The following is a 144,179-nucleotide window of genomic DNA, read 5'->3' on the forward strand; positions in this document are numbered from 1 at the left end:
CAGAAAAAAAATGTAGTATATTCATGATCTTATAGGTAAAAGTTTTCTTAAGATAAAAAAAGGATAATGCATAATGAAAAAAAACTTATTAACCAGAATTTATTAATCAAATTTTCTACTTATAGAAAAACTCCATTCTGTTCACAAGGGACATTGAAAACCAAAGTTATTAAATAAGAAAAGATATTTGCAACCCATATATCTGACAAGTTGCTGTAAAAGACATTTTTACAATCAATAAATAATGCTCAAAGACTTAAAAGACATTACGTAGAAGAGGATATTCTAATGAACAAAAAGATATCAGTACCGTTAATTATTAGGGAAATGGGGATTTAAACTACAGTTACATATCAATACATAATATGATCCAGAATATGTAAAATTAGAAAGATTGATAATACCAAGTATTGGCAAGGATGTAGAGCAACAGATAAAACTACTGGTAAAATTATAGCACCTTAGAAAACTGCTATTATCCACTAGAACTAAATACATGCTCACACCATAACTTAGAAGTTTACTTCTTCAGTACATATACAAGAGAAATGAGAACACATAATCGCAAAAAAGCATGTACAAAATATACAAAAGTGTTTAGAGAGGTTTCATTCATGACATTAAAAATAGGAAACAACCAAAATAACCATCACACGTAGAAGAATAGAATTGATAAATTGTTGTATATTCACTTGATGGAAACCTACACAGTAATAAAGAACCAAACAGATATAATCCTGAGTCAAATAATGCAGGCAAAAAGAGTATGTACTGTATTATATACTTTATTTCTGTTTTCTTTAAGATGTATTGGTTGATCCAGGCTGAGAAAACACACCAGAGATGAACATTTGGGATTGCGTTAATATTCATATTCCATAAATATTACTGGAATTGTGATTCATAGATTACAAGTATATGGAAAATGAGCTTGAAATCTTTGAAAAAGTGTGAGACCTACGTATGGTGGACTCTTCTAGAATAATGAATAGTGGCTTTATAAATTTCTCTTGACTGCCAAAGCAGATGAATCAGGGATAGTGTGTATGTCCATATGTTTATACCACAGGAAAAGCAGAAAAGAGTATTTTGACATAAAATAATATATCATAGGACATAGGACTGCTAACTTCCATGACACTTGAGCATAAACTTGGAAGTTCTGGGTGGGGCTAAATGTGTTTTTCTTTTGCACACATTTTATGTGTGAAAGACATGTTCTCACTGCAGTGCTACTAGATGTAACCTGCACTGACCAGATATAAAAATAAATTTACAAAGATCAGAAAAGATATCCAACTGCCAGAAACATATAGACTGGGGACAGAGCAGAGTCAGCCTCGACAATCTTCATTACAAAAAAGCCCAGTCCAGGAAACAGGTAGTAAGGAGTTCAGAAAACTCTGTTTAGAAACAAGGACAAATACATCAAATTAATCCAATCTGCTCTTGCTACCATGCATTTTTTTTCTTTTTAAAGTCAGTAGCCCAGATTCAGACTCGGCTAGTCAATCACAAAACATTTTTAACTTCTAGTAAGAGGTGACAGTCCTATGGCTCATAGTTCTCATCATCGGGCCCATCCACCCATGGAAAAACAAAAACAAAAACAAACCAGAAAAATTTCATTTACCTAAGGATAAACGACAAGAAACATTTTATGAAGGTTGTTAAAGTTCTTGTGAAATATGACGTTCATAGAAAATCAGAGGTCCTGGCCTCACAACATCCCAAATCAGTGCTATCTGGAAGGGTAACTACCGGTGGCGCTCCCTGTTGATTCTGCACTCAGCACAGGTTCCACTTTTTCCCAAGCATGCAATAATTCTTAAAACCATATCTTCTGGGGGCACCTGGGTGGCTCAGTTGGTTAAGTGACTGCCTTCGGCTCAGGTCATGGTCCAGGGGTCCCGGGATCGAGTCCCGCATCGGGCTCCCTGCTCGGCAGGGAGTCTGCTTCTCCCTCTGACCCTCCCCCCTCTCATGCTCTCTCTATCTCATTGTCTCTCTCTCAAATAAATAAATAAAATCTTTAAAAATAAATAAATAAATAAAACCATATCTTCTGTATTTATTACTCTAAAACTAAACATTCAAATTATAAGACATATTTTACCTATAATCATCAAAAGGGTAAAAATGCAACTAAGAAGTTTCCTTAAGTGGCCTGTAAACAGCATCAGCCAACATAGAATACATATATTTTAGCATTATTTTCATGGCATCACAATGTTCTATATTTTTAGATACATATGAATGATTTCTTACTGAATTTTCCCTGAAATGTTGTTTACACTCCATGAAGCACCCTGTTTTTTATCCCAGTTTTGTAATGAGTACTTCAAAGTACAGGAAATTAAGAAGTCTTTTTTTTTTCAAAGATACCTATCAATTTTAATATCTGAATAAGGAGCCATATCGAAGTATTCAACTTGCATGGCTAGTTTGTTTTCCAAGATCTAACTGCCTGCCAAAGGAAAATGTGTAAAATCAAGATTAAGTACATACTAAATCATCTGTGCTTTCCTGCTGAAGTATAATGGAATTCTGAGTAGCACAGAGAACCCAGCTCTCTGGTAAATTCCTTTCTTCATCTGCAACGAGCAGCCAAAGCATAAGAGTGAAAAATAAAACGTAGTTAACAATATTGGAATTTTCAAAAATTTTTACTGTTTTTTACTCAGTCAAAAACCACTTGTTATTTGTTTATTCTATCAACAAATATTAATTGAGAACCTACTATATAAACTATAGTGTGATGCACTCAGGGGATATAACTGTGCACAAGGGAGACCTGATCTTTTACACTATATTATAAAAGATGAGGTAAAGAGTAAGATGATAAAATTACCAATAATTTATTAATTATAGTAAGTTATTCTTTTGTAAAGTATTAAAACAACTATAGTATGCTAAAAGAACCTATAGCAGAGAATGGGGTAGGAGTGCTTAGGACAAAGCCTTTTTTAGGAAGTGACCTGTAAGCTGAGCTCTCAAGGGTGAAGAGAAGTTAACTGGAGGGGGCAGTAAATGGGAAAAGCTTAACAGGCAAAAGAAATCGCATTTGCACCTCTCCTGAGTCAGGAAAGACCCTTGTGTAATGGTGGAATTTTTTGTTTAGTTGCAAATAAATTAAGAAAATCATTTCACTTGAGCATCAATAACTAGGTAGTTCAATGGTAAAACTTTCATAGGTGTTCAGAAAGTGTTTTTATTTTCCCCCAAAGGTTATGGCGTCTTACTTCCTCTCCCTTAGTGTCCATAAGACATAGCCTATGGTAAGGACTCAAGAGTTTGCCAAATGAATGGCACAGAAATCACTAAAATGAGTTATGAAAGAAGTGCTTCCTGATGATGGAAGAATAAGGGACCATTTCAAGAAGTCTTCAGGAAAGAATTCATATAGCATTTGGATTTTGAGTTGGAGCTCCTAGAATAAGAAAGACTTAGAAATGCAAAATATTTGTACTTTTTCCTGAGTCATGTAGTTAACAGCAGAAGCAAAGGGAGAGTTAAGAAAGCAAGGGCTATGAGCAATCTCAGGCAGGTCATCAGAATTCACCGAAATAGTTGTGGTATTTTATTTATCACTTATTACATAATCATATGCACATAGGAAAAATCTGTCAAATTGAGCTCATGTTTCTATTATCCATTTAGTATACAGATGTTGAACATTGCTGTCATCCTTATCTCAGAGAACATTGGAATTGGACTCTCCCACATCGAGAAAAGGGAACTTTTATTACCTTGTTATACTCCCTCATATTCCTGAGCGGTGATGTACAGAAAACCCTCTATTTTCAGGTTAAACCAACCACAGGAGTTCACAAATACATATTAGAACCTACTTCCTGAGTGGTTATGGTGGGTCCTGGAGAGGATATTGCCTGAAAACTGTGTTTCGAAAACATTGACGGAATCATTAGATATTCATATGATTAGGTTTGGTTTTGGGGAAAAACATGAAATAAAAGACATGTTATATATTGGTGAAATACAACTTTTATGATCAAAATGCTTCAGAAAAGCTTTGATTTTCATAAAGACTCCTCTAGAAAAACTTACCAGTCTCAGAAATCAACCTTAATGGACAGTCTGAACCAGTCCAGGGGAAGCAGGAGAGATAAGGGGAGAGGTTAAGATAAGAACTCAGGGTTTGGAGGTCTTAAAGGTGAAAAGCAGTTGGAGAGAATTCAGAAAGGTCCAGGATCCATACAATAAATACATGGAAGTATCTTTTAGTCTTTAGGTCATTTATTTGATACATAGTTATCTGGCCAGTGAAACATTGGAAAAGGAAGACATTCTGTTCAGACCTCTAACTCCATAATTTTTTAGCGAATTACTTTATTCTCCAGTAAGATTCTTTGTGCTCTTCCTCCCCTACCCCTGTTAGCGTCTTTCCAGAGCTTTTGAAGACAGTAAAATGGCAAAGAAGCCTAGAAATCTAGCATTATGAAGACAGCAAGTGAAGTCAGTTTAATGCACATCTACTCTGTTCTCACTTGTTTTATATGCTTGCTCTGCAAGTATTTATTTTTATTTCTCAGCAAATTCACAAAGTAGATATTCCCATTGTATAGATGAGAAAACTGAGGCTCTGAAAATAATATTACTTGCTAAGGGTCTCAAATATAATAGGAATTCAAGTAATTCAAATTCAGCTTTGTTTAAGCCGCTAGAGCCTTTAAATCTGAACTACTTTACCATTGTCACAAATAAAATTACTCTTTTGGAATATATCCTTCTCAATGCAAGTGAAGGTTGTATTCTGAGTTATTTCTAGCTGTATATATACCTTTGTGGAAGTATGTGGGGAAAAAAGAAAACAATTTTGTACCTGGTTTCACGGGAGGTTCCACAGCAGATATGCAAATACCGAACTGGTGGGGCACTGGGGGCTGGAAGAGGCCTGGGATTCTTTTCCATAAAATTGATTTGTGGTGGGCACCTGGGTGGCTCAGTTGATTAAGCGACTGCCTTCAGCTCAGGTCATGATCCTGGAGTCCCGGGATCGAGTCCCACACCGGGCTCCCTGCTCGGCAGGGAGTCTGCTTCTCCCTCTGACCTTCCCCCCTCTCATGTGCTTTCTCTTTCACTCTCTCAAATAAATGAATAAATAAAAAAAAATCTTTAAAAAAATTGATTTGTGGTATATAAGCCATTCATATTCATTTACTCAAAATAAAAATACCTGGTACTGGCTTTTCCTCCTAAATCCCTCAATGTTGTTAAAATGCTAATTCACATTACCAGAAGTTCAAGGTCATGAAGAGTGAGGTCAATGATAAGAGTGTAATGTCCAAGATTAGTAAGTCTGAGTCATTTTTTGATATTCCACCAAACATGCTAAATGCTAATATAGGGGGCTATTATACGTTATGACATTTACATTTGGTCTCATTTTGCTTTTCTATATTAGAATTTTGTAGATCATAATTTAACCAGATGATTTCAGTTTCTCACTCAGAATTCAGAAGTACTATAAATACAATCTGTTCCTTAAGACCCTTGGGAAAAATGCACAAAATGATTTATAAATTACAGAAGAATAGGAAATTAGGATGAATGTAAAAAGCACATTTACATGTCAGTCTTTTAATTATAATATTAATTATACTGTCTGATACAAAAGCATTACCCTAAATAATTTCAGGCCCAGGCACATGCTGACACCCGGGGTTAGTTTCTTATTATTTTTCTGAATTCATGTACCACATACCTCCCATTAAAAATGATGTTCCCAAATACAAACCAAAACCACAATGAGATACCACCTCACACCAGTCAGAATGGCTAAAATTAACAAGTCAGGAAACTACCGATGTTGGCAAGGGGAACCCTCTTACACTGTTGGTGGGAAAGCAAGCTGGTGCAGCCACTCTGGAAAACAGTATGGAGGTTCCTCAAAAAGTTGAAAATAGAGCTACCATACAACCCAGCAATTGCACTACTGGGTATTTACCCCAAAGATACAAATGTAGTGATCTGAAGGGGCACCTGTATCCCAATGATTATAGCAGCAATGTCTACAATAGCCAAACTATGGAAAGAGCCCAGGTGTTCATCGACAGATGAATGGATAAAGATGTGGTATACACACACACACACACACACACACACACACACACACACACTGGAATATTACACAGCCATCAAAAATGAAATCTTGCCATTTGCAATGATGTGGGTGGAACTAGAGGGTGTTATGCTAAGCGAAATAAGTCAGTCAGAGAAAGACAATTATTATATGATCTCTCACTGATATGTGGAATTTAAGAAACAAGGCAGAGGATCTTAGGGGAAGAGAGGGAAAAATGAAACACGATGAAACCAGAGAGGGAGACAAACTATAAGAGACTTTTAATCATAAGAAACAAACTGAGGGTTGCTGGAGGGGAAGGGGGCGGAGGGATGGGGTAACTGGGTGATGGACATTGGGAAGGGTATGTGTTGTAATGAGCACTGGGTATTATAAAAGACTGATGAATCATAGACCCGTACCCCTGAAACAAATAATACATTATATATTAATTAATTGAATTTAAATTTAAAAAAAAATGTCCCAAGATGTATACAAGGGACCATGAGTGCAGGAGAGAGAAGAGTGGTGCCAGATCATGAATTTGAGCTGCAGTAAGAAATCGAAAAGATGTGGTTAGAGGGGTGCCTTGGTGGCTAGTTGGTTAAGCGTCTCCCCTCAAGCCCAAAGTCAGGCTCCTTGCTTAGCAGGGAGCCTGCTTCTCCCTCTGCCGTTTCCCCCACTTGTGCTCTCTCTCTCTCTCCTGGAATATTAAATTAAAATCTTTAAAAAAAATTAAAAAAAAGATGTGGGTAGAAAAAGTTTTTAAAAGATGAGAAAGAAAAACCATACATATAAATGACGCTTATTAAGTGTCTTTGTGAGCAATGGATAATACCTTGATCAAAAGTAGAGAATACACTTACTTCTAAAAGTAAATAAAAGGGTAACACCATACAAGATTTTTTTAATTAACACCTATAAAGGTGAGAAGGAATTTTTTATTTTGCTGTTTTGTTTTAATCCATGAAAGCAAATATCATTTTGGGAAAAAATGCATTCAAATATTTGAGCAAAAGATAAGCAAACAAAAGATAATTTTTTAAGGTAATTTCATTATAAAAATAATGTTCCTCCCTTAGAAAGAGTTAACATTTATTGAATGGGCCACTATAATTGCATGTACTTTGCTTAAACTAACTCATTTATTCTTAAAAACAATTCTGCAAGGAAGATGCTATTAATGTCTTCATTTTTCTAATTGGGAAATTGAGGTGTGAACTGAGAAAAAATAACTTGTCCAGAGTCGCATAAATTATAGACCCAGGAAATCTTGCTTCAGAGAGTACCCTTAATTGATACATTATACCGTCTCTAATCCAGCTTCCTTTCCCTGCGCACGTATGTCCCATGGGTTTCTATTTCTTTCCCCTTGCACATCACCTTCAAAATAAATTCCTAGAAATGGGATTGCTGACTTAAGGAATACATGAATATGCAATCAGGTGTGTTGAGTGTCTCTGTTGTTACCCATTACTATAGCTCTATCGCTATGCCTATGTCTGTATCAATATCTGTAACTCTCCGTCTATGGGGGGGCGGGGTGAGGAGGGGCGGAGGGAGAGAAGAGAGGAAAAGAGACATTTCCTCCATGGGGATGTAGCCTTTAGCATGCCCAGTAGCAATATATGAAAATGCCCATTTCTCCTCAACTTCATCAAGCTTTTGAATTTTTGTCTATCTGCAGATTAGAAAGAGAATCTCATCGGGCGCCTGGGTGGCTCAGTCCTTAAACGTCTGCCTTCAGCTCAGGTCATGATCCCAGGGTCCTGGGATCGAGCCCTGCATCGGGCTCCCTGCTCCGCGGGAAGCCTGCTTCTCCCTCTGCCACTCCCCCTGCTTGTGTTCCCTCTCTCCCTGTGTCTCTCTCTGTCAAATAAATAAACCAAATCTTTAAAAAAAATAAAAAATAAAAGAAATGGAATCTCATTATAACTTTAGTTTGCATTTCTCTTATGATGACTGCAGTGGTTTTCTCAGTTTAATGGTCATTTTTATATCTATTTATATGAAATAACTGTTCACAGGTTTTTGCCCATGTTTTTGCTAGGGGATTTTTAGTCTTTTTTCTGTCTTTAAACATTCTCTATATATAAAGAATATCATCCTTTACCTGTAATGTATATTGTAAATATTTGTTTCCAAGTTTTTCATGTGTATTTTTACTTTGATTTTGGTATTTTTTGCTATGTAAATTAAAATAAATTTAGGTAGCTATATTTTTTCAAGTATTACATTTATAGCACTGAAATTTTTAAGATAATTAGAAATCTTTCCCTCAGATCATAGAGAAATATATCCAGTTTTCTTCTATTCATTTTATTTATTTAGATTTATAATCCCTTTGATGTTTATAGGAATAAATAAATGTATATGGTTTAAGGAATATATCTAATTTTAACCTTTTACAAATAGCTATCCAGTTGTCCAAACAACATGTATCCCATGATTTAAGATCACTATCTTTATCATAATCTAAATTTCTATATGTAGTTGAGACTACTTCTGGCCTTTGTATTCTATTCCTTTGGTCTGTCTATTTGTGTGTCTTTACCAACCATACTATAACTGGAGGTTGTTGAGATATGTTTCAATAATTAGTAGGTCTAGCACTTCCTCATAGTTATGCTTTTGCAGTCTACATATTTTGTGTTTATTTTTCCATATAACTTCAATGTCAACTTGCCCAGATCCATCAGTCATTGGATTTTGGAGGGATCACTTCAAATGTATAAATTAACTTAAGAAAAGATCCCAACCAAAAATAGATGTTCTTACGTTTTTAAAGTCTATTTTTTTGTCTTCCAGGAATGTTTTACATTTTTTTAAATAGATTTTAAATAGTCCTTGTTAAGTTCATTCTCAAATATTTCATCTTATTTATCATGATTGTAAATAGAGTTTTGTCCTTCATCATGTCTTCTTACTGGTTTTATTTCTGTAAATGGATGTTATTTTTTAAAGATTTTACTTATTTATTTACTTATTTATTTATTTAAGCATGAGCAGGGAGAGGGGCAGAGAGAGAAGCAGACTCTTGCCTGAGCAGGGAGCCCCTCACAGGGCTAGATCCCAGGACCCGGAGAAGGTAGATAAATCAACTGAGCTACCCAGGTGCCCAAGATGTTATTTATTTTTGCATATTAAAACTCCACAACCTGTTAACTTACTGAATTTCTTATTATTAGAGTTAGGTTTATCATCGACTATCTCATATTATTTAGGTATATTATCACACGTGCAAATATGGAGGGTTTTTTTTTTTTTTTTTTTTTATCTTTCTGCCTATTTTTTTTTAGCCTAGTTATATTGGCTAAGACCACCAGAACAGTGTTCATAAAGAGTGGAGATAATCGGCATCTATGCCATTTTCCTAACTCCATGGGAATACCTTAAGAGTTTTTCTGCAAAGCAAAATACTTTAGGATACTCAGAAACATATACATACATGTACATATATATATACACACAACTAAGTATATGTATGTACTTCATCCAGATCAGAAAGTATCCATACATTTTTTTGTGGATGCTTCAAATGCATTTGAAAAGAAGGTCTATTTTCTCCTATCCGTGTATAGTGGTCAGTATATACCTAAAACATCTACCATGCTATGTTATTTAGAGCTTCTATAACATAACTTATTTTGTTCAAAACTTGTTGTCCTCTATTGACAGTGGTCTGTTAAAACCACCTTTTAGTAATGTGTTACTGCCTATTTCTTCTTGCATCGACTGTAATTTGTATAATATATAGTCACTATTACTTATTGAATAGATTCATAACTATTAATCTTCATAGTGGCATTTATCTTTTAAGATTATAAAGAGTCCTTTTTTTTGGTCTCATTTAATTCTCTTTAGGTATACCTCTTTGCCTGGTAGGGGGCTTGCAACACCTGCTTTCTTATGTTTCCATTTGCCTTGTAAATCTCTGTTCAACGCTTTACTTTGGGCAATCTGTTGCTTTTCTGAGTTTCGTTGACTTCTGCTTCATTTCAATCTTTTTTTTTTTTTTTGGACACTTCTGTTCCTTTTTATGACTGTGTGAGGATCTTGTATTTAATTTGCTGTGTGGCACTATGGTTTTCATCAGCTTTATGGTTGTTTTCTTTTTTAGATGGATGACTTTTTGTAGGTAGAAAATATTTTATTCATATTCTCAAATTGTTAAAGAGATTTTCTACAGATGTAGTCTGGTTTTTTTCTATGCCTAGTCATGTACCGGTACAAGGTTCCTAGTCAGAGAGCTCCCTCTTCTGTCAGTTCTGCCCTTGTTCTGTTCAGTTTCCTTTCCGGATGGTGCTGACATAAGAGTGAGGTTTTCCGGGGGGGGGGGCGGGGGGGGGGGGAGGCATGTCTTTTTTCTTTTTCTTTTCCTCAGGATCCTTAAATCCCTATTATTATTATTACTTTCACACTTGCATCTCTAAGAGGCACCCCCTCTTCATTATTATCTGCTTCTCCCACAAGGGGAAAAAAAAAGTGCTTTTCCAAGTTTCTCACACGTCTTACATTTCAAACCCTTTATGAAAGACAAGTCCCAAACCATGTTAAGTATTTTGGAATTTCTTATTGCAGTTTTTTCTTCCTGGATTGATTACGTCTTGGCTTCATCACGCCTTCTGTTGTCCTTTGTATAGAAATCCCCAGAAGCTTCACCATATATGCATTACGTAGTAGGCTGGAGCAAGAACTCCGTTAAATTTCTTTTATCTGCTTATGGTTAATTTGGAGGTTGTGGTACTCCATATCAGGAGTTGCGAAAGGTCATGGGTCTTGTGTGGTTTATTTGTTTTTCTTATTGAGTTTATGTATTTGGGGAAGAGCTGGGAGATATTTGAAATCAGGCAACGTCTGCAATATGAAACTGGAGGCTTAGCTAATATATTTATTAAAATACCCTTTCTTTTAGATCTGTACTCTAAAATATACTTCATAGTCTTATCCAGCAAAAGCTTATATGGAAGACTCATTAGTTTTCAGTGACTAAGCATTCTAAAATGTTAAACTGTGGGGCTCCTGGGTGGCTCAGTCCTTAAGCGCCCTTCGGCTCAGGTCATGATCCAGGGTCCTGGGATCGAGCCCCGCATCGGGCTCCCTGCTCCGCGGGAAGCCTGCTTCTCCCTCTCCCACTCCCCCTGCTTGTGTTCTCTCTCTTGCTGTCTCTCTCTCTGTCAAATAAATAAATAAAATCTTAAAAAAAATAAAAATAAAATGCTAAACTGAGCGTTCTCCATGTATGCATTGGCTCTCTTTCGCAGCACCTCTGTGTAATTTATTTAGTGTTTTAACAAACATCTGTAGTCCATAATAGCTGAAAAAAAATGCAAATCTAACAATTTTAATGCTGGTGCAAGTAAAAACATACAGAGAAAGAGTATCACATTGGATTTTACACCATAGGTTTTATAGGGGCTAGAAGCATCTCAAAGGATATGGTTCAGAAAACCTCAATAGGTAATTAGAAAATATTAAAAGTCCTAGTTAGTGTTATAAGGAGATGTTTTATGGCATTATTTACAATGGCAGTTGCTCTCCCAGTCATGAGATGAATCCAGTCACAATTCTTTCACTTACACAGGGTGATTACTTTTGTCCATTTAAATACAGTTAAACTACATTTGATTGCAATTCCAACCTGATTTAGATATAAATTAGAAATTGAGTAATAAGCATCTCTATTTTATATCACTTAAGCCTGGAAATATATATATATAAATACATGTAAATTATAAATATATAGTATGCTAATTTTTATTTTTCCTCCTAGGGGAAAAAAAATCAGCCAGTGACATCAGCAAGATGGCAAAACAGGAAGCCCTTGACCCTCTTTCCAACCGCAAACACACCAATTCAATAACAATTCATAGACAGAATCCCTTTGTGAGAAATTCTAAAACTAACTGAGAGGTTTCATGTAGCCTGGGTGAGTGCAAAACTACCCACTTGGAAGCCAGGAGGGAAAATTGAGACACCCTCTTGTCATAATGTTTACCCTGGCTCAGGTCTATGCAATCAGGAGGCAACTCCAGCCTCTCTGCTTTCTCTGTGGAAGGAAGAGGTAGGCTGAGTGTCTAAGTGCCCTAACTTTTCCAGAGGCTACCCAAACAACTGGATTCTGTCTAGCCTATTTCAGAGTGTTGATAACACCCAGCAGAATCTAGCTGCTTGTGTCCAGTGAGAATTTTGACAGTGGTATGGGCTGGTAGTCATCATAGTCTCATAGCCCTCATAGCCCACTCAGCAGTGAGGGAGAAAATAAAATACTCCAACTTCCAGCTTCTCCCTGGGGAGGAAAAGAAGTGGACTACACAGCCAATGTTCTAACTTTCTGGGATGCTTCCCATAGGATTGGCTTCGGCCTAGCCTCCCTTGAAGGGCTAATGTGACCCAGCAGAGTCTGGTTGCCTGGTACCAGTGAGAACAGAGATGATTGTGTGCGTTGGAGGCTGTCATAGCTCCACAGATCCTCCCTCTGGCCCAACACAAAGTGAGTGGACAAAACCCTCCAGCTCCTAGCTTCTCCCTGGGGAGTAAAAGAGTGGAAAGAGCATCTGATAACTAACTTTTACAGAGGTTTCCTGAGGAACTGGATTCAGTGTCCCTTATGCCAAAGCACTGAAGACTTGCATACATTAGATGACTGGGAGCTGCTAAGAACGAAGAGGGTTGAACTTAGCACAAAGTTTGGAGGTACTGCAGAGTATCTGGCCAGGCTGATTGGTGAGATCAGATGACTCTCTATTGTTAAAATGTCCATATTACTCAAAATGATTTTCAGATTCAGTGCAATTCCCACCAAAATCTCAGTGACATTTTGTACAGAAATAGAAAAAAAATCTTAAAATTCATATGGACTAACAAAAGATCTTAAATAGTCAAAGCAATTTTACACAAGAAAAACAAAGCTGGAGGCATCAAACTTCCTGATTTTAAATTATATTACAAAGCTATATGGTACTGGCATAAAAACAGACACATAGATCAATAGAACAGGATAAAGATCCCAGAGATAAATCCAGGCATGTACAGTCAACTGATCTTTGACAGGGTGCCAAGAATACACAATGGAGAAAAGGATTGTCTCCTCAGCAAATGGTGTTGGGAAAACTGGATATCCACAGGCAAAGAACAAAATTTGACCCTTATCTTATACCATACACAAAAATCAACACAAAGTGGATTAAAAACTTAACCAAAAGACCTGAAATTATAAATCTCCTAGAAGAAAATGTAGGAGAAAACCTTCAAGACATTGGTCTTGGTAATTGTTTCTTGGATATGACACAAAAGTGCAAGTGAGCAAACAAAAATAGACAAGTGGGACTGTATCAAACTCAAAACCTTCTGCACATCAAGGAAACCATCAGGAGAGTGACAAAACAATTTATAAAATAAGACAAAATGTTTGCAAACCATATACCAGATAAAGAGTTAATTTCCAAAATAGATAAGTAATTCTTACAATTCCATACCAAAAAAACTAATAACAATTAAAAAATAGGCTAAATTTTGAATGAACATTTTTCTAAAGAAGATTTACAAATTTAAGGGAAGAGGTTAGGGGGAGGGGGTAACGGGGTGATGGGTATTAAGGAGGGCACTTGTGATGTGCACAGGGTGTTTACGTAACTAATGAATCATTGAACATTACATCAAAAACTAATGATGTCCTGTACCTCTGAAACAAATAATGCAATATATGTTAAGAAAGAAAAAAAAAAAAAAAAAAAAACAAAGAAGATAGCAGGAAGGAAAAAATGAAGGGGGGGAAATCGGAGGGGGAGACGAACCATGAGAGACGATGGACTCTGAAAAACAAACTGAGGGTTCTAGAGGGGAGGGGGGCGGGAGGATGGGTTAGCCTGATGGTGGGTATTGAGGAGGGCACATTCTGCATGGAGCACTGGGTGTTATGCACAAACAGTGACTCATGGAACACATCAAAAACTAATGATGTAATGTATGGTGATTAACGTAACATAATAAAGTAAAATTTAAAAAACTAATGATGTACTATACAGTGGCTAACTGAACATAATAATAAAAAATAAATAATTTTAAAAAATGCTTACAAATTTACAGCACATAAAAAGATGCTCAATAATACTAATTATTATGGAAATGCAAATCAAAACCACAGCAAGACACCATCTCATACATGTTAGAATAGAGATTAAAAAAAGAAGAAAAAAAGTGTTGGCCGGGGTATGGAAGAATTGGAACATTTTTATACTCTTAGTGGGAATGCAAAATGGTGTGGCTGCTGGGGAAAACAGTATGGAGAGTGCTCAAAAAATTAAAAATAAAACTATATGATCCAGCAATCCTACTTTTAAATATGTATCCAAAGGAATGAAATCCGAATCAAAAGGGATATTAACATTCCCATGTTTATTGCAGCACTATTCACCACAGCCAAGATGTAGAAACACACTAAATGCCCACTGACAGATGAATGGAAAAAGAAAATGTGCTATAGATGATACATGTCGATAGAGGGTTGAGTTGATGGGTGATATAATAATATAAAATAATATACCAAGGATACTTGATTAAGATTTGGTCCTACTTTTGCCCTAAAATATCTCTCCATAACTCCTGGACCAAACTGCTAGGTTCTTAATTCTCTCCCTGAATCATTCTTCTTTTTTAATTAAAGGCAGCATTTGTTTGTGGCTTCATAGTTTTCTTAGGTGTTTTCTACTTGCAAATATTTGGGGACACCAAGATTCCCATTTATGTATGTTTGTACATATGTATGTGTGTATTTGTATTGTGTGTATGTATGTATTTTTTCTGTCACTGTCCTTTTCAGCTCAACTAGCCATGATTTTTTTTAAATTTTATTTTATTATGTTATGTTAATCACCATACATTACATCATTAGTTTTTGGTGTAGTGTTCCATGATTCATTGTTTGCGTATAACACCCAGTGCTCCATGCAGAACGTGCCCTCTTTAATACCCATCACCAGGCTAACCCATCCTCCCACCCCCTTCCCCTCTAGAATCCTCAGTTTGTTTCTCAGAGTCCATCGTCTCTCATGGTTCATCTCCCCCTCCGATTTCCCCCCTTTCATCCTTCCCCTAGGAGGGTCATTTTTTTTTTTAATTCTTTTATTGTTATGTTAGTCACCATACATTACATAATTAGTTTTTGATGTAGTGTTCCACGATTCATTGTTTGCATATAACACCCAGTGCTCCATTCAGTATGTACCCTCTTTAATACCCATCACCAAGCCAACTCATCCCCTCACCCCTCTCCCCTCTAGAACCCTCAGTTTGTTTCTCAGAGTCCATAGTCTCTCAGAGTCTGTAGTCTCATAGTCCAATCATCTCCCCCTCCAATTTCCCCCCCTTCATTTTTCCCTTCTTGCTATCTTCTTCTATTTTTTTTTTAACATATAATGTACTATTTGTTTCAGAGGTACAGGTCTGTGATTCAACAGTCTTACACAATTCACAGTGCTCACCATAGCACATACCCTCCTCAATGTCTATCACCCAGCCACCCCATCCCTCCCACCCCCCACCACTCCAGCAACCCTCAGTTTGTTTCCTGAGATTAAGAATTCCTCATATCAGTGAGATCATATGATACTTGTCTTTCTCTGATTGACTTATTTCGCCCACATAATACCCTCTAGTTCCATCCCCGTGGTTGCAAATGGCAAGATTTCGGTTTTTTTGATGGCTGCATAATAGTCCATTGTGTGTATATATATTCAAAACCAGTGAGCTCTGGCTCCTTGTTTTAAAGGCCTTTCCTTAGCTAATGGGTCTCCTACTGCATTGTAATATAAGCAAGAGGAAGAAACTAGGCCCTATCTTCAACAATCTGGCTAGAAATAACTTTAGCTTGTTCACTCAATTTATTAGGTACATTTTCTACATTCCACATATTACAGTGATGCTAAACTTGATGCCACTGAACAGTAAGAATTCTTCTTATTCCAGTTTCTAAAACATGTTTCTCACTTCCCTGTATGCCCTCACTAGAAACCTTCCATCATTTTTTTTTTAATATAAATGGGTCATTTTATTCACATATAGCTCAAAATTAAGCCAGACTAACCTGTTGAGGGATACATATTTATAAACTACAAAGAACAACAAGGAAATGGTATGCCCAAAATCAGGATGGGGGCCACTGGACAGCATAGCGGGTGATCCCAAAGGACCGTCTCTGGGGTCTTCAGTGGCATGGCAGGCATGTGATGACTATTGGCTAAACTACACGCCTTCTGCTTCATGCACTGTAAGTGTGTTGTATTTCACAATAAAGGGTGGACAAACATTAACCCCTGCATATACACATGTGTACTAATTTATGTGTACAGACATGTGTCTTATACACATATTCACTTTTTGCTTGTATCTGGTTTTTGGTTCCCAAATTTTCCAAAGTGAACAATTAAAATTATAGTGAGTAGGGGCATCTGGGTGGTTCAGTTGGTTAAGCATCTGCCTTTGGTTCAGGTCATGATCCCAGGGTGCTGGGATGGAGCCTCACTTTGAGCCCCTGGCTCAGGGGGGAGCCTGCTTCTCACGCACTCTCTCTCTCTCTCAAATAAATAAATAAAATCTTTTAAAAAATTAAGTAAATTTACAGTGAATGGAAAAGTGTCTCTAAAAATGAAGGCAAGTAAGCCTGGCTTGGACTTGCCAGCTGGTGGGGGCTCAGGCTGGGCGTGGGAGGGGGAAAAAGGTGCAGGCAGAAGGTTTTGGTCTTTCTAGGCCTCCCAGCTTCCATCCACTGTCATGGTTCAAGTACTCTGTTTGTTTCTTTATGGTTTCTTCTGGTACCAAAATCTGAAATATCTATTGCTATGTAATACATTATTCCAACACTTAGTAGCTTAAAAATAGACAGGTATTATATCACACACTTTCTGAGGGTTAGGAATCTTAGAACAACTTAGCAGAATGAATTTGGTTCAAGGTTTCTCATGAGGTTTCCATCAAGATGCTGGCTGGGACTATGTCGTCTGAAGGTTTGTCTAAGGCTGGAGAGTTAGAAGCTGTCAAGGAAGAGGAAGTCTCATTACCTGACGTTGGACTTGGTTTCCTTGCTCACTATGCATAAAATACTTTAGTTCATTGTCACACTGTCCTTGCAACAGGGTTTCTCATGATACAGTAGTTGGCATCCCCTATATCAAGTGATGTGCGAGAGAGAAAAGAGGAGGAAGCCATGCTATCTTTTATGATTTAGCCTTAGAAGTGGCATATTATGATCCCCACTGTATTCTATTGGTGACACAGATCAACCCTGGTACAATGTGGAAGGAAATTATACAAAGGTATGAACACCAGAAGATGAGATCATTGCCAGACACACTGCAGGTTGGCCGACACATATACTTTATGGATTTTTACCTTTTACAATGAGCTGGAAAGACACAACTGGTTTTGTACAGTAAAATTAATAAGTACATTTACAACTGCTAAGATGTGATGAGGCAACGTGGAGAGTAGGGTTCGTGCCTACATATTCTCATTTTAGCCATTTTGGCAGGGGTTGGCAAACTATGACTTACAGACTAAATTTACCCCACCATCTGTTTTTATAAATGAAGTTCTTTTGTAACACAGCCAAACCATTCATTTATGTATTATCAATGTCTTCATTTGCACTACCATGGTGGAGTTGAATAGTTGAACAGAGATTGGCTGACGAAGTTGATAATGTTTACCATCCAGCTCTTCAGAGAAGGCTTTCTAACTCCTACTACACTAAAACATAAAGAGAAAAAATTTAAAAAGTCCAAAATTACAGAAATGAAAAAGGGGGTTTAAATGTTCCAAAGAGGGGCGCCTGGGTGGCTCAGTTGGTTAACTGTCTGCCTTTGGCTCAGGTAATGATCCCAGGGTCCTGGGACTGAGTCCCATGTCAGGTTCCTTGCTCAGAGGGGAGCCTGCTTCTCCCTCTGCCTGCTACTCCCCCAGCTTGTGCTCTCTCTCCATCTGACAAATAAATAAATAAAATCTTAAAAAAAGATAAATGTTCCAAAGATTTTCAGGTTTAGATAATTGAAAGAAATCATAAGATTTTAGTAAGCATACCCATATAAGGCTTTTTAAAAAGGCACATAATATAATACAGCAGGAGAAAATTCAAATAAGCAGTTGGGGACCAAAAAACCATGTAGGAAAAAGCTTCCCAATATTCTTACTTCTACAAAGGCATGATTCATCCCTGAATAAAACTGCTGATATTTGTGCTGATTCTTATATGCAAAAACTTGGTTTTAGGAGAGCTCAGACAGAAGTTTCCTGCATAGTCTGGTTATATGGTAGAGACAGGAAATATAACTAATTATCTCAAGTATGTTATAAATAAACAAATTGGTTCTAGGTTCCACACAGGAAGTTTGAACTTTTAAAAAACTTACCATTAGTTTTTATGCTAGTTAGTTTTTATGTTAACTGACTTAGTTACTTAGTTAGCTAGCTCACTGCCCTACATAGCCAAGAGTCAAAAATCAACTCTCAAGCATCCCTGGAGATAAGCAAAGAGCTGTCTCAATCCAGCTGTACAAAAACTTTGTCTTTAATAAGCAAACTTAGATGTCAGTAGTGGAGGAACTAAGAATTAATACATTGGAAAAAAAATTTTAAAGTATTATTTGTCCTGGCATATATGAATTCAATTCTTAGTTATCTTACCAAGAATCAAAAGGCAATGTTTAAATTCAATAAACTATGTAGCAGCACTTACAGCATATTTTTAAGGAATATGTTGGTATGGTAGGCAGCTCTAAGATGACCTCAAAATTCCCATGCCCTGGTGTACATATGTATAATCATGTGCCCTTGAATTTCAGTGGGATTTATGAAGATGATGGGATGTTGCTTTGTGATTAGATTACGTTAAATGGAAAGATTACGCTATTTCCCAGATGTAACATAGGTTCTAAATTAATCAATTTTCAGTTAATCAAAAAGAAAATATTGTAGGTACAGCTGACCTAATCAGTTGCATACTTAAAAAAGACTCTAGAGGTGAGAGAGAAAGGAGTGCTTTCCTTCTGGCCTTGAAGAAGCAAGCATCCATGGTGTGACCATCTATAAAGAGGGGCAGCCACTAGGAGGCAAGGATCTCAGTTCTACAACCACAAGGAACTAAATTCTGCCATCAGCCTGAATAAACTTGGAAGAGGACTCAGTTTTAGATGAGAATTCAATGTGGCCACGACTTTGATTCTAGCCTTGTGAAGCCCTGAGCTGAGGTCTAAGCCATGCTCAGCTCCTGATCCATAGATACTATGACATACAAACATGTGCTGTTTTAAGTTTCTAAATTTATCATAATTTGTCATGCACCAATACATTCAGAGTAATACACTTAGGTAACAGGATAAAATTAAGGAAGGATAAGCTAACTCTTGGCAATATTATTTTGTTACTGGGGGGTGGACATTCCCTCACCCTCTTTCATTAGTTTCACATTCAAGACTGAGATATTCACTCAACTAGATCCTTCCATGTGCATTAGCCCATTTCATAACAACAACAACAAAAAAAGAACAAAAGAAAAATAACATTTCTCCCCAGAAAAATATATCAGAAATCATGTTAGAAGAGAAAAGAGATATTTAATAGGAAGACCTTTATATAAAAGAAGTCTTTCCTATCCCAACGATGACAAAGATATTTTCAAGGTGAAGGAAGGTTATATGCAGGTAAGAGTAGGAGGAAGACTAATTAAAATAAAATGGGTCTAATGGTCATGGACTCAGTGTCACTAATATGATGGGATCATGCTGTGAGAAAGGCTCCCTAATGTGGAGGACTAGTATCTTCTTTTCAATCCAGGAGTTTCCATCATAAATATCCTGAGATTACATGGGAATTGAAAAAACCACCTAAGCTATAATGGGAGGCTACAGGAATTTTCCTCTCTCAGTAGAGACAATTTTTTTTACATAGATGACTGTCTGAAATTAGATCTAATTCATCATATTTAGCACCTTCTGTTTCCTCATTGATCTTGCAATCTTAATGAATGTTCACGAGTTCTCAGAATAAAGGCAGATAGGGCTCTGGGCACCGCATAGGGTGATGATATGAAAAGTAACAATTTGAAGGTATACTTGGCTGTGGCTAAATGAAAACACTTGAGATTCATTCTGGACAAAATTATAAAAAATAGACCATCCTTGGTTCACTTCAGAGAAAACCACCCCAAATAGAAAAGCAAACAAAAAACCAAGAGGAAATCGCCTTATGAGAAGAGAACAGGGAGATGGGATAGTTGGGATTGAAAACTATTAATTTTCATTATGTTTATCTCTATTTTTTAATTTCATTAAAAATATACTATTTTTAATTTACATGGACAACAAAGCCAAAACATTTTAGAGATATTTATTTATTTATTTTAGAGAGTGGGGAGGAGGGACAGAGGGAGAGGGAAAGAGAGAATCTCCAGCAGACTCCCTGCTGAGTGTGGAGTCCAACATGGGGCTTGATCCCAAGACCATGAGATCATGACCTGAGCCAAATCAAGAGTCAGAGACTTAACCGACAGAGCCACCCAGGCGCCCCAAAACCAAAACAGTTTAAATATCCAGAAAGTATAATGTGTGTCCTCCTAGCCCAAGTTAAACATTTGATTTAGATTGTCTTGTAGTTTTCATAACATCACTTAAGTGCATTTTTCCTAATCTTCATACAAGAATGTGAAGAGTGCAGTTTGTAGTCTTATTATACTTATATATATTTTTAAGATTTTATTTACTTATTTGACAGAGAGAGAAAGAGCAAGAGAGCACAAGCAGGGGTAGCAGCAAAGGGAGAGGGAGAAGCAGGCTCCCCGCTGAGCGAGGAACCTGACGTGGGGTTCGATACCAGAACCCTGGGGTCATGACCCGAGCCCAAGGCTGACAGATGCTTAACCCACTGAGCCACCCAGGTGCCCCTTATTATACTTATATTTTAAGAACTAAAACACAGGGCTTTTTCTCTTCTTGGCTCTTTATTAAAAATCAAATTGAGGTTCTTAATTATTATAATTTAATTGAAATATAAAACAAAAAGATGTGTCAATATAAATTTTTAAAGATGTATATGCAATAGTTTTAAAAAAGGGAATTGGCTTTTGATATCTGTGATATTAGGAAAACCCCATCCAGGTCACAGACATCAGACCGTACTATGTTCCCACCCTTCTCTGACACAGTCAGAAGCCCCTCAGTTAAATGGGTTGCTCCCTCCCCCGACAGAAAAAGGGAATTGTTCAGTATTTCACACCTAACTTTTAGGAAAAAGGCTTGGGGTTGATTAGAGATTAAGATCTTCAATTTACATCTCAGTGACTTTTTACTGGTGGATAACCATAAGGCAAGAAAGATGTGTAGGATAGAAAAATAAGTATTGCAAATTTATGTGATCAGGCTTGGATTCCATTTACCCTTGCAAAAGCTAAAAACAATCACATGGGAACCACTATTTGGACAAAGATTCAAAATTATTCTACAGAACTCAGCACCATCAAGAGAAGAACACAAATATGTTCCCCTCTAAAGTCTGATGATACACATGAGGAAGCTGTCATATGACACTTTAAGCTCTGAATTAAAACATATAGATATATAGATATCTAGAAAGAACTAAGTTCCAGAAAAGTAAAATGAAGATGGGACTTCCAATTTACTATGCCTTACAAAGAACTTAAATGACATTGATATAGGTCATTTGATGCAAATTATTTTATTTGAATTTCTGCAAAGAAAATTTACAAGAATATATGCATAAATTGTTCAATTTAATATTGAACATATGCATTAAATTACAACAGTCCTGAAATTTTTTACCTTGATGCATTGTTATTACAGATATAGGTGCACAAATTTCACCAATTTTAAAACATTATTTCAAATATATGAAAATTGTATCACAAGACTTGATTTGAAACATTTTACAGATCCCAGAAGTAGATAATTAGCAATAATATAAGAGGTAAAGTTATTCTCCTCATTGATCTTGCAATCTTAATGAATGTTAAGTAGTAAGTATAAGGACTTTTTCTCTTATACTACTGAATCTTCACCACCCACCCCTTCCACTCCAAGAAACACTAAATAACTTTTTGTTTACATATAAAACGATATTTATCGTCACAGGGTTCATCCAAAACACTTTGTCTTGCGTTATACATTACACATTTCTCCGGACTTAATTTTTGAACTAATAGCAATCTGTAATGAAAAATAAAATGTTAACATATGAGAAAAGGAAACGAGAATATCTAGGGATTGTGTTTTTTAATTAAATGATAGAATTTTTTAAAGCACTTGAATGAGATATTAATATATTGAGTCAATTGATTTTTATTCAAGAGCCATGTTTTCACAATTTCAGAGCACAGTATTACAAAACCTCAGCTATTGCCCCAATAATCAACAGCATTAAGGCCAAGAATTTTGTGTTTTTGCTGTTGTTATTAATGGTTTTGATATATGGTATACCTCTATTTTGTTTAAAAATGTACTGGATAATCTAGCCTGGGAAAAGAAATCCAAGCATAAGATTCGTCATTGTCTGATGCTGCACGTCCAATGTTTATGAATGAAAATGAGAATTAAAGATTACAAATATACAGAAAATAACCTCAGAATATTTGAAACATGGGAGTATACTGAAAAATAACAGGCTCAAGAAGAGTAAAAAAAATAATAAATATGTTATTTTCCCTGGAGAGCTTCTGTGAAGGTAAGCATCTGTATATGCACATACTCATCCAAGTGCTTATACAAAGCAAAAAAAAAAAAAAATCAAAAGCTGTTTAATGGTCACAAGTACACTAACTTCATGTCAGTTGAGCATAAATTTGGATAATCTAGATGGAACTAAAATTGTTAGATCTCCTTTCTTTTCTGTATTTTCATGCCTTAGACAGGTTATCCTAGCTACAGTGCTCCCAAATGTTACAGTCTCTGGTGAGATCTATAGATAAACTCATAAAAGAGTAAAAAGAGGGGCACCTGGGTGGCTCAGTCGTTAAGCGTCTGCCCTCGGCTCGGGTCATGATCCCAGGGGCCTGGAATCGAGCCCCGCATCGGGCTCCCTGCTCCACGGGAAGCCTGCTTCTCCCTCTCCCTCTGCTGCTCCCCCTGCTTGTGCTCTCCCTCCCTCTCTCTCTCTCTCTCTCTGTCAAATAAATAAAATCTTAAAAAAAAAACAAACTCAACTAAAAAGACCTTAAAAAAAAAAAAAAAGAAAGAAAGAACTAAAAGGAAACTTGGCTGCCAGAAACTTACAGATCTTGGGAGACACTGGAGCCATCTTCCCACAACCAGGCATCACATTCTTTATGGTAAGAGAGTCCAATCCAGTAAAAATATTTACTGGAGCTCATAAAATACTGATTGAAAACAAAGACAAACACATTAATCAAACTTGAATCTATTCTGGGAATAATGTACTTTGAAGAAAGTGTCAGCATCAGATTTAGCTTTTTAATCATACAAACTGAAATAATTTTTAATGTCCAGTTTAGAAAGTATAGTCACATGCCTCATATTTCTTCCTTTTCTTCCTTATGTTATTTATTCCCTAATTTCCACAAATATTCATTTAAGATATAGAAATAAATGCCACAAAATATCACTTCTTAAAGGAATAAGACATTAGAGGGAAGTAAGAGTTTTCATGGAACACCTCCTCCAAAGAAGATTAAATCAAATTTGATCCCACATCAACAGTATCTTGAGGATATATTTCATAGATATAGTCTACTTAACTTATACTCAGGACAGGTTCTTCATGCAGCTATAGAAATTTTTCACTTTTTCTTAAATTGGGTAATTTTTTGATCATACTCTCCGTACTTATCACACATTATATCCCAGAGTGATGACAAAAGATATAATTACAAAAGAAATTATAAATTTAATTAATGAACTAAAAATTATGAAGTTATTTTATTAGTCTTTGAATAAAAATAATGGCCTATTATTCGTTCTTTGAATTACCTCTAAAATGTTCCTTGTGCTTTATCTGGAATGTAACTTGATTTTTATTCCTATAATATAAATCTTTGAGAAATTTTATGTAGGTTTTATAATGATTGTTTCAAGATATAGCAAATTAGTAAGTCATTAGTTCAAATAATAACAATCCACTTACTATAATTAAAGACAAACAAAGTATTCAGCTTACTTAGGTAGCATATTTTCCTAGGTCAAAGAAAAGGTAGGAAAACAGAATTAAATACATGCCAATTTATCTCCGTTTTCAATCTGAAGTAGACTGGAATTCTGAGAAACACAGAAATCACGACTCTCTTTCCAGGTTTTTAATTCACCAGAAAAGAAGTAGCAGTTGCAGTGGTACCCAATCCACCCTTTTGGGCAAGAACAACAGTTAGAGCCTAAGAGAGAAAAAAAAAAACCAACACATGACTTATGACATTCAATTTTTTCAATGCTATTTACTCATTCAAAAATCATTTGTTATTTCTTCACTATTTTCCACAAATATTCTTTGAGAATCTACTACACATACTATAGTTCAGGGGCTATTAATGTGAACAAGTCAGACATAACCCTTTTTCCTAATAGAGGTTATAGTCGAGATATAGAGTCAGAACTATATAATTTCCAATCATTTATCTATTATATTTAATGATAATTTTGGTAAGTATACACAAGAATAAGTCAGTATGTTAAACCATAGGGTAGCAGAGTATAAATTGGAGGGTGGCTAAAGAACCTTTTTGAGGAAGTGACCCCAAATTGAGCTCTGTTGTGTAAATAGGAATAAACTAGATTAAAGAGATATTTAAAGGGAAATATTTTAGCATATTTCCCGAGTCAGAAAAGAATATAGCACAAATTGGAGAATTCTGATGTTTGGATATTTTATTTACAAAATAGAGATAAATAAAACAATTAGCTTGAAGTCTAATACTACAGTTTACCAGTGATGGGTCTTGAACATTTACTATCCTCAGTGATAAAAGTCAAGACACATGGTAGGCACTCAAATCTTTGTCAAGTGAATGGTTCTGAAGTGTAGGGTGGAATGGTGGTTACTAGGAGCTGGAGAGTGGGGTAAATGAAGAGATGTTGGTCAAAGGGGACAAACTTCCAGTTAGAAGGTGAATAAGTTCTGGGGATCTAATGCACACAGTTATGATTATAGTTAGCAATACTGTAATATACACTGCAAGTTGCTAAAAAAGTAGATCTTGAATGCTCTCACCATAAAAAAAGAAATGGTAATCATGTGACATGATAGAGGTATTAGTAAATGTTATGGTAGTAATCATATTGCAACATATAAGTGTATCAAATCAACCTGTTGATTACTTTAAACTTACACAGCATTATATGTCAATAATATCTCAATACGGATGGAAAAAATGCAAAGGGGAAAAAGATAAATAAATATGATCACAGAAGATGGCGAGACAATTTGGAGACCATTTGCAAAAAATACCTTAAAAATTGGACTTTGAGCTGGCTTTCACTGGATAAGTAGGGTGTAAAATAACAGAAATCTGTGCACTATATTCTGAGACATGCAAAAAGCAGAAGCAAAGGTAAAGAGATATAAAAGTATGAGCTATGAGCAAACCAGCAGGTAATTAGGATTAACCATAGTATTTACTGTAACTTATATTTGTGATTTAAACATGAGCACTCATATAGGAAAAAAATGTCATTTCAGGCTAATATTTTCCTTATGACTTAAATATGTAAATGATCCATGTTCAATGTAATTTAATGCTTTTTACATTAGAGAATAATGAAATGTTACTATCCTACAATTGGTAGGTAAACTTTCATTACTAAGTGTACTATTCCATTATGCTCTGTGTGAGAAAACCAAGAAACTGTCTATTTCATCCTTTACCAACACTAAGGTTTTCCAAAGTATGGAACCTACCTTTCTGGAGTTCTGTGATTGCATCTGGAGACAATGTTGGCTGAATACTGTGTTTAGGATATACTGTAAGAAATGATTAAAAATTTACTTCATTAGATACAAGCTTATGAAATAATAAAATACTACACATTAATAAAATGAAACCTTTGCATTAAATGGTTTCACCACAGTTATGGTCTTTATACAAACTTGCCTAGAAAAACTTACAATCTTTCAACAAAATTCCCATAGTAGCCATCAAAAAAAGGCAGATTACTCCTAAGATCCCAGAAATCAAATTCCATGAAGTGGTCTGAGAAGCTGTAGTGAAAGAGAGATACAGTGGTTATTTAAAGAACAAAGGCAGGAGCTGAAGATCTTAAAAGCAACATGGTGAGAGAGAATCTAAAACATTCTTTGATTTGATAACCCAATCATCTTGCCAATGAAACACTGGAAAATGAAAATATTCCAATCAGAACTCACCCCAATACCCAAATTTTTATGTGGTGTAATTTATTCATTACTGAGATTATCTATAACTTTTCTCCTTTACAAGTCCTGTCCCCGTAAAGTGGACTTACCATTTATTTCTTAATTCCACAAAGAAGCTTAGGGATCTGGAGTAAGAAGACATCAGCAGGCATCAGGTTGTGTTTTATGGGCTTACGTAACAGGTATTTATTTTCTCAACAAGAATCACAAGATAATATGATTCCCATTAAGTAGATAAGAAAACTTAAGGTCACTACATCAAAAACTAATGATGTATGGTGACTAACATAACAAAATAAAATAAAATTTTAAAAAAAGAAAACTTAAGGTCCATTAATAATGTTATTTTCTCCAGATACCAAAGCTAGTAAGTATCCAAGTCAGAAATCAAATGAAAGTTTGTCTACCCAGAGTCTTTTACTTAGCAAATTCTGCCATTGGCACAATAGTATACTTGGAAATGTGCCCTTCTAGTCATCTTAGTGCATTCTCTACCTAAGAAATATCTGGCTGCTTGTAGTTTTGTAGAGGTTTTTTTTATAGGGAAGATAAGACATAGGAGCACTCCGGACCTGGTGTGATGTATGGGTAATACCTTGGGGACCTGAATTCATTTCACAGCACATTAAATTATGATATATAAGCAACCATTTTTTACAAGAACATTATGCTTTTTCATACCAAAAATTACTGCTTATTGGCATTTACCCTAAAATAATTTAATGTTAGGAGATTTGGCATTAACATTAGCATACTCCCAAAGAGTCACTAACAGCCCAATGTGTCAAACTATTAATCTAGGTGATTTGGGGTGTCACAGCACAAATAGTAAATTTTTAAAAAACACTTGTAAGCATTGTCACTAATACTTGGCATTCTCTATTTACTTTGGTGCTAACATTATGTGGCTCATAATTTAACCTGGTAAACTCAGTTTACATTCAGAGTTTAGAGCTATCCCCGTCAGAAGCCACTCTTTAAACCTGCTGGAAAATCTTCACAAAATCTTTTCTAAGTTACAGATAATCAGAAGTGGAAAGTGCTGATACATAGAAAGCCTAAAAATGTCTACTTTTTCCTATAAAACACTGCCCTGAAATTAGCCATATCCCTGAGATGCCTTTTCTGTTTCATTTCATTTTTTTAAATTTTATAACTCGGGCCTCACATACCTGCCATGAGAAAGGATCCAGTATCGATGCCGACAAGGCACAATGTGTGCTTAACCAAGAAGGATGGTGTTGTGTTGGTTCACAGAGCTGAGCCGGAAGCTAAACAATCCAGAAGTCACGCAGAAAGAAATTTAAAAGAAAAAAAGAGAAAAATTATTTATTTGAACAATGTTCTTGAATCTTCTATTGGTGAATGTATCATATGAACAAGAAGCAGTAAAGTCTCTAGCTTCTAAAATGTTCCAGGAACCACAACACAGGAAATTACCACAGTACATGTATAATGCAAACCCTCTGACTATCATAAAAGAAAATGAGTGGGATTTTTTTTTTTAATATGTGAATATCAAAGTCATCTTAAAACATCATTTGGAAAACAGGACATGTATGGTTTTCATCCTTTGAGTTTACTGGGAATCTAGGTAGATTTTTTTTATCCTGTTAAATTGTTATCCTGGGGGCACCTGGGTGGCTCAGTCATTAAGCATCTGCCTTCGGCTCAGGTCATGATTCCAGGGTCCTGGGATCGAGCCCCACATCGGGCTCCCTGCTCCGCGGGAAGCCTGCTTCTCCCTCTCCCACTCCCCCTGCTTGTGTTCCCTCTCTCACTGTGTGTCTCTCTGTCAAATAAATAAAATCTTAAAAAAAAAGAAAATTGTTATCCTGCTTCCTTTGTTTTCTTGTCTCAAATTTCACACCCTGAGGCTCTACCTTGAGGGCAATTTTACAAAACTGCCTTGGTGTTACCTGAGGTTAAACTCAAAAAAAGACTTCAGAAGAGCACCAGAACTACCTGACACTTAACAAATTATGGGAGAAAGTGGAGCCATTCTCCCAAAACCAAGTACTAAGTGAATGTCTGACCTAAGATGGTAGGGAGTTCATAAAGCCCTGGTTAGAAACACAGTGGAACATATAAAATAAATCCCAGTCCCTGCAGGCCCAATTACACAAAGAGTCACAGATTTATCTTTGCCTATGCAAATCTGGGCACATTGCATTTTGAGTAAAGTAAATGAATGCCATCAGACTCCGCTATTTAACCTCATGTCCAACATGATTTTCTCTTATAATAAGCAAGTAATCACATGACTCATTTCTCTCCCTCTTCCTCTCCCTCTCTTTTTGCCCATTCACTTATGGTTTATAAATCACCACCAAACTGTACTCATCTTAGGAGACATCAGAACATAAATGTCTTAAGCAACACTTTCTTCCTAAGTAATTAGATGTCCCCTCTTGGGACATTTGAATTTAATGAAACTTTGTGAATAAAGCATGTGCGTATGTCTATAGTTTATTTTTTAAAATTTTATTATGTTATGTTAATCACCATACATTACACCATTAGTTTTTTTTTACCACAATTTTTTTTATTATGGTATGTTAATCACCATAAATTACATCATTAGTTTTTGATGTAGTTCCATGATTCATTGTTTGCATATAACACCCAGTGCTCCATTCAGTACGTGTCCTCTTTAATACCCATCACCAGATTAACCCATCCCCCCACACCCTTCCCCTCTAGAACCCTCAGTTTGTTTCTCAGAGTCCATAGTCTCTCATGGTTCGTCTCCACCTCCGATTTCCCCCCCTTCATTTTTCCCTTCTTGCTATCTTCTTTTTTTTTTTATAGTTTCTAAAGTCAGCAAAAGTTTTAAATGCAGCCATAGCAAGAACTTTTTTTTCTTAAAAGGATGGACTAGTTTTTATGTTCATACCTCTAATATGGCTCCACATCTTATTTCAGAGATGCAAAAAAGCCCCATTATTTTAAAACAAATGGTATAAATGAGTTAAAATTGTTATGATTCAAAACAAGTTTAATTGGTTGTTGAATAAAACAATGGATAAAATGAAATTCTACTTTATTTTAAAGCCACATGTTAGAATTATGATTACCTATTTTATCTCCAATCACCTAAAGTATGAAACATGAACCTAATCACTTTATTTAAATGAAACATCACCTGGTAAGAATATGTATTTTTATTCATAATTAAAACAATTTATTTTCATAGGAACACAGGTGTCTGTACTTTAATATTTCATAATGGTCTATTTTTATTCATTGTAAATTTTCATAAGAGTTTCTTAACCTTTTCCCAGAAACCTGAATTTTATGCTCTTCACATAATTTGGTAAGGCACCTTATGTCAGTTTTATAATAATTATTTTAAGGTACAAGGAACAACCAGATAATTTGTTCAAATGTTCATTCAATAACCTAACAATCAAATCAAAAACATTCAGCTTAATCTTGAAGTGTTTTTCAATGTCACCCAAAGGAAAATGTGTGACACTCAGTTTGAGAAAATATTGATTCATCTCTACTCTCTAACTGAAATACCCTAAAACTCTAAAATATAACAATACACCAATTCAATCAATCCTCAAGCACAGGAGACCCCAGCTCTCTCTCATTTGTGCTTCATTACAAAGGAGGTAGCCCTTGAATCTATTCCCAATCCACTCTGGAACAGAACAGAGAAACAGAGGAGGGAGAGATGACTTCAGAAAGAAAAAGGACTCATATTAAAATTGAAATTTGAGCATGAGCTTGTAGGATAAATTGGACTTGGAAATACAGAACTGTGGTTACAGTGAGAGTAGATAACAGACATGCCTCAAACCAATACCTAAATAAGATGGAAAAAATTCAACACACATATTTTCTTCCCATCTTTTTAAATAAAATATACATTTTGAAAAGTTATAAAAGCAAAAATTCTAACGAATTATCAAAGACAAGACCTGCAACTACCACCCCCATCAAGAAATAGAACATTTCCAGCACCCCCAAGATCTTTCCTCACTTAAACTAGTACTACTACTCTCTTTCTCCTTCCGGATATCACCACCATCTTGACTCCAAAACTATCTTAACCTCAAATGCAAACCATAATTTAGTTTTGCCCATTTCTTAAATTTATATAACTAGAACAACATAAAATAAACTCTTCTGTTTCTAGCTTATTTTCCTCACATTCTTGAGAGAGTCATCCAAGGATCCCTCTCCATCTTGTTGAAACTGACTAGGCCATGTGCAAATTACTGTGGCTAGTGGATAAGACACATTGGTTTGAATCAGTTGGGGTCTAATTTGGACACTGGAGTGGGGTCAACTTTACTCAAAACAAAATGAATAGTAATGATCATCTAAAGGAAATCTAAAGCACTAAATTTCTAGAAAGATGAACTTTGGGAAATTGTTGACCCCTTTCAATAATTTTTAGTTTTTGTTTGTTTGTTTGTTTTATTTCCTTTATTTTTTTCTTAAAATAGGTCTTTATGAATGAGTCTACCACTGATCAACATGTAAAACTTTATTTTGAAGCACAGAAAAAGAGTGAACTTCTTATTGTGTACCAATTATAATCAATTCAAGTCCAGATTCATCAAGAAACAGTGTTATAAAGATGAGCAATGACTTCCATGAGCTTTGATTTGAAAACATTTAGCACATCCACCATCTCTGAATTTACTATTTTTTTTAAGTAGGCTCTACACCCAGTGTGGGGCTCGAACTCATGACCCTGAGATCAAGACCTGGGCTGAGATCAAGAGTCAGGTGCTTAACCTACTGAGCCACCCAGGTGCCATGAATTTACTATTTCTGAGGTGGAATGAATATTTTGTTAAAGAATATAACAGGGCGCCTGGGTGGCTCAGTTGCTTAAGCGACTGCCTTCGGCTCAGGTCATGATCCTGGAGTCCCGGGATCGAGTCCCGCATCGGGCTACCTGCTCAGCAGGGAGTCTGCTTCTCCCTCTCCCGCTCCCCCCTCTTGTGCTCTTTCTCTCTCTCTCACTCTCTCTCTCAAATAAATAAATAAAATCTTAAAAAAAAAAAAGAATATAACAGAATTTGACTTTAGAGAGAGGATAGTGTAGTTGAGACATAAGAAAGTAAAAAGAAGATAGCTAGTGCTAATACCAAGAGAATGCACTATCTTCTGTTAACCTCTTTTTTTTTTCACTTTTTATATTGCAATGCTTATAGATTGATGTAAAGTGCAAAATTAATAAGTACAGGTAGTTCCCTGGTACCCTTCATTCAGTTTTCCCCATGGTAATATCTTACACAATTAGAGTATAATATCAAATCCATGACATTGACATTCATACAATCCATAAACTATTCAGATTTCACCAGCTTTATATGCACTTATTTGCTTGAGTGTGTGTGTATGTGTATAGTTTTATGCAGTTTTGTCTTGTGTATAAATTTGTGTAACCACTATCATATAATCTCTGTTTTTATATTTTAGAAAGTAATTACCACCATTTATTTTGTTACTCTGAAGTTTGATTGTTAAAGAAAAGACAAAGTAAATGACTGGAACTTTTCCTTTGTTTACCAATTTTCATTTTAATAAGTTGATTTAGTGGGGGAAAAATTTAACATTTATTGAGCAAATATCACATGTCTATTCTACTGTTTAATTGAATGTCTCATTAAGTGTATGAGTACACATTTACCAGTATCAGTACATTTAATTCTAGTAAAATATTTGAGCACTCTACTGTTTCATTGATGTAGAAATTTGTTAATACATCAGAAATTCTGTTTTATCCAATACTTTCTTTAATGTAAAGATTATACAAGTAAACATAGCAATAAGAAATCATTTAAATTTTTCCCACCTTTGAATATTCTTGTCCCAGAGTTAAAGATCCTGACATCACTTTAAATTGAGTAACCAGATTCTTATTGGTCATTCAGTTCCACCAATAGAGCTTTCCTAAGAGTTGACCAGAATTGTTTCTTACAGGATCTTGCTCTGGCCTTCTCTAAGGAGTTGAGATGATCATTTTGTAGCTCCATCAAGTGAGGAAATATTTGCCATTAGTAGAAATGCTGATTTTTCAGTTCTTATTCAATACCTTGTTTTAATTTGATCTCGGGTTTTTTACCCAATATCTGTGCAATTATATTATGGGTTTTAGATACTGCACTGTTGTTTTGACAAGTAGGGTATCATTTTACAGTTGTGATTTAAATGACCATTTAAATCCAATCATGGATATTAACCAAAGATGTTAAACAAGAATGTTTCCCTTTTTTCCCATGAAATTAAAAGTACCAGGAAACTCCTACCCATCAAAAGAAGTAGAAAAACAAGCAACAAAACCAAAGAAACAATCAACTCTGCATCTGGCTCAGGAAGAGCTTATTCAGATTCAGATGAAAGAAAAAATAATAATGTGAAGGTTTGGGGTATATTTAGATTTTTCTCAGCACTTGAACCTCCCTAATAGCTGTTTTATAAAGTAAGATGTCTACACGGGAAAAGAAGCATTCAAAATAATGTCCTAATCGGTAACATAGATTTTGGATAAAACATTGGCAATCTCTGATTATTAAGGGCAGAGAGGGGTTTATAAAACCAGAATGGGGGAAAAAAAACGTACAATTTGTTTCAAAATTTCTTAATCGCAGCCTTTAAAGCATATGTCTTCTAATTACTAAGTCCCATCGCAGGAGACTTCGGTAGAGTGTAAGACCTCATGTAAGAGTCGCAAAGACCTTGTTGGCTGCAGCTGTGGCTTGTCAGTCCCCATGTAGATGGAAACAGTTTGTCTGCGGTGAGCTGGTGGTGGGTCTTTAGGTTCTCACTCTGAAATAACACCCCAAAGTGACACATTGTTTACTTCCTAAAGTCTAAAACTGAAGTATTTTTACTAAATATCTGTGGAACGGCACAGAGCCTCTTTCTTGACTTTAGACAAAAATACATGCATGATAAAACTCTATGATCAGTATCTCTTGATGAAACTTGAGCATAAAGAAAAAATAGGGGAAGTAAAAGAATTCCCTAAGAATAGTAAGACACATAAGTACCAAACAGGAGGTTACTCAGATCAGTAAAAGCCTATCAGTCTGGAAAACTCACCTTTTAGTTTTCATACTGATCTCTTGTCCAGTGAAGATCAATTAACCTATACATTTCCAAAATCCAGTAGCGTGAACTAAATTTGAAGGAAAAGAGGCATATAAAGGATTATTCTTTTTTTCTTAAAGATTTTATTTATTCATTTGAGACACAGAGATACAGAGAGAGAGAGAGAGCATGAGCAGGGAGAGAGGCAGAGGGAGAGGGAGAAGCAGGCTCCCTGCTGAGCCAGGAGCCCGATGTGGGGCTCGATCCCAGGACCCTGGGATCATGACCTGAGCCGAAGGCAGACACTTAACCATCTGAGCCACCCAGGCGCCCCATAAAGGATTATTCTTAAAAATGTTATAATGTGTCTCTAATTCTTTAGTAGAGAAGTAGTCTTTTATTTATTTATTTGTGATTTTATCAAGTTATACAAAAACAAATATATCGTTTAGGTGGTACATAGATTTGGCAAGAAAAGGAGAGAAAGAAGGAAAGGAGAGAAGAAAGAAAAAAGAAAGAAGAAAGAGAGAGAGAAAGAAAGAAAGAAAGAAAGAAAGAAAGAAAGAAAGAAAGAAAGAAAGAAAAAGAAGAAAAAAGAAAGAAAAGAAAAAAGAAGGAAGGAGAAAAGGAAAGAGGGAAGGAAAGAAAAAAGTTACGAGGGTGGCACAGAAACTATTAACAGAAGCTATTAGACTCAGTTTCCAACATTTCTAACGTTCTAGTTTTTCCATTTGTATCATTTTTCTCATTCTGTAATAACGCCAATGATAATGATACCTTACACTTTATTTTCCTTTAAATTCACACAATTTTCATAATATATTATAATTTTCATATCTAATAATTATCTTTAAAGCAGTTAAATATTTTTCAGTTTACTATATGCCAGGCTTTGTGGTAGATCTTTTGCATAATTTACTTTATTTAGCATTATTTCTTAAGTTATATAGTTGAAAACACAGAGGATTATCAAGGGAAGTATGCTTTAAGTCAACTAGCTAGCAACAGCTGAGCCGAGACTCACTAAGCTTTTTCTACCTCTAATAGATCAAAATATAGAGAGTCACTTTTCATAACTGTAAGATGATGTATATTATTTGTCCTTCATTGTCCTAGTAATTTTGAATCTTCAATTTTTAGATACATAAATAACCATAGATGTATTGGATGCATATTTTCCAAATAATAATAACATATATCTGTATATATCTATAAATATATAAATATTTAATGTTTAAGGGCACCTGGGTGGTTTGGTCGGTTAAATGTCTGCCTTCAGCTCAAGTCATGATCCCAAGGTCCTGGGATTTAGCCCCGCATTTGACTCCCTGCTCAGTGGGGAGTCAGCTTCTCCCTCTCCCTCTGTCCCTTCCCCCACCCCTGTCTGTGCTCTCTTTCTCTCAAATAAATAAATTAAATGTTTTAAAAAATATATTTAGTGTTTAATAATACACATAATATTTAATAAATTATAAATATGTAAATATATGCATGCACACATACTAGACTATGTACCATTTATTTTTATGAAGATAAAACCTAGATTTCAACAGATCATTAAACTAGATTGTCACCAAAATTTTGTATAACCTCTAATAGCTTTCAGTTATATGCTTTGCTTCCTGGTTTGCCTGTTTTCATTCTTTCTGTCTTCTAAAAAATATAACATATTTTTTAATCTGTCTATATACACTAATATCTATTTGTGAATTTAATGATACTTTCAGATATAAAATAATTCACTTTAAGAGGATATTGGTACCAAAGTGGATGCTTCTTTTTAAAATTTTTTAGGTTTGTTTGCAGTTAGACTTCATAGGAAAAAAAAAAAAAGATTTTACCCTGCTCCCTCTTTCTATTCTGTGTGTGTGTGTGTGTGTGTGTGTGTGTGTGTGTGTGGTGGGAGAGGTGATAAATCTTTCACCAGAAAGATATAAGTGCAAAGTAAACATTATAACTTGTCAGTAGCAATTAAATATATTTACTATTCACTGTATGTGAATATCATGTTTACAATGTTCCAGGCAGACACTAACAGGTAGAATGATGAGAATAAATGTTATCTCTAATTTTAAGATCTCTGCCTAGTGAAAAGTTTAGAAAATTGTAACTCAATTTTTTAGTAACATAAGAAGGGTGCATCCAACATGCTATGAGATAATAGAGTTAGGTCTGGTAAGTCAGCTTCATGACATGAAGTAGAAAATATAAATTGTCTCAGTTGAGATAAACCTTCTTTGTCAGTGATAAAGACTTTGTTTTTATTTTCCTGTAACCTTAAGATAATCAAAAATTTTTATATTACATATACTACATTTTACAATTTACTTGTTTAACATGAATTTTTCCCGGTTATAGTCACCTTCAGATTGCTGGAAATTAAAAAAAAGGAACAGAAATAGCCTGTATCCTGATTACTTTCTCCCAAGTCATTTAAATGCAGTTGATACTCTTAGTCTTTGCAGTGACTGGCATGAGAAGAAAGTGAGTGTTGAGTGTTGTTATTCCACTATGAACACTGTAAGAATGTTGATCAATAGGCTGAGGTATCCCAGAAGAGTATCATATCTTGGCTATTTGCCTTGTTGTATCATTAAAGTGAAATACTAAGTGTTTTGAAATTGCCATTAGTTAAATCTGAATGAGTTTCATTCTTCCTCTTCAACAGTAAATAGAGAACAGAATCACATTTTCTATTATATGAGAATTATAAATTTTTATGGCTAGAGTAGGAAGAACTTTGATGAAAAAGTAAATTGATACCTGAATATGTTAAAGCCAATATTTTGAAAAAAATACTATTTTAAAGATAGTTCATATTGAAATTATTAAGATTTTCCCCAACTCTTATGTTAACAAGCATCAATACTTCCTTTGAAGATATTTCAAGCTAAACTCAATGTCTTTACTTAAGGAATATTCCTGGGTAGCTGCTAAGTGCCAGACACTCTTTTGGATGCTTTGAATACAATAACCCACAAAAGAAAAAACAATCTGTGTTTTGTGGTATTTTAACTCTATTACAGGAATCTAGCAATAAGACCACACATATGTAAAAAGAGTTTATCAGATGGAGAAATATAAAACAAAGAAGGAGGACTTGAAAAGCTGGGACAGCTGTGAAGTGTGATGATAAAATTTTAAAGCAGATGATGAAGGAAAGCCTCACTGTGAAAAAGATAACTGAGCAGACAGGAAAGAGGTGAGTGAGTGAAGGGACACCTGGGTGGTTCAGTCAGTTAGGCAGCCAACTCTTGATCTCAGCTCAGGTCTTGATCAGGGTTGCAAGCTCAAGCCCCCATTGGGCTCCACACCTGAGTGTGAGCCTACTTGAAAAAAAAAAAAGAAAAATGAAAAAGAAAAGAGGTGAATGAGCAAACCATGCAGCAGGGGAAGGAGCACTGAATGCTTGTGGCCTCCACAGTTGCAGTGTAAGTACTCATTTGGCTCTTTTATTGACATTAGCCTGCAGCTGTTACTAGGAAATGTACAATCTAAGCCCAGAAGTGCTTCTCACTTAACCGAGTGAGCCACCCAGGTGCCCTGTTGATTCTTCCAACTGTTTCAATAGCTGAGATTTCAAGCAAATTTGTTATCTTGGATCTCTACTTTTTTTCAGTAGATCCCCTGCTTCATGATTTGTAGCCCCAAGTTATATTCCTAGAATCATCCTATCATTGACCATCCCATTCCACTGAATGCTCACCACTTTTCCCCCCAAAAGGAGATGACTCCCACTTCCAAAGTGGATGCAAAACACTTGTTCCACTTCCAAAAGACCATATATCAGAAAAGAGTAGTTTCTGTCCCATGTTGGGCACTAACAGTAATGAAACAGGACAAACACCACAAAGACACAAGATACAACTCAAGGAAACTCAGGGATAGTAGGATGTACATGGTGCAGAAGACTCTGCTCATACTATAGAGAGGCATGCTTGCCTGGGTACAATCAAAGCCACTGTAGATAGGGCTATGAGAAAGCAATCTTGATTTCATTCAGATTTATATGTTTATAAAGAGGTTGAAGATGTCAGGAAGAATTTTACCTAAGCTAGATTCACAACATCCTATGGTAGGCTAACACTCAGAAAAATACTTAATGCCAAGGGAATAAAAGTCAACAGTGAACAACATCTTTCACCACAGATACAAAAGATATGCATTTAAAAATTAGGGAAACACAACAAAAGGTTACAATAAAATGTTTGGGGTACCAAATTAGGATTTATTAGAGATTTCTTATCAGAGATCAATTTATGTCATTTTGAATATTTTTTAGCTCCAAATTTAACCTTTGATATATAAAAACACTGATTTGGTCCTTGAAAATTCCTGAAGGACTAAGGCAATAACTAGTTAATGAATTATTTATATGTTAAAATGTTAATTCTTAGGAGAAAAAGGAAATAATTAGAATTTTCCATGTTCAGGATCAAAATAAATTAATTAAACATATCTATATTCAGGAAGAAACAGTGAGGAAAATGCTAACGGGGGACTTAGAAGACAGAACTTCACAGTTGCACAACCAACCAGGACGTGATTCAGAACAAGCCACCTCTCAAGGTATCAACTGCAGCACTGCTAGAGTGCTTAGATCTAAATCAGCGATTTTCATACTTTTATCTTTTAGAGCAGAACTTTTATATAAATAAAATTTTAAGTTGAGATATAAACCAATAAAATACACAAAACCCAGAAGTATTATTACGGAAGCCAGGGCTACCCTCCCATTTAACTCTCCCCACACTTGCCTTGGAGGATCTAAGGTTGCTACTTTTAAAACTTATAAGCAACTTATTTAGATGATCAACATCCATTCTAACATTCAAAATCTATGATTTTTTATTGAAGTATAGTTAATGTACAATATTATATTAGTTTCAGGTGTACAATATAGTGATTCAACAATTCTATGCATTACTTAGTGCTCTTCATGGTAAGTGTACTCTTAATCCCCATCACCTATTTCACCCATCCCCCCCCCCCATCTCCCCACTGGCAACCACCAGTTCTCTATATTTAAGAATCTGTTCTTTTTGTTGTCTCTTTTTTTTTTCTTTGTTTGTTCTTTTTCTTTGTTTCTTAAATTCTACATGAGTGAAATTATATATTTATTTGTTTTAATACTCACAATTTAGTAGATCTGCTTAAACTATATTCCTATTTCTAGATTTTGCTTGATTTTTTTTTTTTCTGAACCAGACCAATACAGTGAAAATAAGTCCTTTTTGATTGAATTAAATTCTATAAAGAATCTGAACCCATAACATTGTAAACATCAGGCTTGGACTGTTTTACTATCTTTACATATCTGGCTCTTAATATCAATGGGCCACAGCAGACGTTCATGGTTAGTTTTCACATGTATTGACTCAAGACTAAATTGATAATTGATTAATATGTGTAGCAGATGGTTATAATGTGACCCCCAAATACTATCTTCTTGAATTCATGTCCTTGTGCCCTTCCCTTCCATTTTAAACCTGAACTGACCTCGTTACTTGCCTTGACCAATAGAATGTGGTGGACATGGTGTTTCTTTCTCAAGTTCTCTAACCAAGCTCTTAAGAGGCCCTGAATCTTTTTCTCTCTTGTGAAGAACTAAGTTACCAAGCAGTCTGGGTTATCATGCTGGCAAGGCCACATGGTGAGATGGGTCACAGAAGATGAATAGCCATGAAGGGAAAGAAGTCTTTGACAATAAAGACCAAGGAGAGACAGGCTTCAGCCTTGCAGCCATCTTAGCTGAAGGGCAAGACAGAATTAATGGAATCATGGAGGCTTCCGTCCCAATAGCAGCTCCATGAGTGAAGCCGGCCAACATTATATGGAACAGAAAGAAGAACTATCCCATCTGGGCGCTTCCCAGCCAACCCACAGAAACATGAGAAACAAAATATTTGTTGCTCTAAGCCATTAACCTTTGGTGTGGTTTGACACACAGCAATAGATAACCAAAACAGTATGAGATCCACAAGTAGTTTCAAAGGCTCTCTCAAAGAAAAAAGAACTTACCCATTTGAAATCTTTACATTGTCTTGTTCCACTATTTTCTCTAAGAGTTGTATGTCCTTTCATTCCTTCACATACATCATTTTTACATATGTTATCTAAAGCATTTCAAAGAAATCTATCACATCTTATCTAGTCAGGACACTTCAGTTTCATTTCAATTTTAATTAAAATTTTAATTTTAGTACATTCTTAGTTTCAGTCACATCACACATATAAAATATATTCAAAAAGTAACATTATTTGTACATTAAACCTAATAAAATGTTTAATTTAAAACAAGAATTATGGAGTAGTCATTATTTGGAATCAGTAACAGATCTGATTCATTAATCACAGATTTTCTTTAACTTACCTTCATATCTAAAGTGTCTTGTTGATTGTTAATCTCTATCTCCTCTGGTCCTGTCTTTAGCATTTTCCTTGTGCTGTATGATATTTCATCTTAATATGATCACTATTACATAGCTATTTTCTTCTTTTCATTTACAATTTTATTTCATTCTATTTCCCTTTATTTTTTTACAAATATAAATAATAAACTTTAAAATATAATCGAGGCATGCCTGGGATGCTCAATCGGTTTGAATGACTGACTCTTGATTTTGGCTCAGGTCATGATCTCAGGGTCCTGGGATGGAGCCCCAAATCAGGCTCCACACTTAGCAGGGAGTCTGCATGAGGATTGTCTCTCCCTCTCCCTCTGCCCCTCCCCCTGCTCATTCTCTAAAATAAATAAATAAATCTTTAAAAAAATAAAATATATTTGAATAAATTTTCTCTGAACTCTAATAGTAGATCTAATACTTGTTTAAAACTGTGTTAAAAAATTAACAATAATGAAAAGCATATTTCAGGATTACAAGTTATGTTTAAAATGGTAGCAGTTTTCTTTTGTTTTTTTTTAGATTTTATTTATTTGAGAGAGAGAGAGAGCACAAGTGGGGGGGAGGGGCAAGATGGGAGGGGGAGGAGCAGACTCCCTGCTGAGCAGGGAGCCCGACATAGGACTCATCCCAGAACCTTGGGATCATTACCTGAGCGGAAGACAGACGCTTAACCAACTGAGCTACCCAGGCATCCAGTAGCAGTTTTCTAACAATAAAATTTGACGTCCATTTTTTTTTAATGGAAAAGTAAAAGATGAATTTGGATGATTTTATATTGTAATTTTCTTTCCATCCCCTCCCTTTGTTGTTTTCAGATATCATTAAAACTAAAAGATAATTGAATGGCACATGATAATGTATCAAGACAGTTTGCATGGTTAATATCTACATTGTTCAAATAAAAGAATAAAAACATTTTTATGAGAACATGTTAGTTCTGACTGAGCCAACTAGAGTTTGAGATAAAAGATTTTTCTTCCCATTTGATCTGTTGTGTGAGTTTATAATTAATGAGTCTAAGCTATTTTTTTTCTCATTTTTCTCCTTAAATGAGATGCACTAATTACAGGTAAAATTCTGTATTCAAACTACTCACTGAATTGAATTGGCCTCAGCCAACATAGTGAATAAAACAGCATGAATAGGGGCACCTGGCTGGCTCGGTCTTTAAGCGTCTGGCTTAGGCTCAGGTCATGGTCCCAGGGTCCTGGGATCGAGCCCCACATTGGGCTCCCTGCTCTGCGGGAAGCCTGCTTCTCCCTCTCCCACTCCCCCTGCTTGTGTTCCCTCTCTCACTGAGTCTCTCTCTGTCAAATAAATAAATAAAATCTTTAAAAAAAGAAAACAGCATGAACAACAGAGCTTCATAGGCTTAGCATTGGAATATGAAAGATCTAGATTCAAAGCTAAGCTCTACCACTTTCTAGCTTGGTGAATTAAATAAATTACAACTACTCAGCCAGAATTTCATAATTTCTAAAATTATATGTTTAACTCATTGGTTTGGGGATGACTAAATAAAATGAGTGTAAATTACAGCGTACAAAATAATTATGCTGACCTACAAAAGATAAATGGTGTTTTATTAGTAGTAGCCAGATGAAAAGGACAAGATAAATGCAGATATCATACAGAAGACAAAATAGGAAGATCACTAATTCCTCTCTTTCATGGCAGAATGTGGAGTTCTGTAGTTGCTGATATCGCAAGGTTTCTGCATGTCAGATAAATAGTAAAGGTTATTCCCCACCTGCTGTCCATTTCCCTTTCTGCAACCACCAACAGTTGTCTGGACAACAAACAGTCCTGGAGTCATTCAAAGGAGATGTCACGCTGGATTTATGCTCATTGGTGTGAATACCATTTCTCATCACACCTTTGAAGTTGCAGGAAATACTGACAGTATAGGGGACATTAAGCTATATATAAGAAAAAAATAAGCAAGATTCTGAGCTGGTTCAGAGGGCAACAAGTACTACTCTGAGAATGGGAACTAGAGAATGAGGACAGAGGGGCAGGAGGGCGAGGAAAGCACACTTTGCTTTTGTCACTGAAATCACTGTTTAGATTTGGAACCAGTCTTTTTTCTGGACACCAGTAAAGTAATGAGGAAACTCAAGGACCTGGATAGGAGTTTAGTATCTCCCTCTCATTTGAATGAAAAGTGGCCCATTGATGTGCTTTTGATTTTTGGTGTTACTGATGTTTCCTCTAGATGGATTCAAACTTTATGAAAATAAATGTTTATTTTTTAAATAATAATGTCCATAACAAAGGTATAGAAAATTAAAAAACTGAAACAAGCTAGAATTAAACTTATTCTGATCATTTCCTGATAATACCCCTCCAATGGAGACTCGTATGATGTTACAGTCTGTTACTGACAATAGCTGGAGTTTGACAATATTCTATCAGTTTTAAAACTTCTAGAGTTGTAGACAAAACTTCCAAAACTTGAAGACAGTGAAAGGCATGGGCCTATTTTTATTTTTTTTTAAGATTTTTATTTATTTATTTGTCAGAGAGAGCACAAGCAGGGGGAGCAGCAGGCAGAGGGAGAAGCAGGCTCCCTGCTGAGCAAGGAGCCCAATATGGGACTCGATCCCAGGGTCCTGGGATCATGACCTGAGCCAAAGTTCCTGTCGTGATGCCTGGGTGGTTCAGTCAGTTAAGTGTCTGCCTTTGACTCAGGTCATGATCTCAGGGTCCTGGGATCAAGTCCCATATCAGGTTCCCTGCTCACCCGGGAGCCTGCTTCTCCCTCTCCTCCCTGCTCGTGCTCTCTCTCACTATCTCTCTTTCTCTCAAATTAATAAGTAAAACCTCAAAAAATAAAATAAAAAATAAAATAGCTCCTGTCTTGTCGTTACCTATCTCTGGTAGGCTTGACAGAAAAAAATAATATGAGAGTGGGGATTGTATCTCTTTGGTTTAGTTCTGTATCTACAGCTCCCAGAATCATGCCTAAACCACAGCAGATTTTTAAAAAATAACTATCTGTTTAATGAATGAATGTGTGAATATGGAAATGGAATCAGGTGATAAGTAGATGTATAAAAACTGAATGACACTTAAAAACCAGATGAAGTCTGAAGCAACACAACTGTCTCAGTACCATGGAAATTATGATATCAGTGGAATAAGCTAATGTGAACAAGGCACACAGAGAATCTGGAAAAATAACATATAGCTAAATGAGAAGACAATACAAAGGCAAAAAATATTTTTAAAAAAGAATGTTTAGAATTCAAAACCAATTTCTAATTGATCCCAATCAGATGATCACTTTTTTCCCTTCTTCAGCCTGTTAAACGTGAGGTGTCAAAAGTCAGTAGTTTCAAGTGTGTAAGTCTGGTTCTTTTTGTTAGGTCTGTAAACTTGAATGGGTTACAGAACCTCTTTGATATTTATTTCATCATCAGAAAAGGTAAAATGCAAGGAAGAGTTTATTAGAAATATATTGTAAGAATAGTTTAATGTATCAACATAAAGATAACTTATAAACACTTTTAACATCTAATAAGTGCTCAAAAACATTAGGATATATACATATATAATGTATATGTAATATATAATGTGCATATATTATGGACAGGGGCCATTAATTACATTCAGTTTGGAGATTAAAGTTTTTCAAGAAGGCTGTCTGGATTCAGATATGACTCTGGCTCTTCTGGTCAGACTTCATCAGCAGCTCAGTGCACATTATGTGTGTAAAAGTTGCACTTACTGTACAGAATATTTCTAACCACAGACTTGTTGCTGCTTGAAATAACATTTAATGCTTACACAGCCTTGACATGACTGTACCATCCTGGGGATGGTAAATGGGTATTGGGCAGAGGAAATAGCATGTCTGCTATTTTGTAACTACTATAAAAGATACTGGGAATCAAAGCAGTTTACCTGGTCGTGGAACAGAAGATAAAGTTTAAGGAAGAGATGGGGCTCCTTGGGTGGCTCAGTCGTTAAGCATCTGCCTCCGGCTCAGGTCATGATCCCGGGGTCCTGGGATCGAGTCCCACATCGGGCTCCCTGCTCCATGGAAAGTCTGCTTCTCCCTCTCCCACTCCCCCTGCTGGTGTTTCCTCTCTCGCTGTGTCTCTCTCTGTCAAATAAATAAATAAAATCTTTATAAAAAAAAAAAGTTTAAGGAGAAGACGAGGAGACCAAAAGTGAGGTTTGCAAGCCTGGATGTGGAGGTCATTATCACTTTAATGTCATTATCTGTGTCATTATCATGTGGGCAAACGTGACCACGGAAATGACACTAAATTCAGAATTATGACAGCATTTACCCACTAAGAGGGGAGGAAGTTAGAGGAAAGAGCCAAACACAGAGAAAAATAACATGAAGATCATAAATCATGGATTAGACTGTAAATACTGGAGTTATATTTTAGATGAGGTCTTCTTTTATCTGGACTTTTCTTCTGATAGAATGCTTACCAGTAGCATATTTTATAGATGGAAAAGGTAAATAAGTAAGGACACAAAAAAACTAACATTTAAGCTGCCATGGAGAAATAATATGGTTAAATAATACAATACAAAAGTTACTGGAGTACCTGTGTATATAAAAGTTTGTGAAAAGAATTGTTTTTCCCTGAGCTCCTCCTGAACTGTTATCATAACAACAGTGACTGGAACAGAAAGTTTTCAAAATAGACCGTCGATTTACGTGAGAGGAAAAAGAAGTCAGTATATGGCAAAAATCATTCCAGGAATACAAGTGAATCGGTCATGATTTTGCTGAGTATTTTAAAAAAGCAACCCATTCTTTACAATCGGTAGCAAGACACCATACTTAAATGTTAATTTTATCAAGAACACGATCTAAAGGTGAGAGCTTATTTTGTAAAGTCTTTTTGAAAATAAGAAAATGTTATTCGAATCCAGGTTAACATGCAACATCACTGTCATAGTGTACCAACAACACCAATATAGCCAAAAAATAAGAGAGATGGAGAGACAGAGACAGAGAAATCAAGCAGAATAGATCAGAGGTTGTTCTTGTATACAGTGGTTTCTCACCATTTCTTTAAAAGAGATAGAACTGAAAATTAAGTGATGTGCAAAATACAAATATAGCCCCTAGTCCTGTACCCAAAATCCCTGGAAAGAAATGTATTATGAGATTCACAATTTTGTCTTTTAAAATATAATCTGTGCATATTCATAAGTTAACAATACTAGTGGAATTTGGTGGTGGTTCACCCTATAACTAAGCACAACAGTATTTCCTTAGCAAAATATATAAAACCAAACTCATAATCGACTGAGTTCAGGTTTTGGAGCCAAACTAATAAAAATATTTTATCTTATAGATATTTGGTTTTTAGCATTACAGATAAGCAAGTGGGAAGTTGTATCTCCCAAGTCAGTATATGCATTAAAGTATACTCAATTCTTTCTTCAAAACCTTTTTTCCAAAATCCTTTCCCTTCTTATCAAGCCCTTCCATATGTAGTTTCATACTGATAATTTATCTGAGAAATCCTACCCACATGTTACAGTAAGGAGACTGACACAGATTGGATAAGATACATTTACTCTCTTTATAGAATATTGTGTTAACAAATCATATTTTTATTTGGATATGAGAAACATCTGTCCCCAGATATTGTGATTCTATGCCGTGGTCAATCTGGTTTCTTCCACAATCATTTTCCTCTTTGGTCTCCATGGCCTTTCCATGCTCTGCCCATAACTCAGCGTGCTGATTCCTGCAAAACACATTTCACAGTTTCCATGGCCAACCCGCTTTCAGTTAGGTTCAGTCAATGGGAGCAACTGGCTTGATATTTGGAAGGTGGGAAGAGGGGAGAAGCATGGTGTTTTTTCTTTCCTCTCTCTGCTTCAGGCTTTATCTCTTGCCAGGGCTGCACATACAATGTGGTCCTGCCACACAATTGCCTCTTCTTCCCAGCTCCCACCAGGAACCATCCACTGTCGTTCCAGTGAACCCTCCTCCTCCCTCAGTCCCTCCATCTCTAGGAACGGCACCAGCTTTCTGTTTTGATCATCTCCGTGCTGTCTTCTTTCTCCTGTTACCTTTTGGGCTTTCCAACTGCTTTATAAATATTTTTCTATATTAAATTCCCTCCATTTTCCTATAATAAGTTCCCTCTATTTAATGATCTTCCATAGGCTTTGTTTACCTCCTGGACCCTCACCAGTACACTATTTACTTTAAATAAGATCCAAACTATTTGCCACACCTTCACTTTCCTGGCTAGTCCTCTGATTTCCTTTCCTACCTCACTGACTGCTCCAGTCCCAGTGCCTTCTTAGTCTTCCTCAAACAAAGCATGATCTTAGAGTCTTTGGATTGTTTGTACGGTTCCGCCCCCAACTATTTTAGAGCCCTTCATTTGGGCCTACTCAAATGTCACCCCTTTAAGATGTGAACCTCTCTGACCACACCTTCTTAATTTGTGCCTTTATCATTCCATGTGATCTATAATATTTCCTGCGACAGATAAAGAGGCCAAAATTCCTTCACAGGACCAACAACTGAAACTCAAAATCTAAAGTGATTCACTATTTTAAATATATTCTTATATGTAAGTTTTATGTCAAGTGTATTTTTATTGAATGTCTCTATCTTTATAGGCACTTTATTTTATAGACAGTTCTATGACTAGGTAATACTGACAAATATTAGAGAGATCAGATAGTTTGATTTTAATAAATAGAATAAACAAAACAGGGACATTTAACCACCAGAAGAGTTGATTTTCAAACAGACAAGAATACCAGATACCCTAGGAAGATTGGAACCAAAAGAGATTTTAGATTATTGATATTTTTAACAGAATTTAGATAAAAAGGAGTATATTTCTGGGCTAATCAGTGTTACTCAGGGTTCCAAGATCCTGTTCATAAAAGCAAAACAATTAAAATAATTCAGATATTGCCTGTGTAAATTTAGGGTCAAGGTTTCTCTCAATTTCCTTTGAACTTGATATGTAGTTTTGTTCTTTACCTGCTTCCCTGGATCTCCAATAATATAAGTAATTCTCACATAGTTGCATCTTTCAGTTATTGTCAACCACAAGAACATGCCAGTTCAGCAATTCAAATGTCCAGTTCGGTACAATAACAAAATTATGGAATATAATGCAAATTTAAAATTTCTCTCCTTATAGCTTCAGCTGAACTCAGACCAGAAAAACAGCACAGAATAAGGGGTGTGTCTGACTTCTCTCTTTGTCCCACTGCAGTCTCAGGGAGTTCCTGGAGAAGTCCCCATGAAACTCTATACGTGCAGGTCCTATGACATGGGCCATTAACCTCCACTGGTTTGTGGTCTAGTTCCGATTCTTCCCTGGAACTGAAGACACCGTGTGTCCCATGAGACTAAACACCCAAAAGACTTTTATAAGGCTCATATCATGGTTGCAGCAGGGTTGAATGTATCCCGTGCCTCATGCAGCTCTCATGTCTTCCAGCATTTATTGGCTTATGGCTGAATCATTCCAATTTCTGCTTCCATGATGACATTGCCTTCCCTTTTGTACTCAAATCTCCCTCTGCCTCCCTCTTCTGCAAATACTTGTGATTACATTTCATGCCCACCTGGAAAATCCAACATACTCACGCCATCTCAAGATTCTTAACTTCATCACTTCTGCAAAGTACCTTTGCCACAGAAGGTAATATTGACGGTTTCCAGTGATTGTGATGTGGATATTTTGGGGGCCATTATTCAGACTACCGTATAACCCAAGATGCCCCAGGTTCAGTTTTGCCCCCACCTGGGCCCTTTTCAGCCCACAGGAAACACTCGGACAGTTTATCCCGGTATTGCAGACATGCCATTGTGTTCTCAAGGGAACTTTCACTACTCTGTCACATAGGCTACTTCAGTGGGCATGATGCTAATATCTTTTATTCATAATGTCACACCCACATCCATATTCCGTAATTCTTTGCTGCATTCTATGCTCCTGGATGCTGAACTGGTAACAACTGCATCACTCAGCCCTCCCCCGCTTTGGCTTCTGGCTAGTTTCAGCCACTGGGAGACATTGACAAGAAAGGTGAGAGGAGAAAGTAGGCAAATTATTTAATTCTTCAGTTTCTCCCTGACTAATCAGGACCTGGAAATGGCTAAAATCTGTCCCTGTGAACTCCTGGTATCCTTCTGACACTCAACAGTGGAACACAACATGATCATTATCCTGATGCCCTACGAAACATTGCCTAGGATATATATTACTAAAAAATCAATGTATTCTATTCATTAAGGAATAAAAACTGAGTCCTGATAAATTGCTCTGTGGTAGTTTTCTAGAATATTGGCTGCTAAAAAATATTTGTCATATAATTACTAAATAAATAAACCATCTGTATTCTGATATGATATATGTGGCCTTTTTTCAGAAAGATACAACAGTTTCTTTAGCATTTAACCCAGCAGTTATTTTTAGTTTAATCGTCATGCTTCTGGTCAATATGCTCTAAGTACTAAAGCTGTTGCTGACATATATACTCACTGTCCACTCCTCTGTACAGAATATTTCCAACCACAGTGTTGTTAATATTTGAAAGTGCGTTTAGCACCTAAACCACTGTTGATGTTTTTGTGATGACTCTTGGGGATCATCACAAAGGAGTCTATAGTAAAAGAGACTGAAATTTCTGATGAAAAAACAATTCTACTGTAGAAGATATTGGAAGTAAAACCTGTGTAGCTGGCCAAGAAGCAGTAGAATTAGCTTCAAGGAAGAGAAGGAAATCAAGACTGGGATTTACAAGCTTGGATGTAGGGATCACTACCACTGAAACAGTCACATTTGCATCCTTATGAGTTGGACACACATCATCACGACTAATAACATTAGCTTCAGCATCATGACTGCTTTTTTCTTTGAAAGAGGAAGGAGGGAGGAATGAAGAGAAACCTAACAAAGTGAAATAACATGAGGCTAGAAAAATCTTTGATGTAATGAGACTGAGATACAACATGAGGATGAAAATATTTCTGATGCGGGGTGCTTGGGTGGCTCAGTCGTTAAGCATCTGCCTTCAGCTCAGGTCATGACCCCAGGGTCCTGGGATCGAGTCCCGCATCGGGCTCCCTGCTCAGCAGGAAGCCTCCTTCTCCCTCTCCCACTCCCTCTGCTTGTGTTCCCTCTCTTGCTGTCTCTCTCTGTCAGTCAAATAAATAAATTGAAAAATCTAATAAAAATAAAAAATTTAAATCTAAATTTAAAAAAAGAAAAGAAAATATCTCTGATGCGATTCCTACATACGACTATGTAAATGTTAGTCATTTCCAAGTATGTGTTTCTTGGAAATTTCTTCTCAATTGGGTCTATTTAAGTAACATATTTTGTAAATGAAAATAATGAGCAAGTAAATGCATAGAAGAACCCCTGTCATACTATTTATATAAAACACTCTTTTATAATCTTAAACTTTCTACAAAAATAAATTGACGGATAAGGAAGTTTTTGTAAAACACATTCAGACATTCGTATTAGAGAAACAGAAAGCGAGGCCATGATAAAAATAATTTCTGAAACAATAAGGTAAAATAGCCATGGTTTGCTGAATATATTGAAAAAAACAATTCATTCTTAGCAATCAGTAACAAAAACTCTGCATTTAAGTGGCAGTTTTAAGAAGAATATAATTTAAAACTAAGGTCTTACTTTGCAAATAGTGCTAATGGCTTATAAATCCATGCTTATGATGAAACACAGCCTGTACGGAATGCACAAGGGAAGTAAGTGTCAGAAAATAAAGAGGAATAATTAGAACATCATTATTTCAGGGCTTGTTCTTAAGTACATATTATGTGGACCAAGAAGGGGTGAGAAAGACCCAGACATTTCTTTTGTGTATTTTTGAGGAGGCCATACCAAAACTCAACAATACCAAACACCTGTGGATGGTAGAGAGCATGAAAATCCATCAAATACTTTTTTATACATTCAGGCATCCATAATGTGTAGGTGTTTGCTGTGGTTATGCATAGATATGTGTTAAGACAACACCCCGAAGTTATAAAAAATATATATTTAGGCATATTTGACTCTAAATGAACATGAAACATTTGAATGTAAGACATATCTGAAACTGGACTCCTAATGTCTTACTTCCCCAAACCTGCTCCTTCCTCACTCTCCCTCATCTCGGTTGATGGCCACAGTATTGTTCATTTGCTCAGAGCAAAAGGCTTAGAGTCATACCCATCTTCAGTCAGCCAGGAAATCCTATTTCCTCTGCCTTTCAAACAGATCTGTCTGGCTTTTGACCATTTTCACTCCCTACCTGTTGCAAACCATCATCACCTAAGGTCTGCATTGCTTCAGTAGCAACTTCCAGTATCTTCTACATCTCCCCTTATCCCATTCCAGTTTTCTCATCCAGTACCTACAATTATCCTGTTAAAACACAACTCAGATCCCATCATTCCTCTGATGAAAACCTTTCAATGGCTTCCCAATTCTCTCAATATGAAAGCCATAGTCCTCACAGTACCCCCACCTGCCCCTATACCCATTATTTCTCCAACTCATCCCACACTACTCTCAAGCTTGGGTCACTCTGCACCAATCACACTAGTCTCCTTGCTGTTGTTCCTCCAACATAACAGCCTTAACACTGCTCTTTCTCATTTCTGGAATGGTATTCGCCTGCTATCCACAGGGCTTCTTCCCTCTAATCCTTTATGACTGCTTACTGTTACCTTCTCATTTTCTCAAACCCATAGCCTACCTCCAGATATTTAAACCATAACTGTGGGATTGTTGGTCTAGTCCTACGGATTGTTAGTTCATCAAGAAAGGGGTGTATTTTAATGTGCCCTCACTATTCTCTATAGGAGTTCATTACATAAGCAAGCTTCTGTCTCTTGATAATATGCTTTCGTTTCTCCAGCCCCAAACTGAGATCCCCTTTTACTTATTTCTATCTGAGGAAAAAGGGGCCTAAATGATGGTGTAACTGCATGATTATCTACACAGTTTCTATGTACACGATACCTCTTCTATAGACCTCTTCAAGTATCTGGGTTCAAATGTGCTCATTCCTTTCCCATGGCCTACAAAGTCCTCTTGCTGTTTCCAGAGTGAAGGTCTGTCCTTAAGGAGGATATCCTTGGAAAAGAGGAATGAATGTTTTCACAGTTGTCTTACCTGGGATCCAGCATTTGGACTAAGTCTTTTTCATAAACACAAAGAATCACTTCGCATACCAACTTGTACTGGTTTGATGTCCGCACATCATGGCACACTGGTCTCAGATTTTCCAGACAACATCCAGGGGTAAATGGGCAGGTTTCTCTCAATTAGGCGCACGGCTGTTTCCACTGTGACCAGCACACCAATTGGACCTATTCCAGCACTGCAATGAACTAAGATGGGTTCACCATCCACTCTCACCAACCTCACATAATTTACACATTCCAGAAAGTCCGAGGAGTCACTGGGAACAATGAGATCAGGTCACATGACATACTAGAGATGCCACTACAACAGTTTTAATGAGACAGTTTCATTTTCTCGCATGTTCTCGATAAATGTTCTTTAAAATCTTGGAGCTGCAGATTTAGTTCTATTTAATTCTTTGAAGAACCTCCATACTGTTTTCCATAGTGGCTCTAGCAATTTACACTATCAACAGTAATGCACAAGGGTCCCTTTTCTCCACATTCTCATCAGCATTTGTTATCTCTCACCTTTTTTTATCACAGTCATTCTAATACGCGTGAGGTGATATCTGGTGGTTTTGATTTGCACTTCCTTAAAAATTAGTAATGTTGAGCACTTTTTCCTTTGCCTCTTGGCCATTTGACTATTTATAGGGCAAAACGTTTAGTCAAGTCCTTTGTCCATTATTTAATTGGATTATTTGGAGTTTTTTGCTATTAAGTTCTATGAGTTCCTCGTATATTTTAGATATTAACCCCTTATGAGATGTGGTTTGTAAATATTTTCTCCCATTCAGTAGGTTGCTTTTTCATTTTGTTGATCATTTCTTTTGCTGTGCAGAAGTTTTTTGATTTGATGTAATCCCGTTTGTTTATTTTTGCTTTTGTTGCTTCTGTTTTGTTGTCATGTCCAAACAATCTGTGCCAAGACCCATGTAAAGATTATTTCCTATGTTTACTTCTAGGAGTTTTATGGTTCCAGGTCTTACATTTAAATCTTTAATCCATTTCAAGTTAAATTTTGTGAGTAGTTAAGAGAGAGGTCTATTTTCATCCATTTGCATGTGAATATCCAATTTTCCAAACATTATTGAAGAGACTAGCATTTCTCCATTGAGTATCCTTGTCTTCCTTATCAAATATTAGTTGGCCTTATATGCAAAGGTGTATTTCTTGGTCCTCAGTTCTGTTCCATTGGTCTATGTGTTTGTATTTATGCCAGAACCATACTGTTTCAATTCAGTTTCTAATACAGCTTCAAATCAGGATGTATGGCTTTCGGTAGTGTGGACATTTTAACAATATTAATTTTTCAATCCATGAACATGAGATATCCTTCTATTTATTTGTACCTTTTTCAATTTCTTTCATCAATGTTTTATGGCTTTCAGAGTAGAGAGTTTTCACCACCTTGGGTAAATTTATTCCTAAGTATTTTAAGTATTTTATTGTTTTTGATGCTACTGTAAATGGGATTGTTTTCTTTATTTCTTTGTCAGATTATTTGTTGTTAGTGTATAGAAATGCTGCAATTTTTAGGTGTTAATTTTGTATCCTGCAACTTTTCTGAGTTAATTGATTAGCTCTAACAGATTTTTGGTGGAGTTTTTAGGATTTTGTATATATAAAATCCTGTCATCTGCAAATAGAGATAATTTTACTTCTCCTTTCCAATTCTAATGTCTTTTATATCTTTTTCTTGTCTGGCTACTCTGACAAGGACTTTCAGTACTCTGTTGAATGAAGGTGGTGAGAGTGGGTACCTTGTCTCATCCCTAACCTTAAAGGAAAAGTTTTCAACCTTCCACCACTAAGTACAATGTTAGCTGTGGTCTTATTATATATAGCCTTATTATGTTGGGGTACATTCCTTCATTACCTAATTTTTTAAGAGTTTTTATCATGAACGGATGTTTATTTCACCAAATGTTTTTTTCTGCATCTATTGATATGAGCATATGATTTTTTTCTTTCATTTTATTAATGTGATGATCAGAGTGTAACAATTACTCTTACCTTTTAATGCAGTCCTTCTTGGTCTTTGTAGTCCAAAAGGGTCCTTTACCCTCACTGTTGTGTTCTAGGATTTTCCCTATGGTGTCTTGTCTATGGATAGTTGCTGGTTGGTCTTCTTTGAAGGGGATGGAAGTCAGGAATGGCTTTTATTGTCATCTTGATGACATCACTCCCCCAGTATTTTAAAAGTATCCAAAATTAGTAATGTTTGTCAGCTAACAGAAGAAAATGTAAATATTCTCTAGAACAACTCATTTCATCCCAGGCTTATTAAATTCCCATAAATAAATTAGTGAGGCAGATAAGAAACTCAGAGCCAGAAACAAACATACTGAAAAATTAAGCACACAAGTAAACAAGTCATTTTGGAAAGAAGCAGCAGGAACAAAATGACAGCTGAAGATTCTAAATCATTACTGCTATTATCAAACACATTGTGTAAACTTATATGTATATTTATATTCTTAATTTTAACTGTATTTTACCATGTTTAAAGAAATATAGGGCGAATTTAGAAATGTGTTTAGAGAACAAGAAACTTTAAAAATGATCAAATAAGTCTGAAAAGGTACTAAATAGAATTTCTAAAAAATAATAAAATAAAATAAATAAAATATTGGATAGATTTATCATCTACCTTGGCACAGATGAAGAGAAAATTAATGAATTGGAAGATATTTCTGAAGCTACTGTTCAAAATATAGTATATAGAGGCAAAAAGAAAAAGATAAATATGAAGCAACTTCACTAGATGCCAAAGGTAGCATTTCAGAGTGAAAAGCAAAAGGAGAAGATGTGGTCTCTGTGAAATTAATAGCAAAGACTTTTTCAGTCCACTGATAATGACACACCACCCCACATATTTATGAAGTCTAATTAACATCAATCAGGATAAAAGAAAAAAAAGAATTTCACAAAGACACATTATAGTAGAAACTGAAGAACACCAAGAACAATGATAAATTTCCAAAAGCAGCACTAAGGAAAAGGCAATTACTGCAAATAAGCAACATGTATTCTACCTGCTGTTTCAACAGCAAAAATGGAAATAAGAGGAAAGTGAATGATGCATGTGCTATATTGACAGAAAATGAATCAAGATAAAACTCAATACCCAGGCGGGTTTCCCAAGCATGAGGGAAAAAAAATATGTATTTTTCAAACAAAACCTGAGAGAAATTGGCATTTTCATTCAATAAAGAAACAGTATTGTTTGAATCTTCATTAGATTGTCCAAATCTGATCTCTTTGGTCTGCTTGATGTTTGTCAGAAGTATGTTAAAATTTCCTTAAATGATTGCATTATGTTTATTTCTCTTTCTGTATACACATATCATTTATCTTTGTTATATTTTGAAGTTATATTGAAAGATTATATTAGGGGTGCCTGGGTGGCTCAGTCGGTTGTGTCCAACTCTTGGTTTCAGCTCAGGATGTGATCTCAGGATGGTGAGATCTAGCCCTGTGTCTGGCTCCATGCTCAGTGGGGAGTCTGCTTGAGATCCTCTCTCTCCCTCTCCCTTTGCCCCTCCACCTGCTCATGCTCTCTGTCTAAAATGAATAAATAAATCTTGAAAAAAAGATTATATCAAAATTGTGATATATTACTATCAAATTAAAACTTTCATAATAATTATTAAGAAATCTACCTTAAATACTACATTTTGCAGTGTGTTTTGTCAGATATTAGAAGCTATGATTGTTTTAATTTGTGTGCATCATGCATATTTTCATCTCTTATTTTCAAACACTTCATACTTACCTATTAAATGTGGCTTTTGTAAATAGCATATAACATTTTTTTTTAAAGCCATGTGCTAATTTTTATCTCTTTACTGGAACATTTAGAGGGTTCACATTTATTGACAATATATTTTCTTTTTTTTTTTAAGATTTTATTTATTTGTCAGAGAGAGAGAGAATGAGCACAAGCAGGGAGAGTGGCAGGCAGAGGGAGAAGCAAACTCCCCGCTGAGCAGGGAGCTGGATGTGGGACTCGATCCCAGGGTCCTTGGATCATGCCCTAAGCCAAAGGCAGATGCTTAACCGACTGAGCCACCCAGGCATCCCAGATATATTTTCTTTTTTATCAATATCATAATTTTGTGCTTTCTCTTTGTCCTACCTATTCTTGGGCTTTCCCCCCTCCTTTCTAACTTCTTCTGTATTTATTTACTTTTCTCAATCTATGTTTCTTCCCTAATTTTTGAAGTTATATTTTCCATCCTGTCAGCATTTACTCTAGAATTTAATGCATGTGTACTCAAATTATCAGTGTCTGAAATTGATCATTATCTTTACACTCTTCCAAAACAATATAAGGCCCAAGAACGGTCTATGGTCTCCCAAATTATATACTTTTGTTATGAAGTTTAATTCTGTTGATCACAGGTGAGGGCAGGGGCCCCTGTGGTCACTGTGGTGTGAATACATCAGAGCATACATTAGCTGAAAATAGAACACTTTATTCCTACCAATGATAAAAATAAATGTTCAACAGTCATACAAAAATGGAAAACCACATAGGTAAACTAAAAATCTACCAAGTTAGTCACTTAAATATTATTACACTACAATCTTAAATGACCAGGTTAGGCAGATATTATTGTATTAGAAACACATGCATAACAACATTTATTTTTCTACAAAATACAATATAAAATCATGTTATGAAATACTTTGTGACTTTTCACCACTTAATATATTATGGAATATTATCCATGTCAGTATTTGAAGAACTCTCTTATTTATATTTAATGACTGTATAAGCTTTACTGTAGGAAGACATTATAATTCATTTAATTATTTAATTTATTGATAGTTAAATTATTCTTTTTACTTTTTTAAACAAAGCATTCATTGGTCACTCGAAAAATTAGAAAGTTATGAATAATTATGTTAACAGTACATTGAGGAAACAGGGTTGTATCATTTTCACTTTCTATAGGAGACATTCTAATATCTTTTCAATTATTTGTAATGAGAATGGATACTTATAACTATAAAAAAGATATTTCCAAAAATCAGTATCTGTTATAATCTTATTCAAATACAGTATATCATTTATTTATATAAATGTTTTAGTCTTTATTGTTTATTCATTCTTTTTTAAAAATATGGCAGAGAAGAAATTAGTATGGTTAAGATAATTTTAAACATTATCTTTGGGAATAAAAATGTGCTTCATTATGCATAGAAGAATAACAAATTTAATCTATAGGGACTGGATTACATTGCCTTTTATTTTCTTAAGGGGAGAAAGTAGTTTACATATTAAAATTAGAGTAAACATCCTGTCTGATGATGCAATATGGAGATCTGTTTTCTGGATTCTGTCTCATTCTAACCCTCTGCTCATCATATGACCCGTGCAATCTGATCTAAACTATGGAACCAGACACATCGGCAATGTCCAGTCCTTGTCTTGATCTTCATGCTTCGCCAGTGGAATTTCATGAAATAAATACAGGTAAAATCAGATACTGCCATTATTGCTAAGTAGTCCCTTTATTTAATGAGAAAATAATATTATAAACAACAAAGTTCATAGCCAGATACTTTCAAATGAGGAGTTGAAAATCTTTTCTCTGTATGAATCATTTTAAGATTTTCCAGTTGAAGATGATTTAAATTTCAGATAATCATCATTTGATAAGTCAATATTTACAATGGGGTTAGAATTAAGATCATTCAGAAAATGTTACTGACTTGGTGGTTGAGTTCTACTTTACTTGTACTAAAGGAGTACATGCAATATATTGCTAAGGGACTTTACCTACCTAATGAGAATCAGATGAATTTTTTTCACGCTCTTTTAATTAAGATTAAATTCAACTATAGGAAGGGGCAAGATAGGCATTTAAATTAAGTTTTATATTTCTACTCTTGCTTTTGCAACCAGTGTTACTCTTAATGCTACTGCCCATTATATTCTTACAATCACTATTCTACACGGCTACTATTACTACTTCTACAATAATAAGATCATTTGCATGATTTTTTTTCCTCATATACCTTTATACATGATTGCTTCAAACACTATGCTATCGACTTTATATACATTTAATCTCCACAATATATCTATGAATGAATACTGTTGTTATCTTTATTTTATAAAGAAACTAAGAATTAAAAAAGAATTGTCATATTTCACAAAGTAGCTACATGATTGAGCAAATTTTAATACTTTCTCATAAGCATAAGATGGGACAATTTTTTATTTTATTTATTTTTTTATTTTACATTTTTTAATGTTATTATGTTATGTTAATCACCATATATTACATCATTAGTTTTTGATGTAGTGTTCCATGATTCATTGTTTGCATATAACACCCAGTGCTCCATTCAGTACGTGCCCTCTTTAATACTCATCACCAGGCTAACCCATCCCCCCACCCCCTCCCCTCTAGAACCCTCAGTTTGTTTCTCAGAGTCTGTAGTCTCTCATGGTTCATCTCCTCCTCCGATTCCCACCCTTCATTTTTCCCTTCCTACTATCTTCTTCTTTTTTTTTAACATAATTTTTTGTTTCTAGTTTTAGCATGCTTTTCAATTGTATGTCTATGTATCAGATATGTATATGCACATACATATATTAATTATATATAAATAGTTGTTATGTGTTTTTCTTACATATTTTCTAGAGTTTTGTGACGAAAGTGTAACTTACTCAGAAGTCAAAGTTCATGGCTCTTCAAGTATTGAGAAGAGAAAAACAACTAGGAATTTGAAGATGAACGGTAAAAAAACTTTTAAAATTCTAGATTCCCCTTTTTTGCTTGAATATTTTAATGAACCAATCATAAAAACAAATATTCCTGGACAAACCTCCGAATCAGAGTTCATCTCTCATATCAACACCTTTAAAGTGGTCATATTGACATGAAGGGCTGCATTAAAAGTCAATGACAATGTATTACTGATGGCCACATGGCTTAGAATAATGTACCATACCTATAGAATAATAATTTAAAAAAATGTTTCATATATACCTTCTCAGTTTGATATTTTAGTCTTGCACAGTGTCCCTTTTATAGTATTTTGTGAGATATCTCATGATAAGTAGACTTTTATCAAAACTGTCACAGAATATCGGTCTGGACCAACAGCTAATGCAGGAATTTTGTTCTTAACCTAGTTCTACTATAAAAACAAAGAAGTCATTTTTTAAAAATGACTTAAAAGTACTCATTTGTCATCTTAAAAAGACTTCTTTAATAGGGCAACTTGTTAGTCCATAATCCATTCCTACATAAAAATATTCATATATTCTCTGGCTGTATCCAAATCTGCAAAGTAAGTCTGGGAATTCCCCTCTCAGGCTGGGGTTTATTTTTCCACAATTTGGTGCTCTCATAAGCTTAGATTTCAGTCCAATTCAAGTGAGTTGGATGTTCTTGTCCAGAATTCTTTCTAATCCCAACTACAGAATCTTGTTTTCATTGATCATCATAGTAGCTCACTTCCCTCTCTTTGGACAGAGTCTCCATGGTACCTTGTTGCAATATTATTTGCCTTCCTTTACCTTATTTTTCTGGGACTAGCTGCGATTATGACAGCTAAGGGTAAGTACTTTTTAGAGCTATTTCATTAATTTGTTTTAAATTACTAGAATATAATTTTAAAGGTCTTTAAATTGATTACAATATTTTCCTGAAGGTATTTTCTTATATTATATATTTTAATTATATGAGCATTTTATCAAATCAGTGATTTATTGAATTATCAATAGCAAAGGCCCAAGTGATCTTATCAAAGATGTCAGTGAATAGTTGGGTATTTAATAAAAGTGGAAAATAATAGCAGCATTCTATATTTTGTAGTATCATAATGACATTAGATTCACCACCTGTGAGATGTAATAAAAACTGGAAACAGTTATAGAATTTATCTATCAGGGCAGTTAAAAATGAACTATAAGGGCATGAAATCAAGTAATTTGAAAAAGAGAATTTAACAGAGGAAAGAAAAGATGGTGGGTAGGTATTCATCAAAAAAAATAAAGCAAATGATCAGGATACTGTACTGAGCTTACACATTGCTCAAACTCAATACTTCATTACATTATAAAAAATATTTAGCTTTTAAAAGAATAAATCTATAACACAGCACTATTAACAGGCCAGAAATGTGAAAAATTTCATCAAATATAGAAAGTAAGATAAATACGATTTATAAGTCAGAGAAAACAGCAATTCAAAACACATAGCAAATAAATTTATTTAAAAAGCATAATTACATCTAAATCAATTATAATCTCAAAGTGAATTGTTTCAGAATAAAGCAGAATATATAATTTTTAATAATAAACACAAAAACTTGATTAAATGTATGATTTCCTGCAAAGACACATGATAAAAGGCTCAAGATAATGTAGAAAAATTGAATAAAATAACTATATTCTATAGATAAATATATGCTATATTCTGTAGATAAATAATCAGTGATATACCTTCACGTAGATACCTGACTAATAACTTTTATTTTTTTTTATTTTTTTTTTAAGATTCTATTTATTTATTTGACAGAGAGAAACACAGCGAGAGAGGGAACACAAGCAGGGGGAGTGGGAGAGGGAGAAGCAGGCTTCCCGCGGAGCAGGGAGCCCGATGCGGGCTTTGATCCCAGGACCCTGGGATCATGACCTGAGCCGAAGGCAGATGCTTAATGGACTGAGCCACCCAGGCATCCCTGACTGATAACTTTTAAAGGATGAATTTGAAAATATCTTAATAACTAATCTGACTTCAAGATAAACTGTTTATAAACTAACAAAAAAGAAAAGTGCCACCCAGATTAGGAAGAGAAGCATAGCATTATTCCAAATTATCTCCATACACAGGAAAATATTTTAGGACAACACCCCTGACAAACATAGAAGCAAAAATCCTACATACAAGAGCTAACATAATCTACTATTATACTAAAAGGATACTATGTGATAACCAAGTTCTGGTTAAAATCAGGGATGGGCTTGTACATTTATCAAGAAATTTGTCATATTGAGGAGAAAAAGAAATACCTCGAAGTAGAAGGAAATATATTTATTTTGATCCGTAAGAATCAAATATCTTTCATAGTAAAAATTTAGACTCATTTTCAATAGAATCAGTAAGACAAGGATGACTGATAGAACTACTATCCTTCAACATTTCTTGGGATGCCCTGGCAAAAGAAAAGCAAACATACAGAAAAACCTATTTAGATATAATATAAATATTACAAATTAAATACTGAAATTATCTGCAGATGATGTGCATTCTTACCCATATATTACAAGGAAATCTACTGAAAAAAAAAAAAAAACAGAATAAAAGAACACTTCAATAAGGAAGCTAGATACAAAGTTAATGTAGTGTTACTATATACAAGCAAGAACTAAGGTCCAATATCTAGGTCCTCATTTTAAGTTTCTTACTAACATTTCTTCTGAGATATCTTTAAAAAACAACTAGCATACTATATTTCCAAACAGACTATCTTCCCAACCTGGATCCTTACCAACATCAAGGGAAAAATCAGATGCTTTAATACTATTGTCTTTCTTGGTGGTTGATATTTAGTGAAATGAACCTAGGAGTCATCTCTGTTTCTAAGTGCTACTAATTATCTCAACTTAGTGAATTAATACACTTCTTTACATTTGCATTACTACCCATCTAATCCAAGACAATCTCCTTCTCCCTCACCCGCTCTCTCCCTCTCCTTCCCTTTCTCTCTTTCTCCCTTCCTCTCTTTCTACTCTACAAGCCGCCAAGGGATCTAACTACATTCACTCATGACTTCTAATCAATTTCCAGAGTAACCTCCTCAAAAATATAAATTTTATAAACTCACCATACTTTTACTGTTAGCTTCTTAATACTCTAAATTCAATATAATCTAAAAATCCTTAACATGGTTTATAAAGTCCTTTCTTACTCGGTCCATGGATCTCTACCCCAGCTAGTACCACGTACTTTCTCACTCTCTAGGCTCCAGCCACAGTTGCTGTCTTTTAGTTCATTAAATGACTCATGATTAAAGTTACCATTGTAAAGACAAGGATAATTAAAAAAAAAAAGACAAAGATAATTTTAAGAATGGGGTATATGCTGTTAATAATTACTCTGGGACGACAACAAGCATGAATCAGGACTTCTCTGGGCCGATTGACATGAATTGTAACTTGATCCATGATTTCTCTGGCTACCGAGCATATGCATAAACTATTCCTTTTACCCTAGGTACCCTTACTTACACGGTTTTTTGGAGTAACTGAATCCTAAGGTAATCAATTGTCCCAGAAAATAAATTTTCCTTTATAATTTCATAATGAAGCCAGCCAGCTTCCTCTATTACAGTATCTTATGTACCACCATAGGTAGCATCTTTCAGTCTTACCTGTATATCTGTGTGGTTATTTATTCAATGCCTGTCTTTCCCACTAGATTGGTAGCTTCATTAGAACACAGCTCATATCTGTATTTGCTCTACATTTTATCCTTTGCTTTCGAATATTATGGTAACCCGTTATAGGTACTCAGTGAACATTTTTGATTAAATAAATTCATATACCTAATAATGTATATGAGATTATAATACTTTGTTAAAAGGCATAAAGAAGGGCATTAATGAATTAAATATATATTAAATGTTCCTTGGTAGGAAGATTAATAGTGTGAAGGGGCGCCTGAGTGGCTCAGACGGTTAAACTTCTGCCTTCGGCTCGGGTCATGATCTCGGGGTCCTGGGATCGAGCCCCACGTCTGGCTCCTGGCTCGGTGGGGGTCCTGCTTCTCCCTCTGCCTCTCCCCCTGCTCGTGCTCTCTTCCTCTCTCCCTGTATCTCTGTGTCTCGAATGAATAAATAAAATCTTTTAAAAAAAAAAGTGTGAAGATGATAATACTCTTCTAAATTCATCTAAGATTTATGTGATTCCGGGGCGCCTGGGTGGCTCAGTCGTTGGGCGTCTGCCTTCGGCTCAGGTCATGATCCCAGGGTCCTGGGATCGAGCCCCACATCCGACTCCCTCCTCTGCGGGAGACCTGCTTCTCCCTCTCCCACTCCCCCTGCTTGTATTCCTGCTCTCTCTATGTCTCTCTCTGTCAAATAAATAAAGAAAATCTTAAAAAAAAAAAGATTTATGTGATTCCAATGCAAGTATATTTTCATGATAAATAAATTAATTAAAATTATACAAAGAAGTAAAAATGTATGAGATTAACACAATACAGATTGAAATATATTGACAAGAGAGGTACAGATCTAGCCTTGTCGGGTATCAAAATAGTCTGTCTATAAAGTTATTAAGCTATAAGTAACATTATGGTACTGGTATAAAATACATATATCAAAATAAGAAAAAACAGCCTAATAATAAAATCACATGCATGCTCATACCTATGGCATATATCTATTTAGTATATAATACAGTAAGCTCTTCAAAATGACAGATATTTAACAATAGGTTTGGGTTAATACTTGGACAGTAAACACTCTCATACACATTTTTTTCTCATACACATTTGATGTATGAAATTATCAAGCTTATTTACAAAATATAAGGATGAAGTATACATGCATACATACAAACATATACACATATATAAATTCACACAAAGCAATCAGATATATAATAATCTGTTAATATGGAAACAATTATTAATATGAAAGCAAGCAATAGCCTGTTAATATGGAAGATGGAAATATTAAAGAGTATTTAGACATGTAAACAATTAGAAAACAACCAGAATGATATATATAAAGCTATTTACAGAATTGTCTTTGCTGAAGTAAGTGGTATTGTACGGACTATGAAAGGGACTCTTTTCTACTCCTTACAGTGTATACACTTACCCACTTTTTTTGTAAAATAAATAAATTCATGTATTACTTGTGTAAAAGAGAAATAATTTAAAAAGAAAAATATTATATTCTAGAAATGAAGAAATTGTATTTGGGTATGACAGACATAGGGTAGTAAATACCAAAATAAAGTATAACTAGGATTCTGATGGGTACTCATCTAAGATATTGTGTTTTTAAAGCCTGTTTTAAAATTATCACTAAGTATAGAAGACTATTTTATTGTGAGGACCAAGCAGTGCTTAGAAGCAATTGCACATACTATTTTGATCAGCATATCCTGGAAAAGTCATGAAGACACCAATATAATTTAGATATGGAATACTAACTTGTGAATGAAATAAATAAAATAAATTGGTGAAATATCCTAATAAACACAGCTTTTTCTTCTGTTTTACTATTAGTAAACTTTGTCTTAATAAGCAAGAGTCCTAGGAGAGAAGCAGTTGAACCAGCGGAATTATTTCCCCCTGTCAAGTAGCTAATCTTATCTGTGAATTACCAATCCGAAGGAAGATCTTCCTGGATACTTAGGTTTTAGTATGTAAATGAACCATGCATGAATAAACATATGGCAGAAATGGAAGGGCAACTTTGCAAACAAACAAGAATGTTCTTGGTACAAAATTTAATTAAGCATGGCTTGCTCATTCAATTGACAAGATTTAGCTTAATTATTTGTCTTCTCATTTTAAACAAGAAAGAAAAGTTGTAGGTCTGTATTCAACTAACATCACATCAGTGATTAGCAGCATCCTTCACAGGAGAATATGTTTAAAATATGTAATACAGGGACACCTGGGTGGCTCAGTCGGTTAAGCGTCTGCCTTCGGCTCAGGTCATGATCCCGGGGTCCTGGGATCGAGTCCCGCATCGGGCTCCCTGCTCCGCGGGAAGCCTGCTTCTCCCTCTGCCTCTGTCTCTCTCTCTGTCTCTCATGAATAAATAAATAAAATCTTTAAAAAAAATAAAAATAAAAAAAATAAAATAAAATATGTAATACAGTTTAGGAAACAAATATGAAAGATGCAAGTGTGAGGGAATGGAAAGTTGATGATAATACTTTCTTCTTTATCCATTGAATTGGCATAGCAAAAATACTCAACTTTAATACTCTAAGTGGTCTGATGAGGGAATGACCCAGCAATATTTATTACATTGATTCCCATGTGTCCAGAAATGCATTTGGGACTCAAGCTGGAGTAATATGGTCCAGAGAACTTAAAGTCATGGTGATATGCGTCTGCACTTGACTAAGTTGAAGCCCCACGTCCGGCAAGTTTCATGTTCTTGTAAGTGGACTGAAATCAAATCTTGGTAAAGGAAGCATGCAGGAAGATTTTCTCTACAATTTGTGTGAAGTCTCCAAAATCTGTTAGAAGTAACCATGAGCCATTCAGACTAAAATAAATTTAAGCTAGGAACATTCCACTCACTCTATTTTTATTATTATTAATTTTTATTTTATTTTATTTTTAAATTTTATTTTATTATGTTATGTTCATCACCATACATCATTAGTTTTTGATGTAGTGTTCCATGATTCATTGTTTGCGTATTATTTTTTAAATTCAGGTCGTGCCATCTGGGGTTCCAGATCTTTCAAAATAAAACAAAGCACATCAATGTGAAATGATGTGGGTTCAAGTTTTCATATTTGAAGATAGCTCGAAATGGAGCTGTGAAGAAAAATGATACCATTTTGTAAACTTTTCCTTTTAGTTTGAATTTTAGCATATAAACAATTGATAGTCTCTGCAGATGGTTGATAAAGTAGCATAACTCAAGCTGTGCACTGGAAGTGTGAATTCTAGAGGCATTTTGAAGAAAATAGTGATAAAGAAGCACTAGAGGTAGAGATAGAAACAGTGTAGAATATTATAATAGCTCAATACAAAAATAATGAAAATCTGAATAGGAAAAAGATTATGGTACTGTGAAGAAGGGAACAGATATATGAAGCAATGTAGTGATAGAATAAATAGTACTTTGTGGCTGATTGGATGTGTGCTATGTCAAAGATGTTTGCTTCAAATATAACTTAGGTCATTATGTCCAGACTGTCCAGGTTTACTAACTGCTTAGAATGGCATCAATCAGACGTAGAAAATCACAATTATCAAAGCACCAGTAATTAACTCATAAGTATGTGCCATAAGGAAAAGTTCATATTTTAGATCAGTTACTTGCTGATGATATTTTACAATTCATTCCTCAGTTAATAATAAAAAATAAATGGCTAAGTTGTATTGAAGAAATGTTAGATTTCTATTTTATTTGCAACACTGTTTGAAAATGATAATAGTCTTAAAATGTATTTTCCTTTGCAAATTTTATGAATTTCAGTTCGTTGTCTAGAAGGGGTTCTGATGACACACGAAACCGCTAAGCAAAATGACACGACATATTGCAAAATAATATAACAAAGCAGAGGTATGTATTGGATTGCAATGGGAATCTTGGCATCACATATAAACTGTTTAAATCTAGATGTATATATGCAATTAATAAATATAACATCAAAGTTAAATATCTATGGCATAGGTGTCAGAAAAAAGGTTTCATGTAACTCTTGAAATTAGGGAGCATAATTAAAAATGATAATACAAAAATTATAATACATTGAGCAAACATGGTGACAAAGTTATCTTCATGCATGTACTTTTTTTTTGTCAAGGTAACTGGTCTTTTCTGAAGAAAACTGGTATTTTATTTCCACTGAAAAATAAAATCTTGGCAACAAGAAAATTGTTCTGAAGTACTGAGCTCCAGTCTTATCAAGACAAATGGCAAGGAAGAATTGGAAGTGTATGGCGTGATATTCATTACCATATTTTCTTATACAGAACATCATTATAAACCTCTTAATATCTTGTGTGCTTTCAAGAATTCTCAACTCAACATATTGTAAGCAGAGATCTCAAACTGAAAATATTAAAAAATGGGCTTAAAATGTTTATGTGATTTTAAAATTTTTAACATATTTGCATATAGAAGTATATACTAATATATAAAAATTTCATACCTTAGTAGATAAATGGGGAGGAGTAGAAATCACATAAGACATACAAACTAAAGGGAATCTGGTCACAATTGGCACCTTAAAATAGCTAATGTTTATTGATTGTTTCTAATATTCCTAGTAATACTTGAGTGATTACATATATTAAAACATGTACTGCCCCAATAATCTTATGAGACAATACTGTCATTACTGTTGTCATATTAATAAAGAAACTGAGGTCCAGAGAGGAATTTGTAGCTAGCAAGAATTAGAAACAAGATTTAAGCCATGACAGTCTTACTCTAGAGATCATTAGCATAATCATTATGCTATGCTAACCCCAGAACAAGAGATCATATTAAACCAAGAATATTGCTTTTGTTGGAAATAGATGTGCTTATACAAGCAGATTTATATTTTTCTCCCCTGGATGTATCTTTCAGAAAGGGACAAATAAAAAGAACTTTCAAGAATCAAATATCATGATAGCTGTTCATGAGGAGTGACATGTTTATATTAATTATTCTTTGAAATATGAAAAAAAAGATTAATAGAAGGGATTTTTCCCCTAGTAGACTCTAACAAGCCTAAAGAATATAAATCTCCTTTATTTTTAATTCTCCTCCAATATGTGGCTCTTGCGTTTATATTGTTGCTCTTTTTGCACTGTATTCAAGTTGTTACTGCCTTTAATAAAGACTTCAATCTACATCTGCGATGGTAAATTTGTGGCATATATGCTGACGATTTCTATATGGTGCTCTGGAGAAGGCTCGTTCAACAAAGCACACCTAAAAGTTTTCCCCAGTGGTGATGCTCTCATCTCATCCACACACTATGCTTTAAACTAAACTTGTATATACAGATCATCAGGGAACTCTTTCAGGAAAAGCATGTAAAAATGTATATAATGAGTTTGCTAAGGTAATGTCTCCTAAACCTCAAAATTCACTTTTGTAAAACATATTGACAAAGCCTTATGAACCCCAGGAAGGTGAACAAAGTGAAAACAAATTTATGTGTATCTTGTAAATTGCTGAAAACCAAAGACAGGAGAAGGTTGAAAGGCAGTCAGAGAAAAATAGAATTTACCTTCAAATGAGCAATTGGCAGCTAACTCTTAAAGGCAAAGATGGCGCCTGGGTGGCTCAGTTGGTTAAGCATCTACTTTCAGCTCAGGTCATGATCCCAGGGTCCCAGATCAAGTCCCATGTCAGGCTCCCTTCTCTTTGGGGAGTCTGCTTCTCCCTCTCCCTCTGCCCCTCCTCCCCACTCAATCTCTCTCTCTCTTTCTCTCAAATAAATAAATTTTTTAAAAAAATAAATAATAAATAAAAAGACAAAAAAACCATGAAAGCCACATACTTACTGAAAGAAAAGTGCCATGCTAAAATTCTATTCCCAGAGGAAATATTCTAAATATATTAAGAATCGTATGGGTACATGATCATATTTCATAGAAGAAATAAAGGTAATTAAAGATAGAGAAAAAAAATTTATTACTTTGGGTCTGCACTAAGGATATAAACTATAGTGGGTTCTTTAGGTGTAAGAAAATTATTCCAAATGGAACCTCGAAGGGACAATGAAATAGGTAAATGTGGGTATAAGTTGAAACAGTGATTATATAAAACCATAATATTAATGTCTATGGTTTAAAATTGTGTAAAATCAAAGTACACTCTAAGTGGGGGCGCCTGGCTGGCTCAGTCAGTTAAGCATCCGACTTTTGATTTTGGCTCAGGTCATGATCTCAGGGTCATGAGATTGAGCCCTGCATCAGGCTCCATGCTGAGTGTGGAGCCTGCTTGAAATTCTGTCTCTCTCTCTATCCCTCTGCCCCTCCCCCCACTCGTGTGCTCTCTCTCTCTCTCAAATAAATAAATAAAAGGTTTGTTGTTTTTTTTTTTTAAAGTACACTGTAAGTGTAGCAATTAAACCAAAAGGGGGATAAGTGGAGTTTAAAGGGCCTAAGTTTATCACAATGTCTAGAAGAGGTAAAACAATTATTTATATTGGACATTAATAAGACAAGGAAACATGTTGGGATTTTCAGAATAAACACTAAAATAATAACAAAATTTTATAAAACTATGAATATAGTGAAGGAATTTACCTCAATTAATGGAACAATAATTTATTGAATAACTTAATTAGTAGAATTATATTCAATGAAGTCAATGAAGGAAGAAATTTCATATCAGAATCATTTTTAGACAAAGATGCAGGAGTTCAAAAAAGAACTTCAGCCTTATCTTTTGGGTCCTTTCTGAGTGTTCAGGGGCCCATAAAGTACTGAGGGTGGATATTGGAGAATGAGAATGAATGATTCTAAGGGCAAAAGTGAAAGCATCCCCAGGTACCTCTGAGTCACAATTTTCCATAGTTCTTACAGAATCACTTACCTTGGCTTTATAGAGAGAGAGAGAGATTGGTAACCCACAATATATTTTTCTCAACCTCTTTTTCTAGAAAAATAGCCATGTAGTTTTGTGAGGAAGCCACATCTTAATAAGCCTCATTTTTTTTAAAGATTTTATTTATTTATTTTTGAGAGAGAGAAAATGAGCGAGGGGGAGGGGCAGAGAGAGAGGGAGAAGCAGACTCCCTGCTGAGCAGGGAGCCCGATGTGGGGCTTGATCCCAGGACTCTGGGATCATGACCTGAGTCAAAGGCAAATGCTTAACCAACTGAGCCACCCAGGTACCCCTAGAAGCTTCATCTTCACGTTATTCTTGCTCTCCCTTTGTTTTTCAGTCTCAAGTGAAGGCCTACAATAAATTTCAAAGGTCTCTTCTGCAGTATTTCCTCCCCTTGAGACAAATCTGTTTCTGTAAAGACTAGTTTGTCTCTATGTGGAACTGGTAGTAATTGATTCTTCCAACTGTTTCAATACCTGAGATTTGAAATATATGTATTATCTCAATTTCTATTTTCAATAGATCTTCTGCACCAGGATTTTGTAGTCCCCAGACATAATTCCCATTATCATTTTATCACTGACTATCTTATTTAGGCTGAATGCCCACTATTGTTCCCTCAAAAGAAGACACCCCCTCACCCCAAAGTTGCTGGACAGAATTTGCTCCATTTCCAAAAGGCCATTATCTTGGGAAAGAGTAGTTTATGTCCCATGATGGGAAAAAAAATTGTCTACTAATTCAATAGGACAAACACCACAAATGACTCATGAAAGAAGGCACAAGAAAACTAAGGATAACACATGGTGTCACAGACTTTGATCAGACCAAAGAAAGATGAGCTTGGGCTGAGCATAACTGAACATACTATACATTGCACAACAGGAGAAGACTTCTGATTTCCTTCAGATTCATATGTTTATAGAGGGAATGGGAGTGGCAGGGATCATATGACCTGAGCTAGATTCACCAAATCATCTAGCAAGTTAACAAGCTTCTCTCTCTACAACCATAAAAATACTTATAATGTAAGGTAGAGAAGCCAAGATTTAAAAAAATATTTTAGTCACAGATAAAAAAATATATATACACCACAAAAAATTGGAGAGAGTTGGAGTGATGCCAACAAAATGGCAGACTAGGAAGTTCCAGGCCCTTGTTTCCCCCATAAAAATATTGAAAATGATGATTAAAGACTAGCTAAAATTACTGTATAAGTGCTCTGGGAAACAGTTAAAGACCTGCAGAGTGTCTAACCAAGAAAAAAGCCACATTCAGAACAGCAGGGAATTTTGTGGCATTTTTGTTTGCCATTGTCCCACAGTCTCCCTGATATGGCATGGCCTTGGTCTGGTGGGAGTGACAATCCAGATCTTGAGTTCAAAATGTGAACCCCCTGGGCTTATTTTTTTCTTTTATCACTTTATCCAGTGACATTAGGAGCAACTGGTCAGCATCATTATAAACATTAGTTTCCCAAAGTGCTTGAAAGTATCATATACAGAGGTACTCAGCTCCTTGATTCTTCTAAGTGGTTGCTTAGAAATATCCAATGCAGATATTTTTCATATCTCTATCACCTGATCATGCCATGGACTATCAGTGCTCTCATTATTAACAATACTGTCTAGGCATCTTTAAACCGAATCAGGTTACAGAACCAATTCCAGGAACCCCAAAACCAATTCAGAAAACTCATCTTAAAATCCTGTTCCTTTAGAACCACTCTTGGTACCAAAATCTGTGTTAGTCAGTGTTCTCCATGAAAACATAACCAATAGGATAGAACCAATAGGATGGGAATTGGCTCATACAATTATAGAATCTGAGACGTGCAAGTGGGAGAAGTGAGATCCATCTGAAATCTTGTCATGATCTGCCATCTACAAGCTGGAGACCCAGGAGAGCTAGTGGGTGTAGTTCCAGTCCAAGTATGAAGATATACACACCAGGGGAGCCAATAATGTAAATGTCAGGCTAAGGGCAAAGGAAGACTGATGTTCCACCTCAAACAGGCAGGCAAGAGAGGAAGGAATCCTTCCTTCTTCCACTTTTTTATAGGACAGTGCAGAGGGCCAGGTTCCAAGGGCTGTGCTGACTGCTGGTAGGTGGGTTTAATTGGGGGTGGGGGTTCCTGCTTTAGGCAGGAACAGCGGTTAGGGCAGTGGTTAGGGCAGTGCAGGAAGCTCTGTTGGGAAGCCTGCTTACAGAAGCAGAAACGGCTGGTTATCTCTTGCTCCCAGTGGGGCTTCTCATTATCTCTAGTAAATTTCCATCTTCTGGGGCCTGCCGGGCCTGGGTCTGCTCTGTGTAATTTTCCTCTTCATAACCAGGCTCTCAAGGAGACTGGATGATACCATCCACGATATGGAGGGAAATCTACATTACAGAGCTCACAGATTTAAATACTAAACTCATCCAGAACTTCACCTTCCCAGACATACGCAGAAATAATGTTTAATGTGGGCACACCATGGTCCAATCAAATTGGCACATAAAATTAACCATCACAAACCCTCAATAAAATACTAGAAACCAAATTCAGTGGTATATTAAAAATATTATATACCATTTCCAAATAAGATTTATTCATGGAAAGCAAGAATGGTTCCACATATGAAAATCAATCAACATGATACATCAAATTAACAGACTAAAGGGAGAAAAAAAATCACACAATCATCTCAATTTATGCAAAAAAGAAAAGTCATTTGGCAAAATTCTACACTTCTTCATGATGAAGAAGTTGACAAACTAGAAATAGAAGGAAATATATGAAAATTCATATATGAAAAGCCCACAGCTAATATACTCAAAGCTTTTCCTTTAAGACTAAAAACAAGAGAAAGATGCCCACTTCTGTCACTTTTATTTACCATAGTTTGGGGAAGTTCTAGCCCAAGCAATTAGGAAGAAAGAAAGAAAAGAGAGAGAGAGAGAGAAGGCATCAAAAAAAGGGCATTGGAAAAAAAGATGTAATAGATGACAGGAACTTATATAGAGAAAACCAAAGATCTTCCATCCCTCCCCATGCACACAAAACACACACACAAACTGTAAGAACTAATAAAGAAACTTAGCAAATTTCATGATACAAACTCAAAACACAAAATTGGGATGTGTTTCTATATACTAACAATGAATAATCTGAAACAGAAATAAGGAAGAAAATCATATTTACAAATAGAATAAAAAAGAATAAGATACTTAGGAATAAACATAAGCAAAGAGGTAAAGATTTATACATGGAGAATTATAAAACATTGCTGAAACAAAAGCATAAATAATTGGAAAGGCATCCTGTGTTTATTGATGAGAAAACTTACCTCTTAACTCACTCAGAATTTATAGGGATTGTATTGAATCTGTAGCTTACTTTATGTGAGTTGTTTTTTTTGTTTTTTGTAAAAATAGAAAAAGCTATCCTAAAATTCATATGAAATCTCAAGATCCTTTGCCCATTTTTAATTTGGAATATTTTTCTGCTACTGAGTTGTAGGAGTTCTTTATAAATTTTGGATATTAACTCCTTGCCAGATATGTGGTTTGCAAATATTTTAATAAGATTGATAAACCCTTGGCCAGACTTATCAAAAAGAAAAGAGAAAGGACCCAAATAAATAAAATCATGAATGAAAGAGGAGAGATCACAACCAACACTGAAGAAATACAAACAATTATAAGAACATATTATGACAACAATATGCCAACAAATTGGGCAAATGGATGCATTCCTAGAGACATATAAACTACCAAAACTGAAGCAGGAAGAAATAGAAAACCTGAACAGACCCACAGCCAGCAAGGAAATTGAAGGAGTAATCAAAAATTTCCCAATAAACAAAAGTTCAGGGCTGGAAGGCTTCCCAGGGGCATTCTACAAAACAGTTAAAGAACTAATACTTATTCTGAGGCTGTTGGAAGAAAAACTTCCAAACTCTGTTGTATGAAGCCAGCATTATCTTGATCCCAAAACCAAACAAAGGCCCCACCAAAAGAATTACAGACCAATATCCCTGATGAACATGGATGCAAAAATTGTCATCAAAATACTAGCCAATAGGATCCAACACTACATTAAAAGGATTATTCTCCATGACCAAGTGGTATTTATTCCTGAGCTGCAAGGGTGGTTCAACATCTGCAAATCAATCACTGTGATACACTACATAAATAAAAGAAAGGAGAAGAACCATATGATCCTATCAATAGATGCAGAAAAAGCATTTGACAAAGTACAGCATCCTTTCTTGATTAAAACACTTCACAGTATAGGGATAGAGGGAACATACTCCAGTATCATAAAAGTCATATATGAAAAGCCCTCAGCAAAATTAAAAAAATAATAATTCTATGATCAGTGAATGAATGCATGCATGAATATATAAATGGAACCACGTGAGGGGTAGCATTATGAATTTGAATGACACTTAAAAATCAACTAAGGTCAGTTCAACACCAATGTCTCAGTATTACATAGGAAAGGAAAACTGAATTAAATGGGTTTGTTCAGTGATGTTCATAATCATTCCAAATGATCAATTGAGTAGGGTAATCTAATGAGAACAATGCACACAGAGTATCTAGAAAACTGGCAGCACAAAAGTAAATAGGATGACAATACAAAGGCAGATTATTTAACATTCAAATCTAATTTTTAATTGTCCTAATTGAGTGGACAATTCTTTTCCCTTCCTTCTTCAACCTGCTGAATGTGATGTATCAAAAGTCAATTGTTTCAAGTGCCTGATTCTTTTGTTAGATCTATAAACCTGAATAGGATACATAATCTCAAGATTCATTTCCATCAGGGCTCCTGGGTGGCTCCTTGGTTAAGTGTCCACTTTTGGCTCAGGTCATGATCGAGAGTCCTGGGATAGAGCCCTGCATCGGGCTTCCTGCTCAACAGAGAGCCTGCCTCTCCCTCTCCCTCTGCCGTTCCCCCTGCTTGTTCTCTCTGTCAAATAAATAAATAAAATCTTTAAAAAAAAAAAAAAAAGATTCATTTCCATCATCTGGGAAATATAAAATTAAACTGAATAGTTTATTAGCAATATATCATAAGGATGATTCAATATATAAACATAAAAAGTATTAAAAGGATTATAATGTATATCATATAAAAATATCATATATACTTATATATAATATATATTTAAATTATATATGTTGGGGCTCATAGGACAGAAGTGGTGATTACTTATAATTAGTTTGGAGATTAAAGTTTAACTGAATTGTCTGGATTATGATATGACACACTGTTGAAATTTTTAGAAATGCTACTAAATGGTCATTTGGGATCAATCAACCTATTATTCTTCAGACATTATGCATTAGTTCAATACATTCAGTGAGTTCAATACAGTGTGTCCAACATGTATGGCTGACAAATCACACTGTACAGTACAGAATACTTCCAGTTGTAGAGTCGTTGCTGCTTAAAACATTTAATACCTACGTAGGTCTTATGAGGATGAGGTGAAGGGAACAGCATTTTTTTTTAAAGATTTTATTTATTTATTTGACAGAGAGATACACAGGGAGAGCAGGAACACAAGCAGGGGGAGTGGGAGAGGGAGAAGCAGGCTCCCCGCTGAGCAGAGATCCGATGCGGGGCTCGATCCCAGGACCCCGAGATCATGATCTGAGCCGAAGACAGACACTTAACGATAAGCCACTTAGGGGCCCCAACAGCATTTCTGATTAAAAGAAAAAGAAGCAACTGAAAAAATATAGTAGGAGTCAAAGCAGTGAACCTGGCCAAAGAACAGAAGAAGATAAAACTTAAGGAGAAGAAGAGACCCAAAACTGAGGTGTGCAAGCCTGGATGTGGGTGATCATTATCACTTTAATGTCATTGTTTGTGTTGTTATGACTCTGGTTAAGAGTGACCACAAGAAACAACACTAAATTCAGAATGACAGCCTTTACCCACTAAGAGAGGAGGATGGAAGAATAAAGAGCCAAACACGGAAAACACCAGCTGGTGTCTGAGAACTGATTGGTTGCATGGGAAAAAACAAAAAACAAAACCCACACACATTGGAATGTTAGATGCAGAATCATTAACATGGTCTTAAATGCCTAAAACTTTCTTCTGGTGTGGATCTTATCTAGCTTTACAGATACAAAACACCTTACATTATTACCCTAAATAGCTCTCTCTTTAACTTTCTTGGAAGTGTTCTGATGCTGTGATTAAGAGTACAACTTTGGTATCAGATAAGGCAAGATACTAATTCCATTTGTGCATTCAAACCTGTATAATCTTGGTCCAGCTGACCTCACGAATTCAATATTTCCATATTTGTAAAAAGAAGAGAAAAAGAGTACCTTTATCAAAGGGTTCTTCTAGGTATTAAATGAGAAAGCATGAACTATTGTTATTGTCCTTTGTTCAAGTCAATACCTTTTTCTCCTTTTGCATAGTTTTACTACATTTTTTTTCTTTCTGGAAATATTTTATATAGTAAAGGCCTCAGGATTTGGCATCAAGAACTGCCTCAATTGTCCAATGTAAGAAATGTTAGCAACTCCCATTTCTCCCCCTTTATGCTCAATTTAGAACTTTCTCCAATGGTTTGCTGATGCTAATGTCCCCATACTTGAAGATATGCTTACTTTATGGCAAAGATAATAGGGTATACATTCTCAGTCATGTATGCCTTGCTATATATGAATTTATACCTGGTAATTAGTGATGCAAATGGAACTCAAAATTAGTATTTTCAAGTATGAAAGTGTTAGAAAGTCTTCTATGGTAACAGAACAATAATGATGTTCTATTAAAGTTTGTGTTTCAAATAAAAGAAATTTGCATCTTCAATAAGCAAATATATTTAAATATCATAATTCATTTCAAACAATAAAACATACACAAAATAAAATCTTAAAATAGTTGATTACTGTCAGTAAAGTAAAGGAAATGTATTTATTGTCATCAGAATTGTTCTAAACACAACATTGTCCTCTGTGATACTAAGAACAAAAATCTTGTAGCATTTCTTAAAAGAGTGCCCTCTACTGTCTGTAAAGATTTTCTTCCTAGCTTTTGGTGCTCATTATTCAGGCTTTATGCTAATAATTACTTGATATGTGAAAATGTTGTCAAGTTGTCTGTAAAAATTTTGGAGAAAAAAAAGAGGTTTTATATTCCATTCTTGAATGGTGCTTAAGCAGTCTGTTGACAAAAATATGCAGGACAACCAATGTACATAACTTATTTGGAGAACACTATCACCATCCATGATGAAGGTCAGTTATATGCACACAATTACAAAGACAGAGCATATGTCTTCTGACCTACAGTTATTATAAGACTCCATATATTTTAAGAGGTATCCTGATTTCAGATGTTAAAATGTGAAAAACAACATATCTTAGACTTATTGAAATAGATTGAGGAGAGGAAAATATGAAAATGAAGCAAAATATAAAAATAAGTATGATAAATTTTAAAGAAGCAAAATACTATGTCAAGTCTAACACATAAAAATCTATTAAATTATCTAAAAAATTATATAAAAATTGTGTTTTTGATGACAATTGTGAAGAATAGAGTAAGCTTTTTAGTTTTTGAATTAATTGAGCTATGAAACAGGGCAAAATGAAGTTTGCAAACCTACTCAGATGAGAAGTTTTTTAAAAAATTATATTAGCTGACTAAATGGCATTTCAATAAATTGTTCTGATGACTTAAATGACATTACAAATATTAAAATATCAGTATGATAAGAGCTAAACAAGTTTCAAACGCAACTCCTATTAGCTCAGCAGAAATATGTAGAAAATTATTATGGAATATATAAACAGCTGATTCTCAATTTAATGGACTATGGAAGATAGATTTCAATCCGCTTCCCTATTTCAATTCAATCACACACATGTGAAGTACAGCTAGATGCAGGAAAAAAAGAAAAACTTGCATCAACATTTTCTTTAAAAAATTTGTACATTCTACAAATGATGTGACAAATGACATGTTCCTTCCATATTCCATTTATAACATATAATTGCACAATAAAGAGGAAGATAAATTTTTATTTTGTCTACTGAATGATATGGCATGCCAATATCCATTTCTATGCCAGTTGATAAGTATTTTATCTGTGTGTGTGTGTGTGTGTGTGTTCCATGCTTGCAGGAAGAGCACACAAGAAAGGTCCAATGAGGGGCGCCTGGGTGGCTCAGTCGTTGAGCATCTGCCTTCGGCTCAGGTCCATGATCCCAGGGACCTGGGATCGAGCCCCGCACCGGGCTCCCTGCTCCGCGGGAAGCCTGCTTCTCCCTCTCCCACTCCCCCTGCTTGGGTTCCCTCTCTCGCTGCATCTCTCTCTGTCAAATAAATGAATAAAATCTTTAAAAAAAATAAATAAATAAAGGTCCGATGAATTCCCAAAATACAGAGAGGCCTTAGTATTGTAGCTATTGTATGAAATCTGAACATTAAAGAAATAATAGCAGAGGTAACTGGTCTAGTAGTCAACCTGGATAACTACGTGTAATACCCAAAGTTTATTTCTATGAGTGAATCAACTATATCTAAAAGGCCAAGGACAGAGTATATAGGATATAGATCATTTCTAATTTTTCTTTTCTGTTTTTCTGCACTCTTACCTGAAATGAGAATGTATTCATATTAAATTCACAGACTGTAATCTTTATCAAAGACCACCAAATATACTTTTTGGATATCCGAAGCCTATAGGGCAAATTCAACTTAGGAGATGGCATGAAAGGCTTTTCTCAACAGGCCACAGATCGTTTCCTACATTAATTTTGAAGCAGTCTGGGAGCAGTTAAAGATGGTGGCATAGGAAGATCCTGAACTCACTTCCTCTCATGGACACACCGGATCTACAGCTACATATGGAACAATTCCTTCAGAAAAAGAACCAAAAATTAGCTGATGATCTGCCTTCCAATCAGCCTGAGACTAGGTGCTAAATGAGATCCCTCCCCTTGGAACACCGACAGGTCTTGGCACATCCTCAACAACAGGGACCCATCAAGAATAAATCAAGCTGCTGCTTTTGGGGACTGTGACGCTAGGAATGTTCCAGCTGGGCTGAGGACATTGGATCTTCCTGTCCTCCTCCCCTTCGACCTTTCCCCGAAACCCCTCAATAAAATGGGTTGGTCACCCCCTCCCTCCAAAAAATAATAAATCAAGCTGCTTAGACAATCACCAAGGTTTGAGAGACAATCAAGAGCTAGGGCAAAGAGAGACAATCAAGAGCTAGGACAATAAGATTCACCTCCTACACAGAGCCACTCTTTCAAGACTAGGCGAGGTAGTTGTTTCACCTAATAGATGGGAACAAACACAGAATCACACCAAATGAGAAAATAGGAATATGTCCCAAATAAAAGAACAAATAAAACTTCAGAAAAGACCTTAATGCAACAGAGATAAGTAATCTAAGTGATAAAGACTTCAAGGTTATGGTCATAAAGATGTTCACCAAACTTGGAAATGAATGGATGAACACAGGAGAACTTCTACAAAGAGATTAAAGAGTGCACGTGACATGATGAGCACTGGGTGATACAGCCAACTAATGAATCATTGAACATTATATCAAAAACTCATGATGTACTATACCTTGGCTAATTGAATTTAAATAAAAAAAATAAATGTAAAAAAGAATAAAACACAAAGAGATATAAATATAAGAAAGTACCAAACAGAAGTCACCAAGCCAAAGAATACAGTAACTGAACTGCAAAACTACACTAGAGGATTTCAACAGCAGGCTGGATGAAATAGTCAAAGGTGAGGCAAGAGGGATGATTTGAACACTCTAACGACTATATGCCATGCACACCTCATCTACATCATATCAATGTATTATGACTGGTGTGTGTTTATTAGTTTTTCCACTGGACTGAGCTCTTAAAAAAGAGATACCATAGGGGCACCTGGGTGGCTCAGTTGGTTAAGCGACTGCCTTCGGCTCAGGTCATGATCCTGGAGTCCCAGGATCGAGTCCCGCATTGGGCTCCCTGCTCGGCAGGGGTCTGCTTCTCCCTCTGACCCTCCCCCTCTCATGCTCTCTCTCTCTCTCTCTCATTCTCTCTCAAAAATAAATAAATAAAAAATCTTAAAAAATAAAAAAAGGAGATACCATATTTTGCCAGAATTTTACCCCCTTAGTAATTTTATGTTTACTGGAACTTGGTAAACATAAAGCTCATCAATACTGAATGGAAAATTCCTTACCGTTTCTTCATTCAGACTATAGTGACAACTTTGAACCGACATCTTTCCAGTCAGAGCTTCCTCCTCACACGCTCATAGACACACACACACACACACACACGAGGGAGCAACATACAATTCAGGCAAAAAAAAAAAAGTTAACTTCAAATAAATTCTAAGGAAATCACAAAATTGGCCCCACTCAACAGCAATACAATAATAAAGTGAAAGGTATTATGTCAAAAAGTATCACAAGGGGCTCATGATCCCAGAGTTCTAGATCAAGTCCTGCATCCTTCCCAGGGAGCCTACTTCTCCCTCGGCCTGCTGCTCCCCCTGCTTGTGCTCTCTCTCTCTCTGTCAGATAAATAAAATCTTTAAAAAAAAGTATCACAAAAATCTAATATAGAGAAAGGGAGAGTTGACTATTTTTAAAGTAAGTATAAACCCCTTAAAGGGCAGAACTCATGGGAAGAAAGAAACTGGGAAATAAGGCACATAATGAAAGCATGTCAACACTCCTAAAACTACTTTGGTTATAGCCAAAGTTTCATTATATGCCAAAATTTATATTTTAGCTCAAGGAGAACAGGTATATAGTACATAGAAAAGTATATGTACATCAACTAATGATTAAATAATCAAAATACATGTAATACGTGCATGCTTTTTTATACAGCTAAGTTCAACCAGAGAGCTACAAAATTACTGGGATAATTGAGGCAAAAAGAAATTGGATTTTAATGTAATTACGCATATTGTCTTTCTGTGTGCTCAACCTGGAGTGCAATAAACATTTCTTAGACAATAAACTTTTGCAATTTACCAGCTTGGTGAACTTGAGCATGTGAATGTTTAATTCTCAGTGTCTTTATATGTAAAATACAGAGAGCAATGTGATCTACCTCATTGTATCATGGCAAAGATCTTATGAACTAATGCATGCAAATGCTTAATACGAAGCCAGGCACGTAGTGAACATCAATCAGCGTTAACTATCACTGGAGATTATATTTAAATTAAATCAACGTGATTCAGACTTTGTTGAAAGAGCATGGTTTCCTTCAATGTAATTGAGTTTCTTGGTAATCAGTCCTTCTTCATCATCTTTATTTCTGGCTTTGTTTGTTTCTGGTATCTGGGGCTTTAAATCCCATAAACAGACTGATAGTGAGTAAATGGGTGATTTGATGGTTTATAAATCCTTGAGCCTGAGGGGTAGTTACTAACTGAATGATTAATTTCTAGTTTTTAGTCCTGAAGTTGTTCCCTGATCTTTCTTCAGGCATTTGCATGTCTTTATATCTATCTATCTATCTATCTATCTATCTATCTATCTATCTATATACTCAAGTTTTAACAGCAAAATCATAGACTACAAAGTTTTATGAAACAGATTTTCCCCTAAATCTCCTGGCTAGGGGAGTTCAGAACCATTTCCCTGATCCTTAATAAATTGCCTGAGATTTTTGGCTACCAAGAAGTGACTTATTTGCCACAATTTTTGACTCCTTCAGTGTGAGAAAACTGAAGCCCACCAACAGCTCACCCAGAGCAGTGGTTTTCTGCAAGGAGCCCCAGCAGCTGGCAAGCTCTTTGAAGTTCTTGCGTGAGGTATTAACACCTTATTTTAGCCCCACATACTTAGAGTAAGTGATTAGTGAATCACATGTTTATCAAAATCAACACGGAAACATTGTATTTTGAAATCATGTTCTTCTCAACTCTGGTTTATAAAACCTCTTCCGATGAGAATTCCTAATAGACCAATGTTCCACATGATAGCATCTACACGGGCACATCCCTTCTCCTGGGGGGATGTCTCACTCCGTGACATTGCTACTCAACAGTGCTAAGCACTGACAAGGAAAATAACAGCACCCAAATCTCACACATTGTCCCATATCCTTTGTTTGATTGTGAGTAAATGAATCTTTATCTACCAGATAGTGGAGTGGATAATGTTTTGGTTGGTTTGTGAGAGGAGGGATTGAATGTGTTTTCTTGTTTATGTCCAAACATGAGGTTGAGGCAAGTGAAAATTACATTCTGTAATGTGTTTTAGTTAATATTTAAGCATTCCAGATTTTGTTAATGTCACCATAAAACATAAAATTATAAACTTATTCTACATTAGTAAAAGAAAATCAGGACAGCATTGACATTCCAAATACAACTGCAAATATGATGGTCAACACTTTAGAGGATGTGGAGAGTTGAACAAGGAATTAAGGTCATCACTTTTCTCCCATTTTCTCATCGCTTCCATTTGACTAGAGGTTATGAGATGGTCACCTTTCCAGACTATAGGCCTCTGCCCCTCCCCCACCCCCTCACCTCCCTCACGCTCTCTCTCAAATAAATAAATAAATAAATAAATAAATAAATAAATAAATAAATAAATTCTTTTCCACAACAGAAAGTTAAAGAATACAAAAACACATTTTTCTCCCTTGGTCACTGGGTACAGAGGACGTGTCTGAAGGATGCTCTACTAAGCAAGTCATAGCACACAAGATCATGACATGAATCTGAGCAATAAACATGAGGGGAAAAAGACACTCAGAAAGTAGAAGTGAGCATCCTAGAACACCTTGAAGCTTCACCCTTGGTAATTTTCTTCTAAAGCAAATTACAATGGTGAAGCTAAGCAAAGAAATTTAGCATTAGGCAGAAGGTTTTGAGAAAGAGAAGATGTAGCAAAAAGACCCAATTAAAAGTGGAATATGTAATATAAAAAGTGATATTTGTTGTGTATTTTCCAAGTGACAAACACTTTTCATGTAGTAAAATATTCAACTTTTCATGTAGTAAAATATTTTTTTTTTTTTAAAGATTTTTTCATTTATTTTTTTAACAGAGAGAGACATAGCGAGAGCAGGAACACAAGCAGGGGGAGGGGGAGTGGGAGAGGGAGAAGCAGGCTTCCCGCAGAGCAGGGAGCCCGATGTGGGACTCGATCCCAGGACCCTGGGATCATGACCTGAGCCGAAGGCAGACCTTAACAACTGAGCCACCCAGGCGCCCAGTAGTAAAATATTTAACCTGCACAACTACTCTATGAAGTAGATGCCCTAGTTATCCCCATTTGTTAGATGGAACACCTAAATGCAGAGAGCATGTATATTTTGCCCAAAGTTTTACAGCTAGGAAGTGGAGGAGCTGGGACTTAAATACCAGCAGCCTGGCTTTGGAACCTACGTACATGACCTCAACTACACTAGCCATGGCCACCACAGAAGAGGTTGGGTCCAGCTGGCAGACCGCTCAGTGCCTAAACACTCCTCTCTGACTGTATAGTTACTATTCCAGAGCCTTGGATCAGGGTGTCTAACTGCATGCACATAGTTGATGTTAAGCCACAGAGCCTCCATGGTCACTTTCCAGGATGGATAAATGATGCACAAGAAACACCTACATTAGATTGTTTACATGCCTATGTGATTTCATAATCTTAGGGGAAGCAAATTAATTCACTTAAAATTGACAAAATTAAAATAAAAGCTTTATTACAGAGGTTGTATTGCAGTAATGCTAGAAGGATAGAGAGATGGTAGATCAACTATAGACATCAGAATGCATGATGGCACTACCGAAAAGACAGGAAATGGCAGAGCTGAATTGGTATCACCCCCAGAGAGTGGGTCATGCTTTTAGAGTCTTTTTCCTGGACAGAAAAAGGAATTCTCCAGTTATCTTCACAGTACCTTGGGTTCTTAGAACTCATATGCCTAGAGATTAGTTGTAGGAGTGCCTCTGTTTAGTTCCAAGCTTGCTTGCTATATAATAGATATTCTTTGAATATGTTAGCTGTCCTGTATTCCCCTGCCTATCCTCGGCCACTGGCCCAGAGGAAGCCTACTTCAGCTGCATGCTACTAAATAAATATCTTTAGATCTTGTTAAATTATGCTAAAAGTTAAGTGACAAGCTACAGCAAAAACAACAGGAATAAAACAACAGGGAAAATCTTTGGCAACGGCTCATCTGCCTGCCTAGTCAAGCATTCCAGAATTCCTGAGCTTCTTGAACAATTTAGCAATAATTAGGTGAGTGCCCAAGACACACTTTAAAAATTCTGAAGGCCTGAGAAGGTGGATGAACTGGAAAATTCTCAGGCCCAGAGACCACAAATGTGAATTTCAAACCACTCATTGTTATCCTTTGTCAGATGAGATTCACACAACTGTAATGAAAGGAAAGGTCACTATAATCATATGTTAAGGTTGGAGAATCCCCCTAATTTTGACCCCAAATGGACTGGCTCTGTCTCATTTCAACATCACTATGTTTGTTAAACTAATGTTGTATGCTAGATTATTTTGGTTCTAGGCTAGGATGTGTCTGGCTCTCTGGTATGTGTTCCACATATTTGAGTCATTAGGTCAATTAATTGCTCCCCTTTTTTCACATATTCATCTTATTTAACAGGCGTATCTATTAAATTTCTTTCTCATTGAAGATTCAAGTGAAATTATCTGCTTAGGTTAAATTCAAGAGTGTAAACTCTTACTGTTTGCTTCTCAATTCATATATAGAAAATTGAGGCATTCCTTCTAAAGAGATATTGTTACTTATTTAATGAATATTTACTGCTTGCTTATCAGCATAGTACCTGACACTTAGTAGCCACAAATTAAATATTCAAGTGACAAAATGTATGAATGAAAAACAGACATGGCCTCTGTCTTCAGGGAGACTATATTATTCCTAATGAAAGAAATTATAGGGGCGCCTGGGTGGCTCAGTCCATTAAGTATCTGACTGTTGGGCTTCAGCTCAGGTCATGATCTTAGGGTCCTGGGATCGAGCCCTGCGTCGGGTTCCCCGCTCAGCGCAGAGTCTGCTTTGTCTCCCTTTCTCTCTGCCCTTCCTCCTGCTCACTCTCTAAAATAAATAAATCTTAAAAAAAAAAATTACAAAATCTAAGTAAAAGGCATAAAAAAAAAAAGTTCCAATCAGTGTTATAAATGAAACAAAAAAGGGTTTGAGCTTCAGAGCAATAGTGGAGGGATGGACAATCACTAATTGGGTGATGAGAGATGGCAGTAATTAAGCCAAGACAAAGTGTAAGGATGAATGGGACATACAGAAAGCTAAGGGAGGAGCAATTCAGCAAAACATACCAGCAAGTACAGAGCCCTGAGACAGGAAATTGCTTAGTATAGTTCCAGAAACAGATACAAGACCACTATGGTTTAAGATTAATTAGTGAGAGGGCAATGGGCATATGACACATGCTGTTGGAGAGATAAGCAGAGGGCTACATCTCTTTAGATTTGGACATTATAAAGAATGTTACTTAGATATATATTTTGTGGCTGCAGAAGTCTTTTTATTTTTTGATTTTTATGTTGTTTGCCTTTTTTTTTTTTTTTAAGGCAATACCAAAATGCGTTTCTGGTCTTTGTATCCTTATATGAAAGCTTAATCTCTAAACAAACAAGGAGTAGAGTACGTTTGGAAAAAAGATGCTATTTTTAGCACCTTCTTTCCCTGCCTCACCCTCTGCTAGCCACCTTAGCATGGGAAGTTCTTCATTAGCTTCTAACCCTCTATAAGTGGAGGAAATGAGGGCAAGGTCAGTTCGAGAGACATTTAAAGAATTTATAATTGGCACCCGCTTTTTGAATTGCCACGACAGTCTACAAATAAAACTTCACCTTTTACAGAAGCAATACTTTCAGAGGTGTAAAAATCAGAGTTGAAACTAAGCATTTTGCTTTTTCCCCTTATAAATCTTTATTGGTCTTCAATTTTTTTTCTACCTCTTAAGTAGCTCAAACAACAAATGAGGGAACAAATTTATGTGACATTATTTCCTTTTAACTAGGCCTCTATTTCCTTCAGCAATTGAGTTCTTAGATATACATCACTGTTACTTTTTTCAGCAGAAACATTTCCATGTGTTTGAGATAAGAGTGTTGGTATTTATCTAGATTCTGAAAGAGATACCGGAGTTGGAATAACAATTTAAAAATGTGTAATGCATCTCCCTCCTTTGGGAAAAGATTAAAAAAAAAGTTGACAGTAAATGAACAAGATGATGTCTCATATTTTTGTCTAGTCCTAAGATTATATGGCCTTTGATTACAGTAAGGTGGCACACTATTAGTGACAGATGGGAAAATGATAGCCTCCACCTTTGGCAATCGACTGCATTGAGTTACTAAGCGATCTGGCCCGCCACCTTGTGGCCATAAGTGTTCATTACATATAAACACGTCTGGACTCCCTTGCTGTGACAGAGTTGAGGATAAGGATGCCTTGCAAGTTAGTTCATCAAAGTCTTTCGGTCAGATCAAAATGGCATCAAAGCCACTGCTGACAGAAGACAGGTGACTTATTTTCTTAAAGATGTGCAAGAAGCCTCATGCTATAGCCTCCATTCGTCTGTAGCAGAAATCAAATTCACTAACTAAAATTGTCTTAGGGTCTGCGGCACTGCAAGAGTTGGAGAAGGAAATATGGATCTGGCAGGAATTATTCTGTCTGTTACATAGAAGAAAAATTAAGCAAATTCAGGAGAGAAGTTCCTAGTGCCAGAACTGATATCGATGTGTTGTGCAACAAGCGCAGCCCAATGAATTCTTCACAACCCTGACTAGAGATCACTTGAGGGGTTTGTGAAAAGTAAAGATGCTTAGACCCTCCCCATGTCCTTCCCAGGAGTGATGCTGAAGTGGGGCCCTGGTATGAGTGGTTTTTAAATGCTTGCCACTTGAGCTAATGGGCAGCCAGAAATGGAAACAGCACGTCCCTTAACCCCATTCAGTAGGATGGATGGTGATTTCAATTCAACATGGTTATAAAGCCACAGGTCATTTTGTTCAATGATATACAAACAAAATCCCCTACATTACAGCAGATTGTAACACACCAATATTACCTAAGTTTTCAAAAAAGATTAGAAAATGAAAAGAAACCCAAAATATAACTTTTTAGAACTTCCTTGAATAGGCTCCAATAAATCTGTTCTACAAAGAAAGTATCCCAAATGAGTCTCCTGGTCTTCACTCCTTTTGGGGCCTAGATATATCGTATTGTGGGACATTATTATGCGAACTGTGAATTTCTCTCGTTCTAGGGGACGTGTGACACTTTACCTAGTGAGGTTCCAGAGATTTCATCTACATACATAAAGCCTTGTTTAAAATGCAGGGGCATCTGGATGGCTCAGTCGTTAAGCATCTGCCTTCGGCTCAGGTCATGATCCCGGGGTCCTGGGATCGAGCCCCTCATCAAGCCCCTCATCGGGCTCCCTGCTCAGCGGGAAGCCTGCTTCTCCCTCTCCCACTCCCCCTGCTTGTGTTCCTTCTCTCGCTGTCTCTCTCTGTCAAATAAATAAATAATAAATAAATAAATCTTTTAAATATATATATATATTAAAAATAAATAAAATGCAGTTTTCTGTATTTACCCCTCAGAAATGCACATTAGTAAGTTTGGAGTAATAAGGAGAAATCTCCGTTTACCTAACAAGCAATCCGGAGATGCAGGTAGTTTCATGCATCTCAGAGAAGCTTTGCTTAGCGATACTGCAACTTACTAATTCACCAAGGGCCTGGGAGTGTGTACAATAAGGTAAGAGATGTTTTTATATTTAATTTCTACTAGAGTGGTTTCCAAAGTGTGGTTCTTGGACCAGTAGCATCAGCACCACCTGGGAATTTCTTACAGAAATGCGAATTCTAGCCCCCTTCTGGACTTATGGAATCAGAAACTCATGGTGAGGCCCCAAAAAAGTATTTTAACCAGCCCTCTCGCTGATTCTGATATACTCTTAAATTTGAGAACCACTAGTCAAACGATCCCATCCTCCTTGATGGCTTTTTGGTGTAGCTTCTCCTTGTTCTTAGAATTTTTTTCTCATCCTCCTAACACATCTTTAGGAAGGAAGCATGCCCCATGCCTGTATATCAACCTGTGGGGAAATCCATGGTATTTGAAATTACAAGACCTGGATGGGAATCCCAACTCTTGTCAATTACTAGGAATAAAACCATGCATAAATCGTTTTACTCTCCGAGTGAGTTCCTCATTAAACATTAGAAAGAAAGGAAACGTTTACCCAGTAGAGTCAAGAACTTTGATTGAAGCTTGACTCTTTTGTCAGCTGCAGTTGGCATTACTTGTAATTTATAGATGAGAAAACAGAGACACAGAAGACTCAGAAAGGTGAACATGTTTGCCTTAGCCAGACCCATTGGACACAAACCCTTTGACAGTGTTTCTTTATCTGCAGAATGTGGATAATGACTCCATGAGTTTGTGGTAAGAGCTAAATAAGGCACTGGAATTTTAAAAGACTTGTAAAAGGCAAATATTATGTTTGTATTTATTATCTTAGTAGCATAGTAGGTTGGGGGGAATCAGCACACCCAAATCTTCAGCTGAGAAAAATCAATAGCTAATAAAAGAAAAGATGAAACCAGAGGCTCCATCCAGCCAGGTGATTTGGTCATTTGATTCCCGGGGTTCTCCCCTGACCCAGGCATCCCAGGTGACCTGGAGTGGAACAGGTCCAGTTCTGCTGTCAGACAGTGAGGGGAGAGGCCTTGCCCAGAGAGGAGCACAGAGACACCGTTTCTGGCTTTTTGCCATGAAGGGCCTAGAACAACCATTACAAAGAACAGTCTTCAATTTTCAGGTGAGCTTTGGTGATGAGAATCCTGCAGCTATTTTCAGGAGCTTTAAAAAAAAAAAAAAAAAATTCTCTGCCTGCTTCTCTCTCTGCTGATGTCATACTGCGGTCCAAAGCATGAGAGCTAGACAGGCCAGCGCCGTCTGCAGGACATGCGGCGTATGTCCTTCAGGGCTGTAGTGGAGGGGACTGGATCCCTGCAAGAAACGCTTGCAGATGGGTCTCACCACAAAAAGCCAAGTGTCTTCTCCAGCATCCTAAGAGGAAATGCAGAGCAACACAAACTTGTCTGCACTACTGCAGATGCTACTTTTTTTTTTCTTTTTCCTCCTATTGGGTGTTCTTCGACATACTTCTCGCCAAATAAATGCATTTCTAATTTCATGTTTTGAGTAGAAGACAAGTGAGTAAAACCAGATGATAAAACCATGGTTAATATTTTGACTCTTCATGTTTGTTTGAGGGACAAATTATGAAGAACAAGTAGGATGAGGTAAGTACTTAAATATCTTGTAAAGAAATATTTATAGCTCTCTCTATAAGCCTATTAGTTCTGTTTCTCCAGAGAAACTTGACTAATATAGAGGGACAGATATTCTAGGTAAATCTTTGGAAGGTCTTGAGGTTATGAGGATCTTGGTGAGCTTGAGGGACGAAGCGAGCCACCAAAGCGACAGCACAGACTGCAAAAGGCAGAGTAACACTAGCTGAAGCTGGAGACAGAGGCCAGTAGGAAAGTAACTTTGTTATACTTTGTTATACTTTGTTCTAGTTGGCTTTGAAGATTTAATTTTGCTTCCAAAGATGACTCACCCGCTAGCTAGAGAATTCTGAGGATTGTATTTAAGATATGAAAAATGCCCAGTCGGCTTTAGTCTTTTTTTTTTTTTTTAAAGATTTTATTTATTTATTTGACAGAGAGACAGCGAGAGAGGGAACACAAACAGGGGGAGTGGGAGAGGGAGAAGCAGGCTTCCCACAGAGCAGGGAGCCCGATGCGGGGCTCGATCCCAGGACCCTGGGATCATGACCTGAGCCGAAGGCAGACGCTTAAGGACTGAGCCACCCAGGCGCCCCAAATTTTATTTATTTATTTGACAGAGAGAGACACAGTGAGAGAGGGAACACAAGCAGGGGGAGTGGGAGAGGGAGAAGCAGACTCCCCGCCAAGCAGGGAGCCCGATGCGGGGCTCGATCCCAGGACCCTGGGATCATGACCTGAGCCGGAGGCAGACGCTTAACGACTGAGCCACCCAGGCGCCCCAAATTTTATTTATTTATTTGACAGAGAGAGACACAGTGAGAGAGGGAACACAAGCAGGGGGAACGGGAGAGGGAGAAGCAGACTCCCCGCCAAGCAGGGAGCCCGATGCGGGGCTCGATCCCAGGACCCTGGGATCATGACCTGAGCCGGAGGCAGACGCTTAAGGACTGAGCCACCCAGGCGCCCCAAATTTTATTTATTTATTTGACAGAGAGAGACACAGTGAGAGAGGGAACACAAGCAGGGGGAGCGGGAGAGGGAGAAGCAGACTCCCCGCCAAGCAGGGAGCCCGATGCGGGGCTCGATCCCAGGACCTGGGATCATGACCTGAGCCACCCAGGCGCCCCTCGGCTTTGGTCTTTATTGCTATCTTGTACTGCAGTCATTCCAGATTCAACCAAAATGTTACTCAGAGCCAGGCACTGAGATACAAAGACGAATTAAACATAATCCAGGCCTTAAGGAGAGAAACAACTAAAGAGTGACAGGATTTTAGTAACATCATAGAATTTTATACAGAACCGTGTCATTGGGAGGCAGACATCATTATTTCTAATTTACCAACGAGGAAACTGAAATTCATGAGGCTAAAGTCACTGGCATATTGACGCAGAATTGCAAGTAGGGCAGGAAAATCTAGTCTTTATCTTGGAGGGCCGTGTTTGTTCTTCTCCCTCTCACCTCTAACTCTCCTTCTTGCCCACTCATATTTAAGAAGTGTGGGTTCTAGAGGAATTTGACACTTGGGGATTATAAAGAAGACGAAAGAGACAAAAGAAAGCAAAGAGAAAAGACACCTAACTTGCCATCCGGGAACTAGTCTTCTGGAGCCATGGGCTGCACTCGGAAGTGGGGAAGCGCTCCTGGTGCGCTGCACAGCACTTCCGGCTGCACCGCACTTCCGGCTGCACCGCACTTCCGGCTGAGGAAGACCAGAGCCAAGGGCGTCCTCCTTGGAAGGCAGTGTTTTACCTTCTGCTTTGGGTGGCATAAAAGCTAATGAATGGGAGTTAGTTCTGTTAATTTGTGTATACCATCTTGAATGTTTGTCGGGACATTTCATAATTACTTAGCAAAAAAAAAAAAAGTTTAAAGATTCATGATATTGATTCCAGCTCGATAAAGATGAAAAATGGTCTAGCTACTCTGCCCCACGTCTACGTTTTACTGCCTGCTGTGGAAAAGACCAACAGTACTGAGGATAAATGGAGGATAAATGGATAATCAAGAAAGTCAGTCCTCAAGGAGAGTTTAACAGAAAGGAAAAAAAAAAAAAAAAAAAAAACCCTCTCTTTGTGTTTCCCATCGTCGAAGAGCTGTCTTTACAGGCATCCAGCGGAATATAGGCCGCTTCATTTTCCCCGACTCATGCTCTATCCTGCAGTTGTCAATGAATGTCAGCAAAACAACGAAAACCTAAATTTTTCTGCCAGCTACCCTGCTACTGTCGTTTTAAATAAAATTTACTCCGAACAGGCAACAATGCTAATTAGTGGTTTGCAAAGGACTTATTCAATAGTCACAACCTAAGATGTAATTGTTGTTATATCTGAGAGGAAAGGAAGTCAGAATTTCATTTGAACAGAAGACAGATCGGCCCTTGTCACAGAGCTAGTGAAGTGGCAGCACTGAGATTCGAGCCCTATTTCCTGCCTCAAGATCTTCTAGTAAGTTCCAAGGGGCTCCCATTGTTCCTTGAGTGGCCCTTTTCTAATCTGTGCTTTTATGGTTAATTTAGTTCTTAGCAGAATTACCTAGTCCTCGAGCTGAAACCTTCTGTCCTATCAGAAGCTACTGTTCTTTCACTATTTTTGAGCATAAACTATGTGTCAGGCACAGTTCTGACCAGTTCATGTAAATCAGTGAACAAAACAGTTTCTGCCTTTGTGGAACTTAGATTCTTGTGAGAAGACTTAAAAAAAAAAAAGGTTAAAAGGTGATCTGTGCTGGGGCACCTGCGTGGTGCAGTCAGTTATGCACGCCAGCCTCTTGATTTCAGCTCAGGTCCTGATCTCAGGGTCGTGAGGTTGAGCCCCACGCTGAGCACAGAGTCTGCTTGTTGTTCCTACTTCTCCCTCTGCCCCTCTCGTCCTCCATCACTCCCCAGTCCTCCGGTTTGCATGTGCACATGCTCTCTCTCTAAAACAAATAAATCTTGAAGAAAAAAAAAAAGGTGATCTGTGTTAAGTGAAGAAACAAGCATGGTAGGAATGAGTGGGAGAGTGGCAAGTAAGTGCAGGTTGCTGAAATACTTGAGAGGGTGCTCAGGGTGGCCCTGAGATGACAGCAGAACAAAGATTTGGAGAGAGTTAGCTAATGCCAGCCCCTAAAATACAGCTTACTGTTACTTTTAGCCTCTGAACACCCAGCAAGAGGCAATCAACATGCTTTCACTGAATGATCTGAGGTAACGTTGAACCTACTTAGAAGTGTAAAAATAGAAAATGCACTTCAACCCTCCACCCAAGATCTCGAGATCATTTTATTCAAGTTTTAGGTGCTTAAGTACCTCTCAACCAAAGTCATAAAGATCTCAGATAACCTGCCAGGCTGAAAACAGAACTGTCAAAACAAACTGTCCAACACGCTGTTGGTCCAACACGCTGTTGGACACACACCAACCAGAATGACTTAGGGCTTGTTAACTGTTGAAGAAACAATGGCATATTGCATTGTCATCTGACTACTTCTAGGGGTGATCATTTCCTGCTACATCAAACATGGAAAATAATTCTGCACGTATATTTATGAAGTACCGAAGTGTCCATAACTGTAATAATAGAAAGTGGGAAAAAATGGTCCTATGACATAACAGGACAATCAGGCTCACATCACCACAGCCTCTCACAGCCTTTGAGACAGGGACTCCTTTGTGTTTCTGGGGGTTTTTTTGTTGTTGTTTTTAAGCATGTACCAAAGTGAGAAAAACAAGCTCCATAGCCCAAGTCAGCCACAGGACCATGTGCCACAGGCCAGAGCTGACCAAACTTCACACCTAACACAGTAATATCCAGGTAAACAGAAGGGCGGGTGAGGAGGTGGGTGGCAGGCAAGAGAGAGGAAGGAAATACTTGGTTACTCAGGGTTGCACTGAAGTGACAACGTGGACTTAGAGCCACCCTAGGCCAAAATGGGCCAGTTTCTGAAAATAATTGGTGGTTTCATGCAGGGGGATAAACAAACAAACAAACACAAAACAACTATGAATGCTTGGAGCTTGTTCAAATCTGTCAGAGTAAAAAAGATCCAAAAGAAAACACAGCTATGAATAGTTAAGTTCTGTAAACACTGGGTGGAATCAATGTATCAACTCATTTATTTTCCAGAAGTGACTGAATGTGTTCTTTACAGCTGACTTGGCGCTGTATCCATGTCATACCATAGCTACATTTGCTTAATGATAAAAAGACAATGTAGAAGTGCTTAATAAATGTAACATTTCCATAGCAACCGGCAATAAAATACTGTGTTCGAAGGGTCACTGTAACAGCCAGAGGACTGTGCACCACCCACTTTGGGGAGCACCGTTCACACTTGGCCACAGAAGCATAGCGGGAGTGGCCCAACACAGTGCACGTGCTTGCCTGGCTACCACTATGCTTTTAAGTGCACCGTGCTTTAAAGGAAGAGAACGATTCTGCACTGAGCAAGAAAAAATGGAATAAAGCAGTACAGTCTGCCATTCCGAAGTGGCATTTTTTCGACTCGTCACCCACACAGAGCTGTACTGGGGCATGCTGTCTGGATGACAGAGGTGTTCTCTCTCTTGATGGGGGGGGGACAAACTTCTATTCTTTTTTTTTTTTTTAAACTTAGGAGTAGGACCGTATGTTTTGTCCACTGGGAAACTTGAGACAGTGAAATAAGGAACCATTAATAAATCAATCAGGACAAATGTGCATGAACCAAGGCTATCCTTGGGAAACCGAGATCTAGGCTCACCCGACATACTAGTATTTGAGATCTTTCTACCAGAGTACAGCAAAGGATTCACTCATCTCTGCTGCTGAGTCATACTGGCCTCCAAGGGAAGAATGGGCTTTTTGACACATCATTTAACCTTGGTCTCCCGAAGGAAGGATCAGGGCAAGTCAATCTTACCTGGGACATTAACCCAAGGTTAATGAAAAGACATTTCCTAAAGTGTTTTTAGTTCAAGACTGACACAATTGCCTGAGGCTACAAAGCAGCTTTAAAGCTTCACTAGCAGGAAACACAGGAGACACACTTGGGAGAGATACTGTTCATGAAAGAGCATCAGACCCAAATTACAGCACTCAAATATCTGGTTTGGCTCTGAACTTAGCTAAGTTACTCAATTTCATGGGGACACCTGGGTGGCTCAGTCGGTTAAGCATCTGCCTTCAGCTCAGGTCATGATTCCAGGTCCTGGGATCGAGCCCAACGTTGGGCTCCCTGCTCAGTGGGGAGCCTGCTTCTCCCTTGCACTCCCCCTGCTTGTGTTCCCTCTCTCTGACAAAAAAAAAAAAAAAAAAAAAAGTTATTCAACTTTATGGATCTATAAAATCAGAAGACTGGTCTAAAATGGTATGAAATGTCCCACCCAAGGAGCAATTTTCCCCACCAGGAATATCCAGAGATGAGGACTGAAATAAAAGGCCACCTCGGGAGAACCTCCAAACTTAACTACTTAAGTTTAGCAATGGCCAAGTCTTCTGTGCTACAGGGGCTGTCTGCAATGTGTACAGAGAGCTGGGATCTGCCATGTTATTTGTTAGCTTTTAAACATTCACCTGATCTCATTCCTAGCTAGTGGGTAAAGTCTATTTGTTTCAAAATATAGTTTGTATCATAATTCAAATATGAGCTTCCATTGGACTTTATCAGAAACAACACCCTGATGTTTTTCTGTCTGTACTGACAGGTGTTCATTTTTAAGGCTTTGATGTCAAAATCCAAATTCCTGCGAGCTTTCCATAATTCTCTGCGTGTTGTGCTTGCGGGACTTGGGCTTCTTCCTTTTCTCTCAATCCTGACTTAACTTTCTCAGTCAGTGCACTGGGCATGGTTTGGTGGTGGTTGGAACCCTGCCATGGATCTTTTGTAACCACCTATTTCTATCCATCTGGTGACTGTGATATAGTCCATAAAAGTCTACAGAGATAGACACCATCTGGACACATGGCTGCAAGAGATGAAAGAGGACTAGAGATGGCCTTTAAGGTTAAAAAACAGGACTTTGTACTACTTCCTTGGTGTTTCCTTGTCTCATAACTTTACACCCTCACTGCGCATCCACATTTTGGTTCCAAATGAATGAATGACTCTCATATGGTCAGAAGACATCAAGCTTGTTCTGACCCCAGGAGCCTTACCTATGTGCCATTAGCTACTCTGGGACATGGTGGCCTCACAATGACCAAGACGTGACAGAGAGAACAGGTCTGGTTGCGACTCAGAACAAAACCGGGTAGAGAGAGCAATGCCTCTCCACCTTGGGCGTACAGCAGAATCAGGAGGAGCTGGTGAACAACACAGTCGCCTACGCTGAGATTCTGAGTCAGCTAACTCTGGGACGAGCCATAGACATCTGCACTTTTAATAAGCACACCCCCACCTTACCCCTTATAGTCTCACCCAGGCAGTGTTCCATCTTCAGCTTTGAGAAACACATAAAGCAATGACAAAGCAATGACAAAGCATTACCTGTGGAGCAGAAAAATCACACACACATCACCCACGCCCCAGGCACGCTGCCCCACCACATTCACCTCTGAACAGCAGCTCCTGGCCAGTAAAGAGCTAAGTAAACCTGTCTACGTCTGACCATGCGTGAACATTCGTTTCTAACAGCCACCCTCACTCAAAGTTTTCTGCTCAGAGTCCACACGCCATCTATTCACATGTACGGTCAAAAAAAGCAACATCTCTGAACTCATGGCTGGTTTTCAAGGTATGCAATTATTTTATTTCCTTGGCCTGACAGCATAAACTTCATTACACAAGAATCTGCAGCTGACAGAACGGACACAGATTTCTCCCACAGGAAGGACCCTTTTCATTAGCAGAGATGAACTGAAATGTCATGTCTGAGTGCGATGCCTGCTCCCCACCCCCGCCCATATAACCCCCAAAGTGAAAAAAATCAGAATCCATAGAATCCCCATGAAGTATTAAGTCATCCCCTCAAACCTGTCTAACTAGCAGCTGCAGTACATGAAAACCTAAGTCAGGAGGCAGCTGGTCATCACTTAGCAGTTCTGTGTGCCTGGGACTGAAGGGACAGCAACAAGGGAGCAAGAATCCTGGCTGAGTGGGAGGCGCAGACAATCTGTCTCACCTCATACCTGCCCCTCCCGTATATAAGACATCTCTGTCCCTATACGTGGAGCAAAGTTTGGGAAATGCTGAAGGAGTGGTTTTATAGCTCGTTATTGGAAATGGTTGTGGCTCACTGAAGTCCCACGTAGGTATGGGATAAGGGGCACCAGAGAGAGAGCAGGTTAGACAGAGATGCTCAACTTTCCAGTTTAATGCTACCAAAACTATCTTCAAAACTACACCATCTCTCATGCCCGGCCGCCGTCTTCCAGTGGTGAGAGAGCTCCATCTCAATGTCTGCCTAATGTCAACCAGCACCACTGGGTGGCGCTGTGATGTCTTGGGATGTATGTGGGATTATGACAGGGATGGGGAGGAGTGGAGATAGGTCAGGGTCACAATGCCTTAATTACAATGGGCTTCTTTTGGTCCCTAGGAATGAAAAGCCAGAAAGTAGTCCTAAAACATCCTCATCCCCTTTCCCTACCTGTCTTGTGCAAATGTCAAAAATAGAATCTCTGCCCAAAGAGGAAAGAGAGCAGGAAGTTACTGGTGGTCCACAATCATCTCTGGCCCCAACTTGCCCGCCTCCTGCCTCTTCCGTGAAGTCACACAAAAAACAATTCACAGAAATGTTGTGAAATTAAATCGTCTTCATTCCTCTATCAAAGCCAATCCAACGCCTCTGTCCTGACATACTTTCTCCCTGGGCCGAGGAAGCAGCAGAAAATATCAATTGAGCGTGTGAAATTATGATGACGTTGTGTGCAGTGTAGTGTTTCCAGATATCTTCCCCTTCTGTCTCCGCCACGGTGGGAGCCCTCCCTCTCCTTCCCCAAGTCCCACACACGCCCCTCCCCCTACCCCCGAGTCCAGGTGCTCCCATCTGCTGGGCTTCCAACACTCACTTCCCATAGACACTCTCGTCACTGTAGGCCACATACAGAAAATAGTCTTCCTCATGGTTGTCCTGAGGGAAGAGACAAGAGGGAAACATCACATTCACTATCTTGAGGATTTTGAGCCTCACACGAGGTAGGTAGGTATAGGAGTCATTAGCCTCCACTGAGAAAAGAATAAAGAAGTGACAGGAATTCAACTTTTGAGTTCACAAAAAATCTTCAAAGAGAACATCCATACGTACAGATATCAGGGATAAGAACATGACCCTTAAAAAAGCTCATTCTAGGCAAGGGGAACACAGATACAAAAAAACCATATATGACAATATACACTAACAGGGATTATAGGCTATGGAATAAAAATGAGATTAAGAGATTGTTAGAATAAGTTTACACAACTCACAGGGCACAATAAGAAGGCAATACCATGTGAAATCCTTTAAGGAATAATACAGCCATAAAATCGGGTGATACAGCATGAGCAAGTCCTTTACAATAGTTTTCTCATTAGATCCTGACAGTTTACCAATCAAACCAAATGAAGTCAGCAAATTACTCTCTCCAACTGAGTTTATCAATTAAGACAAATGAATCAATTTAAAGGCTTTGCCTTGTAATTTTAAATTTCATTCTACTTAGAATTTGCAGTCAGAAACAATTTCTTGCTGTTTCAATAAAGACAATCCAAGATTAGAACCCTAGAAGAAGGCAAAACTGAGAATTCAGAAAGAATGAACCTAGTAAGCGGCTCAATCCCTAGAGGCCAAGTGACATTTAATCGCCCAGAGCCTTAACACTGCGATGTGTAAGGGGATACAGGGAAGTAACACCTCTTGCCCCACTTCCCAGGTGTGTTATCAACAGATCCTGGAACAAAGGCTGGAGAACACGAGACTGCACGGTGTTGTGACCAGGACACTTACCTCATAGAGCTGGCCCATGGTAGCACTAGTAGGAGGGATAGTGTTGTTGACAAAGAAGAATAAGGCGTCCTCAGGCCTCAGGTGGATCCTCTTCCGGATTAAGAAGTAGAACTGGCCAACTGGATAAAGGAAGGTTTTAGAAAAGGAAGGCAATTAGGAAAAACAAGGGGGGAAGGCCTAGAAAAAACAAAACAAAACCTCTACTGCACCTGCGCCCTTTAAAGTACCAGCTTTAGATAAAATCTCAGCAGAGCCAAATACTGTTCTATAGCTTTAGAAATAGAACGTGCAACTCAAAGAAATAGAACGTGCAACTGACATGCCACTGAGAAGCTTATTCTTCAATCCTTTCCCACTTTACTCAATTTCAGACATACTGTTAGCATCTCCACTCAAAGCTTGAGGAAGACTTTGAGGGAATCCTACGTACATCTAGACCAAAATACTCTTTAATCGTTGTCTAAATGGGATCTGAAATGCACTTCCATCCTCATTCCCACCTTACGACAAACAAGTGATGGGGAGAGGTCTACTGGACTCCAGTAATCTCAGCATGGTCGCTCATCCCAAAGTCTGGGCAATAAGTGGGGTTCAATGCTGCACCTTCTACCAAACATATTGAAAAAGTTCTAGAAGACTGATACTCAAATCTAACAACCCTGGGGCAAATACATCTACAAAATCTTTCCAGTATTTTCTGGATTCCTGGTTATTCCATTAACGATCACTAAGGTGAACAATATATTCTTTGTAATCCCAAACAGTATCTACAAAACATATTACCAAATATGAGGAGACAAAGTATTCACCTGTGAATCTCTAAAATGTAATCCGCCCTCTGACTTTCCTTTTGGAATAAACTGGTATCACAATAACAAAGCAGATTCTAAGTAGTTTAAAACACAGGCATCTGGCCATTGCTTTCAATGTTGTGCATTCTGCTGTGTCTAAATCACACAAGACTTTGTGATGGGAAATGCATAAGCGAACTGGCAATGGAGAAGAACGGCTGAGTCACTCCGGTTTGCGCGCCCCCCCCCACTCTCTGGAGAATCCCACCCACTTTCTTCAACTCTACTTCCTCTCAATCCCACAATCTCATGCACACAGGAGGTACAAGAGAGGCTCCACGATGGGAAGGAGGGCCTGGGGAGGGAAAAAGCATTACCTGTGAGGTCAGAAGGCACCAGGTACTTCCTCTTGTCCAGATCAGGCACCCTGGCCTTAGGAGCCTTCTCCACAATCACCTGGGAAGGAGGAAAGTGAGAATGAAAAATACAGAATCTAATCTAGTATTTTTCCTCCCACATCCTACAGTTGCCCTATTTGAAGTGCATTTGTCTAGACCCACTAAAATGTTCCCATTTCTGGGGCACCTGGGTGGCTCAGTCGTTAAGCGTCTGCCTTCGGCTCAGGTCGTGATCCCGGGGTCCTGGGATTGAGCCCCACATCGGGCTCCCTGCTCCACGGGGAAGCCTGCTTCTCCCTCTCCTACTCCCCCTGCTTGTGTTTGCTCTCTCGCTCTGTCTCTCTCTGTCAAATAATTATAAAAAAAAAATGTTCCCATTTTTTATTCCCCTTTACCTCTTACAAAACCTATGGGAACATGGGCTTCCTTAGTAAGATTACAGTTCTATTACTGCAACAAGAAGAGAATGGAGGGCATGCGACGAAAAGTAGAAAGAACCTTGAGTTTACGTAATTACAAGTTACCTGTCAGGTGTAGGATCTATACTTCCTCGTATTTAATGAGAGCATCAAGAGGACTGTGCATTTCCTCCAATGCTCCTGAGTACCTACTGGTTTTATTCTTTCTAATGAATGCACTTATTAAAGGTACTCATAAAATGTGGTTTAAATTCTATACTGTGTCAAAATTTTCAAGAATGACTGAAAAAAAATGTTCAAGGCACGTTTTATTAGGTCAAAGAAAGTACTAAATAGTACTGAGAGTATGAGATCCTGTAATACGAAGTCATTTACAAGAACCCATTTATCAATATTGGTTAGGCGTTGGTATTTTAAGGGATTTCAATGTCTACATTAAATATTTCTATAACACATCAAATTTTATAGAGATCATATATTTCTGTAATGAAAAGAAAAAATGAAGATATATAAAAATTAAAGATTTTATGCAGAAAATTTTAAATATTTAAATAACATTTAATTTATATAATAATTACAAATTTATACTTAGTATTTATAGCTTATGTAATTTAACTAAAATTATAAATATTTAAAATCTTTTATAAAACCATCAGCTTTCGATTTTTAGCATCTGCCTTTGGCTCAAGTCATGATCCCGGGGTCCTGGGATGGAGCCCCATGTCGGGCTCCCTGCTCGGCGGGAAGCCTGCTTCTCCCTCTCCCACTCCCCCTGCTTGTGTTCCCTCTCTTGCTGTCTCTCTGTCAAATAAATAACATCTTACAAAAAAAAAAAAAAGAAAGAAAGAAAATACAATAATTCCTGATCAAACATACAATAAATGTAGAAGAGTTACAGAAGCAGAAGTAACACTAGACAAGTATCCCAAGGAACTGTGTGATCTTCAACAGGTCACTTAACTTCACTGAGCCACAGCATTCCAGTGAGTAAAAGAAAACGGTAACTTTCCAACATATCTTTTACAGTCACGGTACTGATACAATTACCTTGAGTAATCCATATAATTTTATGTGAAAATGATTTGTAAATTATAAAGAATTATCTTAATATAAGGATTGGCTTCAAGAGCAGGACTTGGGGCTTGAAGCTTTTAAATGAAAGGGAACACATTAAAATAGTGAAAAACATTATTTTGTGTTTCTGGAGAAAAAGAATCCTGAACCAGGAAGACCAGAGGGACATGATCCCACTAAAAATTTTAAAATGAAAACTGGAGAAAAAAAAATGTGAATCAGAAATTTAAAAGAAAAAGTAGGAAGAGGTTCAGGGAGAGACCAGTGAAGCCCCAACAATGAGGATGGACAGGAGGCAGCAAGTTGATAAAATCAAAGGGAAAGAGAGGGAGCCTAGCACTGTGTCTCAAAGGAACCCTGAGAGCTGCCAGCTCCCATCAGTCGGAAGTGATGGAAACCACAAAAAGAGAGCAGAAAAAGAGGGCAATAAAACATACTGCAGATAAGACATCCAGACTGGAGGGCAGGCTTTGGAGAGGAACAGGAAGGGGTTGGGTAATCATTAAGGCCTTGGCTTACCAGAAAATATTTTAGGTTTCCAAGAATCCCAACTCTACTTGTGGGCCCTGGGTTAGATGCTTTTCCTCTATGGTGCTCAGGTTTTTTTCTTCCGTGCAATGTGGCCTATATTCCACAGGGCCTTTTACAAAGTTTAAAGCCTAGACAATCTGTTCCTAACCACAATGTTGCAGATTTTCAATACATTGTAGCTATTAAGATACTTTAAGATCTCAAGAAACCCTCCCCTCTCGAGGTATGACACATCTATTCTTTTGGATGGTAGCTAAGAGATAAGGTGGGGCCAAACTAAAATTGAGTTATGTGAGCAGTCAGGGTACTTGACTGCATTGGTAACACCAATGGTCCAGCTGAAAGGGGCTTCAGAAATCACTTACACTAACCCTCTTTTTTTTTTTTTTGTAAAATGGACACTTTAGGACATCAAGATTAAGGATCCTGCCCAGAACTAGAACAAAATCTCACAACTCAGAGAGCAGAGCTCTTCTTCCTGTGTCACAACTACAAAGGTCACAGGCTGAGCACCTGAGGAGCAGTTGGGAGGCTTATAAACTGGTTAAAAACCAACTGGAGGAACCATGAGATCTGACGGTTCTAACAGCTTACAAATTATCACAGAGGTAAAACATTTTTTTTTTTTACATCAAACAATGAGCAGGAAAATAGGGAGGATGAGTTGAAATATTCTGGGTGAGTGCATGTAAATGGCGGAAATGGGAAGGGCTCAGTTTTGAAGAAATACCTGGGAATTTTAAATTTTATTTATTTATTTGACAGAGAGAGAGGGACAGCACAAACAGGGGGAGCAGCAGAGGGAGAGGGAGAAGCAGACTCCCCGCCGAGCAGGGAGCCCGATGCGGGCTCGATCCCAGGACCCTGAGACCATGACCTGAGCCGAAGGCAGACACTTAACCGACTGAGCCACCCAGGCGCCCCGAAATCCCTGGGAATTTTAACTAGATTTAGGAACAGGTACATTTCAGAATTTGTGACTTAGGTAGAGCTACTGCAACAGAACCTCAGACCTAAGAGTTCTGAATAAATGGTAGTCATTGATGCTGTCTGGCATCATACGACTCTGACCTTTTGAGGGCCACGATGTTTTCTCTTGATTTCCAATACCTAACAGTGTGAGGTACACAGTGCCTCCTTAATCGTTTAATAGAACTGTATTAGAAACTGAGAAACGATATGGCATGGAGGATCCCACAACCAGAGTTGGAATCTCAGCTCTGCCACACACCAGCCACAGGAAACCTTTAGCAATACTTCATTTCTCTGTGCTACAGATCCTTCATCTGTAGAACGGGATTATAATGGTGTGAGGATTAAGTGAATAAAGTCAGAGCATGTACAATACTTCCAGATACAGAGAAAACTATCAATCAATGAAAGTTGACATTTTTAAATATTCTAAGAAAGCAGGACCGCTATCACCACAATTGGGGGAACCTTCTGAAGCAGTCACCCAAGGTCCAGAGACTGAACAGGTAATTTGCAAAGGATCATTAAGTGGGTGAGCAACAGAGCTAGCTCTCTTTTTTAGCCGAACACCCTTGTGTGCAATTCCTGGTGAATGGAACAGCCCTAAGGTCTTCTTGCTTCCTTATGAAGGACTGCACGGGATTTCTACTGCGGGCATAATGCCCAAGATGCTTCCAGCAGCCGTAACACGATGAAAATTAGGTAAGGATTGAAGAGTCCCAAAGGGTACCTGCGGGTCAAAAACTGACACCAGATAATCACAATTACTTTACCTGTACATAATATGTAATCTTTATCCTAATATCCCCGCCTGAAGATAGCACAATCTGAAAGTCTCTGCTCTTCCACCTCCAAAACGCAAGGGTTGTTGTTCCCCCTACCACACTTAAAAGTCTTCTACCTTCCAATCCAGCTGCGCAGCCTACATTACAGAAAAACCAGGCAAGTGGCGGGGGAGGGGGTGACGGAAAAAGCGCCCGGATGCAGAACGCTACCTTAATGTTTCCTCTTATCTCCTAACTGCAGGCACTAATTTTAACCACATAAACCAGCTTCCAAAACGAAAAGAAAAAGGCCTCAGTCCTTCATCATTGTGTGCAGGTACAATCTGATCGAGTAAGTACCGGTGGGAGACTGGCTGCATCCATAAATGCCCCTGGAGCCAAGAATGATGAGGCAATCGGGCTGTTGCGCAGAGAACGTGACCTTGTTTTCTGGGCCGGACCTGTCTTGTGGCGCCCCCCTCCCCCCAACACACACACACTTTTCTACTTATGGAAGAAAGAAAGGATCCATTGGTTTCTGAACCTTTGCCTCCCAAACCCAATGTTACGAGGGCCAAAGTCGACTTACGGGAGAAGCGCCTAAAACAGAAATCGACGGACGCAAACCTCATTGCATCAAGTTATTTCCAGAACAATTTCCCTGGGATCTTAAAGGGAACAAATGTAGGGTCCCAACCTGATCCTTCCCTCACGGAAGAGCCACATTTTGAACACCTACACATCCTCTGAATACTGCTGAGTCACTCAAACGTAGGCTCCGCTCTAAAGATGCGGTCAGTTCCAAAGACGACGGGCCCTGGGGAGATGAGTTTTAAAAGATCTGCAGTGAGAACGTCCATTCCACTGGCCGTCCTAGCAGTGAAGGGTGTTCAGGCTCAGTCATCATGGAGACCACGCTTCTTCGGTACCTTAGGGCAGCCATCACGACTCCCCCGTTCCCCCCAGCCCCGCTAACCCCCTTCCCTGCCCCTCCCCGTTCCCCATTACACTCACAGGGACCCTGTCCGGATACTTCTTCCGGATCTTTTCTCCTTCCTTTTTCCGATACTCAAAGGGATGGTCCTCCTTGTACTGGAACTTCATGATGGACCGCAGGGTTTCTGAGATCCCCGGACGGGGCCTGCCTTCCTCGCTGATGGCTGCGTCTCTCCCGTCTCCCTTCCCTCTGCCAAATTTCGATAGGTATCAGGACCGCCCCAGAAATGCCAGCTCCCGTCGCAACGCAGCGTGGCAGAGCTTTCAGAAGGGATGTCGGGTCCCCTCGGACGCAGGGCAGAGTGGGTCAGGTAGAGAAATCCCAGCGGCCCGTCCCGAGAGCTGGGAGCACAAAAACAACACGGCAGCGCGTTGGTATTGTGACGTCATGACGTCCCGCCTCCCCACCCCGCCCCCAGCGTTTGGACCGCGCCGGGCGGGGGGGAGGGCGGAACACGGTCTATTTTCGAGGAGTTCTCTTTCAATCTAAACTTTCCTGAGTGGAGTTTGTTGCAGACGTGAAAATTTTTTACTTCGAGTTTTATTGCGGCTGTGACACTAAAAGTGGTTTGAATGCAAAAAATACGTCCCAAAAATATCTTCTTCCCTCTTTCTCGCTGTTTCTTGGTTTGATCCAAAAACAAACACAGAGGGCGAAAATCCAGCTTTTTCCAGCTTACTGGGATCGGGAGTCTAGGGAAGGAGAGAACGGGGGTCCTGGGATTCCTTTGACCAGTACAGAAATGCGCGGTGCTTGCATTTTGCCCTTTGCTCCTTCAGCTGCGCCGCCAGCTCCCGGGGTGCTAGGCTGGCTCCCTCCGACCCTGACCCCTCCTTCACCACGCTGGCGTCATTTTGTTTGGGTCCTTGTCGCAGTTTGCTCCTAGAGCGGCAGCATAAACAAAGCATGACTCAGGAATTTGAGGAGATGTATAAGGTGAAGGGCGAGCGATGTAATCAAGGTCCAGAGAAGTGATGTCAGTCAGGACTGCTAAGGGCTTCGCTCACGTTCCAGTATAGAAATGATTCACTTCCTCCTGTTTAACTCAGAAGTTGGGCCTGTCTTCCGCAAAAGAAAATATCAAGCAATTCAGGTGGTTAACTCATTACTTCTTAAACATTTCTGTTTTTATTCTGCAAAAATTCACCAGAGGATAGTATTACTTGTTAAGTGTCCCTAAGGTGAAAATAAAGTGCCCCCCGGGAGGGCTGAGGGAAGACTGGTGGGCTAGGAGCCATTGTCGCCTCCCTCCGGCCCTCCCCTCTCCCCACTAAGAATCAAAGGACTGAGGCCTTTCCAGCCACTGCTAATGGCAGGGATTCCAGGGACTTGTAGGGGGAAGGCAGCGAAAACTGTAAATGATACAGAAGAGAGAGGAAGGACCACTTTTCTCTGATCGAGTCCAGGGAGCTCTGAAATATACAACGGCAGTCCCTGTCACCTACCTTCTTTTATCACGGTCTCGGTGTCTGTGGTTTAAAAAACAAACCCACAAAATTAAAAAAAAAAAAAAAAATCTAAGTTTCATCATTGAAAAAAGGAAAACGAAAAGCATAGCTTTACTTCTTGATGTTAATTATTTTTCTCCATGACATCTTTCAGTCCTTTTTTGCATAAAAATCCAGGAACTATTCTATTGCATTATATGTTTATAATCTTTAGTCCTTATTTTCAAATTCAAATTATTAGCTCATTTTAGTTTTGACCCACTATAGCTAAGATCTCTTAAAGGAAGTACTTTACAACCAGGTGAGAAAGGTAACCATGATGGAGATTAGTATTTTGAGAGTATGGTTCTCTGATCAAATCATAGCTAGTTAAAATGCTGATTTTAACTTTTATTTTAAAAAATACCTAAGCGCAATGGCAACTTACATATGAAAAATGGTTTGAAGATAAAATTTTAGTTAATATTTCTACCTCAAAGTTTTTAAAAATGCTAATCTCAGAATATACAATTTGGCATCTTTCAAAGTTTGCTCTCTACCTTTATTATCAGCATAACATTTAAAATATTATGCAAACAGTAATTTTATAAATTAACACATTGAATCAGACAAAATATCAAACCAACATTCAGTTTTTAACCAGAGACAAAATACTATATTAAAAACCTCACATTTCAGGAATTCTCATTCATTACTGAGAGGGATGGAAAATGGCATAACCACTTCGGAAGACAGTTTAGTGGTTTCTTAGAAAACTAAACATACTCTTACAATATGAGCCAACAATCATCCTCCTTAGTATTTACCCAAAGAAACTTAAAACTCTGTCCACATAAAAACCTACACACAGATGTTTATAGCAGCTTTATTCATAATTGCCAAAACTTGGAAGCAATCAAGATGCCTTTTGGTAGGTGAATGGATGCACTGTAGTTCATCCAGACAATGTAATATTATCAGTGCCAAAAGGAAATGTACTATCAAGACATGAAAATATCTGAAATGCATATTACTAAGTGAAAGAAGCCAATCTAAAAGGCTAAATACTGTATGATTCCAACTGTATATGACATTCTGAAAAAAGCAAAACTATGGAGACAGTAAAAAGTTCAATGGTTGCCAGGGGTTGGGGGTCGGGGATGACTAGGTGGAGAATAGTGAAAATTCTCGTATAATGATGGATACATGTCATTAAACATTTGTCCAAACCAGTATAATGTATGACACCAAAACTGAACCCTAATGTAAACTTTGGATTTGGGATGATTATGATGTGTCGATGTAGGTTCCTCAGTTGTAACAAATGTACCACTCTGGTGGAGAATACTAATAATGGGAGAGGCTATGCATGTGTGGGGGGGGAGTAGGTATATGGGAAATCTCTATCTTCCTCCTAATTTTGTTGTGAACCTAAAACTGCTCTAAAAATAATAAGGTCCTGGGGCGCCTGGGTGGCTCAGTCAGTTAAGCATCTGCCTTCGGCTCAGGTCATTATCCCAGGGTCCTGGGATCGAGCACAGCATTGAGCCCTGCATCGAGCCCTGCTTTGAGCCCTGCATCAGGTTCCTGCTAAGCCAGGAGCCTGTTTCACCCTCTGCCCCTCCCCACTGCTTGTGATCTCTCTCTCTGTCTCTCAAATAAATACAATCTTAAAAAAACAAAAACAGGGGCGCCTGGGTGGCTCAGATGGTTAAGCGACTGCCTTCGGTTCAGGTCATGATCCCGGGGTCCTGGGATCGAGTCCCACGTCGGGCTCCCGGCTCAGCGGGGAGCCTGCTTCTCCCTCTGACCCTCTCCCCTCTCATGCTGTTTCTCTCTCGCTCGCTCTCTAAAAAATAAATAAAATCTTTAAAAAATAAATAAATAAATAAAAAGGACTTAAGAAAAAAACAAAAACAATAAGGTCTTAAAAAAAGCTCACATTTTCTCAAATACACATTTCAATTTTTTCTTGTAATCTAATTTTTTGTGTTCTCAAGGGTTAGAATTTTTTTGATCTTTTATGAACATTTTCAAATAGGTAAAAAATTTCAAAAAATAGTAGGATGAACACTTATATACCCACCACCTTGATTTTTTTCATTTGAAAGTAAATACAAACTTCATGACACTTCACCCCAAAATACTCAATATAATCCTGCTAAGAATAGGAAATGTTCCTACATAATCAAGATACTATTACACCTAAAAAAATTACCAGTATTTTCCAACATTAATACGGAGTTTATATTCACATTTTCTCAATTGCTCTTAAAATACTTTTTTATATTTTTCCCTCAGTCAATCATTAGAATACAAAAACAGCTGGAATTGACCATACATATAAGTAGGTCTGATTTCTTTTTTATTCAGGATATTTTTATATTATCACATTTAAGCTAATGTGTACCAAAAAGCACGTGAAAAGATGCTCAATATCGCCAATCATTAGGGAAATGCATGCCACCTTACACCTGTCAGAAGGGCTACTATCAAAAAGACAAGAAATAACAAGTGTTGGTGAGAATGTGCAGAAAGGGACCCTTGTGCATCATTGACGGGAATGTCAATTGGTGCAGCCACTATGGAAAACAATATTGAGTTTTCTCAAAAAATTAAAAATAGAAATCCCATGTGATCCAGTAATTCCACTACTGGCTATTTACCCCAAGAAAATGAAAACACTAATTTGAAAAGATATATGCACCCCTGTATTTATTACAGCATTATAATAATAACCAAGTTACAGAAGTAACTTAGTGTCTATCAATAAATAAATGGGTAAAGAAGATAAATGGGTAATGACCTGAGCCGAAGGCAGATGCTTAACTGACTGAGTTATATATATGCATACAATGGAATATTATTCAGCTATAAAAAATGAGATCTTGCAATTTATGACAACATGTATAGACATAGAAAGTATTATGCTAAAAGGAATAACTCAGAGAAAGACGAATATCATGTGATTTGGGAATTTAGATTCATATGGAATCTAAAAACCAGAGCAAACAAGCAAGCAAGCAAGAACAGAAACAGAATTATAAATACAGAGAACAAACTAGTGGTTTCCAGCAGGGAGGGGTTGGGGTATGGAGAAAATAGGTGAAAGGGATTAAGAAATATAAACTTCCAGTTATAAAATAAATAAGTCACAGGGATGAAAAGTACAGCATAAGAAATAGAATCAATAATATTGTAAAAATGATTATTATGGGGCACCTGGGTAGCTTAGTCGGTTAAGTATCCAACTCTTGATTTCAGCTCAGGTCATGATCTCAAGGTCGTGAGTTTGAGACTGATGTCAGACTCCATGCTGGGCATAGAGCCTGCTTAAGATTCTCTCTCTCCCTCTTCCTCTGCCTCCCACTCTCTCTCTCTCCTTCAATAATAATAATAATAATAATAATATTGTAATAATGTATGATGACAGATGGTGACTATACTTAATGTGACGAGCATAGTGTAATGCGTAGAATTGTCAAATCATTATGTTCTACCCCTGAAACTAATATAACATTGTATGTCAACTATACTTTAATAAAAAATAAACTAATAAAAATAAACTAATGTGTAAAACCAGAATTTCAATGTATTGATCTCAAATGAGAAATATAATAACGAGGTTCAGCAACTCATAACCATTTGCCAAATTCACTTCATATGCTTGGAATTTAAACAAAGGAGTTAGTTAATTTGAATTTTTAGATAAACTGCCATCTGCAAAACAGTGTCAACTACCATCAGGATGACTCCAAGACCAGGAATCTTTCTTGCCTCAGGACTGTGCATAGGTGGATCTTCCTTCTTGATAATTTGAATGTGCTCACTTTGCTCTGTCCCAACTGTCACTATGTTAGTTTAGTTTTATTAAAAAACAAAACTCAACTGAGTATGTTTTAAAGCCCTTATTGGCAGGATGCCTGGGTGGCTCAGTCAGGTGTCTGCCTTAGGCTTGGGTGGTGATCCCAGGGTCCTGAGATCAAGTCCCTCATCGGGCTCCTTGTTCAGTGGGAAGCCTGCTTCTCCCTCTACTGCCGCTCCCCCTGCTTGTGCTCTCTCTCTCTCTCTGATAAATAAATAAATGAAATATCTTTAAAAAAATAAAGATCTTATTGGCTTTATTCAATGATCCCTGAATTGGGCAACATCCCATCTACCAGACAGAAAGGAGCTCTGAAGAGCTGTACAAAATGAAAGACTTCTTTTTTTTTAAAGATTTACTTTTTTATTTTAGAGAGAAAAATGAGAGAGAGATCGCATGCACAAGCAGGAGGGGGCAGAGGGAGAGGGAGAGAAAATCTCAAGCTGACTCCCTGATGAGCAGTGTCTCACGACCCTGATATCATGACCTGAGCCAAAACCAAGAGTCAGAAGCTTAACCCACTTCACCACCCAGGCACCCCCTAAATGAAAGACTTTTATAGGCAGAAGAGGGTGGGACAAAAAAGTTAGAAAGAGAGGATTGTTTGTGGCAGGGTCACTTTCCTTTAGGGGACGTGTATGAACCAGACTAAAGCTATCTTGGACCAATCTGCCATGATGATGCTCTGTGACTCAAAGCCTTCTTGAGCCCGCCCCCTCCTTCTTTGTTTTTGTTTAATCACACTCTAAAGTACAGCCTTGGGGCATAACATCCTTGATCTGCTTTGGAGATGCACTATTCTCAAGCCTTTTCCTCCAGGATGGCCTCCCAGCACGTAGTCCCCAGTCCCTAGGGCTATAGGAGCAGGTTTTAGGGAAGTGAGATTGCGGAATGTACTACTCATCTTGTGGTTGCCCAAGACCTTTCTTCTTCATAATCTCACCATGGGTCTTTTCACATAGTGGCTGCAAGTTAGGCAGGCTTTTTCCATGGCAGATGAAGGCTCTCTGAGCAAATTTCCCAAAACAAATCAGCAGAAAGCACATGGCCTTTGAAACCTCAACTTTTAAGCTCTGATGTGACACTTCTGTCTCATTTTATTCCTCAAGGCAATCACAATGTCCTGCCCAGTGTCAAAGGGAGAGGACAATAGTACTGCCCTCAGATGGGAGAAGTGTTAAAGAATTTATGGGCAGGTTTTTTAAACCACCAATATTACTCAAACCCATTTTTTAATTAGTCTTTATTATTGTCCTTGAGAGAGACAGAGAGAAAAAGCTCACTGATGCCAGAATAAATATAATAAAGCCATATTTCATTGCATCAATTGTCTTCTTAAATATCATTCAGTGGTCAGAGATTCTCCATAGTCTTTAAGAAAAGTGGAAATTCCTTAGAAAAATCGAGCATTTATGATCAACCTGCTGTTTCTCTGGCCTCACATTCACCCATGTCCTATTTTGCACTCTACGTTCCAGGCATACAAAGTTACTTAAACTACTTCTTTCCCTATACTGCCCTTGTTTCTGGCCACTGGATATTCTCAAAGATTCTTCCTATTGCTTTCTGTCTAATTCCTGTAAATCATTCTTTAGTTCAGGCATCACCTTCTCCAGGAAATCTTTTTCTCCACACTTGCCTGGGTTCTGTAACTCTTCAATGTGCTTCCAAAGCACTGTGTTCTTATCTTTGTCTTAGTGCTTATAATGTACATTAACTAATACAATGCCCATTACTTCTCATTGTTTTGAGGGGCATATACAGGATTGTGGGGAACTCCTCTTCCCACACTGATACCTCTAGTGGGGCCCACTAACCTTGACAGCCTTGACTATTTAGAAAGTCCCATGACTTACACAAGACTAATCAGAATCCTTAAAATTTCTCACATATGAACTAAGGAAAGTGTTAAAAAACAAAATTCAGATGAGTAAATTTGTAGATCTAATTGGCTTTATTTGATGATTTATGAATCAGGCAGCAGCCCATCCCATTTTAGCAGATAGAAAGGAGTTCCAAGAAGCTATACAAAGTAGAAAGCTTTTATAGGCAGAAGGAGGCAGAAAAAGAAAGTTTCTTGCACAGAGCGCTTACTTTAGGCAAGGTCACCTTCCTTTGAGAGAAGATAGGGGGCCTATCAGGCAGATTACCTCACTAGTGCTAATCAGGTAGTTCCAGATTGACTGGTGAAAGGTCATATTCCTAGGAGAAGCTGAAACGGCAATTAGGTTAGGTATTCAGTCTATGGTGATGTGGGCTTAGCACAAGTGACTCCATTTGAGACTTGTCTCTCTCTCTTTTTTAAAATTTCTTATTTATTTGTCAGAGAGAGAGAGCACAAGCAGGGGGAGCGGCAGGCAGAGGGAGAAGCAGGCTCCCCATTGAGTAGGAGCCCTATGTGGGATTCAATCCCAGGACCCTGGGATCATGACCTGAGCCAAAGGCAGACAACCGACTGAGCCACCCAGGCATCCGGGGCTTGTCTCTTTTTTTACAAAGTAAACTTCTTCTCTGGTGATGAACTTGGATGAAATCATTTTAATTTCATGCAGTCCAAGTGCATGAGATAAGACAAAGAAAGTGACATTCAGAGAAGTAAGATATATATAAGTCGGGATATGGAGAGATAGATACAGAGTTAGAGCGAGTCCTAATGGCATTTAAGTCCTTAGCTTCAGGTAGTCTTTCCCAGTAGACTCTATGTGCTATTTGATGGCATATTACTGTTGCCCAGTGAACTAGGTAGACTCCAGGCCCTGGGGCCATGACCCCACCCAACTCAAAGATGTTCAGGAAGGTTCTTGGTCATGTCACAAGAAAGAATTCAAGGACAGACACAGCACTAACAAGCAACAAAAGTAGTAAAATTTATTAAAGCCAAAGTACACTCAAGATGTGAGAACAAGTGAGTTCAAGAGAGAGAGAGAAAGCTGAGCACCCCAGTGTTTGTTTATTGGCAGTTGTTAACAAAGGGATGGAATATTCATTACTTGGGGCAAGGATTTCTTGGAAGAAGGGTTTTACACTTTTTCTTCCTTATTTGGTCAAGGGTTTCCTGTCATGGCACCCGCCATCTTGGACCTGTCTAGTTTGATCTGGCTCCTTGTAGAGTGCTGCCAGGATAGGCCTCTAACTTTCCCTATAGGTAGCCATAGCTTCCACTATGCTGGCCTCCAGTTATCCTGTTAGAACTGAACTAACTGCTATCAACTCTAACATTACCTGTGTTTATATCCTGAGTGCTTTGGATACAAAATAAAGACAAAAAATGTAGAGTATGTCATAGTCAAAAGAACAAAGGGTAGATTTTTAAATTTAAGATGGTGGACTAAAAAAAATATATTTGCTTTTGCTGTCTCCTTAAACTCTCCTAAAGCAACAGTGTCATGGATTGAATTGTATCCCCCCAAAAGATGTTGAATTTCTAACCCCCAGTATCCATGAATGTGACTTTCAAAATAGGGTCTCTGTAGATGATCAAATTAAGATGAGGCCATTAAGGTAGGCCTTAATCCAATATGACTGGTGTCCTTCTTAAAGAGAAAAATTTAAATATAGGGACAGACATGCATAAAGGAAAAAGTATGTGAAGTCATGAGAATAATGCCATCTGCAAGCCAAAATGCAGGAGTCTACTGAAAGGTAGGAGAGAGGCATGAAGTAGTTTTTCTCACAGCCCTCAAAAGGAACCAACTGTATCTATACCCTGATTTCAGACGTCTGGCCTCCAGAAATAAGAGACAATCTATTTCTGTGTTTAAACCATCCAGTTAGTGGTACTTAGTTATGGAAGTCTGTGATATTGTACTTCGTAATAATAAATATATATTTGGTCTTTTAACTAGTTCCTATCAGAGCTCCTAAAAACCCTTGGAATTTCCTAAGTGAGGAAAGCAATAAAGATGTATTTTGTTGTGCTAACGAGTGACTTTTGGAATGCCCTCAGGCAACCTAAGAATGGTGGGGGCTGGTCACCAGAGGAACCAACCAAGGGATTAAAGAATTGGAACTTTCAGTCCCATCCTACTCCCCCACTTCCGAGGAGAGGAAAGGGCTGGAAATCGAGTTCAGTCACCAATGGCCAATGACTTAATCAGTTGTGCTTATGTAATGAAGACTTCATAAAAACCCAAAAGGATGGGATTCTCAGAGCCTCTGGGTTGGTTGAGCTCGTGGAAGTGCTGGATTGGTGGCATGCTTGGAAAATGCATGGAAGCTCTGCACTTCTTCCCACATACCTTGCTCTGTGCATCAATTCCATAAGTAAAATGTTACTCTGAGTTGTATGACCCACTGGAGCAAATTAATCACACAAGAAGGAGGTCTTCAGAACCTCCAAACTATAGAAGCTCAGATGACAATCTGGATTTGCAATTGGCATCTGAAGTTGGGGATGACAGGAGCAGTCTCGTAGGACTGAGCCCTTAACCTGTGGAATCTGACACCATTTCCAGGTAGCTAGAATAAAACTGTATGAAACTTGGGGACATGAGAGACTCCATTTTGAGAAAAGCTCCATTCTCCTTTCTAAAACAAATGGCTAATGAATTCTTGAACTGGGCAAAAAGACTCTTGAACTGGGCCAGAAGCAGCAATTTTTTTTACAAGGAATTGTTCTTAAAAGTCAACAGGGCAAGAGTTATCTTGATCATAAGACTTGATTGCAGACTTTCTGAAGAGAAGATAGTTAGCTAACGCATACCAGGAATAATTTCGTTTAACGCCAACAGAATAGTCAATCAATGTGTAAACAAAAGCAGTTCAGCCGGTTAGTGCCAATTGACTTTTTATTTTTCTTTTTTTATCCAGGTCATATAATTGCCACCTTTCCTCTGTCTCATAAAAACCCCTTGCTTTTATAACCGGACCAATGTGAGTTTTCTCTTCAGTGAGTCAGATACATCAGATGAGTTGTCCCACAAAGTAAACTTTATTTGCAGCAAATAAGGAGATCACAAGGAATAATTTCCAAAGACTGTGACTCCCTCACAAGGGTGAATGGATTCCTTTTATTTAAGGTTAGGATGGATATTTAGATAAGGAAGCCTTGTCATCATATGTAGAGGCAGGCATAAGGTCACACACGTGCCTTAAGGAAACATTGTGCCTATACATACATTATATGTTATGTAAATGAGGCTGAGGTTCCTCCTTGTATGTCTAGTTTGATCTGACTCCTTGTATGGAGATCTTATTTTTTCATTTTTATTTTATTATTATTATTTTTTAGTATTATAATGATGTAAAGGCAATTCTCAGTCATTCCAGGGGTTATTCCCTGGTCCATCTGTGCAGGCACAAGGTTAGCTCAAAAGGTCTGGGTAGTCTGAGCTATAGGAGGTCTTGTCAGCGCAGGCAACATCACCTGAGGGGTGGTTTCATTTGCCTGAGTTAAAAGGTAAGCTAGAAAGAAGAGATCAAAGAAAAATGTAAGACAAAGGTTAGTGAAAGTAAGCAGTCAAAGTCAGGTCTTGGGACCTAGCCGGTGACAATTTCATCCCTTCAGTGGGATACTATTTAGGTTTCTACCTGAGTCTGTGCTCCCCAAATTGCAATTCTGAGGCCCCAAATAAAGGCTTTTGTTCTTTTTCAGTTTTGCCTCTCTTCTCAGATGACTATAGTATCAGAATTGAGTTGAATTGCAGGACACTGAGTTGGTGTCAGAGAATTGCTTGGTATGGGGGAAAAACCCACATGTGGGAATTGGTGTCAGAATCCTACAGCCTGAGGAAATAATACAGACTGCAAAAAGAAAAAGGAAGTCAAAAACTCACAAAGTAAAAGAAAAAAAAAAAATGAAAGAGAGAGAGAAATTAGAAAACCATTTCAGAGTCTAAAAAGAGTGACAAGTGACAAATAACATACTTAAGAAAGGAAATCCTAAACTGACAGTAGGGGATACCTAAAGTAGCCCATTATTCATTAAAGAACTGAGAGAAAGGCTCAGGCATTTTTGCCCCCAGGCTACCTCCCTTGCCCCATACAACCATGTGATCGTCTCTCCTTACTCCTTGTACAGACAGGAGATTTACTGGGTAAACAAGGTCTGTGAACTGTGGCAGAAGGGGAAAGCAGGCTCAATCCAAGATGGTGCACTGAAATTGGAGTGGGGGTGGGCAAGGGGGAGATTCAAAATTTACACACGTGAATCCCCCACCTTCTTCCTCCTAATCTGTGCCCAGAATTCTGGCAGCCCAGCTGGGTTTGCATGCATACAGAATTTCAAAAGGGCTTTTTAGTGCCCTGTTCTTAAATACAAGCAGACAGTAAGGAATCAGGATTGGAGGGAAAGATCTGATATGAAGTAAACAGTGAACAACAACTTCAGGAGAATAAAAAAAAAGACTACTTAGGGAAATTACAACCTCAAAAAATTTATCATTAATATCCTCAGAGAAACAAGAGAAAATATTGCATCCATGAAACCAAAATAGCTACAACCAAAGAATATTCAGACCATATATATATAGAGAGAGAGAGAGAGAAAAAGGAAGGTAAAATTAAATAGAAGTATTAGAAGACAGTTGAAATGTTTTAAAAAGTAAAGTAACAAGGCAAAAAGATGAGGAAGGAGACCAGGGTATGTAAATTAGAGGTCCAACTTTCAAATACTAGGCGTCTCATAGAAAGGATACAGAAAACGTGGGAGGGAGGTCAGATTTTATTTAAAGTTAGTTATGCCTTTAAAATCATAAGGGAGGGACGCCTGGGTGGCTCAGTCAGTTAAACCTCTGCCTTCAGCTCAGGTCATGATCCCAGGGTCCTGGGATGGAGCCCTGAATGTCCTCCCACCCCCTGGAGCTCCCTGCTTAATGGGGAGTCTGCTTCTCCCTCTTCCTCTGCCCCCCCGGCTCATGAGCACTCTCTCTCTCTCAAAAAAAAAAAAAAAAATCTTTAAAATCCTAAGAGAAATTATTTTCTTCCTAGAATTTTATGCTAAACTATTATTTAAGTATGAGGGTAGCACAAGAGAAAACTTGGACATGGAAGGTCTCCAGAACTGTGCTTCTTCTGTATCTGTTTTCAGAAAGAAAGTATTCCCAAAATGAGGAAGTAAACCAAGAAAGGATAAGACATGGGATATAGGAAATATATACAATTTACAGTGGATTTAACACGAGAGATAAGATAATCTATATATATAGATTAACATATAACATACATGTTTTATATACAGTATGTACATATGTATTAACCCCCATAATCCTCACAAAATAATATAATGTATATGTACTCATTTTGTCATTATTTTACAGGTGAAGAATTTGAAGCATAGAATGATTAAGTGACTATAACCAGAGCCAGAATTTTAACCCATAAGACCTGATTTCAGGCTCTTAACCATTAATAGTCATTTTCCTGCTTCCCAATACACTCATTTAATAAAAAATTATGATAGAACTATATTTAGAAGATGGGAAAGGACACAAGAAATGTTCTCATGTGCCCAGGTAGCCAAGGCAGAGATGGTGGTGATGAAAAAGCTAAGATTTCATCTTCCGTAATGGCAAGTCAATGCATGATACTCCAAACTGGAAATAAAAATCAGGAACAGCAATATATGCATAGTATTTGGAGAAAGGTAGGTTTAAAAGGATCAATTACAACTACTACAAGTAGGGAGTGGAAAATAAGTGCATGGTGAAGAGGTGTTATTTTCCTTCCTAAGCCTCGTAGAGCTATTTGACTTTTTAATCCGTATGAAAGTCTACATTTGATTAAAAGGAATAAAGCTTAAATTTAAAAAAAATAAGAGCAGCAGATTTTTCAGTTTGGAGTTTGAAGTCTAAGTAATTTGAGTATAAAACCAGTTCAGTCAGCTCAGGCTTCTGCAGGTTATACCACTTCTCTGCCATTCAGCCTCCAAAGCTGACAAGTAATGAATTAAATGCTGCACTTTAGGCATTCAAATAGTTATGATTACTTACCAATTATTTGACTCTTGATGGACTTCTGTCCATTAGAGAGCAGGTTCTAAGTTTAGTGTAAGAAGGGAGGACAGCAGATGACCAATATGGGCAAGTTTGACATATAAACTGGGACTCAAGAAAGGTCTGGACACTTTGTACACTGATAACATTTGTCAAATAAGGACCACAATAACCAAAGGGCAACAGAAACAATTAAAGAATAAGTACTGAAAAAAAAGTACCGAGAAGCTGAAATACAGAGAAGAGACATTATATTTAGTTGGCCTTATTACATAATTTTGCTTATAACTAACCTTTTATGAAACACAGGGGGGCGCCTGGGTGGCTCAGTTGGTTAAGCGACTGCCTTCGGCTCAGGTCATGATCCTGGAGTCCTGGAATCGAGTCCCACATCGGGCTCCTGGCTCGGCGGGGAGCCTGCTTCTCCCTCTGACCCTCTCCCCTCTCATGCTGTTTCTCTCTCGCTCGCTCTCAAATAAATAAATAAATAAAATCTTGAAAAAAAGAAAAAAAAAAGAAACACAGGGAAGAAGCATTGTCTTTGGGATAGTTCAGGACTATAATGGTCTCCTTGTCCTCTAGATCTCACCTCTTACTTATGCTTTATTGACATCCAAAGCATTTTATAAGTTACATGATCTCTTTTCTCTTTTCAGAACTTTACAATGGCTTTCATAGAATGTGTGATAAAGATCAAAATGCTTCAGCTCCCATGTAATGCCTTCCATACAAAGATGCTAACCTGTCCTTCCAGATTCATTCCCATTATATCACTTTTGGTATTTTTAACATTCTCCATGATTCACATTCTCATTTTTCCTCTTTATTCACAGACAAAAAAAAAAAAAAGTTCTTATACTGTATATTTGATGTTTAAAATTTTATTATCCTGTAGGGTTCAACTCAGGTATTACCACATTCATAATACCCTTTCCAGACTTTAAATGTTATGAGGAATTCTGAGGTGGCAAATAGTGCAATTATGGGTTAACTAAGGTGAAGGTGCCAAGAGAGACACTGGCCAACATCATTCGAGACAGCATGTAAAATATTTCCCACAATTGAATTCTTAGTATATCTTGGACAATCCATAAATCACTATAATTATTTTCCCAGTCAGTCTGCCAGCTCAAGGGCAAACTTCCCATCCTGGTCTCCTTTTGCCTTCCAGACAATCTGTTTACCCAAGGACAAGAAAACAAAACTTGCTATTTTCAGACTCTGCAATTTTTCTCTCCAGCCTCTTAAATTTGTTACATAAATCCCATTTTTGCTTTATTTCCATATTCTTATATACAGGTATACTCTTAATGTGTAAAAGAATCAGACCCTCTAATAACCGTCTTACAGACCACACTTAAAAGGCTAACTCAATAAGATTCAATACTGTAATTCCTGACAGATAAAGCGTAGCAGAATTGCCACCTCAAAATATGTTTCTTTGGCATAAGGACTATCCTAAACTGGTTATTTTTAATAACAGTAGACAGGAGAAGTTCTGAAAACTGAGTAAAAGTTTTGTAAGAGACATTTATGTTTGTAAGGGAAATCTCTAAGAAGAAGAAGATGACTAAATCTCCGAAACTCTCAACAATGGAGAAGACAGTGATTTAAATCTGTGTAACAACCATACTTTCATTTACTGTGCTTTTCCTGGTAACCTCTCATATCTCCCAAACCACCCAATCTTCTTTTGTCTTTAGCTGGAGACGGTATTCAAGGTGATGGCTTGGGCCATTTCAGGGAGTCTTTTTTGGGTCTCTCCCATGTATACAGGAGGTATACATGTTATTAAATTTTTATTTTCTCGGGGCGCCTGGGTGGCTCAGTTGTTAAGCGTCTACCTTCAGCTCAGGTCATGATCCCAGGGTCCTGGGTTTGAGCCCCGGATTGGGCTCCCTGCTCAGTGGGGGCCCTGCTTCTCCCTCTCCCATTCCCCCTGCTTGTGTTCCCTCCCTTGCTGTGTCTCTCTCTGTCAAATAAATAAAATCTCAAAAAAAAAATTAAATTTTTATTTTCTCTTGTTAATTTTTTTTTTTTTTTTTACTGGGGTGTCTCAGCCAAGAACCTAGAAAGGTAGAGGGAAAATTATTTGTCCTTCTCTACACAGGCCACTGCAGGGCATCCTGTACTGTTGTAGTTGCCTCCAACCCACAGATAAAGCTAGTCAACATAGCCCAATCAATCATTTTTCAGACCCATCCTCCCCACCACCAGGAAGGAGAATCTATATTGCTCTTCTGTAAATCAATATATGTCCATCTTTCAGGTCTCCCTCTTGGATTGGAAACTTTGTGCTATCAGAGTCAACTCCTCCCACTATGTAGGTGTAGATACCTTCTTTCAGATAGTGATATCCCACAAGACACTACCCCCTACAGGAGTTTTAGTTTGGGTAAGTAACAAACTATGGAAAATATGGGGGTTTTTTTGTCCAGAGTAGTCACCCCAAGAAGCCCAAAGTAACCTGTAGAGGGTGGCTAGTGCAGCTTCACCACCAGGCTACAAAAGATTTAATACATATTTGTGTCACTTGGGCTAAGAGAGAGGTAAGAGAGAATCTCTACTGCTTAAAATCAGAGGAAAGGGGCACCTGGATGTCTCAGTTGGTTAAGCATCCAACTCTTGATTTCAGCTCAGGTCATGATCTCAGGTTCATGATCTCAGAGTTCTGAGATGGAGCCCTGCATTGGGCTCTGTGCTCAGTGCAGAGTCTGGTTGTCCCTCTCCCTTTGCTCCTCACCCTGCTCACACTTTCTCTCTCTTAAATAAATAAATGAATAAAATCTTTAAAAAAAATCAAATCAAAGGAAAGATCTAGAAAAAGACCTGAAGAACCTAGAATTCTGCTGACAAAAATAAATAACTGTAGTCCTTTTCATCACCACTCCCAATGTTCCTTTTCAGACTCTCACCATCTTTAACTAGGATTTTTACACTATGCTCCTAGCTGAAATGAGGATCTGACTTCCTTACACTTCACCCAAGGCCTCAAACTTTCACTGGAGTATCTTTCTAAATACTGATCACATTATAAAACACTCCTGCTAGGAGGATTGACTATTGAGTGTCGTGAGAGGTCAGATTGCTGTCAGACATGGCCCACAGACATGGGCATGAACACGGCCCTAGTAAACTGGAACTTCCAGATTATAAACAATGGAAGTAGAAGGGACACCATTAGCAGTTGTCCAGGAGAGGCTGGCTGCATGAGGGCTAAGGGATCCATGGGGCCGCAATGAAGCTTGGAGATACATGGGTGGCTTTGCAAACAATGTTTCCTTTGTTGGTGCATTACTAAAATGATTCAAATGGGGATTTGCAGCATTTGTGGTAGCTGTAGGGGCGGAATATTACCTGGAGTCCAAGAATAAAGATAAGAAGCATCACTGAAGATACTACCTGGAAGTATCTTAAAGGCTTCTTAACTCTCTTATAAAGATAAGATTTCTTCAATGTAGCCTACTTGTCTGTGTGTTTTTTCCCTTAAAGAATACTAGTAAGATTTAATAAAGTAAGAATACATACGCAAAAAAAACCCCCAAAAAACCCAAAAAACAAAACTCTCCCACTAATAAAACATTAAGTAGAGCATTCCAGCTCTTTCCTGCAAGGATGAGATGTGCGTTCAGAAGTGGCTCTTTGTAACACATCTCTGGGGAAGGACCTCTTAATGGTCAATCCATCAAAGCCCAACAACTTACCTGCCTGGGACAGTTTTCTGACACCTGAATCATTAAGACCCATGCACCTCACCAAAGTGGTTTGCAAAACCTTTCTGTTTTCTTCCAACTTCCCTGCCTGCAGCCCTGGTCTGGTCGAGTCAAGAATTTGGGCTTTGGAGCCAGAACCTCTTCAGCTCCCATCCAGGTTTTGTCCCTTGTTGTCATGAGATCACAGCACAAGATGGCAAAGGAGTAGGGAACTCCGTTTCAACCGGTCCCCTGAATTTATCTAGATATCTACCAAGCCACTCTGAACACCCACAAAATCAGCCTGAGATGTAAGATTATACATCTGGATCTCTACGGGGGCATAGGATCATCAGTCGAGAGGGTGCACCTTGCCTGGATTGTGGTTGATATTTTCAACTGTACATCCCCTCAACCACAACTCAACAGAATGATTAGGAGGAGGAACTCCCAACAAAGAAAAGACCTAGAGACAATGGCCTCTCTCAGACCTAATGGATATGGATATAAGCAAGATGTCAGAAATAGACTTCAGGGTAACAGTTAAGAAGACAATAGCTAGGCTGGAGAAAAACATTAATGGCAACACAGATTCTCTAAGGGCAGAAATGAGAGCTAATCAGGCCGAACTTAAAAATGCTATAAATGAGATGCAGTGTAAACTAGATTCTCTAATAGCTAGGGTAAAAGAGGCAAAAGAAAGAATTAGTGATCTAGAAGAAAAACTGATGGAAAAGAAGAAACAGGAGGAGGCCTAGAACAAACAGCTTAAAATCCATGAAGACAGAATTAGAGAAATAAATGATGCCATGAAACATTCCAATGTCAGAATTATTGGGATCCCTGAGGGTGTGGACATAGAGAGAGAGAGAGGACTAGAAGATATGTCTGAGCAAATCATAGCTGAGAACTTCCTTAATCTGGGGAATGAAACAAGCATTCGTGTCCTAGAGGCAGAGAGGACCCCTCCCAAGATCAAGGAGAACAGACCAATGACCCGGCATATAATAGTAAAACTCTCAAATCTTAGAACCAAGGAAACCATCTTAAGGGCAGTTAGGGGGAAGAGATTCCTTATGTACAGAGGGAGGAACATCAGAATAACATCAGACCTATCCACAGAGACCTGGCAAGCCAGAAAGGCCTGGCAAGACATATTCAGGGTACTAAATGAGAAGAACATGCAGCCAAGAATACTTTACCTGGCAAGGCTGTCATTTAGAATGGATGGAGAGATACAGAGCTTCCAGGACCAGTAGAAACTGAAATAATATGTGACCAGTAAGTCAGCCCTGCAAGAAATATTAAGGGGGGTTTTTATAAAAGGAGAAAGACCCCAAGAGTTATATAGAACAGAAATTTACAGAGACAATCTACAGAAACAAGGACTTCACAGGCAACATGATGACAAAAAATTCATATCTTTCAATAATCACTCTCAATGTGAATGGCCTAAATGCTCCCATAAAACAGCACAGGGTTGCAGGTTGGATAAAAAGACAGGGCCCCTCCATATCCTGTCTACAAGAGTCTCATTTTGAACCTAAAGATACATCCAGACTGAAAGTGAAGGGATGGAGATCCATCTTTCATACCAATGGACCTCAAAAGAAAGCTGGGGTAACAATTCTCATATCAGACAAATTAGATTTTAAGTTAAAGACTGTAGTTAGAGATACAGAAGGACACTATATTATTCTTAAAGGGTCTATCCAACAAGAAGATCTAACTATTGTAAATATCTACACCCCCAACATGGGAGCAGCCAACTACATAAGCCAACTGTTAACCAAAATAAAGAGACATATTGATGATAATATGTTAATAGTAGGAGACCTCAACACTCAATTCTCAGCAATAGACAGATCATCTAAGCAGAAAATCTACAAAGAAACAAGAGCTTTGAATGATACACTGGACCAGATGGACCTCATAGATATATACAGAACATTCCACCCTGAAACAACAGAATACTTATTCTTCTCAAGCGCACATGGATCTTTCTCCAGAATAGACCACATACCAGGTTACAAATCGGGTCTCAACCAATACCAAAAGATTGAGATTATTCCCTGCATATTCTTAGAACACAATGCTTTGAAACTGGAACTCAATCACAAGAAAATTTTTGGAAGAACTTCAAACACTTAGAAGCTAAAGACCATCCTGCTCAAGAATGTTTGGGTCAGAAGTGCCTGGGTGGTTCAGTCATTAAGCATCTGCCTTCTGCTCAGGTCATGATCCCAGGGTCCTGGAATCAAGACCCGCATTGAGCTCCCTGCTCAGTGGGAAGCCTGCTTCTCCCTCTCCCACTCCCCCTGCATGTGTTCCTTCTATTGCTGTGTCTCTCTCTGTCAAATCAATAAATAAAATATTAAAAAAAAAAAAAGAATGTTTGGGTCAACCAGGAAATCACAGAAGAACTTAAACAATTCATGGAAACCAATGAGAACAAAAACACATTGGTCCAGAACCTATGGGATATTGCAAAGGTGGTCTTAAGGGGGAAATACATAGCCATCCAAGCCTCACTCAGAAAAATAGAAAAATCCCTAATACACAAACTAACTTTACACCTTAAAGAACTGGAGAAAGAACAACAAATAAAGCCTAAACCAAGCAGGAGAAGAGAAATAATTACGATTAGAGCAGAGATCAATGAATTAGAAACCAGAAACACAGTAGAGCAGATCAACAAAACAGGAAGCTGGTTCTTTAAAAGAATGAATAAGATCGATAAACCACTGGCCAGACTATCCAAAAGAAAAAGAAAAGACACAAATTAATAAAATTATGAATGAAAGGGGAGAAATCACGACTAACACCAAGGAAATAGAAACAATTCTCAGAAATTTTTATCAACAACTATATGCTAATAAATTAAGTAACCTGGAAGAAACGGATGCATTCCTGGAAACCTATAAACTACCAAGACTGAAACAGGAAGAAATGGATAACCTGAATAGACCAATAACCAGTAACAAGATTGAAGCAGTGATCAAAAACCTCCCAAAAAACAAGACTCCAGGACTTGATGAATTCCCTGGGGAATTCTACCAAACATTCAAAGAAGAAATAATACCTATTCTCCTGAAGCTGTTTCAAGAAATAGAAACAGAAGGAAAGGGGCGCCTGGGTGGCTCAGTTGGTTAAGCGACTGCCTTTAGCTCAGGTCATGATCCTGGAGTCCCAGGATCGAGTCCCGCGTCGGGCTCCCTGCTCGGCAGGGAGTCTGCTTCTCCCTCTGACCCTCCTCCCTCTCATACTCTCTGTCTCTCATTCTCTCTCTCAAGTAAATAAATAAAATCTTTAAAAAAAAAAAAAAAAAAAAAACAGAAGGAAAGCTCCCAGACTCATTCTATGAGGCCAGCATTACCTTGATCCCCAAACCAGGCAAAGACCCCATCAAAAAGAAGAATTTCAGACCAATATCCCTGACGAATATGGATGCCAAAATTCTTAACAAGATCCTAGCTAAGGGGCGCCTGGGTGGCTCAGTTAGTTAAGCGACTGCCTTCGGCTCAGGTCATGATCCTGGAGTCCCGGGATCGAGTCCCGCATCGGGCTCCCTGCTCGGCAGGGAGTCTGCTTCTCCCTCTGACCCTCCTCCCTCTCATGCTCTCTGTCTCTCATTCTCTCTGTCTCAAATAAATAAATAAAATCTTTAAAAAATAAAAAGATCCTAGCTAATAGGATCCAACAGTACATTAAATGTTCCTGGGATGCAAGGGTGGTTCAACATTCACAAATCAATGTGATAGAACACAGTAATAAGAGGAGAGAGAAGAACCATATGGTCCTCTCAATTGATGCAGAAAAAGCATTTGACAAAATACAGCATCCTTTCCTGATTAAAACTCTTCAGAGTATAGGGATAGAGGGAACATTCCTCAAGTTCATAAAATCCATCTATGAAAAACCCACAGCGAATATCATTCTCAATGGGAAAAAGCTGAGAGCCTTTCCCTTAAGATCGGGAACATGTCAAGGATGCTCACTCTCACCACTATTGTTCAACATAGTACTAGAAGTCCTAGCAACAGCAATCAGACAACAAAAAGAAATAAAGTGTATTCAGATTGGCAAAGAAGAAGTCAAATTCTCTCTTCGCAGATGACATGATACTTTATGTGGAAAACCCAAAAGACTCCACCCCCAAATTACTAGAACTCATACAGCAATTCAGTAATGTGGCAGGATACAAAATCAATGCACAGAAATCGGTTGCTTTCTTATACACTAACAATGCAACTGTAGAAAGAGACAGAAACAATTCCATTTACAATAGCACCAAAAACCATAAGATGCCTTGGAATAAACCTAACCAAAGAGGTAAAGGATCTAAACTCTAGGAACTACAAAACACTCATGAAAAAAAATTGAAGAAGACACAAAAAGATGGAAAAACATTCCATGCTCATGGATCGGAAGAATAACATTGTTAAAATGTCTATGCTGCCCAGAGCAATCTATACCCTCAGTGTCATCCCAATCAAAATTCCAATGACATTTTTCAAAGTGCTGGAACAAACAATCCTAAAATTTGTGTGGAATCAGAAGAGACCCTGAATTGCCAAGGAAATGCTGAAAAAAGAAAAACAAAGCTGGGAACATCACGTTGCCCGATTTCAAGCTATATTACAAAGCAGTGATCACCAAGACAGCATGGTACTGGCACAAAAACAGACATATAGACCAATGGAACTGAATAGAGAATCCAGATATGGACCCTCAACTCTATGGTCAAATAATCTTTGACAAAGCAGGAAAAAACATGCAATGGAAAAAAAACAGTCTCTTCAATAAATGGTGCTGGGAAAATTGGACAGTTATATACAGAAGAATGAAACTCAACCATTCTCTAACACCATACACAAAGATAAACTCAAAATGGATGAAAGACCTCAATGTGAGACAGGAAGCCATCAAAATCCTAGAGGAGAACATAGGCAGTAACCTCTTTGACATTGGCCACAGCAACTTCTTTCAAGATACATCTCCAAGGCTAGTGAAACAAAAGCAAAAATGAACTTTTGGGCCTTCATCAAGATAAAAAGCTTCTGCACAGGAAAGGACACAGTCAACAAAACAAAGAGGCAACCCACAGAATGGGAGAAGATATTTGCAAATATCTACAGATAAAGGGCTGGTATCCAAGATCTATAAAGAACTTCTCAAACTCAACACCCAAAAAACAAATAATCAAGTCAAAAAATGGGCAGAAGACATGAATAGACTACTTCTCCGAAGAAGACATACAAATGGCTAACAGACACATGAAAAAATGTTCATCATCATTAGCCATCAGGGAAATTCAGATCAAACCCACATTGAGAGACCACCTTACACCAGTTAGAACGGCCAAAATGGACAAGGCAAGAAACAACAAATGTTGGAGAGGTTGTGGAGAAAGGGGAACCCTCTTACACTGATGGTGGGAATGCAAGTTGGTACAGCCACTTTGGAAAACAGTGTGGAGGTGCCTCAAAAAATTAAAAATAGAGCTACCCTATGACCCAGCAATTGCACTCCTGGGTATTTACCCTAAAGACACAGATGTAGTGAAAAGAAGAGCCATATGTACTCCAATGTTCATAGCAGCAATGTCCACGATAGCCAAACTGTGGAAAGGGCAGATATGTCCTTCAACAGATGAGTGGATAAAGAAGATGTGGTCCATATATACAATGGAATATTACTCAGCCATCAGAAAGGATGAATACCCAACTTTTATATCAATATGGCTGGGACTAGAGGAGATTATGTTAAGTGAAATAAGTCAAGCAGAGATAGTCAATTATCATATGGTTTCACTTATTTGTGGAACATAAATAGCATGGAGGACATTAAGAGAAGGAAGGGAAAAATGAAGGGGGGGAATCGGATGGGGAGACGAACCACGAGAGACTATAGACTCTGAGAAACAAACTGAGGTTTTCAGAGGGGAGGGAGGTGAGGTGGATAGGTTAGCCCAGTGATGGGATTAAGGAGGGCATGTATTGCATGGAGCACTGGGTGTTATACGCAAACAATGAATCATGGAACACTACATCAAAAACGAATGATGTACTGTTTGGTGACTAACTTAACATAATAAAAAATAAATTAATTAAAAAGAAAGTAGTCCTCATTGTCTTCAAGTTCAGTATCTGAATTATTTAATTTAAGCCTTAACAATATGACGTTTTTCTTTAATTCCATGCTCCCACATTTCCCAATACATAATTTATACTAAACTACTATATAACAAAGGAAGGAAGCCAGTAGAAAGTAAACAATTAAAGAATAAGAAAAAGGAAGAAGAAGGAGGATGGTAAGGATGGGGAACTAATTACCTTATTTATACCCATAAACAGTTGACCCTTGAACAATGAGGGGGGGAAGGGTTAGGGGTGCTGATCTCCATGCAGTCAAAAATCCATGTATAACTTTTGACTCCCTCAAAACTTAATTACTAATAGCCTACTATTAACTGGAAGCCTTATCAATAACATAAACAGTTGATTAATATGTATTTTCTATTTCTGTGTATATATATAATATGCTGTATTCTTACAATAAAGTGAGCTAGAGAAAAAAAGCATTATTAAGAAAATCATAAGGAAGCAAAAATACATTTATAGTATTACACTGTATCAAAAAAATCCATGCATAAGTGGATCCACACAATTCCAACTGGTGTTCAAGGGTCAACTGTATATTATTAAGTTTAAACATAGCAAAGAGAGTTTTATTTAAGTAAAAAAAAAAAAGTGAGTTTATTTGGGAACAGAGGAGGAATTACAATTCAGAACAGGAAGCTATGGTGAACCATAGGTAGGTCCAAAAAGACAAAGGGAAGGTCAGCTTTTATTAGGTTTTAGGAGGAAACTGGGAATGGTTGTTTGAACAAGTTTATAGGGACAGTAAGAGTTTGAAGTTGTAGAGGTGTCTCATTGTTTGCAAGCAGTGGTTAATGTGTTGTTGCTGGAGCAGGGAGGGATCTTCCTTCCTTTTCTAAAAAATCAGGAGATATAATGTCATCCCTTATTAAAATAATTCTTATCTTCCTTATTCCTGCTGGTTATGTAGGCTACAATGAGGGGTACATGCTTGAGAGCTCCCCTTTCAGGGCTTCCCAATTCCATTTGGAATTATTTCCACAATATAAATGGACATTTTAACTTAATGGGCTTCTAAACTTGTATCTTCCTCTTCAGGCCCCACTATCCCAGATAGGAAAATCCAGTAATCTCAGCCATTTCCAGTGGATTCTTTTATAAATATTGTAAATTATGAAGGCCTAATACAGAACTTCTTCTTCTTTTCTTCTTTACAAATTGAGAATTTCATCATTTAATCTCAAGGAAAACTTTGATTTTTCCCACTGGCACATCTGAACTTTTTTGCTGCTTTAGTGAAGTCGGCATTACCTTAGATTAACTTGGTATATATTTTGTCATGAAATGCCTTTTCCCCATTTTCGAAATCACTATCTTGAATTTTCCCCTAAATCTGGTCTTGCACATTCTTCCCTAATCAACAGACAACTACACCTTCCCTAATCCTAATCAACAGCTACACCTTCCATGCATTGGCTCAGGTCAATGATCAAGGAGTCATTTTTCATTCCTTTCCCTTACTACATTTCTCAACTCAATCCATCAGCAAATGTGGATGATTCTATCCCCAACACACCTTTCAAATTCCTACATTTATCTCTATTTCCACTTCTAACATCACCATGTTAGTCCACAGTCATGGACTATCCACAATCGCAATTCCTAGCCACAATCACCTCTTGTCTACTCTTCCTCAATATCTCCCATCTAGTCTTCATGCTTTCATACTTGTCCTATTCCAGTCCATTCTTCTATAGCATCAAGAGTCATTGCCTCAAAATTCAAATTGCATTGGGGGTGCCAGGGTGGCTCAGTCAGTTAAGCATCTGCCTTCGGCTTAGGTCATGATCCCAAGGTCCTGGGATCAAGCCCCATGTTGAGCTCCCTGCTTGGTGGGGAGCCTGCTTCTCCCTCTCCCTCTGCCTGCCACTCCCCCTGCTTGTGCGTGCTCTCTCTCTCTCTCCCTCTGTCAAATGAATAAGTAAAATCTTAAAAAAAATTCAAATTGCATCAAGTGACTTACTGTATAATTTTCAATGGTTTCTCAATGCATGTAAAATACAGTGTAGACTCCTTGCCCCCAAGACTCCTTTCCCCTCTGACCCCATTTGCTGCAGTTCTCTCTTTAGCTTACTAGGATCAGCTACTCTTTGTTCAGCTCCTCAAACTTAGCAAACTTTCCCTAGTCTTTGAAATTGTTCTTCCTTCACTCTGCCTTTTCCAAGGGTTCTCTGCGCTATTCATGATTGTTATCATTTTATTTTTTACTTTTTCTTGAGGTCTGTGAGGACCATGAGTCAGAGTCCCTGACTGTCTTGCCCACTCTTTTACCCCCAGCTGCCTCTGCACTATTCCTGGCAGATAATTTTTTAAACAATACCTTTTGAACACAGAAACTGTTGAATCAATGTAGTGCAAAACCTAATTAGAAGTATTATATTGAGGAGGAAGGACATCTATTTCAATGAGACTGGAAAGAAGGAGTAAGAGCAGGTGCTGGTCTGCAGGAGCTTATAGCTTTGGGGTAGGAAGTTACCTGAAGGCTTGATTTCCTTTCTGAATGAGGAGGACAAGTCCCCTGCCTAGAATTAATGAGTGGGTGACGGGGCATGGGGTTGAAAGGGAGCCACTGAAAAAAATTTTTTAAGATTTTATTTATTTATTTATTTAGAGAGAGAGAGAGAGTGCAAGTGGAGGGAGGGAGAGGGACAAGCAGACTCTGCACAGAGCCCGAGGCACTGCTCAATCTCACTACCCTGAGAGCATGGCCTGAGCCAAAATCACAAGGCAGTTGCTTAACGGAGCCATCCACACACCCCAAGAGCCACTGAAATTTGAATAACTAATAAAAGGAGTAGGAGAATTACAAAAGAAACTCTAGAAGAAATGGCAGGTGGTTCAGGTGGTGTTGGGGACCATGACCTTGTCATGACCTCTCTTAGTAGAGCTGAGAGTTTTCTGCAGCTCAGCGGCATAGGCTGTGGGGACAAATCAGCTTCACTGAACCGATGTTTAAAGTTTGAAGGATAGGTGTAAAGAAAGTAAAAAAACATTTAAAAAAATTGAGAACAGTGGTGAAAGTGATTGCACTGATTAACAGCGACCTTCGATTGAATAGAGAAAGAGGTGAAGCCAAATGGCGGCTAATATTCTGACAAAATGGGAGGATTACAGGAATGCAAGTATCCATGCGTCTGAGGAGAGGGAGAGGCGGAGGGGAGAGGTGGGGCTGAGAGATCTCTTTAGAATAAGGCACTTGTAGGAGGATTTCATAGGAGGATTTCTTCCAAGATCTTTTTCTACCAGATGATGTTTTAACTGCTTCAGTACTGCGGTATCTTGAAGGAAAAAGAAGCCTAGAATATTTTATGGAATGTGTGGTAATGAAGTGATTCATTTGGCAGTGGCAAAACAAGGGTCTATTAACAATTCATGCATCTTAACAATTTCCAGAGGCAATTTGATAAATGACTCAGGATAAATTCAGATCACTAGCAGCTTATCCTCAGTTAGAACATTTTCCCCCTTGGGCTGAGGAAGCATTCCAAGAATGTATTTAATGAGGTGCTATAGTAATCAGCCATTCCCTGGGTATACGTCTCTATGAGTGCTGACGCTAATTGCCAAATAAACGTGTTTTCTCAAATATTCCTTACCTCTATACAGACCATTTTAAAAGGAATCACATATCTTTAGTTGTTAACCTCAATCAACAAATCTTTATTGATGAAATAAAGTGACTTTCGGTGCGACTTAATGATAACAACAGGATGACTGGCAAAAGGACAAATGAGAACATAATTCTCAGTAGGATCTTAGCAAAAGGGTGAAAATTTGATGTCAATAGTAAGAGTATCAAATATGTGTGCGTAATACTTTACAATTCTTGTCATTTATATTTAGTTTATTTGATTCTCATAACAATCCTTGGAGGTTTTATTAGCCCCTATTTTACCGGTGGGAAAACTGCTTTACAGATTTTCAATGATTTATCTAAGGTGACTGGCAAGTCATTTTCCCCTGATACACTTCACTTCCTCAATTGTCCAGTAGTACGTCAGGTGCACAGCCTAGCGCTACACGGCAGGATGGTGTCCCAGGTCAGGATCCCTTCTAGGCTGAGTTCAGTTGCTCCAGGAACTGGAGAGGCGTGCGCACAGCCATTTCTACCATGGCTCCACTAGGTGGCAGTGAAGGCCACCCCACTCGAACGTGTCACTCAAGACATCTGGCTTTAAGTGGTCAAAGCCAGAAAGAGAAAAGCAAAGCGATGCTCTTCTTCTAGACTCAGAAAAGACTGCATATGCATGTGTATGCGTGCACGCGCGTGTGTGTGCGCACATGTGTTTGCTAGGCAGAGGAGCTGGAAAATGAATAGAAACTGTTACTGCACTCTATGCAGTTTCTCATACTGCTAGTGGGTAGGACCAGAGTGAAAGAAAGACCTTGATATTTGGCACCTTGATGCTATAATGTGTTCTCTTAGCCCATATCTGCAAGGATGGATCCTGGATATCCACTTAGGTATTACATGATGTCCAAGAGTATCATTGTCATTTGGCATAAAAGTGAATGTTCTCTCAAGAGGAAGAATTCATGACTTCGGTGCATTGTCTGTGGGTTGTGCCTACGCTCTTGTCTTTCTCCTCGAGTGTATTACGATCTGTTGTTGTGTTATAGCTGGCAGAAAGAAAAACCACTTGCAGTATCCTATGCGTAAAGAAACTCAATAGCTAAAGGAATTCAACATACTTTTGATGCTTTCTTGGTTCAGTAATAACCAGCATTGCTAGAGGTTAGTTGCAAATTTTGGCCACTGGATGAGGAATTGGAGTTCCCAATTAGAGCAATTCCATCTTAGAAAATAGATGTGGCTGGAAATGAAGAGTTGGAACCCATCCTTTCCAATGAATAATGTTTACTTGTCATCCTAAATCTTCCAGAAGTTGGGAAAAAAAGTTTCATTTGTCTGTCTCTAGCAACTCTGGGGAAACCCCCACCCCATTTATAAAACCAGAATTCCCATCAGTTTGAAGAGTGTTCCACTCGAGGAGACTCGTCCACTGGGGGCACCTGCTTCTCTTCTGGCACTGGGGGTAGATCAGGTGCTTTCTGTCCACACCTTGCAACGGTGAAGCGACTCATGTGAAGAGCTTCTTCATACCCTGGGAGGGTGTCCAAAGAGGAGGGCAATTGGCCGAGGGGGCTGTGGGAGTGAGCCACAGCCAGGATTCTTCGAGCTGCAGGGCCAAATATTGACTGCAGGGCTAGGGAGGAAAGAAGGAATAGAATTAAAGTAAATGTGACATCTTCAGAAATCAGGGACTTACAACACACTTAATTTCCCTTCATTTTTAGCAAGTGTCCAAACCATTGCCACTCTCGGCCACAAAATGTTATGAAAATGCTGTGAACCTTGTTTGGAAACCAACTTCACTCTGCTGGAAGATACTTTCTTCTCTGGGGTCCTCAACTAATCTAAATTGTGTCCCCATGTCTGACAACATTGTCCTTCCCTTTTACGGACTTGGGACCCTTTACACCAACCCACTGATAATGCAGACTCCTTAGAAATATTTATTTCTGTCTTACTTATCTTTTTTCAAAGGGCAGTAAGTGAGACAGGAAAGGTGAACAGCAATGTAGTCTCTCTTCAAAAGAAATTTCACAATGTTGTGCCACCTGCTGTTCTGACTAGTCTTTCTTCTCCCATTTCAGGAAAGAATATAATATGAAGAAGAGAACAGAAGGACATAAAGGAAAGTGTTTTATAATCATCAAGGTGATGTTAGGCTAACATATAAGTGTATCAGCAGATACACTACAGAACAAAGAATTGCAAGTACACATGACTAATCTCTTCAAAGATGTAAAATAATATATAGGTAATAAAAAATACAGGTTCTCACAAAATCCAAGACATTTTTGAAAAAGGGATACACCCAGAGCTTAAAATAGTTTTATCAAAATAGCTTTATAAACTGGGTAATTCTTCCTATAAGACATTTCCAATATTTTCTCCAACATTCTACTTCTTTCTTCACTCTATCATTAGACCAGTATTTGAGAACACAGCATCAGTGAGAGCCCAGGTCACCACACCATCAGGTTTCTGGAAATTAAAACAACCCTGAGTTCTAGAATCTTTAATACTATTCAATCCATGTTGCTATATTGTTTCATCATCCTGATCATTCTTTTACTTGTCTTTTTTTTTTTTTTTTTAGTAGGTTCCTCACTCAGCGTGGAACCCAGTAAAGGGCTTGAACTCACAACCCTGAGATCAAGACCTGAGCTGAGATCAAGAGTCTGACACTTAATTGACTGAACCACCAAAGGGCCCCCAATCATCCTTTTTTCCCCTTAATTTTATTTATTTATTTGACAGAAAGAGAAATAGCGAGAGAGGGAACACAAGCAGGGGGAGCAGGAGAGGGAGAAGCAGGCTCCCCGCTGAACAGGGAGCCTGATGAGGGGCTTGATCCCAGGATTCTAGGGTCATGACCTGAGTGGAAGGCAGACAGTTAACCCACTGAGCCACCCACGCGCCTCCCTGATCATCCTTTTAAACCCCCTTTCAGGTTATAATGTCAGAGTACTCACAAGTGATAGTGCTCTGGAGAGTGCTATCATGATCAAAAGCTATGACTGTCACTTCATAGGGAGGCCGGCCCTCATCTTCCCCATTTTGCTGGCAACTCAGACAGCAGCGGAAGCACGCAGAAGTCAGGCCGCACAGAAGAAGCAGTGCTCCAATTACCACCAGCAACCTGCAAGAAGACCACCCCCCAGAGAAAGCTCTGTGATCTGGTGTGTTTCCCAGCCCTGGCCGTAACTGGTCTTCAGTGTCTACATTTTTGACTTTGACTATTTTGCACAATAATCATAAGACTTTAATTTCAACACTTTCACTTCACATGCATACTTATTTTGTCGGCAAGACTACATCAGTTCATTAAAACAGTAAGAGATCTAATGTGGTTTGGAGGGTCTGCTTTCTACTTTATATTCTCCTCTCTAGAAATTTCTAGAGCTGATCCTGACAAAATACACAATAACCTTTTGATGGCTGAGGAGATGGTATTGAAATAGGAAATCCTGGCATATTGTCACATAGTTAATGATGAGGTAAAGAAACTTTACTCATGAGATGCTAGGTAAGTAGGCTGGCTGTCTCATACATTTTTTTCCTGCTGTCAATATATTTAAAAACTAAAAAACTAAAAATGAATGCCCTTGAGAAAAATAAAGTTCCTTTGAAATGTCTTTCTGCGTATGATAGCTGAAACTTACCATATGTACCAGAGATGCACCCAATCTGTGGTCAGGCAACTATGGAGAAAGAATAAAGTTTTTTTTGCAATAAAAACATAGTCGGTGCCTGTTGTAGTTCCAGAATCAGGAATATGAGTTACAATATAATTTGCTACCTTGTTATAACAAAAGCATCACAACTTACATATATTTTTTTAAGTTTGAGTTTTAATTCCAATTAGTTAACATATAACAAGTTATTCTAACTTCAATATAGCCAGCAGAATCTGTTGCAAAATGGGATGCCTTAAAGTGTTTAGTACTACAGATGACATTGGGTAAATAATTTTGTAAATCATTATAAGACAGACTAGTGATTATGAAAATGGTGTTAATAGAAAAAATAACCATGACCACAGTAAACACTTACGATGACAATTACCAAGAAAGAATTTGGAATGTAAGTTTACAAAGTTTGAAAATGGGTAGGAAAGTTAAGGTTTGTGTGTGTGTGTGTGTATATATTTGAGTTCAATAAAATTTAAACATAAAGAAAATTTCAGTTATAAGCATGAAAGCAATACAATGAAGTTTGTAACTTATGTTTTGCAAATTGTTGCGAAAAGGGTCACCATTAAACCATAAAAATTCTCACCATGAAAAAAAACCCTGAACTTTCACATCCAATATCAAAACTAATATATACACCCACTGAAGCCAAATAAGAAGGAGGAAAAATATAGAAACCAACTTCACCATGTTGAAAGTTAAAGTAACTGAATTTTCTCTATAGAGATGACAAAAATATGGATTGCAAGGAAGAAGGAGTATGGGGTAAGCGCAGGAGTAGGAAGGGGAGAGGAAGGAAATATTTATGTTTGAAGATGAACAAATTTAATGATACTTTCTGATATATTGAGCTATTGAAACCTATTGAAATTTTCTTCTACATCCTCTCTTTGGTTGCACAGTTGTAGAATATACGATTTGCTTTTTCAATAAACAATGTCTCCTGTAGGTTTCTCACATTCTCCATTTATTTAAAACCTCTTCTAGTTCTATAGTGTTAGTGATTCTGATTCTGTTAAAAGTGATTCTTCCTGAGTAGTAGGTGTCTAAAACCTCAGACAGTGTGACAAGCAACCAAGGCCGCCACCATTTCCCCTGGGTTTAACAGTCTTGGCTATTGAATAACCCTTCCCATGGCTAAATATGTGTTTTCCTTCAGGCTGAGCAAGTGTTTTGTTCCAACTGGCCCTGCTTTCTTAATAATTTACCTCCAAGTGGAATGAATCTCTTCCCCTTTTATGTCCTCTGTGTCTGTGTAAGACCTAATTGTGATAGGTTTAGATTAAGGGATAACAGCATCAAAGTGACAGCTGAATGAAGTCTGCACTAAGTATTGACATGCCCTAAAATACGGAAAATGCTCATCATATTTCAGATGGTGATGCTACTTTGGAATTACCCAAACGTATCTGCCCGGGATGAGATTTTAAATCCAGTCTGTCCTGATGAGTCACTGAGAAGCATGGAAAAGAAACACTTTTGCAAATTTCTGTGACTATATAAATTGTTTTTATATTAATTAATATAAAACTATATATTTTATATTAATTATAAAAAATTAATATAAAATGGATTAATTCCATTGTTTTAATGGGAAGATAAGCCTTGGAAAAAATGCCTTGAGGGATGTTATTTTAAGTACTTAGGATGACACGAGGGCATGTCTTTATTTTTGTATGACCCATCTGTGAGATTAGTGGGTTGATGTCCATTTAAGTAAAGATAAAGGGAAGTCACAGATATTTAATGACCTCTTGACCCTGTTTTGGGTACTGTTTTTGTCTGTTTCTCCTTCTTCCCAGTTTGGTCTCAGATACTTACTGTTCAGGATTCACGCAGTTCTCCTCACATCTTATCAGGGGAAGCTGTAAGAAGGGAAATAGTCTCAGACAGGGAAATGTCTCGTCTGCTCTGCTCAGCAGTCTACCAATCATTCCTCATGACTCTGCTCTGTTTACTTGGTGAGAGCCGGGACAATATGAGGACAAGGTCATAGGGTCAGCCATGTTTAGGACTGTTTTCATTGCTCCCATGCCTGTTGATTATTATATTTGAAGTGGGAGACACTGGAAAAGCAAATATCTAATCTGGGGGGGGGGGTTGTTTGTTTTGTTTTTTTGTTTTGTTTTGTTTTTTTGTTTTGGGTTTTTTTTTTTTTTTGGTGGTGGGTAAGCATTACAACTTTTGTGAGTGGGAGGCAGAAGCAGCATTTAAATCAATTTGTCCTAGAAATGTCCTGATCTGTCCCTCAGGATATTGTTATCACCATCTTAATTCTTTCCCAGCAACAAATTGAATTCTACCCCACTCCTCTTTTTTATTCCCTTAACTCATCAATAACACACCATACAAAAAAAGGAGAAAAAGGAGAGGAACAATTTTATTTATTTAATAGCTACTATATGCCAGTCAGGCTGCTAAGAATTTTCAATATGTCATAACATTTCATCACAAAATTCATGTAGGTGGGTATATTTAGCCTTATTTTGAAAGATTACATGACGGAGGCAAAGGGGTTTAAGTTAACATGGCCAACTGCATGCTCCTATTGATGTAGCCAGAATTCAAATCAAACTCTATCATATATATGTGTTGAATGAATTAGTAGAACAAGGGCTAAATCTGCTCTAACAACTCCTTGATATTGCTATCAAGTCCCTTCTGCTACTGATAATGAAAGCTTCTACTCCTTCTTTTACCTGGTATTTCAGTTGACTTTTTCCTTCACATAGAGAAGCTTCTGTTTAGAAATTGCATCTCACTTCCAGTAAATTGAATGACTTAATATTCTCAGGAAATCATCAACAAAAACCACAAAGTTCCCCCACAAGGGACAGATATTTGTACTTATTGAGAGTTTATGGGAGGGAGAGGGGACACTCAAACTCATGACATAGCAGGTGAAAAGGATTTGTAAAAGGACTAAAGAGCTGTCCTCTGCAGACAACATCTGAGAAGCTTTATTTTTTTTCTTTTTAATTTAAAATGGTTGATCACTGGGTGCCTGGGTGGCTCAGTTGGTTAAGCGACTGCCTTCGGCTCAGGTCATGATCCTGGAGTCCCGGGATCGAGTCCCGCATCGGGCTCCCTGCTCGGCAGGGAGTCTGCTTCTCCCTCTGACCCTCCCCCCTCTCATGCTCTCTGTCTCTCATTCTCTCTCTCGCAAATAAATAAAATCTTAAAAAAAAAAAATTTTAAATGGTTGATCACTAAGGATGACAAAGTGTGTACTTCCTCAACCCAGCTCTGGTTCTTTGTTTTTCTTTTCTGACTAAAGATAAGAGAAGCTTAAAGTGCTAAACAGATAAAATACTTCTTTTTGTGACTATTGCCAAAAAAGAGAAAAAAAAGAAAAGAGAAAGAAAGTGAAGGGCAAGGAAAAGAACAGGAAGCAAAAGGAAAATACAAGAAGAAGAAATGGATTTACAGACAATAATTTAACTGGGATATAGAAAGCAAAACAAGCAGTCCATTCTCTACTAAGAGATGTACAGGAATATGATACTAGCCAGTTGCTTGTTTTTCTTCTTCTTCTTTTTTTTTTTCTTTTAAAGTAAGCTCTACACCCAGCATGGAACTCAACACGCTGGGCTTGAACTCACAACGCTGAGATCATGACCTGAGTTGAGATCAAGGGTTGGACACTTAATTGACTGAGCCACCCAGGTGCCCCTGCTTTTCCTCTTTACTAGTGTTCATAGCTATGTAAATTTCCCCTTGACAGTTGTCCAGAATCCTCAATCTAATGACCCTTTTCTCAGCTAACAAGTTACAGGGGCTTCTGATTTTTGGTAGGGAGAAATAAAAGGTTGGAAGTATTTTTCAAGAATTTTCCCTCTTTTACCTTATTTCTGATCTGGAGGCACCTAAGCTGCTAGAATTGTACCAGGGCTTATGTGGAAACTCCGTTTAGGGGAATTATGTAATTCATTTTGATTATTTAGGATTTTGAGGGATGAGTGACAGGATGCTAAAAGAGAGAAATATAGATAAGTGGCATTTCTAAATTACCATAGCTATCCTGCATGTGTATATAGTTACCCTAATCTGTCCCCCCATCTCACTGATGCCATCGGCCACACATGGGCCATGTAACCCGATAACACTAAGGAAACATTCTAGTTATGCTTTTCCCCACTACCTCTTTGGTTCAATACATGTCTTTCCCCTCAATCATTTCCCCCAAGGTTCTTCTGAGAGTTGGTTTATCTGAGAAACAACCAAACAAACAAAAGTTTTATTTTTGCATTTTTGCAACTCACCTGGATGCAATATACCAGGGCAGAGACAGTCACAGCCCGGGTTTGCACCCCCATGGGGCTGAACTGCTTCTCCAGGATCAGGTACGGCATGTCCATGTCTGTTGCCTCCTTTCCATGCTCTGTGTTGGTCTGACTTCTTGACCTGGAGGACTTAAGGAGACAAATTTTTCTCAGCAATAAAGCTTTCGCTCTCTCTTTTCCTCTTACTCCTTTGGGCTTTTATTTTCTGTGGTCTTTCTCTCCCCTTTCATCCTGGCTTCTTTCTCTATGTCTATTCTGTTGTTCCGGTCTCCACATTTGCTTCCTTTGGCCTTCTTTCCTTTCCTTCTACTAGCAATCCTTTCTATATGTCTTTAACTTTCCCCCACTGCCCCCAAAAGGAAAACATTCAGGGAGGACATATTCAGTCCTCAGAGTTAGGTATTTTTCTAGGCAGTGGTGAGAAACTTGACTTGAGGAGGCTCAACGGTGAATTGCTGGTGACCAAACAAGTTCTCTCATCTCCATCAAAAAAGGAGTAATACTCTTGGTCCTTTACTGCAGCACTTCAGGGGGACTGTTGAATAACTGCCAATCACCATCCACTCCCCTCTCCACGTAATAAGCCCTCCTCTCTTGCTCTTTGAAACCCTCCCCTTCTCTATGTTGATAATCAACTCTCCTGGTTCTGGGTCATTTATTCGTAACCATTGCAGTAGGATTGAGAGGTTAACAAATGGACCGGAAAGCACTCCCATCTTTGAGGAAAGCAGGTCCCCTCTACCTTGACTTCAGTTCTTTTTGAAACACATAAGTCAGACAGACACACATCACATTTTTTTAAACTGGGTTCCAAAAAATAGAGAATAAACTGGGTTCCAAGATCTATGGGTCTCTAGGGTTCTCTCCCTCTCTTTTAAATAAAATCTAAGGTCAGTGTAAAAATAAGCACACGTGGAAAGAGAATATTCGTAAAGAAACATCTCTACAGGAACGAGTGAATGTTGTATAAACGATTTATTCTTAAGTCAGTAATTTTTTACTTAATACAAAGTACTTCAAAATTTTTTTTAAAAATACAAAGTATTTCATAAGAAAATTAGGCATCAGTTGATGATTCTATTTCATAAGAATTGAATAAAACCACCTTTCAGATCATATCTAATGCTGAAAGTCTAATTTTACTTTTACTGAGTGATTGTTGAGGGCAACTGTTGGGTGGGATTGATTCAAAGACTCCTCACACAGCTTTAAAATATGGTATCAGCATAGAGAATATAATCTTTTTTTCCTGTTAACTAAGGGAATCAAATAGTGACAGAAAAGCCTAATATGATACTGGTGATTAGACATCATTAAGTTCCAAAACTAAATGAGCACTACATTATTTTTTTAGAAAGGAAGATAGAAATAAGATGAAGAGTATTTTTCAAATTTCAGCAGAAAAATTGACAAGGTGGGAGGTATTTCATAGGACAAAGAGAGCAGAAAAATCCTGGCCCTCCACTAAATTATTTGTGGTTTCTCCAAGCCTTAATTTTCCCATTTATAAAACAGAAGAGGAATGCTCACTTGACCTGCCCTACATGTTGTTTCATAGAAAAAAATACCATTGGAGATATGAAGGCATTTCGATTAGAATATTTCTACTTAGAGTGGCCTGTATATGGTAGCATCACTAATCTTTCCCTGACCTTTCTCTTGTCAGAGACACAGTAGAGCATCATGGCTAAGAATCCAGCTAGCTTATCTGGGATTAAATACTTGCTTTGTCACTTATTTTTATTTATTTATTTATTTGCTTTGTCACTTATTAGCTGTGCAATCTTGGGAAAGTTATTATATCTCTGTTGGGTCAGTTTCATTCTCTCAGAATGGGGTAATAATAATAATGTTACTTCATAAACTTACAGAGATTAAGTAAGTTCATGTATGTGAAATGCATATAATTGTCCTGATGTAACAAGTATTTTATAAGCATTAACTAGGATTATCTTGATTTCCATTCAGTTTTGCCAATGACCTTCACCTTCAATATGCTGAATAACTGATGTCCTCTTGGTGTATTATTACCATGACCATGTTTTAGCTTTCCTGGTATTCCAATTCTTGAATATTTCCTCTTGCTGTTCTGGCCATCTCTTCTCCCAATCATACCAGCCAAACCTGCATGAACAGGTTTGTCAATTAACATGATTTTTCCCCATCGCACTTTCCTGCATGTGATTGCCGTCATCTTTTTGCCCTCCAGCTTTCTAACAGGTTTGAACAAAATGGGATTCTGTTAATGACCTCCTTGTTACTTTTCTTTCTTAGAATTACTACTGATATTTTTTGTTGTTGTTGTTCTCACTGGATTATTCCTTGAAGAAGTAGAACTTCTTGTTTATCCTAATGAAAGTGATTATGCCTTGTGGCAATTTTAGTGCTGAGTTCAGTCCCTGTCAAAGCCTCCATATCAGGAACGATGACAGAGGAAAGAAGATCCCTGTAGGAAGACTGAAGATGGTATACACTGGAAGGCAGGTAGCTGAGGTAGAGGGGAATGACCTCATTTCAATCCTACACAATCTTGTTGTACTTCCATTAAGTTTGTGAATCATTAGCTTATACCCAGGTTGTTAAGGACTTGGAGTGGAACCAATGGAGGGTGCATGTACATAGGCCTTTTCACCTATGCCTCAGGAAATTGTTATACAAAACCTGTAACAAGTGAAGCTAAAAAAATTACTTATTTCTGGCCCCTTTGACTATTCTCCTTTTGACCTTGTCTACATCAGGTGACCAACCAAGAATTCCTTTCCTTTCTGTGCCTCAGTGAAATAGATGCCAGGACAACACTTACTGTGAGTCATCAAGCATGAGTTATAAAGTGTTGAGCAATGAGTTAGGCCATACCCATGGCTTCAAAAATAGATAATAAAGCAGAAGAGATTAGTTCCATCTTGCAACTTCTCCACTAGGAATTCCCTCTATCTTATGATTCAAGATTGCAGTGTAAGCATTGAGTGACAACCTCAGAGGTATTGACAGTCAGGATTAGATTTAAGGACATTTAACAAAACAGAAGGATTAAGTTTATCACAGGATTATTAGTTTTATATGCCCTCTAACACATTACCACAAATTATATGAGTAACAATGTAAAACGACACACATTTTTGTTTATTTCACAGTGCCTGTGGATCAGAAGTATAAAAACTGTTTAGTTGGGTCCTCTGTTTAGGGTCTTATGGGCTGCAGTCAAGATGTCTGTTGGGCTGTGTTCTCATCAGAAGGCTCAACTGGGGAAGGATATACTTCCAAGCTATGTCAGGCAGGAATTCATTTCTTTGTGGCTATAGGATTTGTGTATGCTTGTTTCTTTAAATCTGGCCAGAGAAGCAGAAAGGAGGGAGAGAACCTTTAGCAAGATAGGCACTATACCTTACATAATCACATATATGGATCATATATGTTCCATCACCTTTGCCACATTCCAAGCCACAGATACCAACCCACACTCAAGTGGAGAAGATTACACAAGGGCATGAACATCAGGAGGCAGGGATAATGAGAACCACTTAGTCTGTGAAACTTTTCCAGCTATCTGCTACATCAGGATTATAGAAATTATCCCATGGATCTTTAAAAACAGAAGAAATACAAATGTCCATCAATGGATGAATGGATAAACAAAATGTGGTATATACACACAATGGAATATTATTTAGCCTTAAAAATAAAGGGAATTCTGATACATGCTACAGCGTGGATAAACCTTGAAGACACTATGTTAAGTGAAATAAGCCAGATACAAAAGGACAAGTATTGTATGTTTCCACTTATATGAGATACCTAGAGTAGTCAAATTCATAGAAACATAAAATAGAATGGTGGTTTCCAGGAACTGGGAGAAAGAAAGAATGGAGAGCTATAATAGTCAGGGTTCTCCAGAAAAACAGAACCAATAGGATGTGCATATTTATAGAGAAAGATTTATTATAAGGAACTGACTCATGCAATTATAGACTGGCAAGTCCAAATCTGTAATGTGGACCAGCTGGCTCGAGTCCCAAGAGAACGAATGATGAAGTTCCAGCCCACAGGCTGTCTGCTGGAGAATATTTTCTTATTTGAAGCAAGATTAGTGTCTTTGTTCTAGGCCTTCAACTGATTAAATGAGGCCCACTCTCATTATGGAGGGAAAACATTACCCTACTGATTAAAATGTTAATATCATCCAAAAACATTCTCAGAGAAACTCAGAAAAATATTTGACCAAATATCTGGGTGCCCCATGGCCCAGACAAGTTGACACATAAAACTAAGTATCACAGGAATTATAGTTTAATGAGTACAGAGTTTTTAATTGGATAAGAATAGTGAGCTGAGTTCTTATCTAACATCAGATAGAAAAGAGATGTTCAGTAAATCACTTCATTTTTTGGGCTTTAGCTCCACATTCTCAAAATAAAGAACTAAGACATATTTTCCTTAAATTTCTTTGTATTTTAAAACCCAGCTTATTCTGGTGATGTCTTAATAGCTAAGAATCTCAAGTGTTAACTGTTTGCTATTTACAAGATATTAAAGAACATTACAATTGATATGGTATGCCAGGGTGATAGGAAAGAATTAGTTTTTATTAATAGAAGGGGATCTATTTTTTACTTCTAAAGAGCTTATAATTTGGTTGGAGAGTTGGAATAATTTTAATGGAATTGAAAATCAATAGAGTGCACTATTAGAGTATATAAAATGAGGGAGTAAAAATTGTTGGCAATCCTACCTGTAGATGTTGAGTACAGAGGATTTTTTAAAGAAAAAAAAATGAATTGTATTTGTAGGGAGTACAGGATTTGTAGAGCTCATCACCAGGTCCTGGACTGTTTAGTGAGTTTCTTATGAGTGTGGACCCAAAAGGACAATGGATGATTATGCTCTCCTGGGTTTCATGGGTGGGGTATGAAGGTGAATAACTGAAGTCTGAGAGATCTAGCTCAATCTTAGACCTTCTCTAAAGAAAGTAGTTTTTTCTAGTGCTGTTTGTATCCTTGGGTGTTTTAGCTATATAGTAACATGCATCCTTCCAAGACAATCCTTCGTAGGATAATCCATAAAAGGTTACTAGTAAGTGATGAGCTCACAAGAAAAAAATGTTTCATGTCAACAAGTGTGCTTCTGTATCACTTCTTTATCACTAGAATATTGATGGCATACAAAATAATTGAGTCACTGTGGAGAATTATAAAATGTCCTCTTCATTGTGACATGATTTCAGTATTTATTAATTCATTATTAAAAGCACTTTCCTGGGATGCCTGGGTGGCTCAGTTGGTTAAGCGTCTGCCTTCAGCTCAGGTCATGATCCCAGGGTCCTGGGATCAAGTCCCACGTTGGGCTCCTTGCTCAGCCGAGAGCCTGTTTCTCCCTCTGCCTGTCTCTCCCCGTGCTTGTGCTCACTCTTCTCTCTCTCTCTCTGACAAATAAATAAATAAAATCCTTAAAAAGAAATAAATAAAAATAAAAATAAAAATACTTTACTGAGATTCTATTTATGTGAAATTCAGCATGGTGAATGCAGGAAGCAATCTTGCTTCCTGGCACTCACAGTCAAGGGAGGTGGGGTGGGGCTTCAGTGATAAAGGTAAGTAGCATTGATTTGTTACAAGCTGGTTTGACTAGGATATATTACAGGCTGAGCTTTTTTTGTGAACTGTATCATAGAGTAAAACTACATTTAATTTTTTAAAATCTTTTCTTTCTTTCTTTCTTTCTTTCTTTCTTTCTTTCTTTCTTTCTTTCTTTCTTTCTTTCTTTCTTCTTTCTTTCTTTCTTTCTTCTTTTAGAGACAGAGCACAAGCTAGCAGAGGGGCAGAGGGAGAAGGAGAGAGAATCTTTAAGCAGGCTCCACACTTAGGGCAGAGCCTGACACGGGGCTCGGTCTCATGACCCTGAGATTATTATCCTGAGATCATGGACCTGAACTGAAATCAATAGTCTGATGCTTAATAGGCTGAGCCACCCAGGTGCCCCATAGAGTAAAACTTTAAATGACAGGTGAACTATTTTCAATTTGTTCTCAGATATCCTGCGCAGGAAAAGGGAATACAAGTAATCCAGGAAGGAGGAAGGAAATGGAATCCTAAGTAGACTGTCAGTATCAGTGATTTTTCTTAATAGCTTCCTAGATATTTTATTTGTATGTATTTTTTTCCAATGTTCTTTAACGTATCCCCTCCTTTTATTTTTTTTCCTCACGTAGTTTAAAGCAAATTCCAGATATCATATCTTTTGCCCATGAATACTTCAGAAAATATCTCTAATACATAATATTTAAAAAAAAAAAAAAAAGCATGTATAACTGCAATGAGATATTTCTTCTCTGGTTAGGAGGTTGTAGAGGGAAAATAGGTGAGAATTCTATCAACGAATTCATATAAGCATCCTTATGGGGAGCTCACTGAAGTCTTTGAGACTCCAGTCATTTATGTGTAAAATGTATCCTTTGATGGGCAATTCAATTGTGCTGAATATTACTACTACTACTATTAATAACTATCATTTATTGAGTTCTCATGTTTGAAGTAGAATACTTAGCATTTTGAAACAATATTTCATATGAATCCAGATAGCAACATTACCAACATTATCCAGTGGACATTGCAATGTCCCAATTTATAGACAAAGACATAAGTTCAGAGTATTAAGTAAATCCCCAAGATTATAGACTAAGGTACTAGCAAAGGAAAGATTTGAAACTAGCTCCATCTGGCTCCAAATTTCTGCTGCTATGTTATACTGCCACTGTATGAAATAGCACTCCTAATTAAGTTCTTAATTACCCAGGTCACCATGGCTGGAGATGAGTCACATGTGATTAACTCCAGAATTTCTAATCTTCTGCTTATTTAACTTAAACAGTCAAAATTAAAAAGGAAAATGTGAGACTTATGAAAGCCACGGTATAGAGATAGTCTGCTACAGTGAAGTAAACAAATATGGACACTGGAATCAAGTAATCTGGTTTAAATGCAGAGTCTTCTACAAATTTAGTGTGACTTACTCTTTTG

The 144,179-nt window shown here is 37.6% G+C and overlaps 3 protein-coding genes and 1 pseudogene across 17 annotated transcripts; 1 reads left to right on the plus strand and 3 right to left on the minus strand.

Moving 5' to 3' along the window:
* Nucleotides 1-21,085: 21,085 nt before the first annotated feature.
* On the minus strand, nt 21,086-43,893 carry KLRD1 (killer cell lectin like receptor D1). Of its 6 annotated transcripts, XM_064591579.1 has the most exons (9): nt 43,837-43,893; nt 33,536-33,611; nt 27,637-27,735; nt 26,554-26,589; nt 26,198-26,290; nt 25,991-26,053; nt 24,319-24,470; nt 23,359-23,462; nt 21,086-22,296 (listed from the first exon to the last, which is right to left on the minus strand). In XM_064591579.1, exons 5-9 carry the CDS (start codon nt 26,226-26,228, stop codon nt 22,176-22,178), a joined length of 471 nt encoding a protein of 156 aa, XP_064447649.1. In that variant the 5' UTR covers nt 26,229-26,290; nt 26,554-26,589; nt 27,637-27,735; nt 33,536-33,611; nt 43,837-43,893; the 3' UTR covers nt 21,086-22,175. The 6 variants fall into 6 exon arrangements, with proteins under 6 accessions (XP_064447649.1, XP_045729825.1, XP_054363151.1 ...); XM_045873869.3 differs by lacking the exon at nt 26,554-26,589; XM_054507176.2 differs by lacking the exons at nt 26,554-26,589; nt 43,837-43,893 and adding an exon at nt 39,545-40,246.
* Nucleotides 43,894-45,496: 1,603 nt separating this feature from the next.
* Nucleotides 45,497-102,950, minus strand: GABARAPL1 (GABA type A receptor associated protein like 1). Of its 10 annotated transcripts, none has more exons than XM_064591569.1 (6): nt 102,562-102,942; nt 102,287-102,364; nt 97,767-97,845; nt 96,599-96,717; nt 95,682-95,743; nt 45,497-45,656 (listed from the first exon to the last, which is right to left on the minus strand). In XM_064591569.1, the coding sequence occupies exons 1-6, from the start codon at nt 102,649-102,651 to the stop codon at nt 45,512-45,514; spliced, it is 573 nt and encodes a 190-aa protein (XP_064447639.1). In that variant the 5' UTR covers nt 102,652-102,942; the 3' UTR covers nt 45,497-45,511. The 10 variants fall into 10 exon arrangements, with proteins under 10 accessions (XP_064447639.1, XP_064447636.1, XP_064447640.1 ...); XM_064591566.1 differs by lacking the exon at nt 45,497-45,656 and adding an exon at nt 62,769-63,915 and having other exon boundaries at nt 102,562-102,950; XM_064591568.1 differs by lacking the exon at nt 45,497-45,656 and adding an exon at nt 64,149-64,331.
* A 15,873-nt stretch (nt 102,951-118,823) lies between these two features.
* On the plus strand, nt 118,824-119,305 carry LOC123841237 (NADH dehydrogenase [ubiquinone] 1 beta subcomplex subunit 3-like; annotated as a pseudogene).
* A 10,010-nt stretch (nt 119,306-129,315) lies between these two features.
* On the minus strand, nt 129,316-139,360 carry TMEM52B (transmembrane protein 52B). The gene is made up of 6 exons (XM_045869786.2): nt 139,154-139,360; nt 137,146-137,295; nt 134,705-134,748; nt 132,854-132,892; nt 132,164-132,330; nt 129,316-130,827 (listed from the first exon to the last, which is right to left on the minus strand). The coding sequence occupies exons 1-6, from the start codon at nt 139,358-139,360 to the stop codon at nt 130,586-130,588; spliced, it is 849 nt and encodes a 282-aa protein (XP_045725742.2). The 3' UTR covers nt 129,316-130,585.
* Nucleotides 139,361-144,179: the final 4,819 nt, after the last annotated feature.

The sequence above is a fragment of the Mirounga angustirostris genome, unplaced genomic scaffold (genome assembly GCF_029215605.1).
Source record: "Mirounga angustirostris isolate CCGP_5_RB_7025 unplaced genomic scaffold, mMirAng1.0.hap1 SCAF_5, whole genome shotgun sequence".
In the NCBI taxonomy this organism is placed as follows: Eukaryota; Metazoa; Chordata; class Mammalia; order Carnivora; family Phocidae; genus Mirounga; species Mirounga angustirostris.

What these genes read in the sequence shown, in the direction of transcription:
- KLRD1 (XM_064591577.1), bottom strand. An exon ending in GGGAATTTTGTTGAAAGATT is followed by an intron (nt 26,054 to 26,197) that starts GTAAGTTTTTCT and finishes CATTTCTTACAG; the next exon opens with TATATCCTAAACACAGTATT. An exon ending in TTGAAAACGGAGATAAATTG is followed by an intron (nt 23,463 to 24,318) that starts GCATGTATTTAA and finishes GTTTTCAATCAG; the next exon opens with TATTTTATGAGCTCCAGTAA.
- GABARAPL1 (XM_064591566.1), bottom strand. Translation starts at nt 102,651, where the DNA reads ATGAAGTTCCAGTACAAGGAGGACCATCCCTTTGAGTATCGGAAAAAG. An exon ending in CAGCAGTATTCAGAGGATGT is followed by an intron (nt 97,846 to 102,286) that starts GTAGGTGTTCAA and finishes CCTCCTTCCCAG; the next exon opens with GTGATTGTGGAGAAGGCTCC. An exon ending in GACGAGAGTGTCTATGGGAA is followed by an intron (nt 63,916 to 95,681) that starts GTGAGTGTTGGA and finishes TTTTTTTTAAAG; the next exon opens with ATTTTATTTATTTATTCATG.
- TMEM52B (XM_045869786.2), bottom strand. Translation starts at nt 139,360, where the DNA reads ATGACGGCAATCACATGCAGGAAAGTGCGATGGGGAAAAATCATGTTA. An exon ending in CCCTGGTATATTGCATCCAG is followed by an intron (nt 134,749 to 137,145) that starts GTGAGTTGCAAA and finishes CCCTTCTTACAG; the next exon opens with CTTCCCCTGATAAGATGTGA. An exon ending in TCTCCAGAGCACTATCACTT is followed by an intron (nt 130,828 to 132,163) that starts GTGAGTACTCTG and finishes TTTCCTCCCTAG; the next exon opens with CCCTGCAGTCAATATTTGGC.